Source organism: Lotus japonicus, chromosome 3 (assembly GCF_012489685.1).
Source record: "Lotus japonicus ecotype B-129 chromosome 3, LjGifu_v1.2".
NCBI lineage: Eukaryota > Viridiplantae > Streptophyta > Magnoliopsida > Fabales > Fabaceae > Lotus > Lotus japonicus.
This window is the reverse complement of record NC_080043.1, coordinates 56,265,962-56,410,140: the sequence shown is the minus strand read 5'-3', so window position 1 is coordinate 56,410,140 and position 144,179 is coordinate 56,265,962. Positions and strand designations below refer to the sequence as shown.

The window sequence follows — 144,179 nt, the reverse complement described above, 5'->3', positions numbered from 1 at the left end:
ACCTGTGCAAAGAAAGTGGAAGAACTGAATGTGTGCTGCGAAGCAAGAGTTGATTTTGATAATCTTGCTCAACATGGGTTTGATATCAGGAACCAAGTCGAGTTGCAAGGATGGTCTGGGTACTTCAACAGGCTCGTTGGTCCAATCTATCACAAATTGGTTGTCGAGTTCTGGAAAAATGCAGTGTGCAATGACTACTACGTCGTCTCCCATGTACTGGGCAAGAAAATTGTGATCTCTGAAGAATCTATTGCAAAGCTGCTGGGTATGAAGTTCCAGGAGGGAAAAAGGATCAAGAATGTTGAAGCAAATGTTGCTGGAATGAGGACCGTTGTCAACAAGGCGCTCTATGATAACTGGTCTTACGAGAAAACCAAGTACAACTTTAAGGACTTGAAGTCTGAGATGAAGATTTGGCAAAAGATCTTCATGCACTGCATTCACCCTAGAACTGGAGGAACTGATTACCTGAATGCAACTCAGAAGGTAATCATGTACTACATTTCAATTGGTGAGCTTATATGTCTGCCATTCCTACTTTTCAATTATCTGAAGGAGTGTGTGGAAAAATCAAGGACCACAACTGGTTCTGAGAACAAGAGATTCATCTCCTACATTCCGTATGGTAGGCTACTGTCAGACATCTTCGTCCAAAACAAGCTTGTTAAGACTCTATCCGATCTTGAACTTCACGAAGATCTGGCCACGATAGTTGGTGATACCCTCAATGGCACAAAGTTGAAGAAAATGCAGATCATTGAGAAGATCAAAGTAGCTCCCAAAGAAGACACTTCTGATGAAGTTCGTCGGAGGAATTACCCCATTGATGACTTTCCCATTTGGTCCAAGAAGGACAATCCAGCATGCATTCTGGAATATGTAAGGATGCTCAGAAGACAAGGAGATCCTATCACCCTTACAGAATTTGTTAACACTCTTCCTGAAAGTCCTCCTAATCTGGCTACCAGGAAATCCAGGAGAGCAACAAGAAGCAAGCCCTCAGATCCTAAGGGCAAAGGGATTCTGATAGAGGAACCTGCAAAGAAGAAGGCTGCTTCCAAGACTGTGATCATCAGGGAACCATCTTCTGAAAGGTCTCTGAAGAGAACCTCAACTCAACAACAAAAAATGTCTGATTCTGAAAGCTCAGAAGACACATGGGAAGATTCCTTAAGTGAGGAGACTGAAGATGAAGACAGGCCTCTGGCTAAGAGACGCAAAATCATTCTTGAGGAAGAGGAAGATGAGCAGGATGACCATGAGATCATCCAGAATGTAATTCAGGGTATAAGAGACTCCTCAGAGGCTGAAGAATCCACAGATTCTGATGAGGTACACTTGGTAAGAAGAAGAAAGCTGCCTCTGAAAGGTCCCCTTCAGCAGAAAGAGACAGTTGCAGAACAAGCATCTGAACCAACTTCAGAAGTGCAGAGAGAAAGAAGATCTAAACGCACTTCTAATCCAGCAAGGGCTGCTAGTCTCACCAGAACCTCACCCATCAGAAGCCCCAGTAAGGTAATTACTGAAAGCATTAATTCTGATTCTGCTTTAGTAGTTATACCTGAACAACCCCTGCCTATATCTACTTCCATGCCTACCTTAACCCAAACAGCACCCACTCAACCTGAAACACAACCTCAAACACAAGCTGCACCTCAAGCTCCTACTTCATCCATCCAAACAGCTACCACAGCCATCCCTTCCACTCCAATTTATACTTCAACCACATCCGTTTCAACTGAACCAATACCTCCCTTCAATTCCTTCATTCAAGGCATTATTCAAAGTGAGGCAACTCTAAAAACTTTAGTTCAGCATTTCTCTCCCAAGCCTGCATCCACTCCACACACCTTTCTCATAACCCAGACTGGTGAGATCCCTGCTGAGAAAGAAAAGGAAGATGATGATGTCCAGATCCTTGAGCCGCCCTTTAATGTGAAGCCCCTTCAACAAATTGCTTCCAATTTTGAAGATCGGATTCCAGATGCTGCTGATTCCTCTTATGTATCCTTGTCCAATTATTCAGCAGTCAACTCACAGGATCTGAGCTTCACTTCACCTGAGAAGACTGTCAATTCAAGGCCAGATACTATCTCTGAAGCTGAGCACATGGCTGAATCAGATCACTCAGGTTTCGAGAAGGACCATGCGATTGATTTCTCTCCTTCAGAGAACATGGATGAATCAAATGCTTCAAGCTCCAATGCTGCCAGAACTCCTCAGCCTGTTCTGACCCTGGCCACCTCTTTCCTTCCTCAGAATCTCCCTCAACTCATTCAGGAGTTTTCTGAAGAGGCCACCAGAAGGCTGAACTGGCTTTATCAGGTAACTGATAATCAGTTTGATGCTTCTCTTGTTGATAGTCTATGGTCTGCATTTGAGAAATGGTCAGAAGGCAAAAGTCATGAACTTCAGAAGCAACTTAGCAGGGAGAAAAGACTAAGAGTTCATGATGCATTCGAAAGAGCCTATGAGCAGAGGCAGAGAGTGCTACACAAGGTTTGTGAACCTTTGAGAAGAGCAATGGCTGAAAGACCATGTGTTGTCTCCGACTGTACCTCAGAAGATGCTGTGATGCTCTCAGCAGAGGAAGAAGAAGAAAGCACCGATGGTATAGTCATTCTGGAAGATGCAGATGCTGATGAAGTTCAGCAGCAAGGGCCAATTCAAGTTGACATTGCAATGTCATCAGAGGCTGAAGATGCTCCTCATGTTCAGGCTCCAGAAGTTCCTACATCTGATCCAGCTCCAGAAGTTGAAGTTCTTGCTGCCCGAATTGACAGAATTCAGAATGATCAGCAGAGATTATTTCAGATGGTTGAGGCACAAGGACGTATTCAGAATGAGCAAAGCAAGCAAATTCAAGAGTCCTCAGGCAAAATGGAAGCGATCATGAAGTACCTAATGGACAACCTTCCCTCCTCTTCCAAGCCATGAATCCCCCACATCTATCATGCATGCATTTATTCATTATGACTGAATTTATTTCATGTTGACTGTGTTAATTTTTCATTCTCTGATTCAATGCACCGTCCATTTAGTAACTCACATGCCTTTATGATTTGATAAGTTTTATGCATGTTTTTCTGTTACTTTTTCTCCTTATAATCTCAGCAATCCTTCTTCTCCCTCACAACGCAATTCACCTTCCCTTCATTCTGTTCCATTCTCCTTGTTCAAGAATGACTTCTGTCGACTTAATTTCTGAACTCAAGACTTTGGTATTTGACCAAGTCTTTCCATGGAGTGTTAATCTCTCTTCCTCTCAGATCTCTCAAGCTCTTGAGAAGATTGAGCATCTTCTGACCTGTTGGCTCACTTCTCATCAGACTCACTGTCTTCAGAACCTTCAAGATGTTCTGAATGATCTCCTCCGTCTGACCAATCGCCAGGAGGACATCATGAAGCGGATCCAGAGGCTGTCCAGGAGAATGTTGCCTTCAAGGAGGATTTGGCTACTCAGTTAGCCTCAATTGATAAGGACATTCGTCCTCTCCACCTTCAACTTCTCTCTATGAAGAATTCTCGAGCTTTCCTGTTTGTCTAGGCTTAGTCTTCTTCTTTCCTCTCGATCCTTTGTACTTCTTCTCCATTCAATAATAATAACCTATCTTATTTGCATCACTTCTCTGTTATTGTTATTGTTGATTGTGTTTTTCACTCTTTTTGATTATGACAAAAAGGGGGAGTACGTAAATTGGTTTTTGATAAATTTTTATATTACATAAAACCAGTAGAGGAGAACAAGTATCAATACTTATAGCACATAGATATTGTCAAGCGTCTCAGATAAGGAATACATTTTGAACTAATCTTGCTTCTAACGCTTTATTCCAATTATATCTGAACAAGACTCTATGTCATTATGTGAGATACGCTAAGTTCTGAAACCATCACTTCTGATGAGTATACATCTCTTCAAGCGTAAATTCTGATCACATAACCAGACTCCGAATCTAGATTCTTCACAAATTCATCAAGTCATAGATTCAGGGGGAGTCAGGGGGAGACCCTTGCTCAGAATCAGTTTTTAACCCAGATTCAGAAAGAGCATTGCAAACCGTTACACAAGGATAAGTTTAATCTCTGATCCATTCTCTCTTGTGTATTCAGTTTATTGTGTAAAAATTGTTCAACAAAATACTTGTTTTGTCATCATCAAAAAGGGGGAGATTGTAAGATCAAGGTTTGATCAGTGGTTGCATCTCTATATTTTGATGATTACAATTAAGGTCTGTGATGATGAACAATTGTGGTACCATAACGTTTGTCTTTTTAAGTTGTGACAAACAGGTTCTGAATCTGACCCAAGCCTATTCGTTCAGAAGAAGAAGAACCAAGGGTTACTAAAAAGAGAGCTCTTTATCCTACCATGTTCGTTCTGAACAGTGGCAAAAGCTTCAGAAGCTCTGAAGATGGAAGCTCTCAAGAAGATCTGAAGAACTCAAGTCAGAAGTTCTGAAGACCAGATGTTCCAGTGGAACGGTCCAGATGCAGAAGACTCAAGTTCTGAAGACTTACAAGAAGTTGGTTCTGAAGACCCAAGCTATTCTAGCTCTGACGATCAGAAGTTCTGAGGAACTTGTTCAGAAGCAGAAGTTGCACGGTCAGAGGAATCCAAGCTTCAATCTGACGATGATCAGAAGCTTCATCAACGTTCATCTGAAGCTTCTTCATCTCAAGTCAACTGGTGAAAGGACAGGTCGCTATCACAGTACAACGTCGTACAAGTCTCAGTCTGTCCGCCACCTACCTTGTACAGTGTAAGGCCCAAGTTTTAACGCTTTGGATAAGTGAATAAAATAAAAGAGTTATTTGACTAAGATAAATTTGGGAAGGAAAGAGGTTCAGGAAAAGTCCAAGAATGTATCGAAAAAAACCGAAAGAGTTATAGCACGACTAACATACGCTTAATCCTAGGTCGAAGGTATTAGTGAATAGCTAATTTACGCTTTAGGACACGATGGAAACTAATTCCAAAAATCCTCAGAGAAATGTTAGAACTTCTCTTTCCCGTCCTTAAACAACCATTTCAATGCGAAATCCTGGAAAGTACGAACGTCAAATTCCAATTCTCGGAAGTTTGCCGAAACGGAATCCCTGATAGTTCGAAAAACCTAAGATCGACAGACGATGAAAACTTTTTTTATCCGGAAACTCAAATGAAGATTCCACCCGCGTTCTCCTACTTCTCTCATCATTCCTAATCTTTCTTCAGAAGGAAGTTTTCTCGTCCGACGATCACTGCAAAAAGTAGTTTTTCGGGATAAACCGACTTACACCGACTTATGCCGATTTTGGATCTTTTGGTTTAATTCCAAGAATTCTATTTTGAGTTCTGGAATTCTGTCGCCAGAACCTATCTTAGAATGCGCAGAGGAACGCGCAGGAAAAATCGGAATCGCAAAAAAATCATTTTTCCGTTTTTTCCAAAACCTATAAATAGTTGAAAAATTAGATTTTTTTTCACAAAACCCATTTTCCCCACCCCTCCAAGCCGCGAGTTTCTAGAGAGAGAGAGAGATCCGGATCTTCGTCGTTTCTTGCCCGTTTGCTTCACCGTTCGTCACTAATCGAAGACCTCGAGGTAGGTAATCTATACTCTCCTTCGAATCGTCGTTTCTGTCCATTTCTCCTGCGACTTTCTGAGTTCAAAATTTTGAGGTTTTTGAAAAACTGTTCAAATCAGCTGATTTCAGCGTCTAAACTTCTTCCCTGCATGCTCCTGAGCGTGTTCTGCGGATTAGATTTTGTCAAATGTCGACGAAATGCCGCCGGGATCAATTTCTACCCTAAATACCCATTTTTCGGCAAAGTCGCAACCTTTACGCTCTAATCTATCGACTTGGCTTAGTGCTAGTAGGATTTGTCGTCATAAACGTCGTTGTGGACGTCCCCATCCAATTTGTTTTTCAAAAATCCAATTTTGAAATTCTGAGCTAAAAATAATGACCAAACTGCCCCTATATCAGTTTTCGATCCGAAAATTTTTCCGAGCTTAGAACCGTCTTAGTTACGGCTTATGTTAACCTAGGAACCAAGTTTGATCGAAGAAAAATCGACCCTCCCAATTAAGGAAAGTGGCCGAGAGCTATACCAAGGGGGGAGGAAATCCGACTTTTTCGAAAACTTGTCTTAACGCGTTAGATTGTCGTACCACGGAGTTGTAGTGTTCCGTGTGACCCTAGGACTTATTGTTTGCTGAGTTTCTGACTCATTGTGATTGATTTCTGTGAAATTGCTTTAAGGTTCGTTTGAGGAATTCGGAGGACTTGAGGAGGAAGATTGTGAAGGAAAGACCAAGGAGCGAGCTGGAAAACCAACAGGTGAGGGCTACTCTCTGAATTACTAGATAATGCTTTAGGGGTCGATGAAATTCGACTTGATTTATGTGTTATGCACTTAATTGCTAAATGTCTGAATTGTTCTCTGAGGCTTCGGCCGACCTTGTTGAGTAATTGATGCCATGATATTGTGTGCTAAATGATTCACATGCTATGTGCTACATGGTTAACTTAGGATGTGTTGGAATATGCTGTTTATGCTTTTGACTGAGCTGTTTTATTTATGCTATTCCACTTGTACCTGAGATTCTGAGGAGTGAGGATTACGGGCAAGTCATGCCGAATTTTTATGAGATTTTGAGAGAGTTTGAAAGGACGAACGAAGTTCGGACCTTGTTATATTTTAATGGATCGAGACCTTCTCAGAAATTAATTGGGATTATGGGATCCCTGAAACTCATAGGAAGTATCATAAGACTAAACGAAATCTATTTTCTCAAAGAAAATTCATAAGACATTAATCAATCTCTAAACCCCTTGAACAAATGATAACAACATTTAGATAAGAGCTTAGAGCCTGAATATTAGTCTTGAAGATATGAGAAGTGTCGTCGAGTCCAAGTCTTGAGGAAACTTACAAGTTTCCGAGTATGCTTATACTCTTTCGCTCGATGAGCAGTTTAATGTTTGGCTATCTAAAGTTTAGCCGGAGACTATAAGTTTCCAAGTACTTCGGTACCTTTTCGCTCGATGAGCAGTTTATTGATTGGCTATCTAAAGTTTAGCCGGGAACCATGAGTTCCAAAGTACATTCTTCTTCTTTTTGATTAATTCATTTTGTCGCAGAATCGACATTTGCCTTAGGGTAGGCTTTTTAGAGACAATAAGTTAGCTAGAACACGTGACGACGTGTCGAGTGAGGTCGGAGACGTTGTTTGGCTAATCACTTGCATTCATGCACTCATTTTGAGGTTAATACACGGCGGATTACCGGACCTCGGTGGATTCCAAAATGGTCATAAGACCCGGATTTCCATATTTAGGACACTACGGTGGTCCTCAGTAGCAGACGGAATGGCAGACCTACGGGTTCACTGCTGATCTGACTACTTTTGTGTGGTGTAAGAGGCGCCCGAGCGGAATGGTCCCACTTTGGCCGGTGTTAGGGCTGACTCGATGGTGTCCATCCTTCTTCCGGAATGCATTTTGTTACCCAGCATTGCATTTCATGCAACATACATGCTGACTTAGTTGCTGAGTGTGATTGGTACCTGTTTATCCTACTTGAGGCATGCTAATTGTTATTATGATCTTTATATTCATTGTGATATATGCAACCCTAGGATGTTATCCCTAAACGTATAAGCCTGAGAGGCTAAATAATTATTACCCTATATATCTGGTTTTATTATTTATATAATTCTTTGGAGTTGACCCTCGCGTCTTCTGTGTGTGTTTGGGCGGACTACGCCTTTGTCAGATGTCCATGGCGGACCGGTTCACGATGGTTCACCCTTTAGGGGAAACTAGGTTGAAGAAGCTTGATCAGGAGGACTACGGTTCAGGGGTGGTCGACCCCGCTGGCCACCGAGCGACTTACTCGAGATGGGATTAGTGTAGGAGTAGTGTCGATGCTCTGACCGTCATGCTTCAGTTTTGGGGACAGGGTAGTTTCCTACCGGTAGCTTTTTGTGTGGTTTCCTATGGAGATCACAGAAAGCTGGTTGGATTTAGGGGGTCTTTTCTTAGGCCGCTGGGCCAACTTGTTCTCAGATTTTGAGGTTTAGTGTTGCGGACACAGTATTTTTACCTTGGTTTGTACTTTTGCCTACGGGCGTTACTCTCTTTTACTTTCCGTCACTGGAGGTTTACTCGTGACGTGGTTTACAACTTACAGTGGGGGCTGTAATCATATTGTATATTAGTTCTGTTATCCTCGTTTTAGAGTTTCATCTCTTTCTGTCTTTACTTGCATCATCAAAAAAAAATAATTCACGTTTTTCCGCTTAAGTTATTTCTTTGGTTACTAAAGTGACGCCACCGAAATCGGGGTGTTACAATTGTGGTATCAGAGCTTGTCGAGTCTTTCGGGAGTCTTTGGGGAATAGGTCTTCTGTGCTAGGTTGTGTGACTCTGCAAAGAGTAAAAATTGATTGTCTGCCAAGCGATTTCTCGCTTAGAATTGATTGAAGTTATTGCTTGATCATATTGTATAGTATGTTAGATGCTATCCGATGATGAGTACTAACTGTTTGTTTGACTAAGCATAGGATGGTAAGCCCTGACAGGATGGCAAAGGCAATAGCTACCATGATTGAGGCAATGATGAATCAGGCTGCTGAGGACGCTTACAGACGCGCTGAGGAGGCTGCACGTGAACGACCTCAACCGCTAATCGAGGCGTCCAAGTACCAGCATAGTGGATTGGATCGAGCTGGAGCTGGAGGACCAGTGAGGTCAGATCCACAGGAGTACCGGCAGTGGAAGCCATACCAGCATCCCGAGGGAAGAGACCCTACCCAAGGATCACGCAAGTTAACGACCGCAACTAATTTCCAGGAGGCTGTGACATGCTACCGCTGTGGGAGACTTGGACACTACGCCTTTCAGTGCTCAGTGACTGGACCACAATGCTTCAAGTGCAAACAACGTGGACATTTGGCCGTGAACTGTAGGACGTTCCAAGCGGGACCGTCTGACAACAAGATGAAGGGTAAACTTCCTGCCATATCTAAAGGGGCGAGGAAGCAAGTAACGTGTTACAGGTGCAAGAAGGTGGGGCACTACTCTAACAAGTGTCCAGACGGGGGACCTCTATGTTTCAATTGCAACCGTCTGGGGCATCAAGCCAAGGATTGCAATGTAACCAGGGTTGAGCCATCTGTGCCTACGGTAAGAGGAAGACATCCTGCTGCACGGGGAGGAGTCTATATCTCGTGCGGCGAGGGAGCTGGTCGACTAGTCAGAGGAGAGCGCACGAACGATGGTAACCTTCTAACTATTCCTTCTCATTCTAGGATAACATGCTTTATTACTCTCGTAGAACGTGCAACACACCTAACTTGCCTTTACTGTCAAGCTTTGACTTTATAGTTATTACGCCTAATAATACTTTATTTGACCGTTGCTCGTGTTTAAACTATAGAAGTTACACGAGGTTTAGAATAACACGTTAAGCCTAGAAAGTAGTCTTGCACCGATGCGTTTAACAAGAAGCTAGAAGCTGAAGGATGAATCTCAGAGAGATTCCGTATGGATAGTATATGTATGGTGTCGAGAGTGTGTAGTTCCGTAGCGGCATCATTGAGGATTTAATATCAAGATCTCTGTGATTACTGGATGTTAGGAACTCATCGACTGTTCCAGTGGGTTTTTCTAAATCTTCACCTTCGATGTATTAGGCCTGATCAACTTAATATTGAGGGGGTGATATTCGGAATCAGAACTGGCAATGGACTTTGATAGATGGATTGGTAAGATTAATTTGATTGGATCGAGGATTAGTTGAGTTGGGAAGTAAAGTTCTTGTTAAGTAGTTGATCTCCTTTGGGGAGGAGTTATAGTTTAAGAAATGGATATTCATTTAAGAAGTATTGAAGAATTAAAGGACATTTGAGGTCCAAACGTGGTGAAAGTTTAGGTTTTAAGTCTATGAATTCTTGTCTTAAGTGCGTAGGACTCAAGGTTTGTTGGGTTTTGATCGAGAGACTAAGTATCGGATTGATGGGAGGACGATCTAGTTACGGAAATAAAGAGTTAGTATTAAGATAAATATTTGAGGTTGTTATAGGTGGACAAATTTCTTAGAGTCTAAGAGTGAATGGAACTTTGTTATTGATTCCGATATTGCATGCTGGGGTTAGCAAGTGAATTTCACTAAGTTAAGTGAGGATTTAAGGGTTAAGATTGACCTTGAGAGGTGAAAATCATGTTCGAATCAGAGATTTGGTGGTGTTGGCATTAATGATTGTAGTTAAACCTCCGAATGTTGAGGGATCGGATGATAAAATGACTAGTTAAGTTTCCTGAGGTACAGCTATGGTTTGATCTTCTAGGGAATAAGTTCGGATTTGGGGGAAGTGTTAAGGATTTTAGGTAATTGTAAAGTGGGTTGTGAATAAGTGAAGGTTGGTTTTATGGTTCAAGTAAGGGAAGTCTCGAAAAAGGGGAGATGACAATAATGGATTGTAAGATATTAAGATGGTGATTAGCTTATAAGTCGCTGATGAATGGATGTTAAAAGGGATTGGGTCTAGCGATGCACAAGGTATTAAGACTCACGTCGAGTTTTACTTGAGTGATGACTAAGTAGAAGATTGATCTCATGGTGCGAATGAGGATAGTTACGAAGTTGGAATCGACGTTAATGGACTAGTAGATTCCAAGGGAATAGTTCGTCTATGAGTTATAGAGCGATCGAGTTAAGTTTTGAATCATGAGTGGAGATCACGAGGACAGGTTGAACATTCACTCTGGAATGCCAGAGGTGTACTGATTTTAAGCAGAATTTTTGGACGAACAAAAGTAAAGGATCAAGTGGTTAAGGTTGTGCAATTGCACGTAGCGTCAACCAATGTTATTTCCAACATAGAACCGACACGAGTGGTCGAGCAGGACGACATAGAGCTTAAAGTACTTGTTTGACCAGAAGGAGTTGAACATGAGACAACGACGCTGGATGGAATTTCTCAAGGATTACGATTTTACCTTACAATACCATCCTGGAAAGGCTAATGCCGTTACTGATGCATTGAGCAGGAAGATGCATATCTCATCAATGATGGTTAAGGAGCTGCAACTGCTGGAACAATTTTGAGATTTGAGCTTAGATGTGAGAGCATCTGAGGGAGAACTGAAGTTTGGGACGATCAAGATCACCAATGGATTGAAGGAAGAAATCCGAGACCAACAGTTACAAGATGAATTTTTACTCGGAAAATAAGAATTTAGTAATTCAGGGTAAGGACCCGGAATTCAAGGTAGGGAGTGACAATATCCTGCGATGCAAGGATAGAGTGTGCGTACCTAACAACCCTGACTTAAGGAGGTTGATTATGGACGAAGGTCACAAAAGCAAGTTGAGCATTCACCCTGGAAGGAAAAAGATGTATCAGGACTTGAAGGTGAATTTTTGGTGGCCAGGGATGAAGAGACAAGTGGCAGGATATGTAGCTGCATGTTTAATCTGTCAGAAGGCGAAGGTGGAACATCAGAAATCTTCGGGTATGCTACAAAGTTTGGATGTACCTCAATGGAAATGGGATAGCATATCGATGGATTTTGTCGTGGCATTGCCAAGGACTCAAAAAGGATATGATTCGATTTGGGTAATCGTGGATCGACTGACTAAGTCGGCTCATTTCATACCTGTGAGGACCACGTACAACGTGGAGAAGCTATCAGAGATATATATAGCTGAGATTGTGCGACTTCATGGAGTGCCAACAAGTATCGTTTCCGATAGAGACCCGAAGTTTACTTCACATTTGTGTGGAGCTCTTCATGAGGCTTTGGGAACGAGGCTGAGATTAAGTTCTGCTTATCATCCACAGACTGATGGGCAAACTGAGAGAACTATCCAATCATTGGAGGATTTTCTACGAGCTTGCGTGTTAGACAACAAGGGCAGTTGGGATACCCTATTGCCACTGATTGAATTCACATATAACAACAGTTTTCATACGACCATAGGTATGGCACCGTATGAGGCATTGTATGGCCGCAAGTGTAGAACACCTTTATGTTGGTATCAAGATGGAGAGAATTTGTTAGTAGGACCGGAACTTCTGCAACAGACAACTGAGAAGATTAAACAGATCAGAGAGAAGATGAAGGCTTCTCAGAGTAGACAGAAGAGCTATGCAGATCAAAGGCGCAGAACCCTGGAATTCGAAGAAGGAGATCATGTGTTTCTGCGAGTTACCCAGACTACAGGAGTTGGTCGAGCAATCAAGTCAAGAAAGCTGACGCCAAAGTTCATTGGACCTTATCAGATTACTCGTCGTGTAGGACCGGTAGTTTATCAGATCGCACTACCGCCTTTTCTATCAAACATTCACGATGTATTCCATGTGTCACAACTGCGGAAGTATATTTCTGATCCGACGCACGTCATCGAGCTGGATGACATTGAGTTGAAGGATAACTTGTCTTTCGAGACACCGCCAATCAGCATTGGTGACACAAGGGTAAAGCAGTTGAGGGGTAAAGGGATCGAGTTAGTGAAGGTTATTTGGAACAAGGACACCGGCGATGCAACGTGGGAGCTGAAGGAAAAGATCAAGGAACAGTATCCAGAACTTTTTACTGACCCTTAAGTTTCGAGGTCGAAACTTTCTTTTTGGAGGGTAGTAATGTAAGGCCCAAGTTTTAACGCTTTGGATAAGTGAATAAAATAAAAGAGTTATTTGACTAAGATAAATTTGGGAAGGAAAGAGGTTCAGGAAAAGTCCAAGAATGTATCGAAAAAAACCGAAAGAGTTATAGCACGACTAACATACGCTTAATCCTAGGTCGAAGGTATTAGTGAATAGCTAATTTACGCTTTAGGACACGATGGAAACTAATTCCAAAAATCCTCAGAGAAATGTTAGAACTTCTCTTTCCCGTCCTTAAACAACCATTTCAATGCGAAATCCTGGAAAGTACGAACGTCAAATTCCAATTCTCGGAAGTTTGCCGAAACGGAATCCCTGATAGTTCGAAAAACCTAAGATCGACAGACGATGAAAACTTTTTTTATCCGGAAACTCAAATGAAGATTCCACCCGCGTTCTCCTACTTCTCTCATCATTCCTAATCTTTCTTCAGAAGGAAGTTTTCTCGTCCGACGATCACTGCAAAAAGTAGTTTTTCGGGATAAACCGACTTACACCGACTTATGCCGATTTTGGATCTTTTGGTTTAATTCCAAGAATTCTATTTTGAGTTCTGGAATTCTGTCGCCAGAACCTATCTTAGAATGCGCAGAGGAACGCGCAGGAAAAATCGGAATCGCAAAAAAATCATTTTTCCGTTTTTTCCAAAACCTATAAATAGTTGAAAAATTAGATTTTTTTTCACAAAACCCATTTTCCCCACCCCTCCAAGCCGCGAGTTTCTAGAGAGAGAGAGAGATCCGGATCTTCGTCGTTTCTTGCCCGTTTGCTTCACCGTTCGTCACTAATCGAAGACCTCGAGGTAGGTAATCTATACTCTCCTTCGAATCGTCGTTTCTGTCCATTTCTCCTGCGACTTTCTGAGTTCAAAATTTTGAGGTTTTTGAAAAACTGTTCAAATCAGCTGATTTCAGCGTCTAAACTTCTTCCCTGCATGCTCCTGAGCGTGTTCTGCGGATTAGATTTTGTCAAATGTCGACGAAATGCCGCCGGGATCAATTTCTACCCTAAATACCCATTTTTCGGCAAAGTCGCAACCTTTACGCTCTAATCTATCGACTTGGCTTAGTGCTAGTAGGATTTGTCGTCATAAACGTCGTTGTGGACGTCCCCATCCAATTTGTTTTTCAAAAATCCAATTTTGAAATTCTGAGCTAAAAATAATGACCAAACTGCCCCTATATCAGTTTTCGATCCGAAAATTTTTCCGAGCTTAGAACCGTCTTAGTTACGGCTTATGTTAACCTAGGAACCAAGTTTGATCGAAGAAAAATCGACCCTCCCAATTAAGGAAAGTGGCCGAGAGCTATACCAAGGGGGGAGGAAATCCGACTTTTTCGAAAACTTGTCTTAACGCGTTAGATTGTCGTACCACGGAGTTGTAGTGTTCCGTGTGACCCTAGGACTTATTGTTTGCTGAGTTTCTGACTCATTGTGATTGATTTCTGTGAAATTGCTTTAAGGTTCGTTTGAGGAATTCGGAGGACTTGAGGAGGAAGATTGTGAAGGAAAGACCAAGGAGCGAGCTGGAAAACCAACAGGTGAGGGCTACTCTCTGAATTACTAGATAATGCTTTAGGGGTCGATGAAATTCGACTTGATTTATGTGTTATGCACTTAATTGCTAAATGTCTGAATTGTTCTCTGAGGCTTCGGCCGACCTTGTTGAGTAATTGATGCCATGATATTGTGTGCTAAATGATTCACATGCTATGTGCTACATGGTTAACTTAGGATGTGTTGGAATATGCTGTTTATGCTTTTGACTGAGCTGTTTTATTTATGCTATTCCACTTGTACCTGAGATTCTGAGGAGTGAGGATTACGGGCAAGTCATGCCGAATTTTTATGAGATTTTGAGAGAGTTTGAAAGGACGAACGAAGTTCGGACCTTGTTATATTTTAATGGATCGAGACCTTCTCAGAAATTAATTGGGATTATGGGATCCCTGAAACTCATAGGAAGTATCATAAGACTAAACGAAATCTATTTTCTCAAAGAAAATTCATAAGACATTAATCAATCTCTAAACCCCTTGAACAAATGATAACAACATTTAGATAAGAGCTTAGAGCCTGAATATTAGTCTTGAAGATATGAGAAGTGTCGTCGAGTCCAAGTCTTGAGGAAACTTACAAGTTTCCGAGTATGCTTATACTCTTTCGCTCGATGAGCAGTTTAATGTTTGGCTATCTAAAGTTTAGCCGGAGACTATAAGTTTCCAAGTACTTCGGTACCTTTTCGCTCGATGAGCAGTTTATTGATTGGCTATCTAAAGTTTAGCCGGGAACCATGAGTTCCAAAGTACATTCTTCTTCTTTTTGATTAATTCATTTTGTCGCAGAATCGACATTTGCCTTAGGGTAGGCTTTTTAGAGACAATAAGTTAGCTAGAACACGTGACGACGTGTCGAGTGAGGTCGGAGACGTTGTTTGGCTAATCACTTGCATTCATGCACTCATTTTGAGGTTAATACACGGCGGATTACCGGACCTCGGTGGATTCCAAAATGGTCATAAGACCCGGATTTCCATATTTAGGACACTACGGTGGTCCTCAGTAGCAGACGGAATGGCAGACCTACGGGTTCACTGCTGATCTGACTACTTTTGTGTGGTGTAAGAGGCGCCCGAGCGGAATGGTCCCACTTTGGCCGGTGTTAGGGCTGACTCGATGGTGTCCATCCTTCTTCCGGAATGCATTTTGTTACCCAGCATTGCATTTCATGCAACATACATGCTGACTTAGTTGCTGAGTGTGATTGGTACCTGTTTATCCTACTTGAGGCATGCTAATTGTTATTATGATCTTTATATTCATTGTGATATATGCAACCCTAGGATGTTATCCCTAAACGTATAAGCCTGAGAGGCTAAATAATTATTACCCTATATATCTGGTTTTATTATTTATATAATTCTTTGGAGTTGACCCTCGCGTCTTCTGTGTGTGTTTGGGCGGACTACGCCTTTGTCAGATGTCCATGGCGGACCGGTTCACGATGGTTCACCCTTTAGGGGAAACTAGGTTGAAGAAGCTTGATCAGGAGGACTACGGTTCAGGGGTGGTCGACCCCGCTGGCCACCGAGCGACTTACTCGAGATGGGATTAGTGTAGGAGTAGTGTCGATGCTCTGACCGTCATGCTTCAGTTTTGGGGACAGGGTAGTTTCCTACCGGTAGCTTTTTGTGTGGTTTCCTATGGAGATCACAGAAAGCTGGTTGGATTTAGGGGGTCTTTTCTTAGGCCGCTGGGCCAACTTGTTCTCAGATTTTGAGGTTTAGTGTTGCGGACACAGTATTTTTACCTTGGTTTGTACTTTTGCCTACGGGCGTTACTCTCTTTTACTTTCCGTCACTGGAGGTTTACTCGTGACGTGGTTTACAACTTACAGTGGGGGCTGTAATCATATTGTATATTAGTTCTGTTATCCTCGTTTTAGAGTTTCATCTCTTTCTGTCTTTACTTGCATCATCAAAAAAAAATAATTCACGTTTTTCCGCTTAAGTTATTTCTTTGGTTACTAAAGTGACGCCACCGAAATCGGGGTGTTACATACAGCCTAGCAGTCTGATATTACAGAATTGCCACTCCAACGGATAAAACCCTAGCAACGGCTACATCACAAGTCTTGGAGTATATAAAGGCTGAAGAAAGAAGAAAGAGACTAAGAAACTTTGCTGAAAATATTCAACACAAACGAACCATTATCTTAGCATTATTTCTTCACCGTTCTTAAACTTCTGAGTTTACTATTCGCTTGTTAGAAGCACTCTTTGTAAACCCGAAACCTTTTACATCATATTGTAAAGTTCATCAAGAGACCAAGGTTGGTCGGATCTTGAGAGGACTGAATCAAGGCTGATTCAGTATTTAGCTAGTCTTAAGAGGATCGGTTGATCAGCTTCTTAAGAGGATACTAGTGAGAAAATCAGTGTACTGTTAGTCACTTAGCAGGTTGCAAAGTGCAGTTGTAACACTCATTGATTTTAGTGGATTGTCTTCATCAGAAGAAGGAAGAAATCACCTTCACAGGTGGACTGGATTAGCTTGAGCTTTTATCTCAAGTGAACCAGGATAAAATACTTGTGTGCTTTACTTCCTATCATTCAGCACTTAGTTTTTATCTTTGAGTCTTGAAAAAGGCCAAAAGGTTACCCGAGATACAAAAACTCTATTCAAACCCCCCTTTCTAGTGTTTTTCGCACCTTCAATGAGATGACCTGGCAGAGGTCTCGGGATCGATCCCTAGAAGATGTAATTTATCTTTCTGATGTGCCAAAATTATATGTTTTCCCATATAATAAGTAGTTCTGATCTACTATTTTTTTTTGTTACAATAAGGAAAAGAAAGAAAGCAAACTAAACAACTACATCCTGACAAAGCAGAGGAACTACCGTAGAAGGGCGAAGTTTCCAATCCCAACCTTCACTAACATCGAGCTTTGCCAATGCATCAGCGGTCAAATTTCGCTCCCGGGGAACGTGGAGAACAGACACATTCCAGTTCCTGGCTGACACGTCTCGAGACTATGCTAATAATTCTGAACATCTCTGCTGCTCGTGAGAACCTCCTGCACCTCAAGACCATCTACATAGCAAACCACATGGCAATAACCAAGTTCCCAAATATGCGTAAGGCCCATGTGAGCCGTTGTAAGCTCCGCCTTGAATGCATCTTCAGCGCCCAACGCCGTCGCAAAACCAGAAATCCAACATCCATTGTTGTCCCGAATAACTCCTCCACTCATTCTATCCAGCCCTTGTTTCCAGCTCTCATCGGTGTGAAGCGTCACCTGATCAACTCCATGAAAAGCCACGGGTGCATTCTAAATCGTGCTTATCCCCCAAAATTGGAACTCCATCACATCTAGGTGAATCCAACGCAAAACAAAGCTATTTCTCCATTTCTAGAGATTCCACACAATTGCACAGAACAGGGCACTATGATGGACCTGTAGATGAGCGTTTTAAGTTCAAACGCATCATAACGTTTTAAAAATCTTATTTTGATCATAACAATTTTTATAGAAGTATTTCCATTGAAAACTAAACTTTTATAACACTTGAAGATTGAAGACCAAGAGAATTAATTCTGAAAGACAAGAAGTCAAGCATTCATTCCAATCTTCTTCAAAGCATTCAAAGCTCAAGCAGAAAATTTCTAAGTGTCAAACCTAAGCCTTCATTTCTGCAAGTGAAAGAGAGAACCTCGTACCTTAAAAGAGTCAAATCTCTTTATTCCTTTCTCTCTTAGATTCAGAACTCTTAAGTGAACCAAAGTCAAATCTGAACCCAAACACTTAGAGTTCCAGTGCTATAAATTCTCTACATTTACTCTTGAACGAAGAGAAACCCTGTAGAGTGATTTAATCTTGTTAAGATTGTGGGAGAAGTCCTGAACAATCCTTGTAGGAGGAGTCCTGTAGAATACTTGGAGAAGTCCTTGAGAATACTTGTATTGGAGAAGTCCTTGATACTTGCTTGTAACACCCCGATTTCGGTGGCGTCACTTTAGTCACCAAAAGTAAACTTAATGCGGAAAAACGTGAAATATTTTTTTTTTCGATAATAACTAAGACAAGACTGAATTAAATAAAACCCAAAAGCGAAAAGCAATAGAACTAATATACAATATATAAACAGCCCCCGCTGTAAGTAACAACCTCGTCACGAGTAACCTCCAGTGACGGAAAGAAAAGTGCAACGCCCGTAGGCAATATATACAAACCAAATGAAAAGGGTGAAGTGCCCGCAACACCATCCCTCAAAACTGAGAATCAGCTGACCCAATGGCCTGAAAATAAGACCTCCTAAGTCCAACCAACTCTCTGTGATTCCCGTAAGGAAACCACACAAAAAGCTATAGGCGGATCTACCCTGTCCCCTAAGTAACAAATGAAGCAAGACTGTCAGAGCTAAAACTCTACTCCTACACTAATCCTAACTCGAGGAGCTCATACCAACACTCAAAACTATGTGCTAGCATGATCGTCGTCTGAATCAGAATCCAGAACGACCAAGTCTACCAGCCCTATCCGTCCTCCCCTCGCAACCGCAGTGCGCTCCGATGCTGGACTCACGGGCTTAGGGCCCGAACCCTGATCATCAATGATCGCAACAGAGGGTGACCTAGACCCTGCCGAAGGCACTCCCACTGGAATCTCCTCTGAGGGATCCTCCTCCTCTGAAGATGACGGTGGCGGCGGTGCTCCTCCGAATCCTGGTCCGCAGTGAACGCCCGGTGGCAAGTTGAAGCTGATAGAGCATCGCCTCAACACTCCTGACCTCAAGAGTCCTCCACTGTCCACGTGGTCCTCCATGATGCGCCCCGAATACGTCGCTCGGTGGCTCGCGGGGTCAACCACCCACGACTCGGGGTCGTCCTGATCTATCATCTCGTACCTAATCCCCCCCGAAGGGTGGACCATGGTGAACCAGTCCGCAATATTCATCTGACAAAAGGCGTTGTCCGCCAAAGCACACACAGAAGACGCGAGGGTCAACTCTAAAGAACTATGTAGATAATAAACCCAATAGGTACAAATAATAGATAACCACTTAGGCTTATAGCTAAAGATGTCATTCCTAGGGTTGCATGTTCCACAATAACATAAACACAATAATAGCAGATAGCATGTTCCAAATAGGTTTAACAATTACCAATCACACTAAACAACTAAATTAGTATGCATGTTGCATGATATGTATGCAGGTTAACCCAGTCAACCACATGCATTCCGGAAAGGGATGGACATCAAACGGATCAGCCCTAACACCAGCCACGGTGGAGCCATTTCGGCCCGCGTGCCTCTTACTCCAACAGGGGTAGTCAGATCAGCAGTAAACCCGTAGGTCTGCCATTTCGGTCTGCTACAAGAGACGTCTACAAACGCTCTTTCACGGCATTCCGGGTCTTATGACCATTTTGGAAACCGACGAGGTCCAGAGTACGTCCTGTGTTAATACCTCATTAATGTTGCATGTATGCAAAATGATTAGTCAAACAACGTCTCCGTCCTCACTCGACACGTCGCCACGTGTTCTAGGGAAGTTAAAGTCTCTAAAAGCTTACCCTAAGGTAAAGTCGATTCTGCGACCAAAAGACACACTTCATAACGACACATAGCTGCTCCAACAGCACCACAACAAACGCTGCTCCAACAGCACAATAACAAACGCTGCTCCAACAGCACAACAATAAACGCTGCTCCAACAGTACAACAACAAACGCTGCTCCAACAGCACAACAACAAACTCAACACTTGGATCCGACGACACTCCTCGTTTTTCCAAAACTATGATTTGACTTCCAATGCCTTCCTTCGAGGTTGTTATCATTACTTAAAGATTTTGAGGTTATTTAAGGTCTTATGAATTTTCTTTATAAAATAGATTCCATTTTGTCTTATCGCAAGTCTTATACATTTTCAGGATCTCCCAATCCCAAGTCGCTTCTAGAGGATGTCTCGATCCACTAAACAAAATTAAGGCCCGAACCTCGTTCGTCCTATCAAACTTTCTCAAAACTCTCAAAATAAAATCGGCATGACCTGCCCGCTATTCTCACCATTCAGAATCTCAGATTCCAGTACAGAGCATATTTAAATCATCACAATCAACAACATGTCATATATCAATAAATCGCATCATAAACACTTAGCACTTAGCATATAAAGCATGCACCACACATCCTAGATTACCCACATAGCACATAGCATGTAAGACAATCTCAAAAACATTCAGTAGATGAATCATCTACATTGTCAGCCGAAGCCTCAGAAAACATTTTCCAATCACACACAATTCCAGTGCATAAACAGTAAACAATGTCGAAACATCGACCCTAAGCATTAACTAGAGATTCAGTGAGAAGCCCTCACCTGAAACTTCTCCAGAATGATCAACTAGTGCTTCCTCGCTCTCAAAGTGTTGGTCCTCGGGGAAATCCTCAAAAGCACCTTTACAATAAAATCACAGAATACTATCAGAATCTATCGGAAACTAAGCTATCGATACTTACTAAGGTTACTCGAAGTAATCTATACCCTAAGGTACGATAAACTAGCGCGAAAGACAAGTTTTCGGAAAAGGAAATTTTCCTCCTCCCCCCTAATAGGGCTCGGCCACTTTGTGCAATTATGGGGCTCGATTTTTCTTCGATCAAACTTGGTTCCTATGCTTTCATAAGCCGTAACTAAGGGTATTCTGAACTCGGAAAAATTATCGGATCAAAAACTGTCGCAGGGGTATTTTGGTCATGATTTTTAACAGGATTTTTCAAAACTGAAATCCCAAAAATAAAATTTTGCAGGGACGTCACCAACGACGTTTATGACAACTAATCCTACTAGCACTAAGCTAAGGCGATAGTTTTCAGCCTAAAGGTTGAAGCTTTACACCAAAAACTCCAAAAATGGGTATTTTAGGCTCAAATTGATTCCGGCGGAATTCCGGCGACATAACGGAAAATCTAACCCGGCAGAAGTGATCTTGGGCGCATAAGGAAGAGGTTTAGAATCAGAAATGAAAGATTCAGGATAGTTTTGCAAAAACCCATAAACTATCCGCTCAGAAAACTCTACAGAAAAGCTGTGGAAAAAGCGATCAGAGGTAAGGATTAGCGACTATACCTCGAAGCCTTGAAGTAGCAACTGATTGATCGACGATCAAGCAAACGATGAAGAAAAACTCTTCTTCCTTCTTCCTTGTTCTTGGCCGCGGTTTTGGGAGAGAAAATGGAGGAGAATTTGTGTTTTCTTCCTTTCTTTGCTATATATAAAGGTTGGAAATTCGCGGGAAAATGAAAGTTTCGCGAATCTGATTTTTCCGACTTCATTCTCCATGAATTAATAGATATGTTTTGGCAAAAGAGTTCCAAAACTATAAAGAGGTCTCCTTGTATTTTTGGCAACTAAAGCATAGTCGGTATAAAACTATTTTACCCGATAAGTTGCTTTTTGCATCGAATGTCGGAATGGAAAACTTCCTTCGGAAGAAAGATTGAAATCATCAAGAGAAATGGGTGTACGCGTGTGGAATATTCATTTGAAGCTCTGAATAGAAAAGGTCTTCATTGTCGAGAAATTCTAGGGTTTTGCAATACGAGGGATTCGGTTTCGGCAAACTTCCGATGATTGGAATCGGACGTTCGTAGATCCTAGAGTTTCGCCTCGAAACGATTGTGATATATGGAAAAAGAGAAGTTCTAACATTTCTCTGAAGATTTTTGGAATTAACTGCCATCGTGCCTAAAAGTGAAAATTAGCTATATACTAGGGTTTCTGACCTAGGTTTAAGCGTAAAACGTTCGTGCTATAACTTTTATCGATCATAATGCAATCCTTGAACTTTTCCTGAACTTTCTCCTTCATAAATATATTTCATTTAATAAACTTTCGTTCAGGTTTCCCTTCACATTACATCAACCCTAATCGTGAATAAGAAGTTTATTCACTTAGCATAAACTTAAAAACTCGGGCCTTACATTGCTAGTGAAAATCTTGGTGGTGGCCAAGTACTGGACGTAGCCCAATCGTCTAGGGTGAACCAGTATAAATCTCTGTGTGTTGATCGTCTGCCTTACTTGCTTATATTTCCGCTGCACAAAATGGTTTACGAAAAGTCATACTAAAGTTTTCTTAAGAACTAATATTCTTTTCACAAACCTAAGTTTCAAAAAGCAATTTTCAAGTACACAATTCAAACCCCCCCCCCCCTTTCTTGTGTTATTTATTTACATCTCAGAGCGAAGAGACATAACTGAAATGATTTTGTTGACGACACGCTTGCATTAGATCTCAAAAATATGCTCCAATTCCATACTTGTCCAAGACAACAGCGGGGGACATGTTATGCATCCTCTGTTGGCCCTCCGCATTTGATGCAGGCCTCCGAGTTCGCGAGGTGGCTGCAATGCCTCTTGTTGTTCGTAGGAAGAGCATCTCTTCTCGCAAGCTAGAGAAAGAAGCAGACTTTTTCTGGTGCATTAGCCCTCCATACTAGCTTCCCAAACCGGGAGTCATGGCAACCATTATGATTCAACAAACTGTACGCCGACGTTGTGGTATAACACCCATCACTAGCCCATTCCAAAGATTTTTATATTCCCCAGTTTGTAATGTAGGAACCGGGACACTCAAAATTTTCTCTTTGACCTCTTGTGGGAGCTGTGTATACAGACCTTCAAAGTTCCAATTACTTTGCCTCTAAACATCTGCCACCATCAACGTAGTATCCGTTATATGCACGAACGGAACCCGACAAGCCAGTGGACATGTACCCAACCAGTTTGTATACCACAAAGATGATGTGCTCCATCCCTTAATTCCGTACCTAACCCATGAGCGACAACATCTCGATATCCCTCACCATACATACGATTCTCTTAATCTCCTTTGTATCGTTAATATCGATCTAGATCGGAGATATTTCTGAGTCAGAACTTGAACCCACAATTTATCCTTATCATTCATCATGTTGTGAACTAATTTCCTCAACAACGCTTCATTATTTCTTCTTGCACTCCTAATTCCTAGCCCCCCTTTAGCTTTTGCTTGAATCAAATCCTTCCAAGCAACAAGGTTCCAACTTCGAGCATTGTCCCCTTTCCCCCATACACAACTACGAAACCATTTTGTCCACATTCTGACACACAGAGTCGGGCATCCAAAGCGATTGCATAGCATGCACCGACAAAGAGGTGAGAACCGATTTTTCCAAGCACAACCACCATGCCCTATTAAGAAGGTTATTTTTCCAAGATGCAAGTCTTGTGTTCACCTTGTCAATAAGAGGAGCAAAATGTTCTTTTGTGACATTACCCTTTAACAGTGGAAGACCAAGGTACTTTCCAAGATTGCTAGCTCTTGAAATACTAGCAATAGTAGATAGCTCTCATTGGTTCCGCTGATCCACGACCTTAGAGGAGAACATCCTTGACTTGTCAAGATTTACATTCATCCTTAATGCTTCACAAAACTGCTCCAGAGGATTGGCAAAACAACAATACATCATCCGCAAAGAATAAATTTGATATACCAACCCCATCTTTCGTAACACGAATTGGATTCCAAGCACCACTGTCGACCAATTTCTGGATATGAATAGCTAACATCTCCATAGAAAGCAAAATAGATATGGTGATAGTGAACCTCCTTTGCGAAGCCCTGTTTGAGGTGTGAAGGGAACCATTATATAGTACCGAAATTCTAGAACACCACACTCCCCACTTAATGAGATCTACAATCTTCAGGGAAGACCCAAAATTATAGATCGTGACACGGAGAATGTAACACCCCGATTTCGGTGGCGTCACTTTAGTGACCAAAAATCAAATAAAGCGGAAAAGCAGGTATATTTTTTTTTTGTTTTGTTTAAATAAAAAGACTTGTCGAATTAAAGACTCAACCCAATCGCGATTAACAGCGACTAACATACAATATAAGTACAGCCCTCGCTGCAACTAAAAACATCGTCACGAGTGTCCTCAAGTGACGGAAAGTAACTGAAAGTGGTGCCCGCATGCTAATAAGTGCGACCCATAGTCAGAGTCATAACCTTTATAAATACAGTCCTCCAGGAAAGTAAGTCAGCCTAGAACGGCCTCCAAAAGACCTCCTATGTCCGACAAACTATCTGTGATCCTCATGGAAGAGAACCACACAAAAAGCTAATAGTCGGGGACCTACCCTGCCCCAAAATGAGAAATGACAATCAGAGTTGTGACAATGGCACCCGATATACTACACCCCTAACATCGACCCTCATCCGATCCTGCATGAAGTCCGGGTCCACGTCGAAGGCTCGGTAGTAGTCATTTCGCTCCGGGTCCTCCCCGAACGACGAACCATCACGAATCAGCTGTTGAACCTCTGGCAGCAGGCCGACCGCCCAAAGACAAACATAAACACAAAGCCACAACGCGAGGGTCAACTCACAGAATATAATAGATAATACAAGCAACATGTGAAGAATAAAGGGGTATATATATATATGTTGTATATATACATATAAGTTCTGCATTGCCTACCCTAAGGTATATACATGGCATGTTATCGAATCTCTAGTAACAACACAATACTCAATATCTCAACAATTCAACAAATAACATAACAATGTTCACCAATATCAAATCATCAAAATCTCAACATATGAAGTTAGGTGATAAGGTTAGTCAAACAATGTATCGTCCTCCCAACGCACAAGTGTCTAACTAAACAAATGTTCCATGTCGTTTGCCCTAGGGTATACGACGATGAAATCTCACGCTTCCATGAAGTCTCACGCTTCCATGGAGTCTTACGCTTTCACGAAGTCTCACGCTTCAGTGAAATCTCACACATTCAAGAAGTCTCACGCTTCAGTGAAGTTTCACGCATTCACGAAGTCTCACGCTTCAGTGAAGTTTCGCGCCTTCATGAAGTCTCCCGCTTCAATGAAGTTTCACACCTTCACGAAATCTCACGCTTCAGTGAAGTTTCACGCCTCCGCAAAGTCTCCCGCTTCAGCGATGGTTCCCATCTCCACGAGGCCTCCCGCCTCAGTGAAGTTTCTGCTTTCACGAAGTCTCACGCTTTAGTGAATTTGCACACTTTCACGAAGTCTCACGCTTCAGTGAAGTTCCATGCTTTCACGAAGTCTCACGCCTCAGTGAAGCTTCCCGACTCATCCTTTGGATGGCTAAATAAACTGCTCAAAGAGCGAAGGAGTACCAATGTACTTGGAAACTTATAGTTCCCCGGCTTATCCTCTAGATAGCCAAACCACAAACTGCTCATCGAGCGAAGAGTACCAACATACTCAGAAACTCATTAGTTTCCCCAAAACTGGGATTCGGCGAAACGTCTCATTTTCCAAAACTAACATCCAAGCTCTAAGCTTTCATCTGACATTGTTATCATTATTTAAAGGGTTCAGAGGTTGTTTAGTGTATTATGAATTTTCCTTGTAAAATTGTTTCCATTTAGGTTGATCTCTAATCTTATAAGTTTAAAAGATCTCATCATCCCAAGTAATTCCCAGAGATGGTCTCGATCCATTAAAACAATAACAAGGCCCGAACCTCTGTTCGTCCCGTCAAACTTTCCCAAAATCTCATAATAAATTTGGCATAACTGCCCGTTATCCTCACTCTGACGTACAACAGATATATGTGTAATTGCATAATCAAATTAGCACAATCCGAAAGTCATGGCACATATATCAACACATCCTAGATTAACCATTTAGCACATAGCATGTGAATCAATATCAACACATCTCAGATTAACCATTTAGCACATAGCATGTGAATCAATAGCAAAACAAATCCAGCGATAAATATTCAACATTGTCAGCCGAAGCCTCAGAAAACGTTTCCCAGTCAATCACAATCAGGTGCATAAACAATAAATCAAGTCGAATTCATCGACGCCTAAAACATTAGCTAGCAAGGTAAGTTGCCCTCACCTCTAGTTCCTCCAGAATCACGGTGTAAGTCACGCTCACAAGCTTGCTCAGTCAAGCCCAAGGTTTTCACAAACGAACCTTAGAGCAAACAAAGCAAAAAAATCAATCAAAATATGTCGGTACAATCGAAACAATACTAACTAACGTTAGACAAAGCTCAAGAAGCTTCAGAGTACAACATCTAGGCACGAATGGAAGGGCTTTCCCCGAATGGATGAGTTTTGACTCGATTCAAGTTTTGTACAAAAATACTTTATTCGCTAAAACGTGCATAACTCGAGCTACAGAACTCGGAATGACACGAAACCAAAACCAAAATTTCGACAACGGAGAGAGCTACGCTATAACTCAGGTCATACAGACCCAAAAATTATTTTTGGACACGGTACCATAGCAAATAAGTTTCGGCCACTATCAAAATAGGGTTTCCCGAAGTTTTTCTTCGATCTAATTTAATTCCTAGGTATTCTTAGGCGATATCTAGGCTAGGGAAACTCTCAGAAAATTTATCGGGTTGAAAACTAACACGGGTATTTTGGTCAGTGTTTTTAGCCCGAAAACTCAAAGTCGGAATTTTGAAAAATAAATTTGATGAGCGTGTCCCTAACGACGTTTATGACAACTAATCCTACTGGCACTAAGCTCATTCGAGTGTTTTTAATCCAAAGAACGAAGCTTTGGTCAGAAAATGGGTATTTTCACAGAATTGAAGCTCCGCGACGATTCGGCGAGATTCAGCAGAAAACAACCGGATATTCATGCTCTTGGGCATGTAGGCAATAAGTTTAGACACTGAAATCAAGTTATTTGGACAGTTTTACAAAAAGCTCAAAACTTTGAGAACAGAAAGACATAGAGAAAAGCGACATAATTGACGATCAGAAGTAAGGAATAGATCCTATACCTCGAGGTCTACGCGTAGCAACGAACAGTGCAACGATCAGGCAAGAATCGGCGAAAATCACTTCCCCCCTTTCTCCTCTCAAGCTCGCGGCCTCTTGGTGATGGTGGTGATGAATTTTTTTTTTTTTTCATTTCTCACCTATTTATAGGTGAGGGAAAATGCGGAAAAATCAAAATTTTGCGATTCTGATTTTTCCTGCGCGTTCCTCTGTTAATTCTTAGATAGATTCTGGTGACAGAATTCCAGAAGTCGAAACAGGTTTCTTGGAATTAAAGCAAACGATCCAAAGTCGGTGTGAATCGATTTAACCCGAAAAACTACTTTTTGCAGTTGATGTCGGATGAGAAAACTTTCTTCTGAAGAAAGATTAGAAACATCGAAAGAAATGGGTGGAATCATTAGACCTACGTGGCACAAAGTGATTGGATGTTAGAGCAAAAAAAATAGTTTGCATTGGCAGTGCATATCCCTTAAACTCTCGAAAGGTTATAATCCTAGTATATAATTTATTGTTTCAAATTTATTTCTAAATTATGGTTAAATATTGACATTTAAATAATTTTAAAATTTAAAAAATTTCTTTTCTAAGATCCAAGGTTACGACATATGAGATGCGGTGTGGTTCTTCTCGATGTTGTTAGGCTTTGGAATTATGGAATTTCGAGCAGTCATGGCCATGGAAGTGCTTTTCTGGCTGAGCTTCTTTATGTGGATTTGGGGCTTATATATGCTTGGGACCATGTATATCGGGTGATTGAATGCAATTTAGACTGTGATGGTATGGTTTAGGTCTTGCAAAACTAGAATGAGGTGCACTCCTATTGGGTTAGAGACACGATTTTGAGAGTTTGGGTTATGTTGGGATTGCACGGTGGTTATCAAACAGATACCTAGAGACAGGAATAGAACTATAGATTAGCTTCTCGTGAGAGCTCTCCTCGACGAGTTTGGAGGATACCCTTTTCCAAGATTATTGCCTTATTATGTCTGGATGTTGTAGTATAACCTTCTCTTTCTGTTTCTATTTCCTCTGTAACAAAAATAAAATTTACTTTTCTATTTTGGAAACTGATATATTTATAATTATTATTTAGAGGAAGGTCGGAAGGATGTTTCGGTTCGGGTTCGTAAGGTTCACTTCTTTGGAAGTGGCTACCTAAGCGATCAACTTTCTTAATGGGTGCTTCTTGGGTGAGACTTTTCTAATGGTTGCGTTAGCCAAATTCCCATGTTATGGGTCTGATTTGCAGCAAAATCAGGCTCATGGAGGGTTTGATGGTGAGGGGGGCAGTGAAGTGGAGGAGGGGCGGCAGGTGGTGGAGTATTCAGAGGATGAAGATGCTATGGTTCGTGGCTTGGAAAGGGTTTACTTGACTATCTCTGGGCTTGGGCTTCCTCCCTCAGTGCTTTTCCCTAAGATTTCTGGGCAAAACCCCTGTTTGTCGACCCTTCAGCCCATTGTCCCTTTGGGGGCATCTCAAGGTTGTGGGGTTTTGGAGGGTGATGAGGATTCTATTCAGGTCTCCCTACCACGTGAGGTTGTGAAACTGCCCAGGGCGAGAGGTAGGCCTAAGAAGATTGGAGCTACGGGAAGCAAGAGGAAGAGAAAATATGTGACTTATCCTGTTCTGATGACATCGACTGACGGCGAAGCGACGACAACAGGGAAAGAACTGATGGTGCTACCAAATGAGCTCTCACATCCTTACAACATCAAGACCCGGGCGAGGAGCGCTGGTCTGATGGGGAAACGACTTGGTATGGTGTATGACTGTTTAGACGACTTTGCCCTCTGCCAGATTGCTGATCAGATCTCGGCTAGACGGTACTCTTAACTTTAGTAGAGGGTGGCTCTGATTTTTGCAGCGTTTTGGGTTTCTTGTGTGGTTTTTGGCGGGCTGTGAGGTGTTCTATGGGCTTTTTGCAGGCTTTGTTGGGCTCTGGTGTTCTCTCTTGTTTTTCTGTATATGGTCTTGTATAGGTTTAGTGAGATGTTTGTTTAGGTTTCTTTGGGGACGTTGGACGTGTTTTGGTTTCGTTATTTTGGGGCTTCTTTCAGTAGTTTGGACTTTTTGCTCCCTTTGAGGAGAGTGTAGATCATGTATATTTCCTCTTTTTTATATCAATATAGATTTTGCTTTCGAAAAAAAAACTAATTAATTTTGTCAATAATAAATTAATATTTTTAAAAATTAATATTTTTTAAATAAAATTAATATGAGGGTCAAGAGAATGTAACATATATGTTAACTGAGTTCCATACCTAATATACATGTTAAGTTGTTATGTAAAAAATTTAAATAATAGTGTATTTTATTTTGTAAAAACCACTTTCTTAATTTGTGATTAATAATTAACATTTAAATTTTAATATTTAATATCTTTTTAACATTAAAAATTGAGATGATTTACAATTAATCTATCTATCTATCTATCTATCTATCTATAAAGGAGAAGTTTTGGCAGCTTTCAGGGTAGAATTGTAATTTAATAATTTAATGGACATGAGTAAAATTTTTTATATGGACAAATATGTAAATTTGGAATGAATTGGATAGGAATCAATTTTAGTCGTTGATTGGTTTTAATCTTCACCGTTTATTCATTTCCACGGAATCCTAAACGATTCTGATTCTCGCTTGACGTTTTTTCACACCCTTTATCACACTCGCTCTCAGTTTTTCACTCGCTCGATTGTGTTACCTTGAGATTTCCATTCTCGCTCTGAAATTGTCTTCTCTCCTCGAGATGTGGCTGCTGCGATTACTACTCTGATGGCATCCTCCCCTGGCTTGCTATTCACAATCCATGCCATGTTTGTCGCCACACATTTCCCTCTGAAGCAAACACCACCACCGTGGCTGCCGCTGATTGAACTGGAACACCTTCTCTTGCACCCTTTGTTTCATCTAATTCGTTCGTTGTTCTGACTCCAATATTTGCCTTATTTGCTCTGTTAACAGGTTTTTTGTTGTTGCATTCTAATGGAATTGAAACTCTCATTCTTCCAATCCATTCAAAAGTCACCCCATTCCTGACATTTGACGATGTCCTTTTGTCACGCCTTCAACTGCAAAGGTAAAAAAGATTGAACTTTATCTTTCGTTCTCCGTTTTCAAGTCTCTATTATCATTTGATGAAGGTTTCAATTGCAGGTATCTTCTTCAGGTTGCCAAGTTCTTCAGGATCGTTCAATTTCAGTAAGATTTTCCAATTCATTTTATTATGCTGTTTTTGTGCTACTTCATTTTTCTTGAAATTCTTGATATACCCAAATATTCTTTTCACCTCCTCTGTAACATGTTTCATATATTATACCTCCTCCCCATTCTTCAAATGATTGTGAACGATCATGATGGAATTCATGATTTTAGAGTATCTGTCTATGCTTTGGAAATGATTGAATGATGAAGTCATTCCAGAAAAAGTCAAGGTAAATTATAAATGATGATATTCCTATGATGTTATATACATATGTTTCGCATTGCTTCTCTGAATTATTATGATCTCTATAATTTTTCAACTTAATATTTTTACTTAGGTGGTTTCTAAGGTTCATTCCATTGTAACCTTTGAGTTGTATTATAGGAATTGCATTCTAGGCAGGTAGCTATTTTTATTCATATAATATGTTTACTAGCGAGGGCTGGTGAACAACAAAGAAAGGAAAACCATAGATCTAATTGGAATTGGATGTTAATTTTAACTTTAGCCTCATCTGATTTTGTTATTTCTATGACATTTTTAACTCTTTAGGTATGTTGAAACTTGAAAGCAATCCATTGTATGCTGAATCCAGTTTGTAATTGCTTAAGTTTTGGCAACTCCAGGTATATTAATCAATGAGGGATTGCTTTACCGAGATTGCTTTTTCATATCGAAAATATAATTTCATCACTACTTCTCAGGTTCGTTTTCTTCCTATTCAGTTCGCCAACATGATTTCACTCCCACTGCTTATTCATTTTACTTTTCAAGTTACATTCTTCAGAATCCTCCTCAACCACTTCAGTATTAACACTTTTCTTTTCTCCTCTTTTGTCATGTTCTGTTGGTTCCTTACATCCTTATATCCGTCCACAACCATTTATTCTTCATTTTTCTTAATTAAAGGTTTTATCTTTGTTGCCATCCTCTCTTACTTCATGTTCTGTTTGGTTCATGATGGCAGGGTTTGATTTGGTTTTCATGTGTTTAATTACTGTAGGTTATTATTTTGTTATACACCATTTCACACCAAATTGATAGAATATAGTCTCCTTATCTTCATCTTTCTCAGTTTCTCTACTTAAATCCTTATAACTTCCCTACTGTTAGTAGTTGTAATAATTTTATGTTTCTTCCATGACAGTCATCAATTTTTTATACCTTTTCTTAAACTATGATACTTAGGGAAATTGTTTCTACTTTTATATACTAAGTCCATTCCCTCCATATTCCTAGAGGGCATTCTTCAAGTAAAGGATCCATAATGTTCTACAGAATTTATAAGATGCTTTGTACCAAAGTCATGATCAAATTAAAAGAATATTTAGAAAGCCACAATTATGTTTAGAAGCTTGAGGATGTATTTTGTCCTCCTGTTTTTTGGGAGTTGGATATGGTTGACAGATTTTGATCTCACTTTGATGGTATTGGATGTTAGTGTCATTGGTCTTTCACATGTCTTATTCACTTCCACGTTGTTATTTACTAAATCCTGTTAAAGTTAACTTCTTTGTGCCTATTTTGGCATAGTTCCAGATTTTTGAATGTAGGATATTTCATACTTTGAATATTTTTTTATTATTATAGAATTTATAGAATAGAAATTCTACAAAATTGTATGTTTAAACATTTAAGATTAAAATGAATATAATTAACTAGAAAAATTAGCAGTTTTAGAATTCAATCCTTTATTATGGAATTTAAATACACTTTAATGGGTAGTTATTATAAATTGATATCAGTTACTAAATCTAAAAACACATGATTGCCATGGAATTTGAATAAAACATGCAAATGGTTAATAAAGGCACATATTTTATCAAATTGAATTGTTTTGAATATGTACAGACCAGTTTTAGAATTACAAATACTTATATAGTTATGTTTTTTTTATAGGCAAATTTATATAGTTATATGTTACAATGCGATAGCCTCAAATTTCACTCTGAAAGTTTCTAAGTATTAGTGTGATCTAAATAATTATTTTAGACCTCTATTCACACCTTCTTTCATTGGCAGATCTATGGGAAAGATAAAGATGTGCAAGTAGTGGTGGTTATATGGTCTTCAAAGAAGCGCATCATGTTATGGCTTTTAATGTGAGACTTTTCAAACACTGAAATAATGGATTTCACTACCCATTTTAGAACCTATGGTTACTCTTTTATGATGCCTTTCATTATCCATGTATGAACCTCCATAGAAAGCTTATAAACCCTCTTTATGGTGTTACGATGAGGACAACATCTTATCTTAATCTTAATATATACAAAAGAAGTTGTTTTGGCCGCTTTAAGGGTAATTTTGTAATTCAATAAACCATTATACATGAATCAATTTTTTTCAATGAGCAAATCAGTAAATCTCAATATACTTTAGTCGGTGATCAAATCTTAACCGTCCTTACCTTTCAATCTTAGTGGTGTGTTTCTTTTGTCTTTCCTTTCGGTTTGTTGTAACCCTCACACTTCCTAAGTTCATATTCCCCTTCCATCTTCCAAAACGCTTCATCTTTATTGTCTCTCCACCAGCCACACTCTCTTTCTTCCCTTAACCATCAATAACTTCTCGCTCTTCTCTTCCTCTTTTCACAAACCAGAATAATACTACTGGAAGACTCAAAGAGTTGTCATTTTCCTGATTTCTGTTTTTTTGTTGGACTCATGTGTTCCTTTACATTCCAGGTTTGTGTTTGTAATGGGTCTCAATTTCAAGGAGGAGGAGCTTAAGCAATCGTTTTTGCAATTTGGAACTGACTCTGTTCCAGAAGACCTCAGGTGATGCACAACTAATATATTTTCTTAATATCTTATACAATAGTGAAGTACAATCAGATAGAACAAAAAGGGAGTGAATACTTGCAAGTTAAAATATTTCCTCTTGGATTTACTTATCCTAAAAAGGTGGTTTGGTAGTTTTCTTAAGATGACGTTTCAGTCCTTTTATAATAAAGGTGCTCCAAATATCTTAAAAAGGCGATTTGTGTTGTTAACTTTTAAGGTACTGTCTTTAAACACTTTTAGAATGAAAAACCTTTTTGCTGTCAGAGTGAATATGAACCCCCAGGGTCACAAATTTTTATTCTACTTTAAAAGAGTGATTCACTCCTCCACCCTAAGGTGTACTCTGCTAGCTACTTATCATTCCCACAATTTCATCTTAATTTATGTCAAAATATGTACATGCTTGGATTTGAGTTACCCCCTGCTGGATCTTTTTCTTAACAGACTATATAGGTGAATCTTTAACATTGAGAGGAACGCCCTATTGAGAACCTTGAAGCGAAACACATGTGGAAAATCAGGGAGCCATGGTGCTTATTCATGTAGCATAAAGAGGATATCTATTAGGTAATTTAGGTGGCCTCGACACATATATCAATCTTATTTGAAATTTTATGGAAAGTGTCATCGCCACAGTTAACGGGCAAAGTTAGCCTCTTATCAAAACTTCAGTTTACGCTGCTTTGGCTTTTCAAATGTCTTATTTTTTAAGTGACTCTTAAAATCCGTCTTTTGTTTTTTTAGGTTCTCCTCTATAATAATGTTGCAGCTTATGAATTTTACAGACAATATCATTTTCAATTACAGTGGACGTTAGGGACATAGATGAGCATGGTAATAATTCACAGGATGCTTGGGGGGATGTTGATCCAGACGAACTTTCATATGAGGAGCTACTAGCATTGTGGGAAGTGGTAGGAATTGAAAGCAGAGGACTTCCAACTAATACTATTACATATTTGCCTTCAGTCAACTACAAGACCGGGAATGATCAACACGGAAGCAATGATTCATGTATTATTTTCCGGTTGGGCGGAGGATGGTGAGTCCTTGAAAGTTCTTTCCTGCAAACTTCTATACTATCTGAGTGCTTTAACAATTGGTTGAAAATAAACAAGGTTTTCCCTGTTTGCAGTATTGAGGTATCTGCTTCTGGGAGCAACTTATAGGAGAAATCCATAGTTCTTCGCTTAGCTTTTACCCTTTACTTTAGTAAGAAATGCTCTGCTGAAGGATAGTCATTATGTACGTTTCACTGTATCAAAGCTTCTACATTTTTATAATGTAACTTTAACTTTTGGATTTAGCTCTCTAGATTGTGTTTTTTTAATTTTTTTAATGGAATGGCTGGCATTATAGTGGCAAATTTTTAACGACTATTGTGTGGCTGTTCTACTTTCATTTGGTTTCCAAAGAATTTGGTCCCTAAGTACTACTTCGTTTTTGTATAAGGATCCATGCTTTTCTTAATGGGGAAAAAAAGAGATAAAGTTAAAAGGGAAAAGCTGCAGAGGTTTAGGAAGAGGTATGAGAATTAAAAGACCTAGGGGCGCAAGTTTGTATTACAAATCTGTTGTAGCTTACCTTATCACAGGTAGAAAAGACATTCTGCCATGAGAGGAAAAGTTAGAGGGAATTAAAGACAAAACAATCATGTAGACCAGTAAACTAGGCCGGTAGGACCATAAAACACCTACAAGATTAACCGCCTATTTAATAATAACATTCTTAATTACTAGGGTACCTCGAAATTCATATGTTGATATACACCCGATTTCATTATATAACAAAATAAATCTTAAGCCACCTCCTCTTTTTGCAATTGTTTACCTCTGCCAAAAACCCCAAAACAATGTCATTCTCATATAATTTGAGTAAAGTTTGCAAATGAATAATAAAGGGACATAAGTTACAAAAAAAAAAAAAAGCGGTTCTACAAAATGTGAATCCTTCAAGATCCAATTTATGATTAATAATCATAATAATTTCTACATAATAATTATAATTATTAAGATCATATTTAAAATTCAAAAAAAAAAATATCATAATTAAATATGAATATATAACATCTAGACATTTATTTTATTTTATTTTTATTGTATTGGTAAGGATATAATAAATGAAATATAAAAAAATTGATAAAATTTTGAATGATAACAATCAACATTTTTTCGTTCAAAAAAAAAATGAACATTTTTTTTTGAAGCGAATATGTGGAACTTGAGTAAAAAGATTTTAAATGATTAATTTGAAAGATTAAATTGTTATATAAACGATTAAATTAAATAATCAACATTTTTTGGTTACAATATAATACAACATTTAGACAAACAAACAAAAAATATATAATTGTTAGCTTCCAAAATACAAAATCACATTCATAAAAAAAAACTCTTAAATTTATGTTTTCTTATGTTCAAAGTAAACTCATTCACTAATTCATAATTGTTTTAAAAAACGTAACAAAAATGAATGTCCCCGTGCATCGCACGGGTAAAAAGACTAGTTTTATAATATAAAAGGTTACAAACAACTAAATAACCCGAGGTTTGATTGGATGAATTTCCTTTCCGTTTCCAATATTTTGTAACACTAGATGCTTATCCGAATTCTAGTTAATGAATTTCGAAACATTCTTGTTAAAAAAACAACTAAATAATATTATCATCAATATATAGGTCAATAAAATTAAGTTGAAAACTTACTATATTTGTTTTTCCAAATGTAACCAAAAAAGCTAACTATATTTCTTCTATAAAATATTATATATACTTAGCGCTATTTGATTGTTTTTTAAATAATTCCATAATTTATTATTAAAAATTAACTTTTCCTAAATTTAAAATTATATTTTACTTTTATATATGAGAATTTATATATTTTACAAATCGGAATATAACTATTTATAAACAACTAATTAATATTTTCATCAATATAAAGGCAAAGAAACTTTTTACATATTTAATACTTCACTTTTAAATATGAAAAATTTATATATTTTATAATTAATACTTAACATAATTAATAATACAAAATGATATTCATAAATAATTAACACTTTCATGAATTTAAAGGTAAAGAAATTTTTATTTATATATTAAGTAACTATAATACTTATATATATATTGGAAAAGTTAAAATATTACTTGGTTTTATTTTAGTTTTTGAATTAATTTCTAAACTATGATTCATAATTAAATTTTAAATAAATTTGATATTTAATAATATAATTCTCTATTATTGAGATATTTTGTATTTACTATTTAATATAATTAATAATATGAAAATTAAATAATAATAAATTAAAAATTTGCACTCGTGAAATTGAGATATTGTACAGTCCTCGTCAAAAAAAGAGATATTGTACCGTCAATAGTTAGTATATTTTAAAATGTATGAATAACTACTTACTTTAATACTTAAAATATTAAATATATATATATATATATATATATGTATGTGTGTGTGATTAAAATAAAATGTTAATTAATTTTATTTTATTATTTTTATATTCCCTTTTCAATTGTGGAGATTCGTATATTTGGCAAGGGATTGTTCGCGCCAAGAATGCACTCAAAGGTGGGTTTCAACCGCTCCTAGGTGATGGACACTCATCCTTTTGGTATGACGATTGGCTCAGATCAGGAAGTTGTGTCTCTGAGTTCCCTATGTTCATATCTCATACACTCCGCTCACGGTTGCTGATTTATGGATCCGTGGAGCTTGGAATTTTCATCAGTTGTATACTTACCTCCTAGCCAACATTATAACCGAAATCTGTTCTATTTCTGGTCCTTTAAGCCTTGAGGACAGCGACACCATTCAGCGAGTTCTTGTGAATAATGGAAGGTTTTCTACCCAAACGGCTTACACATCTCTCGCTGGGGAAGGAGCAGCTCAGACCCATCCCTGGTGGAGCCACGTTTGGCAGGCCAAGCTGCCTGAACGCATCAGGTTCTTTCTGTGGCATATTGCGCGCGAGGATCTGTCGGCAAATGCGAAACTAAGATAGAATCACCTTGCAGCGTCTGCAGCTTGCCCGCGGTGTGATGCCGATGTTGAGGATACTGACCACCTTTTCAGATATTGTGCGAAATCACAAGAGCTTTGGAAACTCTTTCGAAACTGTCTTCCGCCGCTCAACACCCACGAGCCGTTCTGTAAGATCAAGTTTTGATCTAGTAGTACAACTCTATGTTTTGATGATTACAAGTTAACCTTTTGATATGAACAATTGTGGTACTCTAACGTGTTTTTCTGAGTGTGCTGTCTACAGGCTCTGACCTCAATTCCATATCACACAAATCAGAAGCACTGTGCATATAGAGTGACCCAAGCAACGCTTTCGCATTCACCATGTTCAGTATGAACAGTGGAAAAGCTTCAGAAGTTCAGAAGTTATACAAACTCTGATGTGGACTCAGTCACTAGAAGTTCTGAAGATCCAGAAGTCGGATAACCAAGAAACACTGAAGGTTCAGATGTTCTGATGGTGTAGAAGACTCTGAAGATCCAGAAGCTGTATAGTGGAAACTCTGATGTCCAGAAGCAAGATACTCTGAAGACCATGTACTTCCCTCTGAGTTCAGAATCAGAAGATACAATGGTCAGAGGATCTGGGCTTTCCCTCTGACTCTGATCAACCGGCTTCACAAGTTCCAACATGAAGCTTTCTCCTGATCAGAAGTCTCCTAGGTTTAAAGGTCAAGTCGCTATCCAAGTACAAAAGCAACTGTACCTTCCTGACGACCTACCTAACAGTCTCAGACACAGCAGAAGCTGGATTTTCCAGAACTGCCCTCCAACGGTAGCATTTCCCATGCAACGTTCAACCCTAATCCTTGGAGTATAAAAAGAGGCTGAAGACTGAAAGAAGCGGCTAGAAGAATTCACATACGCGCAAGACAAATTCAAATTCTTCTAAGCTTTCTTTCATCTGAAATTCATTGTGTTTACTATTAGCTTTTTAGAAGCAAATCTCTTGTAAACAATTCTTTGTTAAACAGTTTGTTTAGTTCCTTTAGGAGATCAAGGTTGATCGGATCCTAGAGAAGACTAAGAGAGTGAATCTTAGTGTGAGCTAAGTCAGTGTAATTGTTAGTCACTTGTAGGTTTCAAGTGCAGTTGTAACTCTTACCTGATTAGTGGATTGCCTTCATTCTAAGAAGGAAGAAATCACCTTAACGGGTGGACTGGATTAGCTTGAGTGATTTATCAAGTGAACCAGGATAAAATCCTTGTGTGCTTTTCTATCTCTTATCTTTAGCACTTAAGCTCTCGAAAGATTTGTCAAAATCTTTAAGGTGGAAGTTTTATCTTGAAAACGTTATTCAAACCCCCCCCCCCCTTTCTACCGTTTTTCATACCTTCATGTTCCAGTTATGGCTCCGCAACCTTCTTGCAGGCAGTGACTCTGTGTTAGCTATAGCAGTACTCTGGTGGGATTGGAGATGGAGAAACAACCGTGTTTTCGGGGAAACTCCTTGGCATATCTCTTACGTCTCGCGGTAGGTCATGGGAGATGTTGAAAGCTGGAAGCGCTGGCCTAATTTTAAATGTTCCACGCCCCTCTTCGCAAGATGCACCGTCGTCGCAGGGCATGTCTCGCATCATCGTTGATGGAAGCTAGAACCCAGCGTCCCGACGACTGGGCTGCAGTGCGTATGTACTCAATGCAACTGACAGGTGGTTAATGGGCACTTCAGAGAGCCACAAGAATGGGACGTCGTTCATCACTGACCTGCTAGCGGTGGAGCTTGGCCTTCATACCAGTTGGGACCTTGGGCTACGACAGGTTATCTGCTGCAGGGATTGCGCTTTGGTTAGGGAGGTTTTGCAGAATGATGTCAATGTTGGACATTACTAGGCTCCCGATGTAATTCACCATATCCAAAGCATGCTCCGTCGGGATTGGCGAGTGATTATCCATCTAATCCCTCGTGAGAACAACTCTGCTGCTGATTCACTCGCTCGGCTCCGCCCGGGAAGCCGCTCCTAGTCGCTACTGGCGGCAACCTCCTGCTGGTGTTAATTCCTTGCTGGTGCAAGATGCTTTACTGTAACTTGTCTTTTTATTTCCTCATGTAACCAAAAAAATATTCCATTTTCAATTAAAATTTAAATGATTTAAATATTTAATATTCTACTTTATATAGGCTAAATTGAGATATATTATAATTAGTAGTTAATAAAATTAGGTTTATTTGCACTTTTGGTCCCCAAATTTTAACTTTGTGCAAACTACCCCACGTGTATCTCTGTCAACAGTTTTAGTCCCCCAGCACATTTCCGTTCAAAACTTAACGTTTTTGTCTGAGTTGACATTTTTTTAATGTTGTGGAACCTAAATAGGAGAAATGAATTCAGATGTGGCTATTTGCAAATTTCCACATATACAATTAAAATAAAAAATTTATTTAATTAAAAGATAGACATTAAAAAAACTCTTAAATCCTTAAGTAACTAAATTAATCTATTTTTTATATTAATAAGCAAAATCCCTTTCTTTTCAAAAATAAAAAAGCAAAATCAATTCATGTAACAGGGAAGAAGAGTTGGAAAAGTGGACACGATGTGGCAAACCCTACGCCCTCGAGTCTTCGACGCCGAGCCACGCACCGCCGCCGTTGTAAGACCCGTGAAAGTTTAAGAGAAATAAACTCGGTCAATTTCTCGGTTTAGTGCTTTAATGCTCGGTTAATGTGATCTTTATGGGTGTGACCTTGTATGATGAATTTTATCTAATGAAAGTAATATTTTTATTATTAATATCAAAGTTATTTCCCAAGTGTCAAACCGATGCGTTTTCGCCTAGAGCACCTTTTTGTCATCGAATTATTATTCGATTAATATTGTTGTTGGTATGGATGCATCATTTGAGGGGGTGTTCTGCTACTGAGGGGGAGCTTTGGTTCTCTTGTTTGCCCTCTCTGACTCTCAAGTTGTTTGAGACAAAATTTGACAAAGGGGGAGATTGTTGTTACTTTGTTGTCTTGCATTTTGTCAAAAACAACTGGTTGTCGAAGCAGATGCCATGGCATCTGACTTTGTGAAGCTAGGACATCAGTCCTCTGCTGGGAACGTTATTGTGGGCCCTTGAAGATCTTATGAAGATATGTTTTTATAAGTTACTTGAGCTTCAAGTAGCTGTACCAGAAGGGTTTTAATTGTGGGTTGTTATTTGTTGAAACAATCTTTGATAAAAGATTTGTTTCTATCTTTACTTGGAAAAAACGCAACAAAATCTTTGGAGATTCAGTTTTGATTTAATGGTTGTTGTAATCTGTTACTTCAGTCCATGCTAACCCTAGTATCTATGTTGCCGCTGTTGAAGGATACAAAAGGATGAAAACCTAAAACAAGAAGTACACTGGGTAGAAATACACTGGGTAGATTAGGAAGTGAACTATGAACTGTGGTGTCCATGAGTGTATATAATTCCTGAATCTTGAGATAGTGGATTTCCTTTCTTTGGGTGCAAACCCTCCAGATGTAGGTGAAGTTTTTCACTGAACGGGGTTAAGAATTCTTGTGTCTTGTTTACTTGTGTTTTAAAGTTATTGCTATTGTTGTTAGTCGATTGTCGAACCTGTTGTTTCAGCATTGCGTATGACATTTGTTCTAAGGGAACTTGAAATTCAATTGGTATCAGAGCAGACACCCTGTTCTGGTTGGGTGAGCTCCAGGGAATTTAATTCAGTTCTCATGGATAACAAGGAGGGAGGATCAGTCAACATGCCACCCATTATGGATGGTACTAACGATGACTACTGGGAGGTTCGCATGACAGCCTTTCTCAAGTCAATTAACAATAAGACTTGGAAAGTTATTGTCAAGCGTTGGAAGCACCCCACCAAGGCACAAGCTGAAGGTAGTTCAACCATTGCTGCTGAGAAACCTGAGGAAGAATGGACAAAGGAAGAAGATGAAGCTACTCTTGGGAATTCTAAAGCTCTAAATGCAATTTTTAATGGTGTTGACAAGAATATGTTCAGGCTCATTAACACTTGCACTGTGGCCAAGGATGCTTAGGAGATACTGAAGACAGCACATGAAGGAACTACTAGAGTGAGAATGTCAAGACTTCAGATGCTTACTACTCAGTTTGAAAACCTAATGATGACTGAAGAAGAAACTATCTCTGAATTTCACATGTGTGTCCGTGATTTGTCCAATGCTTCATTTGCTCTGGGAGAACCTATGTCAGATGATAAGCTTGTGAGGAAAATTTTGAGGTCCTTGCCCAAACAATTTGCTATGAAAGTCACTGCAATTGAGGAGGCTCAAGACATTGAGAGCATGAAGGTTGATGAGCTCATTGGATCTCTGCAGACTTTTGAGTTGAAAGTTGGTGACAATCCTGAAAAGAAAAACAAGTGTATTGTTTTTGTGTCAAACACAGATGAGGGTGATGATGAAGACTGTGAAGGTGAAAATCTTTCTGAGGCATTGACCATGCTTGCTAGAAAATTTAATAGAGCTCTGAGGAAGATTGACAGAAGAACCAGGTCTAATGTCTAGGACATGAAGTTCGACAAACCCAAGTTTATTAATTCTCAGAGAAAGAACAAAGAAGAAGATAAATCTAGTCAGAATAAAGGTGTGCAGTGTCATGAATGTGAAGGTTGTGGACACATTAGGTCAGAATGTGCTACCTATCTGAAAAAGCAGAAGAAAGGTATGGTGGCAACTTGGTCAGATGAAGACACTGAAGATGAGGAGGAGATCTCTGTCAACAAGGTTAATGCCTTATCTGGAACTGTTTATGATTCAGAAACGAGTGATGAGGATATCTTAGATGAAGAATTGGATTGTAAACTTGTGAAAGAACAAGAAAGTAAGATAGAACAACTCTCCTCTCAGAATGAAAGGTTGAAAGAGCTCAACACTAAGTTAAAAGAAGATTGTGATAAGTGGCAATCAAAGCTTGAAGATGTTGACACTGTGAAAAAGGAAAAATTGATGTTGGTCAATGCAGAACTTCAAGAGGAAGTGGCAACTCTAAAAAGTAAGCTTTAAGCTACTCATAAATCACTTCATATGTTGAATAGTGGATCTGACATGCTAGATGAAATTCTGAAAGAAACAAGTAAGCAAGGAAGGAGCTGGAAGGGGATTGGTTTTAACTATAGAGCTGCAAACAAGGAAGATCAGAAGGGCTCAAAGGACTTTGTTGCTGCAAAAAAACAATCTGAATTCAAGAATCCTGTTAACTATCAGTTGTCTAGCCAGCTGCCTCAACATGTTCCTCGACATGTGACTTCTCAAGTCAGGAGTATCAAAACAGCACCTTGGAGATGTCATTATTGTGGAAGGAATGGACATATAAAACCCTACTGTTTCAAGTTGTATGGCTATCCTTAGACATATAATATGCCGAACAACACAAAGGTCACACATATGAAGAAGTAATGGAAGCCCAAGGGGGAAGTTACTTGTCTTGTTGCCTACACATCTTTCAGAGCCTCTACAAGGGAAGACTGATATTTTGATAGTGGTTACTCAAAGCACGTGACAGGAAACAAGGGAAATTTGAAAGATGTCAGAAGTCATTCTAGCAAATATGTCACATTTGGGGATTGAGCAAAAGGAAAAATCAAGGGAGTAGGAAAACTCGTAAGTGCAGGATCTCCAGATTTGAATAATGTGCTTCTGGTTAATAGACTAACTGCTAATCTAATTAGCATAAGCCAACTTTGTGACCTAGGGCTTGAAGTGAAGTTCAGCAAAACAGGATGTGTTGTAACTACAGAAGATGACAAATTTTTTATGAGAGGAGTCAGATCAAAAGATAACTGCTATATGTGGACACCTCAGAAGAAAGCTCAAGTCTCTAGATGTTTGCTGACTAAGGAAGATGAGTTAAATGTATGGCACCAAAAGTTAGGACATCTCAATCTGAAGAGTATGCAAAAGAAAGTTGCTGAAGAAGCCATAAGAGATCTGCCTAGCCTAAGGATAGGAGAAGGAAAGCTATGTGGAGAATGCAAGATTGGAAAGCAAACCAAGATGTCCCACAAGACGCTCCAGCATCAGACCACAACAAAGGTACTGGAACTGTTACACATGGATCTCATGGGTCCAATGCAGGTTGAAAGCTTAGGAGGTAAAAGGTATGTGTTTGCCTGTGTTGATGATTTTTCCAGGTACACATGGAGAGTTCATCAGAGAAAAATCAGACACCTTTCAAATCTTCATGAATCTTTGTCTGAGGCTTCAAAATGAGAAGAGTTGTGTGATTGTAAGGATCAGAAGTGACCATGGATGGGAGTTTGAGAATTCAAAATTCTTTGAGTTTTGTGAATCAGAAGGAATCAATCATGAATTTTCAGCCCCCATCACACCACAACAGAATGGAGTTGTTGAAAGAAAGAATAGAACTCTTCAAGAGTCAGCTAGGGTCATGTTGCATGCCAAGAAGATTCAACTCAAGTTCTGGGCTGAGGCTATGAATACTGCTTGTTACATTCATATTAGAGTCACCATTAGAGCTGGAACTTCCTCTACTCAGTATGAATTATGGAAAGGAAGGAAGCCCACAGCAAAGCATTTTCACATATTTGGAAGCAAATGTTATATTCTTGCTGATCGTGAACCAAGAAGGAAGCTGGATCCAAAGAGTGATGAAGGAATATTCATGGGACACTCAACGAATAACAAAGCTTATAGGGTATTTAACTCTCGCACAAAAACCATGATGGAATCAGTAAATGTAACTGTAGATGATGAGCCTAGTGCCAGAAAGGAGTCCAATCTAAGTGAAGATGATGATGGTGCAGATGTTCCACCAACTGTCCTCGACAATGATTCTGAGACAAGTGCAGATGAACAAGAAGACAAGATGTCCACTCCAAATAAAGCCCCATCCATCAGGATTCAAAAGATTCATCCTCAAGAAAACATCATTGGTGAGCTTCAGGAAGGAGTAGCAACCAGATCCAGAAGTCTTATTTCTCATGGATGCTACATCTCAAAGATAGAACCCAGTAATGTGAAGGAAGCTCTTACTGATGAGTACTTGATAAATGCAATGCAAGAAGAGCTTGATCAGTTCACAAGAAATGAAGTTTGGGATTTGGTACAAAGACCTGAAGGAGTAAATATCATTGGCACCAAATGGATCTTCAAAAACAAGTCTGATGAAAATGGGATTGTCACCAGAAACAAAGCAAGACTAGTTGCTCAAGAGTATACACAGAAAGAGGGAATTGACTTTGATAAGACTTTCGCACCAGTAGCTAGACCGGAATCTATAAGATTGTTGTTTGGAGTTGCATCTCTATTGAGGTTCAAACTCTACCAGATGGATGTTAAGAGTGCTTTTTTGAATGGATACTTGAGTGAAGAAGTTTATGTTGAGCAACCTAAAGGGTTCATAGATCCTCAACATACATATCATGTGTACAAACTAAGGAAAGCATTGTATGGCTAAGCAAGCACCTAGTGTAAGGCCCTGAACTCATTTTGTATTATTCAAGTGAAAAATTGAATAAAAAGGGAAGTTTTGACAAAGTTTGAGTTTTGACAGATTTTAGCTGTCACCTTGTGTGACTTTTTAGAGGGACTTAACGACCTCATTTGGGAAAATGTCCTTCATGAGACTTGTAACCCTTAAGTTAAGAAAATTATCGAAGTAGAATCAGGTCATTCCGACCTCTGTACCTCAAGATATTTGCGTTTTAGTGACCGTGGTTCTGACTTTACAATGCCAGCGAATTAATTGAATTGTTTTTCTTTTAATTCCGAGTTTCCTTGTAAATTTACCAAAAAAGGTTTAGGTTTTAAGTAGGTTCAGACCTGATTAAGGGTGTGATTAGTGGGCCAAGGTAGATATGGGTTTGGGCTTAAGTGAAAAGAAAGAAAACAACCCTAACCCATGGGTTGTGGTCCGCGGGTTGCATGGGGATTAAGGGGGAAAACCCTTATTTTTCCTTCACACTCAGAAACAGAACTGCACCTACACCATATTCACATAAATCACAGAGGGAAAAAGAGAGAAAAGCCGAGTGAGAGAAGGAGGAGCCGCCGCCCCTAGCCCCATCACCGCCGTCGAGTGCCACGCGAAGGAGGGAGAGTTCGCGAGAGAGTGTGAGACCGCGAGGGAGGAAGAAGAAAGAAAGGGACTCGGACAGAAAGGGACTGAGTTCTGAACCTGCATTCTTTCCTCTTTTCGGAACAAGGATTCAAGGTAAGGGCTGGTCTAGGAAACGGGTAGTTGCTTAGGGTTATTCTTTACCATGAAATCCATGAGAAAGTTGTGATATTGCATGTTTGTGTGTGAGATATGTGAAAGTGTATGTTGCTGCACCTTTGTGCTTGAAAACCATGTTTATTGAGGATGCTTGGCTTAGAGTTTTACCAGGTTGAATCAAAATAGGAACCCTAGACTTGATCATTCGTAAAGAAATATGAGGCCGAAGGGACGCTGTCAGATTTCTGTGCTGGACAGCGAACTTCGAGGTCCAATATCACCCAGTTGTAGCGTTCAAATGAAAATTCAGTGAAATAAGAAATTGTAGGATTTTTAATCAGCTTTCCAGACGTATAAAGAACATAATTTTTGGTTTAGTAATGAGTTCTGGAGAACGTTTTTAGTAACTAATGTACATGCTGTTTTTCCTGTACTGGACAGAAACTTTCGTGGTCCAATATCACCTAGTTCTGATTTTCAAACGAAAACGTGGTGAACTAGAAAGTTGTAGAATTTTAAATACTCTTTCCAGATATGTGTAAAACGTAAAATTTGGTTGTGAAATGAGTTCTGTGGAACATTTTTAGTGATTGTGGGTTCTGCTATTTTTTTTTAGAAAACGACCGTGACCTTTAAATTCAGAAAAACTTATATCCATCTGCTATTTAGTTGGTTGTCCTTTTGAATTCTGAACATCTTGCTCAATGGTACTATTTGATGTTTTGCTTGATTAATTTGACATGGTTTATGTGTGAAAGGCATGTGAATATGATTATGAATATCTATGATATACGAATATTGCCTGACTGAGGAACCATGGATCGTTCAACTAGCCGTAATTCCCATTGGTGTTGTGAATATCTATTGTCGTTATGTTTATTATTTGTCGTTAAAGTTGATAAGACTCTAGGACTGACTTTAGAGCCTTAAATACAAAGAGAATGAGATTATAACTCGCTTGCAAGTAAATGTGATTAATCGGTCATAGGTCTAGTGAAGACTATGGGCCATGAGAACGATGGTGCCGTTAGAGACAAACGGTAGCTTGCACGCGAGGGAGATTTTGTGGATCAGTGGATCCTCGTGATTTGGTTGACTGCGGTCACCGTGAGAATTGTGATTTGTGGATCATTGCGTATCCATGTGATTGTACATCTTCGGATGTATGTGATTGACCAAGGTGTTTTGGTGGGTTGTGTGATGTGAGGATGCGCTAGTCTAACTAACTAACTGTCATAAAACTTAAATTTCATAAGCGACCATGACATACAAATAAGGCTAAAAGACCATGACATCACCATCCAACTCCATTAGTACACTCTTGAAACTTGGTATCACATGTGTATACTTTAATACCCAAAAATACTCATCCAAGCCTTCTCCAAAATCTGATTACACTGACAACTCTCTTACTTCACCATAAACTTCAGCCAAGCATTTATTCCCCACCATCATTACCTTCACAAACCAACAAAAGACAATCATTTCCACAAAGTTCAATGCATTATGATGCATAGCACATGTACATGCCATTACATCATGAAAACCATTGCATTATTCCTTCTGAAACTTGATTCCACGCATGGAATCCCTTCACCATATGAATTCATCATTCCAAACATTTAATTCTAACACTATTTACTCCATAAAACAACAAAATAGTCATCATGACAAATAGGAATGAATAGTAAACTATTCACTATCATCATTGTGCCAAGCAAAACTGAAACATTTTCTGAAATATACCCTGCACATTTCCAGCCCATAAATGAGCTTCAGACCTGCTCAAAGATTAGGGATTAATCACCTTGCATGAAACTCCATTGGTGAGACAACATGCTTAAAGAGATAACCATGATTCTTAGCTTAATCACTCCTAGGTCTATAAATTCGTGAGTTCTGAAGCTTCAGGGGTCCTAGGACACTAATATTAAACTCAGAAACGTGAGGGACAGAGTGAGAAGCCCTCAGTTCTCTCAAATTCGAGAATTGAAGCTTCAAAGCTTCTCCTCTTCGAATCTTCATTTTCTCTCATCAATTCCACTCCAAATCTGTCCGATTCTGTTTCTGTAAGATCATAGAGTAATTATGGGCAAAATTTGAGAAGATTTGGTCAAGAAATCGCGAGGGAGAAGGAGCAGAAAACTCTCCGGCGAACCTGCCCAGAAACCGGCGAGTTCATGGGACCTGCAATTGGCTTTTTCTCCTCCGTCCGATCGACCCACTACACGAAACCACTGCCATTCTCTTGCTGGAAACGATACGCACCTGAACCTGGTCCCTTATTCCTCAAAAGCTGAGAAAAACGCAGCTCCGGTCATCTTCTCCGGCGAGCCTTCTCGCCGGAAAAATCGTGAAACTTGATTCTGGTTCGTTCTAGCCTTTCCAAACGTATTCTTAATCTCTTTTTCAGTATTTAGGACATGAAAGACATAGTTTTAGGCTCTGGAAGTATCATTTTCGAATTGAACAAAAAAATGAACATACAAGCCAAGTTTATTGAGTTCTGTAGCTTCCTGAACAGCTAGGATTAACTTGAAACGTTTTTCTGATAATTGGAAATGATATTAGGAAGTTTTCAGGGTCTGAAAGTATAAGAAAGAGCATAGAAATGAAAGTCTTGATTTTTCCCTTCCTGGCTTCCATGGCAACGACTATGGAGGTGGTAAAACAACACATTACAGACCTGTAACTTCTGCATTAGGATGCATGATAGTTTGGAAAAGTAGAATCAGACCTGAAAGTAAGAAGGAATAAGCTAAGTCTAGACTTTGTGATAGAAGTTTTCATTTTATGCCATAAAGAACACTAATCATGGAAGATTAATTGAGAAAATGGTTAGTTAATAGATTATAATAGTTTTTAATGTTGCTAAGGCCATAATCAGATTTATAATGAAAAAGAAAAGTGTTAATTGTTGCTGATCATAACTTGTTAGGTTTAATATGGCTAATTAGTGACTAATTAGACTTAAATAAGGTAATGGTAGTAATTAGTGATAGAACATGATTAAGTGAGGCTAAACTAGATTAATGTGAGGTAATTAGATGATGATAGCATTTGGTAGAAAATAATTAAGTGGAGATTAGTAATATGCTTAATTAGGATCATTAGAGGATTAATTAAGGAAAATGACTAATGTTAAGTGTAGCTAATCTTGATTAATTAGGACTAATATAGCTAATTAGTGGTTGATTAGACTTAATTAAGTTAATGATGATAATTAGTGGATGATCAAAATCAAGTAAGGTTAAATCAGATTAGTATGAAATAATTAGATGATAGTAGAAAAAGAATTAAGTAAAGAATTAGATAAGGTGATTAAATAAGGTGAATGACTAATGTTAGTGTGAGATTAATTGATTAAGCTAAGTGTTAATGAAGTTAGATAATGATGTAAGTAAGAAAGTAATTAGGGAAATTGTAACTTAAGTAGACCATAATCAGTAATGGAAATAAAATAGTTTAGTACAAGACAAAAGAACTAGGATATAATAACTAGTTTAATGATAATCTAACCTAAATGTAGCTAACTATGCTAATTAGAAGTTTACTAAAGTCTTTAAGAGCATAATCTAACCTAGATGACTAAGAATGATAAGAGAACTTAGTAAGGTGTCTATATGAAGTAGTTAAAGGAACCTTAGAATAATCAACTAAAGTAGATGATTAATGAGAAGTCACTTAATAAGTGCGTATGCATGTAGAAAAAGTAAGAGCAAGACATAACTCAAGTAACATATATTACACTCTAGGAGTAGCGCTATAACATCATAAATCGTTGCAGAATGAATGGTTGTACGAGAACTTAATCAAAGAGATCGTCGCCAGGCATCATGAAGGAAATGGCGCTAAAACGAGGAGTCTCCGAACTTATATTCAATTGCATTGGATATCCAGGTCAGCGGAGGACTGAGTTTACCTTCATTATAAGGGCTTGAGTTTAGTACTTACTTTGGACATGTGTTTGGTTGGATTATATGCTGATTGAATTGATTGTCTGATATATGCGTGACTTGAATGAATGATTGCTATGATTCTTTGAATCCCTCGCGTGCAAGCTACCGTTTGTCTCTAACGGCACCATCGTTCTCATGGTACATAGTCTCACCTAGACCTATGTTCCATTAATTCTCATTTCACTTGCAAGCGATTAATCACATTCTCTTTGTTACCGGCTCTAAAGTCATCCTAGAGTCTTAACAGTTCAACGTCGGATAAAACATAAACAACAAGAAATATAATCAACAGCAGAAGGGATTACAGCTGGATGAGCGACCTTCTTAAATAAATCTCAGTCAGGCAATTACGTTAAATAGTACCATTGAGCAAAATGTTCATAATTTCAAATGACAACTAACTAAATAGCAGATGGATACAAGTTTTTCTGAAATTAAATATCACGGTCGTTTTCTAAAAAATACAGCAAAAACCATAGTCACTAAAAATGTTCTACAGAACTCATTTCGCAACCAATAGTTACGTTCTACACATATCTGGGAAGTGAATTTAAAATACTACAACTTTCTAGTTGACCACTTTTTCGTTTGAAAATCGGAACTAGGTCATATTGAACCACGAAGTTTGATGTCTAGCGCAGGAAAAACAGAAGGTACATCAGTTACTAAAAACGTTCTCCAGGACTCATTACTAAACCAAAAATTACGTTCTTTATACGCCTGGAAAGCGGATTAAACATCCTACAACTTCTTAGTTCACTGAATTTTCATTTGAATGCCAGAACTGAGTGATATTGGACCTCGAAGTTCGCTGTCCAGCACAGGAAACTGGCAGCGTCCCTTCGGCCTCAAAATTTCTTTACGTATGTTCAAGTCTAGGGTTCCTACTTGATTCAACCTGATTCAAACTCTAAGCCAAGAATCCCTAACAAACATGGTTTTCAAGCATAAAGGTCCAGCAACATTTATGATCATAGAACTCATGCAAGACAATCAATAACACATCTATTCTCATAAAAATTCTCATAGCAAAAACCTAATCATTCTACCCAACCTAAGACCAGCCCTTACCTTGCTAGTTGGGTGATGAAAAACAGAAGTTTTTTAGATGAAAAGATGATCAAGAGCTGCTGTCCACGCCCCTTCTTCCTCTCCCACTCGATCTCTCCCTCTCACTCGCTTTCTCTCTTCCACTCTCTCGATCTCTCTCGCGTTTTCTCTCCCTTTCTCTCGGTTTCTTCTCCTCTTCTTTCTCTCTTCTTTTATTCTGAGTTTCACGTAGGCTACTGAGTGTGTGAGCCTTCTGAATCAGGTATAGGGTTTTGGAGAAAGAAAAACAAGGAAATCCCCCCCTTTCCCCTTTAGTGGCCGGCGACTCTCACACAACTAGGCCTAGGGTTTTTTTTTTCTTTCAAGCCCGATCCAAGTCAACTCTCTTGGCCCACTAAGTTCCAAGTAATCAGACCGGAAACTCAATTAAAACCCTCACTCTTTCTCTAAAAATCAAAGGTAAATTCGAAATTAAAAAGTTATGATATCAACAAAAAAATCGCTGGCACAGCCAGACCTTCGCTCACTAAAATTCAATTATCTTGAGCTACAGATATCAGATTGACACGAAATCAATTGGAGAATTTAGCTAACTCAGAGAGCTACAACTCTCATGAAGGAAGATTCTCTAGAAAAGGTCGTTAAGACCTCTCACAAATTCATACAAGGTCACAGATAGACAAACAATTAAATCAAACTTCACTAGAAACTTCATTTTTATTGAATAAATCACTTAAGCATTACATAGTAAAGGTTAGGGTCTTACACCTGAGATCAATACCTCTGCACTTCAGACTCTGTATATTGGTTCTCCTCAGGCTGTCTCTGAAGCTACTAATAGCAATCATCCTTCCTCACCCGAGACCAATCTCTCAATCGTTCCCTATACCTGTCTTGGACCAAACACCCTCCTTGATTGCATCAACTTATTTAATCATGAAGAATCTTTAAGGGATCGCAATGTGCATGGTCGCACTGACCTCAGTGAGAAACCAGACATGGTTGCTGAAGACTGGGATCGTCTATGTTCTTGGATACTTGACCAAGTTACAGTGATGATGGGTTTCCTTACTGCTGAAAGGGATCAAAGAGTCGAAGCTGCCAGCCAACGCTTCAGAAGAAGAGAAGCACTGAATGAACAGATGTTAAGAGACCAGCTCCATGCTGCTATTGAAGAAGCAAGGAAGAAGAAAGAGCAAGAAGAAGCGGCAGCACGGTTTGAAGCTGAACAACGCGAAGCTGCAAGGTTGGAAGCTCTGGAACAGGCTGCTAGACTACAAGCTGAAGTTGATGTCTCAGGAATCAAGCACTTGTGATCACTCCGTTTACTGATATAGCCTCCACCTCTGCTCAAGTTCCTCACTCTGATCAAGCTCCTCCGTCTGCTCAAGTTCAGTCAGACTCAAGACTTGATCTCATTGAAAGACGACTTGATTCTCAAGAGGCTCTTCTCCAGAGTCTTCAAGAGATGTGCACAGAACTTCTGAAGAGAACACCCAAGCCTTAGTTTTAAGAACTCTCTTTTTTCTTCTGTTTTCTTTCTACTATGTTACTATGTTTTCGTTTTTAACTCTGTTTCTTTTATCAGATTATAGTTTTATTTTCTATGTGCTTGCATAATTACTTGTTCATTATCACGTAGTTTTTACTCATACACATTAATCAACAAACAAGCTTCTTTTATTAGTAACATTTTTCATACACATGCATCCATACATTTAAAAAGGAGGATTTTTCCTCAATGATCTACACTGCCTACGCATCGCTGCTTTCTCAAGCTCCAGACGATGCTGCCTACACTCTAGTTAGACCAAGCTCTGCCGCACTTCCTGCCTCTCAGAACCCTCTGCCATTGTCTCCAATGCAGTCTCCGTCGCTTGTCTTTTGGCAGAGTTATCTAGCTCCCGCTGGAAGAGATCTTGAAGCTCCTCTACAAACGCAAGGAAGCCTCTGAGGATGTTGTCCATTTCTGGACTTAAGCCCATGCCTAGTAGTTGGTTTGTCAGACTATAGACACATGGCTCTTGTGGATGGCGCACGTTGATGAAGAGATCTTCATCAAAGGCCCTCTTCCTTAGTTCCTCGATGCAAGCTATGAAGGATGCCATTGCAATGTTGATTTCCAGTGCAAATGAGATGTGAAGACTGTTATGCTTTAACTGCTATTTATAAGCTCCGTTCAGTCTCAAGAAGTTAATGCTGAAGCAGTTTCTCGAGGATTACTTATTGGTAACAGATGCTTACCTTTAACTCCTTGGCCGGTGGTAAACGCTCTGCATATGCATTAATTCATTAATTAAATACATTTTTCTTTAATCTTTTTATTTATTTACTCCATCTTTTTAAACTTAGACCTTCTCTAAGGGGGAGTACCTTGTACTTCAAACTAAGTTTTTCACACCCCATGCTTTTTGCTTATGACAAAAAGGGGGAGTACAACCCAGTTTTTGATGTGTAAGCTGTGTTAGTGTGATTTCTTTTTCTTTTGAAGAATTCAAGAGTTCCACCTTTATGACCATAGATCTGTCACTGGGCAAATACAAGGAATACATTTTCACTTCTTCTGAAGTGATATTGGTTGACTCTATTACCTTTACCCTGCTCATGACTCTGAATACTTATGCGCTCTGATATTCTCATTCTATCTATGTCATAAATTCTCACTCTGAACTCTTTTATTATTTAGCTCAGAATCTAGATATTACTAATGTTTTCATTAAGTCTTAGATTCAGGGGGGCTAAGCTCAAAATCAAGCTATGACTTGGATTCAAAATGAGCAACATAAACCATTCACCTCAGGATAAGTTTATCTCTATTCTCTAAAATCTGAGTGAATTCAGTTTATTGTTTAAGAATTGTTCATCAAAATACTTGGTTTTGTCATCATCAAAAAGGGGGAGATTGTAAGATCAAGTTTTGATCATGTAGTACAACTCTATGTTTTGATGATTACACGTTAACTATTATGTATGAACAATTATGGTACTCTAACGTTGTTTTCTGAGTGTTTAAATGACAGGCTCTGACTCTAGTCTAATTACACATAAATCAGAAGCACTATGCTCAAAGAGTAACCTACGCAACGCTTTCGCACTCTCTATGTTCAATCTGAACAGTAAAAAAAGCTTCAGAAGATCTGAAGATAGTTAAGCTCTGATATGGATTCAGATCACTTGAAGTTTTGAAGGTCCAGACGCTCTGAAGATCCAGACGCTCTAAAGGTTCAGAAGCTCTGAAGGTCCAGAAGCTCTGAAGGTCCAGAAGTTCTGAAGGTTCAGAAGCTGAGAAGTGAAGACTCTGAAGTCCAAGAGTAAGCTGGCTCTGAAGACCAAGTACTTCTCTTCTGAGTCCAGAAGCAGAAGTTACGATGGGTCGGGTAGATCCAATGAATCCGTCCAACCCAATCCGATCCAATAGAAAAAATGCGGGTTGGATCGGGTAATCGGGTTAATCGGATGGATTTTACTACAACCCAACCAAGTTCGGATCGGATTTCGGATTCAGTTCAAATCCATCCAATCCAACCCATAATCCATACATATAATAATAATTTTTTTTATAATTTTACTCATACTTGGAGTGCTAGTGTTAGAGTGATGACTTTTTGAAACTTTGAGACTTAAGTATTTGTAGTTATTTGTCATATTTGAACTTAGAGTATTTATTCGTAGTTATTTGTTACATGTCTATATATATTATTTGGCATGGTGGAGACATCTAAGTTCTAGGTGTCATGGCATGACATTTAGTGTTGCTTTTCACTTTTTAGGTACTATTTATGTTAGATTGTTTCATGTCATTTGGTAATGAAGTTTTATGTTTTCATGATATTTGGTTATATGTCATTTATGTGGTATTATTTCATGCTATTTGACATAACTTTTTGTGTCATTTTCATGCTATTTAGTATTATAACATATTTAGTATTTTTTATAATTTTTTCTGAATTTATAATAATATTTGCAAGATTTTTTAATATTTCAGATATATTATTATTTTAATATAGTGACCCAATCAATCCATCCAACTCAATCCTAACTTCGTCGGGTTGGTTCGGATCGGGTCCGAAGAAGAAATTCGTGAAATCCAACCCAACCCAACCCAGAAAATTTTGATCGGTTCGGATTTTATTTTGACCAAAATCCATCCAACCCAACCCATGTGCACCCCTAGTTACAAAGGTCAGAGGATCCAAGCTTCCCTCTGACTCTGATCAACAAGCTTCACAAGTTCCAACATGAAGCGTCACTCTGATCAGAAGTCAACTAGGATAAAGGTCATGTCACTATCCAAAGTACAAAAGCAATTGTACTATCCTGACGACCTTACCTAATGTGTTCAGCCATAGCAGAACCTGGAAATCCCAGATCTGCCCTCCAACGGTAGCATTCCATGCAACGTCCAAACCCTAATCCTTGGAGTATATAAAGAGGCTGAAGATTGAAAGATGCCACCAAGAAACTTTGTTAAAGCTCAAGAAATATTCAAATATTCTCTTAGCAATCTTTCTTCAAACTGATTTTATTGTGTTTACTTTAGCTTTCTGAGAAGCAATTCTTTGTAAACCCAAACTCTTAAACAGTTGTTTGTTTTTCCTTAAGGAGACCAAGGTTGGTTAGATCCTTGAGAAGACTAAAAGAGTGAATCTTAGTGATAGCTAAGTCATTGTATTGTTAGTCACTTTGCAGGTTGCAAGTGCAGTTGTAACAAACTCTGATTAGTGGACTGTCTTCATTCTAAGAAGGAAGAAATCACCTTAACGGGTGGACTGGATTAGCTTGAGAGATTTATCAAGTGAACCAGGATAAAATCATTGTGTGCTTTCCTCATCTCTTATGAGAAGAACCTTCAAATCCAAACTTTCTAACCAACTCCTCGACATATTTTCTCTGTGCATTGGACATAGAATCTTCTATCTGCGTCACATGTAGCCCCAAAATGTAGTTCAGTTCACCAACCAAGCTCATTTCAAACTCTGACTTCATTTGTTGGACAAAATGATCTACCATCTAGTCTGACATCCCGCCAAACACAATGTCATCTACATATATTTGAACTATCATATGATTTCAAATGTCATTCTTCACAAATAAGGTCTTGTCTATCCCTCCTTTGTTAAACCCTTTATTTTTCAGAAATTCAGTCAATCTTTCATACCAAGCCCTAGGAGCTTGCTTAAGTCCATATAGAGCCTTTCTCAATTTGTACACATGTTCTGGAAACGTTGGATCTATGAAGCCTTTTGGTTGTTCCACATATACCTCCTCATTCAATTAGCCTTTTAAAAATGCATTTTTCACATCCATCTGATACAGTCTGAACTTCAGCAGACATGCTACTCCCAATAATAATCTGATTGATTCCAAACGAGCAACATGAGAAAGAGTCTCATCAAAGTCAATTCCTTCAATCTGAGTGTAACCTTGAGCAACTAATCTGGCCTTATTCCTAGTTACAATACCATTCTCATAATTAATACTTCACTTTTACATATGAGAATTTTCTATATCTTAAAATTAATACTTCACATAATTATTAATATGAAAGATATTCATAAATTTTAACTAACTAACTATATATATATATATATGTACTAAAGGTTCCTTGATCCCTCTTTATTTTAGAGGTGGGTGCGCTACTTTTACTCTTCCTTGAGGAGATTGTTACCTTGGTCCCCCTTTATTATCATTATAACTTTTTTCTTTCTTAAAGAAATATTGATATATATATATATATATATATATATATTATAAAGAAGAGTTTTAAAATGTTATTTGGTTTTATTTTATTGTTTTGAATTAATTTCTTAAAAAATTATTAATAATAAAATATTAAATGATTTTCATATTTAATAATATAATTTTCAATTGTTAAGATATTATTTAGTTACTATTTAATATAATTAATAATATGAAAAAATTAAATAACTAATTAATATTTTGGCTAGTGAAATTGAGATATTGTACAATTAATAGTTGGTATAATTTAAAATTTATTAATAATGAAATTTATTGTCATTAATATGAAGGTCAAGAGAGCTTGACTTTTATATTAATATGAAGGTCAAGAGAGCTTGACTTTTATATTAACTAAATTTAATACTTAAAATATTACATATATATATTTATATATATTAAAATAAAAATAATAATTACTTTCCTTTCTCAATTAAAATTTAAATGATTTAAATATTTAATATTCTAATTTGTATATGCTAAATTGAGATATATTATAGTTAGTAGTTAATATAATTAATTATGTAAAATTTATTTAATAATTAATTAATATTTTCATTAATTTAAAAGTCTAAAGGATTTTATGTATTTTATATTTGACTTCAATATATGAGGAATTGAGATAGTCTAGAATTATATAGGTGGCGTCTGATTGGTTTAACTGAAAACACACGGATCACTGTTTTAAATCATCTATAATCGTGATAAGATCAAATCCAACGATCACCATTTGCTTAATGCCACATCCAAACAACACTCATCCTCTATAAAACCACGCTTAATACTTCTCCAATTACATCGTCGTCTTCCCTTCCCCATCGACATACTAGAAACACTTCATCCCGCACAAGTCACGGTAAGAATCTAGTGTCACCATGGACACCACTAGGAAGGTGAAGAAAGGTGTTGGAGGGAGAAAGAAAGGAGGCCTAAAGAAAAAGCCGGTTTCAAGGTCAATGAAGGCTGGTCTCCAATTCCCCGTCGGGAGGATTGGACGTTACCTTAAGAAAGGAAGGTACGCTAAGCGTGTTGGTACTAGTGCTTCTGTTTACATGGCTGCTACTCTCGAATATCTGACTGCTGAGGTAACTTTTCATTTCTCTTTCAATTATGTTTTAATTTTTTTTATTTTTCAATTGATTTCCAACCCTATTGTTTTCATGTGTATGTGGTTGCTCAGGTTCTTGAGTTGTCTGGAAATGCTGCTCTTGACAATATGAAGAAACAGATTAGTCCGAGGCACATTATGCTGGCAGTTAGGAACGATGAAGAGCTGGGGAAATTGTTGGATGGGGTCACCATTGCTTATGGTGGTGTTGTCCCTAAAATCAACCCAGCGCTGCTGTTTGAGAAGAAAGCTGGTAAGGCTCCCAAAACATCCAAGTCTCCGAAGGAGTCAAATGCCCCCAAGGAGGCCAATTCTACCTCTAAGGATGTTGAGCCCTAAAATAATTGTTTTTTGAAATCTTTGGTCAATCTTAAGTTTTTGTTCTTAAATTGTATTCAGATCAAAGATCTTATTTTGGGGGTTTAATTCTTCTTGTTTAATAAAGTTGATTTGATCTTCTTCATGATTGATTTTAATTTGTATTCAAATTAATATCGCTTATATTGAGTTTGAATTTGTGTTCAGTGTTTAATCATAATCTAAGAGGTTTAATAATGGAGAGGATTCTCAAATTACTTGAGGATTTCGTGACCCAGACTATTTGAGTTTTCAAGTTTACGCGCGTTTTCTTACTCATGAACCAATTATATTTTGGATTCTTGTTCTAGTAGTGAATCAAGAATCGTAATTCAAGCTTTTGATTATGATTTTACGAAGGAAATGAAAATGTTGAGTCAAATATATTTTGTGGTCTAAGATGATATATAAAATTTTAATGATGGCTTCCGAGAATTTAGTTATCGCTTATTGATCTTACTCACTTTACTTCTAGTTTTACAATTACAAAATCGACCAACTAAACCCCTCAATATACTCTACTTTAAAGGAGGTGGCACTTGGTACTAGAGATTTCCAAAGTACAAGAAACATGAATCTCCACCTCTGCATTGTATAACCCCCCCCCCCACACACACACACACATGGCGCCCTCTTTTTCACACATCAGCATTGGCGAAGAATTCAGGTCTGAAGAACACCACCGAAGAGGAAATCCGTGAAGTTTCTTCTTAAAAAAAGCGGGTGAGGAGCATGATCAAACTAATATCACTATTTTCGATGTCGAGGAACTTGTTTCACTTTCCATTCCCATGATATTGAGGAGGGATCGTGATTCACCAAACCCCTCTCCCCACAAAAGAGCACAAGCAACTTAAGTTTAGAGTTCTCAACTAGTTGAAAGTTGATGGGAGGTTGCTTTGACTCAGGGAGTTGCTTACTTGGGTGTCTTGGATAAACTCTTTTCTATCATTTAGGATTTTAACCTCTACAGAGATGTTCATCTAGTGGTCACTTTGGACCTAATGGCATCTGATACAATAAAAGTGAAATGTTAGCACTCGTAGGACAGATGTTCTACACGATGTCTAAGACATCTTGTACAACAAGTTGAAAATAACAATGTTTAGATATGCAAGTTAAAGTGTAGTATGGAAAAATAAACACATGAGATTGGTAACCCAGTTCGGTACAATATCACCTACGTCCTGAGGATTTTCACCCGAGAAAGATAATCCACTATTATAGAGAATCAAGTACACAAAAGGTCTTAACTGAACAGCCCTTGTTCACTGCCTTTTCTACCTATCTCTACGCGTGGTTATTACTTAGTCTTCTCCCTAAGTATGACAGCCCCTCTCACTTTCTCACACAATCACTGCCACAGTGATTGACCTCTTACAACTAAGAGTAAAGACAGATCTCAAGATCAAACGACTAAACAAATGCTCTCTCAGCTAAAAAAAGAACCTAAAGCTGCTGAGACAGTTACAAAAACAAGTGCGAACTCAAAATAACAAAGCCCTAATCACACAACACGAAGCACACCAAGCAATTAGGTTTTGGTCTTCTTAAGTAATAGTTCTTCAGGCCTTGTCCTCGATGGGTTTGAACGAACAAAGAGTCCACAGAAAACAGGAAGTGTATCTTTTAAATATGCAACAAATCTTATCTCACAAGATTTAAACAAAAGATAAAAACTTCCACAATTAATCTTTAAATCTAATCTTCTGAAGCCAACTTGATCACACTTGATATATTCCTTGAGCGGCGCACAGAAGCTTCTTGAATAATACTAACTTGATGATCGAAAAATCACTCCAAAGCTTCTAGATTAAAACCTCATCATCAGATTCTTCATTTTCAGAAACAACATTCTTCTTCTCCTTACCCTTCTTCGAAGAGGGTTCAGGAGTCACCTGTGCAGAGACCTCCACAGAAGTTGTCTTTTCACTGGTAGAATCATCTTTGTCTTCATGATCTCCATTTCCTGGAGGTGTGATTACAGAAGTAGAGACAGATTGGGTTCCACACCCTGAGTTTCCACATTTGGTGCGACATTTGGCCCGGTTGCACAATCAGCAAGAACTTCAAGAGATTGATCAATGTCTTGATCAATTCCAACATCAGGAACTCTGTCAGCATTATCATGTTTTTTTGAAGCAGAGTCCTCAGAGTCTACTTGAACAGGATCAGGCTTCTTGTTCTTGGTTACAACAACTTTGGTTCGCGCTCTTCTAGTCCTTGATGTTGGTCCAGATGATTCTGGAGAAGCAATTGCAGCAGTGGAACGAGTAACCCTAGAGGGTGTGGATGATGATGGATTCAACTCAAGAAACTTGACACCATGAACATTGGTGATAGGTTTGCGATCAGAGACACTCTTCTTTCTTGATTCATGTGACATGATGATGGAGAATTGGAGAGAAGTTGAGAAATAACCGTTGGAGGTTAGACAATTGATAGAGAGAGAACAATCAGAAATTTCGAGATCAAGAAAATATGAAATGATGACTTCCAAAAAGTGTGCAAGGGCGGTTAAATAGAAGAAAATATAGTTGTTGCCCTTAACATGTGTCAATAACAGCTATAAGTTAGTTATTACACAAATCCCTAATTTCCCTCTTCACTTCTCAAATTGAGTCGTATCTAATGCCTTTGTAAAAATATTTGCTAACTGCAATTCAGTATCCACATGCTCTAATGAAAAAAATTTCTCCTCAACAAGATCCCTAATAAAGTGATGACGAATTTCAATGTGCTTGGTTCTGCTATGTTGAATTGGATTCTGAGAAATATTGATAGCACTCAAGTTGTCAAAGTACAATTTCATAACATCTTGTCGGACATTGTATTCCTTCAACATTTGCTTCATCCACAGCAGTTGAGTAAACCCAGTTATAGCAGCAATATATTCAGCCTCTGTTGTTGATAAAGAGACACAGTTTTATTTCATGCTGGACCAAGAGATTAGATTTTTCCATAAAAAAGAAGCATCCTCCAGAAGTACTTTTTCTATCATCTGCATTGCCAGCCCAATCTGCATCACAGTATCCTACCAACTCTGGATTGGTGTTATGAGCATAAAAGATTTCGTAGTCAATAGTCCCACTGATATACTTGATGATTATCTTTATTTTTAGTAGATGACTAGTCTTGGTTGCTGCTTGACCTAGCACAAACTCCTACAGCAAAAGCAATATCTGGTCTACTAGTTGTTATTAAGAGACTCCCTATCATAATCCTATACATACTTTGATCAATATCTTCTCCTCTGTCATCTTCTTTCAGTTTGATGTGAGTGGCAGCTGGAGTTCTCTTATGAGAAGAACCTTCAAATCAAAACTTTCTAACCAACTCCTCGGCATATTTTCTCTGTGCATTGGACATAGAATCTTCTATCTGCGTCACCTGTAGCCCCAAAACTTAGTTCAGTTCACCAACCAAGCTCATTTCAAACTCTGACTTCATTTGTTGGACAAAATGATCTACCATCTAGTCTGACATCCCGCCAAACACAATGTCATCTACATATATTTGAGCTATCATGTGATTTCAAATGTCATTCTTCACAAATAAGGTCTTGTCTATCCCTCCTTTGTTAAACCCTTTATTTTTCAGAAATTCAGTCAATCTTTCATACCAAGCCCTAGGAGCTTGCTTCAGTCCATATAGAGCCTTTCTCAATTTGTACACATGTTCTGGAAACGTTGGATATATTAAGCCTTTTGGTTGTTTCACATATACCTCCTCATTCAATTAGCCTTTTAAAAATGCATTTTTCACTTCCATCTGATACAGTCTGAACTTCAGCAGACATGCTACTCCCAACAATAATCTGATTGATTCCAAACGAGCAACATGAGAAAGAGTCTCATCAAAGTCAATTCCTTCAATCTGAGTGTAACCTTGAGCAACTAATCTGACCTTGTTCCTAGTTACAATACCATTCTCATAATTAATACTTCACTTTTACATATGAGAATTTTCTATATCTTAAAAATTAATACTTCACATAATTATTAATATGAAATGATATTCATAAATTTTAACTAACTAACTAAATATATATATATATATATATATATATATATATATATATACTAAAGGTTCCTTGATCCCTCTTTATTTTAGAGGTGGGTGCGCTACTTTTACTCTTCCTTGAGGAGATTGTTACCTTGGTCCCCCTTTATTATCATTATAACTTTTTTCTTTCTTAAAGAAATCTCTTTATTTTAGAGGTGGGTGCGCTACTTTTACTCTTCCTTGAGGAGATTGTTACCTTGGTCCCCCTTTATTATCATTATAACTTTTTTCTTTCTTAAAGAAATATTGATATATATATATATATATATTATAAAGAAGAGTTTTAAAATGTTATTTGGTTTTATTTTATTGTTTTGAATTAATTTCTTAAAAAATGATTAATAATAAAATATTAAATGATTTTCATATTTAATAATATAATTTTCTATTGTTAAGATATTATTTAGTTACTATTTAATATAATTAATAATATGAAAAAATTAAATAACTAATTAATATTTTGACTAGTGAAATTGAGATATTGTACAATTAATAGTTGGTATAATTTAAAATTTATTAATAATGAAATTTATTGTCATTAATATGAAGGTCAAGAGAGCTTGACTTTTATATTAACTAAATTTAATACTTAAAATATTACATATATATATTTATATATATGAAAATAAAAATATTAATTACTTTCCTTTCTCAATTAAAATTTAAATGATTTAAAAATTTAATATTCTAATTTGTATATGCTAAATTGAGATATATTATAGTTAGTAGTTAATATAATTAATTATGTAAAATTTAATTAATAATTAATTAATATTTTCATTAATTTAAAAGTCTAAAGGATTTTATGTATTTTATATTTGACTTTAATATATGAGGAATTGAGATAGTCTAGAATTATATAGGTGGAGTCAGATTGGTTTAACGGATAACACACGGATCACTGTTTTAAATCATCTATAATCGTGATAAGATCAAATCCAACGATCACCATTTTCTCAATGCCACTTCCAAACAACACTCATCCTCTATAAAACCACGCTTAATACTTCTCCAATTACATCGTCGCCTTCCCTTCCCCATCGGCATACTAGAAACAATTCATCCCGCACAAGTCACGGTAAGAATCTATTGTCACCATGGACACCACTAGGAAGGTGAAGAAAGATGTTGGAGGGAGAAAGAAAGGAGGCCTAAAGAAAAAACCGGTTTCAAGGTCAATGAAGGCTGGTCTCCAATTCCCCGTCGGGAGGATTGGACGTTACCTTAAGAAAGGAAGGTACGCTAAGCGTGTTGGTACTAGTGCTTCTGTTTACATGGCCGCTACTCTCGAATATCTGACTGTTGAGGTAACTTTTCATTTCTCTTTCAATTATGTTTTAATTTTTTTTATTTTTCAATTGATTTCCAACCCTATTATTTTCATGTGTATGTGGTTGCTCAAGTTCTTGAGTTGTCTGGGAATGCTGCTCTTGACAATATGAAGAAACGGATTAGTCCGAGGCACATTATGCTGGCAGTTAGGAACGATGAAGAGCTGGGGAAATTGTTGGATGGGGTCACCATTGCTTATGGTGGTGTTGTCCATAAAATCAACCCAACGCTGCTGTTTGAGTAGAAAGCTGATAAGGCTCCCAAAACATCCAAGTCTCCGAAGGAGTCAAATGCCCCCAAGGAGGCCAATTCTACCTCTAAGGATGTTAAGCCCTAAAATAATTGTTTTTTGAAATCTTTGGTCAATCTTAAGTTTTTGTTCTTAAATTGTATTCAGATCAAAGATCTTATTTTGTGGGTTTAATGCTTCTTGTTTAATAAAGTTGATTTGATCTTCTTCATGATAGATTTTAATTTGTATTCAAATTAATATCGCTTATATTGAGTTTGAATTTGTGTTCAGTGTTTAATCATAATCTAAGAGTTTTAATAATGGAGAGGATTCTCAAATTACTTGAGGATTTCGTGACCCAGACTATTTGAGTTTTCAAGTTTGCGCGCGTTTTCTTACTCATGAACCAATTATATTTTGGATTCTTGTTCTAGTAGTGAATCAAGAATTGTAATTCAAGCTTTTGATTATGATTTTGCAAAGGAAATGAAAATTTTGAGTCAAATATATTTTGTGGTCTAAGATGATATATAATATTTTAATGATGGCTTCCGAGAATTTAGTTATCGCTTATTGATCTTACTCACTTTACTTATAGTTTTACAATTATAAAATCGACCAACTAAACCCCTCAATATACTCTACTTTAAAGGAGGTGGCACTTGGTACTAGAGATTTCCAAAGTACAAGAAACATGAATCTCCACCTCTGCATTGTATAACCCCCCCCCCCCCCCCCACACACACACACACACATGGCGCCCTCTTTTTCACACATCAGCATTGGCGAAGAATTCAGGTCTGAAGAACACCACCGAAGAGGAAATCCGTGAAGTTTCTTCTTAAAAAAAGCGGGTGAGGAGCATGATCAAACTAATATCACTATTTTCGATGTCGAGGAACTTGTTTCACTTTCCATTCCCATGATATTGAGGAGGGATCGTGATTCACCAAACCCCTCTCCTCATAAAAGAGCACAAGCAACTTAAGTTTAGAGTTCTCAACTAGTTGAAAGTTGATGGGAGGTTGCTTTGACTCAGGGAGTTGCTTACTTGGGTGTCTTGGATAAACTCTTTTCTATCATTTAGGATTTTAACCTCTACAGAGATGTTCATCTAGTGGCCGCTTTGGCCCTAATGGCATCAGATACATTAAAAGTGAAATGTTAGCACTCGTAGGACAGATGTACTACACGATGTCTAAGACATCTTGTACAACAAGTTGAAAATAACAATGTTTAGATATGCAAGTTAAAGTGCAGTAAGGAAAAATAAACACATGAGATTGGTAACCCAATTCGGTACAATATCACCTACGTCCAGAGGATTTTCACCCGAGAAAGATAATCCACTATTATAGAGAATCAAGTACACAAAAGGTCTTAACTGAACAGCCCTTGTTCACTGCCTTTTCTACCTATCTCTACGCGTGGTTATTACTTAGTCCTCTCCCTAAGTATGACAGCCCCTCTCACTTTCTCACACAATCACTGCCACAGTGATTGACCTCTTACAACTAAGAGTAAAGACAGATCTCAAGATCAAACAACTAAACAAATGCTCTCTCAGCTAAAATAAGAACATAAAGCTGCTGAGAGAGTTACAAAAACAAGTGCGAACTCATAATAACAAAACCCTAATCACACAACACGAAGCACACCAAGCAATTAGGTTTTGGTCTTCTTAAGTAATAGTTCTTCAGGCCTTGTCCTCGATGGGTTTGAACGAACAAAGAGTCCACAGAAAACAAGAAGTGTATCTTTTAAATATGCAACAAATCTTATCTCATAAGATTTAAACAAAAGATAAAAACTTCCACAATTAATCTTTAAATCAAATCTTCTGAAGCCAACTTGATCACACTTGATATATTCCTTGAGCGGCGCACAGAAGCTTCTTGAATAATACTAACTTGATTATCAAGAAATCACTCCAAAGCTTCTAGATTAAAACCTCATCATCAGATTCTTCATCTTCAGAAACAACAATCTTCTTCTCCTTACCCTTCTTGGAAGAGGGTTCAGGAGTCACCTATGCAGAGACCTCCACAGAGGTTGTCTTTTCACTGGTAGAATCATCTTTGTCTTCATGATCTCCATTTCCTGGAGATGTGATTACAGAAGCAGAGACGTATTGGGTTCCACACCCTGAGTTTCCACATTCGGTGCGACATTTGGCCCGGTTGCAGCATCAGCAAGAACTTCAAGAGATTGATCAATTTCTTGATCAATTCAAACATCAGGAACTCTGTCAGCATTATCATGTTTTTCTGAAGCAGAGCCCTCAGAGTCTACTTGAATAGGATCAGGCTTCTTGTTCTTGGTTACCACAACTTTGGTTCGTGCTCTCCTAGTCCTTGATATTGGTTCAAATGATTCTGGAGAAGCAATTGCAGCAGTGGAACGAGTAACCCTAGAGGGTGTGGATGATGATGGATTCAACCCAAGAAACTTGACACCATGAACATTGATGATAGGTTTGCGATCAGAGACACTCTTCTTTCATGATTCATGTGACGTGATGATGGAGAATTGGAGAGAAGTTGAGAAATAACCGTTGGAGGTTAGACAATTGATAGAGAGAGAACAATCAGAAATTTCGAGATCAAGAAAGTATGAAATGATGACTTCCAAAAAGTCGTTGCCCTTAACATGTGTCAATAACAGCTATAAGTTAGTTATTACACAAATCCATAATTTCCCTCTTCACTTCTCAAATTGAGTCGTATCCAATGCCTTTGTAAAAATATTTGCTAACTGCAATTAGTATCCACATGCTCTAATGAAATAATTTTCTCCTCAACAAGATCCCTAATAAAGTGATGACGAATGTCAATGTGCTTGGTTCTGCTATGTTGAATTAGATTCTGAGAAATATTGATAGCACTCCAGTTGTCACAGTACAATTTCATAACATCTTGTCGGACATTGTATTCCTTCAACATTTGCTTCATCCACAGCAGTTGAGTACACCCAGTTATAGCAGCATTATTTTCAGCCTCTGCTGTTGATAAAGAGACACAGTTTTATTTCTTGCTGGACCAAGAGATTAGATTTTTCCATAAAAAAGAAGCATCCTCCAGAAGTACTTTTTCTATCATCTGCATTGCCAGCCCAATCTGCATCACAGTATCCTACCAACTCTGGATTGGTGTTATGAGCATAAAAGATTCCGTAGTCAATAGTCCCACTGATATACTTGATGATTATCTTTACCTTTAGTAGATGACTAGTCTTGGGTGCTGCTTGACCTGGCACAAACTCCTACAGCAAAAGCAATATCTGGTCTACTAGCTGTGAGATTAAGAGACTCCTGTAAGATCAAGTTTTGATAATGTAGTACAACTCTATGTTTTGATGATTACACGTTAACTATTATGTATGAACAATTATGGTACTCTAACGTTGTTTTCTGAGTGTTTAGATGACAGGCTCTGACTCTGGTCTAATTACACATAAATTAGAAGCACTATGCTCAAAGAGTAACCTACGCAACGCTTTCGCACTCTCTATGTTCAATCTGAACAGTAGAAAAAGCTTCAGAAGATTTGAAGATAGTTAAGCTCTGATATGGATTCAGATCACTTGAAGTTTTGAAGACCAGAAGTTCTGAAGGTCCAGACGCTCTGAAGATCTAGACGCTCTGAAGGTTCTGAAGCTCTGAAGGTCCAGATGCTCTGAAGGTCCAGAAGTTCTGAAGGTCCAGAAGCTGAGAAGTGAAGACTCTGAAGTCCAAGAGTAAGCTGGCTCTAAAGACCAAGTACTTCTCCTCTGAATCCAGAAGCAGAAGTTACAAAGGTCAGAGGATCCAAGCTTCCCTCTGACTCTGATCAACAAGCTTCACAAGTTCCAACATGAAGCGTCACTCTGATCAGAAGTCAACTAGGATAAAGGTCATGTCACTATCCAAATTACAAAAGCAATTGTACTATCCTGATGACCTTACCTAACGTGTTCAGCCACAGCAGAACCTGGAAATCCCAGATCTGCCCTCCAACGGTAGCATTCCATGCAACATCCAAACCCTAATCCTTGGAGTATATAAAGAGACTGAAGATTGAAAGATGCCTCTGCTGTTGATAAAGAGACACAGTTTTATTTCTTGTTGGACCAAGAGATTAGATTTTTCCATAAAAAAGAAGCATCTTCCATAAGTACTTTTTCTATCATATGCATTGCCAGCCCAATATGCATCACAGTATCCTACCAACTCTGGATTGGTGTTATGAGCATAAAAGATTTCGTAGTCAATAGTCCCACTGATATACTTGATGATTATCTTTATTTTTAGTAGATGACTAGTCTTGGTTGCTGCTTGACCTAGCACAAACTCCTACAGCAAAAGCAATATCTGGTCTACTAGTTGTTATTAAGAGACTCCCTATCATAATCCTATACAGACTTTGATCAATATCTTCTCCTCTGTCATCTTCTTTCAGTTTGATGTGAGTGGCAGCTGGAGTTCTCTTATGAGAAGAACCTTCAAATCCAAACTTTCTAACCAACTCCTCGGCATATTTTCTCTGTGCATTGGACATAGAATCTTCAATCTGCGTCACCTGTAGCCCCAAAACGTAGTTCAGTTCACCAACCAATCTCATTTCAAACTCTGACTTCATTTGTTGGACAAAATGATCTACCATCTAGTCTGACATCCCGCCAAACACAATGTCATCTACATATATTTGAGCTATCATGTGATTTCAAATGTCATTCTTCACAAATAAGGTCTTGTCTATCCCTCCTTTGTTATACCCTTTATTTTTCAGAAATTCAGTCAATCTTTCATACCAAGCCCTAGGAGCTTGCTTCAGTCCATATAGAGCCTTTCTCAATTTATACACATGTTCTGGAAACGTTGGATCTATGAAGCCTTTTGGTTGTTCCACATATACCTCCTCATTCCCATGATATTGAGGAGGGATCGTGATTCACCAAACCACTCTCCTCACAAAAGAGGACAAGCAGCTTAGGTTTAGAGTTCTCAACTAGTTGAAAGTTAATGGGAGGTTGCTTTGCTCAGGGAGTTGCTTACTTGGGTGTCTTGGATAAACTCTTTTCTATCATTTAGGATTTTAACCTCTACAGAGATGTGCATCTAGTGGTCGCTTTGGACCTAATGGCATCTGATACATTAAAAGTGAAATGTTGGCACTCGTAGGACAGATGTTCTACCCGATGTCTAAGACATCTTGTACAACAAGTTTCAAATAACAATGTTTAGATATGCAAGTTAAAGTTCACAAAGGAAAAGTAAACCCAAGAGATTGGTAACCCAGTTCGGTGCAATATCACCTACGTCCGGAGGATTTTCACCCGAGAAAGATAATTGACTATTGTAGAGAATCAAGTACACAAAAGGTATTAACTGAACAGCCCTGTTCATTTCCTTTTCTACCTATTTCTGCGTGTGGTTATTACATAGTCCTCTCCCTAAGTATGAGAGCCCCTCTCACTTTCTCACACAATCATTGCCATAGTGATTGACCTCTTACAACTAAGAGTAAAGACAGATCTCAAGATCAAACAACTAAACAAACGCTCTCAGGCCTTGTCTTCGATGGGTTTGAACGAACAAAGAGTCCACACAAAACAGGATGTGTATCTTTTAAATATGCAACAAATCTTATTTCATAAGATTTGATTAAAAGATAAAAACTTCCACAATTAATCTTCAAATCAAATCTTCTGAAGCCAATTTGATCACACTTGATATATTCCTTGAGCGGCGCACAGAAGCTTCTTGAATAATACTAACTTGATTATCAAGAAACCAATCCTAAGCTTCTAGATTAAAACCTCGTCATCAGATACTTCATCTTCAGAAACAACAATCTTCTTCTCCTTACCCTTCTTGGAAGAGGGTTCAGGAGTCAGCTGTGCAGAGACCTCCACAGAGGGTGTCTTTTCACTGGTAGAATCATCTTTGTCTTCATGATCTCCATTTCCTGGAGGTGTGATTACAGAAGCAGAGACAGATTGGGTTCCACACCCTGAGTTTCCACATTTGGTGCGACATTTGGCCCGGTTGCAGCATCAGCAAGAACTCCAAGAGATTGATCAATGTCTTGATCAATTCCAACATCAGGAACTCTGTCAGCATTATCATGTTTTTCTGAAGCAGAGTCCTCAGAGTCTACTTGAACAGGATCAGGCTTCTTGTTCTTGATTACAACAACTTTGGTTCGCGCTCTCCTAGTCCTTGATGTTGGTCCAGGTGATTCTAGAGAAGCAATTGCAGCAGTGGAACGAGTAACCCTAGAGGGTGTGGTTGATAATGGATTAAACCCAAGAAACTTGACACCATGAGCATAGGTAACAGGTTTACGATCAGAGGCACTGTTCTTTCATAATTCATGTGACATGGTGATGGAGAATTGGAGAGAAGTTGAGAAATAACCGTTGGAGGTTAGACAATTGATAGAGAGAGAAAATCATAAATTTCGAGATCAAGGAAGTATGAAATGATGACTTCCAAAATGTGTGCAAGGGCGGTTAAATAGAAGAAAATATAGAGACTCCCTATCATAATCCTATATAGACTTTGATCAACATCTTCTCCTCTGTCATCTTTTGTCGGTTTAATGTGAGTGGCAGCTGGAGTTCTCTTATGAGAAGCACCTTCAAGTCCAAACTTTCTAACCAACTCCTCGGCATATTTTCTCTGTGCATTGGACATAGAATCTTCAATCTGCGTCACCTGTAGCCCCAAAACGTAGTTCAGTTCACCAACCAATCTCATTTCAAACTCTGACTTCATTTGTTGGACAAAATGATCTACCATCTAGTCTGACATCCCGCCAAACACAATGTCATCTACATATATTTGAGCTATCATGTGATTTCAAATGTCATTCTTCACAAATAAGGTCTTGTCTATCCCTCCTTTGTTATACCCTTTATTTTTCAGAAATTCAGTCAATCTTTCATACCAAGCCCTAGGAGCTTGCTTCAGTCCATATAGAGCCTTTCTCAATTTATACACATGTTCTGGAAACGTTGGATCTATGAAGCCTTTTGGTTGTTCCACATATACCTCCTCATTCCCATGATATTGAGGAGGGATCGTGATTCACCAAACCACTCTCCTCACAAAAGAGGACAAGCAGCTTAGGTTTAGAGTTCTCAACTAGTTGAAAGTTAATGGGAGGTTGCTTTGCTCAGGGAGTTGCTTACTTGGGTGTCTTGGATAAACTCTTTTCTATCATTTAGGATTTTAACCTCTACAGAGATGTGCATCTAGTGGTCGCTTTGGACCTAATGGCATCTGATACATTAAAAGTGAAATGTTGGCACTCGTAGGACAGATGTTCTACCCGATGTCTAAGACATCTTGTACAACAAGTTTCAAATAACAATGTTTAGATATGCAAGTTAAAGTTCACAAAGGAAAAGTAAACCCAAGAGATTGGTAACCCAGTTCGGTGCAATATCACCTACGTCCGGAGGATTTTCACCCGAGAAAGATAATTGACTATTGTAGAGAATCAAGTACACAAAAGGTATTAACTGAACAGCCCTGTTCATTTCCTTTTCTACCTATTTCTGCGTGTGGTTATTACATAGTCCTCTCCCTAAGTATGAGAGCCCCTCTCACTTTCTCACACAATCATTGCCATAGTGATTGACCTCTTACAACTAAGAGTAAAGACAGATCTCAAGATCAAACAACTAAACAAACGCTCTCAGGCCTTGTCTTCGATGGGTTTGAACGAACAAAGAGTCCACACAAAACAGGATGTGTATCTTTTAAATATGCAACAAATCTTATTTCATAAGATTTGATTAAAAGATAAAAACTTCCACAATTAATCTTCAAATCAAATCTTCTGAAGCCAATTTGATCACACTTGATATATTCCTTGAGCGGCGCACAGAAGCTTCTTGAATAATACTAACTTGATTATCAAGAAACCAATCCTAAGCTTCTAGATTAAAACCTCGTCATCAGATACTTCATCTTCAGAAACAACAATCTTCTTCTCCTTACCCTTCTTGGAAGAGGGTTCAGGAGTCAGCTGTGCAGAGACCTCCACAGAGGGTGTCTTTTCACTGGTAGAATCATCTTTGTCTTCATGATCTCCATTTCCTGGAGGTGTGATTACAGAAGCAGAGACAGATTGGGTTCCACACCCTGAGTTTCCACATTTGGTGCGACATTTGGCCCGGTTGCAGCATCAGCAAGAACTCCAAGAGATTGATCAATGTCTTGATCAATTCCAACATCAGGAACTCTGTCAGCATTATCATGTTTTTCTGAAGCAGAGTCCTCAGAGTCTACTTGAACAGGATCAGGCTTCTTGTTCTTGATTACAACAACTTTGGTTCGCGCTCTCCTAGTCCTTGATGTTGGTCCAGGTGATTCTAGAGAAGCAATTGCAGCAGTGGAACGAGTAACCCTAGAGGGTGTGGTTGATAATGGATTAAACCCAAGAAACTTGACACCATGAGCATAGGTAACAGGTTTGCGATCAGAGGCACTGTTCTTTCATAATTCATGTGACATGGTGATGGAGAATTGGAGAGAAGTTGAGAAATAACCGTTGGAGGTTAGACAATTGATAGAGAGAGAAAATCATAAATTTCGAGATCAAGGAAGTATGAAATGATGACTTCCAAAATGTGTGCAAGGGCGGTTAAATAGAAGAAAATATAGAGACTCCCTATCATAATCCTATATAGACTTTGATCAACATCTTCTCCTCTGTCATCTTTTGTCGGTTTAATGTGAGTGGCAGCTGGAGTTCTCTTATGAGAAGCACCTTCAAGTCCAAACTTTCTAACCAACTCCTCGGCATATTTTCTCTGTGCATTGGACATAGAATCTTCAATCTGCGTCACCTGTAGCCCCAAAACGTAGTTCAGTTCACCAACCAATCTCATTTCAAACTCTGACTTCATTTGTTGGACAAAATGATCTACCATCTAGTCTGACATCCCGCCAAACACAATGTCATCTACATATATTTGAGCTATCATGTGATTTCAAATGTCATTCTTCACAAATAAGGTCTTGTCTATCCCTCCTTTGTTATACCCTTTATTTTTCAGAAATTCAGTCAATCTTTCATACCAAGCCCTAGGAGCTTGCTTCAGTCCATATAGAGCCTTTCTCAATTTATACACATGTTCTGGAAACGTTGGATCTATGAAGCCTTTTGGTTGTTCCACATATACCTCCTCATTCCCATGATATTGAGGAGGGATCGTGATTCACCAAACCACTCTCCTCACAAAAGAGGACAAGCAGCTTAGGTTTAGAGTTCTCAACTAGTTGAAAGTTAATGGGAGGTTGCTTTGCTCAGGGAGTTGCTTACTTGGGTGTCTTGGATAAACTCTTTTCTATCATTTAGGATTTTAACCTCTACAGAGATGTGCATCTAGTGGTCGCTTTGGACCTAATGGCATCTGATACATTAAAAGTGAAATGTTGGCACTCGTAGGACAGATGTTCTACCCGATGTCTAAGACATCTTGTACAACAAGTTTCAAATAACAATGTTTAGATATGCAAGTTAAAGTTCACAAAGGAAAAGTAAACCCAAGAGATTGGTAACCCAGTTCGGTGCAATATCACCTACGTCCGGAGGATTTTCACCCGAGAAAGATAATTGACTATTGTAGAGAATCAAGTACACAAAAGGTATTAACTGAACAGCCCTGTTCATTTCCTTTTCTACCTATTTCTGCGTGTGGTTATTACATAGTCCTCTCCCTAAGTATGAGAGCCCCTCTCACTTTCTCACACAATCATTGCCATAGTGATTGACCTCTTACAACTAAGAGTAAAGACAGATCTCAAGATCAAACAACTAAACAAACGCTCTCAGGCCTTGTCTTCGATGGGTTTGAACGAACAAAGAGTCCACACAAAACAGGATGTGTATCTTTTAAATATGCAACAAATCTTATTTCATAAGATTTGATTAAAAGATAAAAACTTCCACAATTAATCTTCAAATCAAATCTTCTGAAGCCAATTTGATCACACTTGATATATTCCTTGAGCGGCGCACAGAAGCTTCTTGAATAATACTAACTTGATTATCAAGAAACCAATCCTAAGCTTCTAGATTAAAACCTCGTCATCAGATACTTCATCTTCAGAAACAACAATCTTCTTCTCCTTACCCTTCTTGGAAGAGGGTTCAGGAGTCAGCTGTGCAGAGACCTCCACAGAGGGTGTCTTTTCACTGGTAGAATCATCTTTGTCTTCATGATCTCCATTTCCTGGAGGTGTGATTACAGAAGCAGAGACAGATTGGGTTCCACACCCTGAGTTTCCACATTTGGTGCGACATTTGGCCCGGTTGCAGCATCAGCAAGAACTCCAAGAGATTGATCAATGTCTTGATCAATTCCAACATCAGGAACTCTGTCAGCATTATCATGTTTTTCTGAAGCAGAGTCCTCAGAGTCTACTTGAACAGGATCAGGCTTCTTGTTCTTGATTACAACAACTTTGGTTCGCGCTCTCCTAGTCCTTGATGTTGGTCCAGGTGATTCTAGAGAAGCAATTGCAGCAGTGGAACGAGTAACCCTAGAGGGTGTGGTTGATAATGGATTAAACCCAAGAAACTTGACACCATGAGCATAGGTAACAGGTTTGCGATCAGAGGCACTGTTCTTTCATAATTCATGTGACATGGTGATGGAGAATTGGAGAGAAGTTGAGAAATAACCGTTGGAGGTTAGACAATTGATAGAGAGAGAAAATCATAAATTTCGAGATCAAGGAAGTATGAAATGATGACTTCCAAAATGTGTGCAAGGGCGGTTAAATAGAAGAAAATATAGAGACTCCCTATCATAATCCTATATAGACTTTGATCAACATCTTCTCCTCTGTCATCTTTTGTCGGTTTAATGTGAGTGGCAGCTGGAGTTCTCTTATGAGAAGCACCTTCAAGTCCAAACTTTCTAACCAACTCCTCGGCATATTTTCTCTGTGCATTGGACATAGAATCTTCAATCTGCGTCACCTGTAGCCCCAAAACGTAGTTCAGTTCACCAACCAATCTCATTTCAAACTCTGACTTCATTTGTTGGACAAAATGATCTACCATCTAGTCTGACATCCCGCCAAACACAATGTCATCTACATATATTTGAGCTATCATGTGATTTCAAATGTCATTCTTCACAAATAAGGTCTTGTCTATCCCTCCTTTGTTATACCCTTTATTTTTCAGAAATTCAGTCAATCTTTCATACCAAGCCCTAGGAGCTTGCTTCAGTCCATATAGAGCCTTTCTCAATTTATACACATGTTCTGGAAACGTTGGATCTATGAAGCCTTTTGGTTGTTCCACATATACCTCCTCATTCCCATGATATTGAGGAGGGATCGTGATTCACCAAACCACTCTCCTCACAAAAGAGGACAAGCAGCTTAGGTTTAGAGTTCTCAACTAGTTGAAAGTTAATGGGAGGTTGCTTTGCTCAGGGAGTTGCTTACTTGGGTGTCTTGGATAAACTCTTTTCTATCATTTAGGATTTTAACCTCTACAGAGATGTGCATCTAGTGGTCGCTTTGGACCTAATGGCATCTGATACATTAAAAGTGAAATGTTGGCACTCGTAGGACAGATGTTCTACCCGATGTCTAAGACATCTTGTACAACAAGTTTCAAATAACAATGTTTAGATATGCAAGTTAAAGTTCACAAAGGAAAAGTAAACCCAAGAGATTGGTAACCCAGTTCGGTGCAATATCACCTACGTCCGGAGGATTTTCACCCGAGAAAGATAATTGACTATTGTAGAGAATCAAGTACACAAAAGGTATTAACTGAACAGCCCTGTTCATTTCCTTTTCTACCTATTTCTGCGTGTGGTTATTACATAGTCCTCTCCCTAAGTATGAGAGCCCCTCTCACTTTCTCACACAATCATTGCCATAGTGATTGACCTCTTACAACTAAGAGTAAAGACAGATCTCAAGATCAAACAACTAAACAAACGCTCTCAGGCCTTGTCTTCGATGGGTTTGAACGAACAAAGAGTCCACACAAAACAGGATGTGTATCTTTTAAATATGCAACAAATCTTATTTCATAAGATTTGATTAAAAGATAAAAACTTCCACAATTAATCTTCAAATCAAATCTTCTGAAGCCAATTTGATCACACTTGATATATTCCTTGAGCGGCGCACAGAAGCTTCTTGAATAATACTAACTTGATTATCAAGAAACCAATCCTAAGCTTCTAGATTAAAACCTCGTCATCAGGTACTTCATCTTCAGAAACAACAATCTTCTTCTCCTTACCCTTCTTGGAAGAGGGTTCAGGAGTCAGCTGTGCAGAGACCTCCACAGAGGGTGTCTTTTCACTGGTAGAATCATCTTTGTCTTCATGATCTCCATTTCCTGGAGGTGTGATTACAGAAGCAGAGACAGATTGGGTTCCACACCCTGAGTTTCCACATTTGGTGCGACATTTGGCCCGGTTGCAGCATCAGCAAGAACTCCAAGAGATTGATCAATGTCTTGATCAATTCCAACATCAGGAACTCTGTCAGCATTATCATGTTTTTCTGAAGCAGAGTCCTCAGAGTCTACTTGAACAGGATCAGGCTTCTTGTTCTTGATTACAACAACTTTGGTTCGCGCTCTCCTAGTCCTTGATGTTGGTCCAGGTGATTCTAGAGAAGCAATTGCAGCAGTGGAACGAGTAACCCTAGAGGGTGTGGTTGATAATGGATTAAACCCAAGAAACTTGACACCATGAGCATAGGTAACAGGTTTGCGATCAGAGGCACTGTTCTTTCATAATTCATGTGACATGGTGATGGAGAATTGGAGAGAAGTTGAGAAATAACCGTTGGAGGTTAGACAATTGATAGAGAGAGAAAATCATAAATTTCGAGATCAAGGAAGTATGAAATGATGACTTCCAAAATGTGTGCAAGGGCGGTTAAATAGAAGAAAATATAGAGACTCCCTATCATAATCCTATATAGACTTTGATCAACATCTTCTCCTCTGTCATCTTTTGTCGGTTTAATGTGAGTGGCAGCTGGAGTTCTCTTATGAGAAGCACCTTCAAGTCCAAACTTTCTAACCAACTCCTTCGCATATTTTCTCTACGAGTTGGACATAGAACCTTCTATATGCGTCACCTGTAGCCCCAAAAAGTAGTTCAGTTCACCAACCAAGCTCATTTCAATCTCTGACTTCTTTTGTTGGACAAAATGATCTACCATCTAGTCTAACATCCGGCCAAACACAATGTCATCTACATATATTTGAGCTATCATGTGATTTCAAATGTCATTCTTCACAAATAAGGTCTTGTTTATCCCTCCTTTGTTATACCCTTTATTTTTCAGAAATTCAGTCAATCTTTCATACCAAGCCCTAGGAGCTTGCTTCTGTCCATATAGAGCCTTTCTTAATTTGTACACATGTTCTAGAAACGTTGGATCTATGAAGCCTTTTGGTTGTTCCCCATATACCTCCCCATTCAATTAACCTTTGAAAAATGCACTTTTCACATCCATCTGATACAATCTGAACTTCAGCAGACATGCTACTCCCAACAATAATCTGATTGATTCCAAACGAGCAACAAGAGAAAAAGTCTCATCAAAGTCAATTCCTTCAATCTGAGTGTACCCTTGAGCAACTAATTTGACCTTGTTCCTGGTTACAGTACCATTCTCATAATTAATACTTCACTTTTACATATGAGAATTTTCTATATCTTAAAATTAATACCGCACATAATTATTAACATGAAATGATATTCATAAATTTTAACTAGCTAACTTCACATCAGCTCTTTGTTGTGTCAGTTGGCTTGGTTGCACCGTCTTTGGTACCTTTTGTTTCTCTTGACATCCAAAAAAGGTCAAGAGAGGTCGCAAACCCCGCCAGGAGCCTCCGGAGGGTTGTGTGAATTTGGTTGTGGTTGATGGTGGAGGTCCTTCCTCGAGTGCGATCATGCCCTCGGTTTGTCCTACTCCGGTGGTTTCAGGGAGCACTTCTCGTGGTTGTTATTGGACGCGGGCCACGAAGGCGTGGATGCTTGGTAAACTTGTGGGTTGTGCGTTTGACGGTGGGGACGAGGCGGGTATTCGTGGTCAGGCTGGAGAAATGGAGGAGTGGTTGCCGCCTTGAGCGATGATATGCTCTTGTTGTTAGCTTTTGGATCTGGTTTAGGTCTTCGCTTTTGCGTCTGTTGGTTTTTTTACTTTTTGTTCAGAGAGATTCTTGTTGTTTATATCTTTCAGAGATGGTTAAGTGATCGTGTATTCTTGTGGATGATTGAGGACTTTTGTTTTTGTAATCCCCTTTGTCATATTCTCGAGCTTAGTCGCTCTCTTTTCTATTATTATTAATATATTACTCCCTCCGTTTTTTATCTTTTGATGTTTTAGCCTTTGGCTCTTAGATTAAGGAGAAGTAATTGTACACAAAGATTTTTCTCTTTTGGACAAGAATGACCCTAAATAAAAAGTCATACTAATTTAATGGTCTGACATTGATAGTTGTACATGAGAGCATAGGTAATGGTATATTGATTTAATTCAGTTTTGAAAAATAAAAAGACACAAATTTTGGTGTGGTTTTCAATAAGGGTATATGTGGGAAGAAAATATTAATTGAACTTTGAATTTCTTAAACTTCTAAAGATAAAAAACGGAGGGAGTAGTATATTTGAATTTCCAAAATATATATATATATATATATATATATATATATATATATTAAAGGCTCCTTGATCCCTCTCTATTTTAGAGGTTGGTGCGCTACTTTTACTCTCTTGAGGAGATTGTTACCTTGGTCCCCCTTTATTATCAATATAATTTTTTTCTTTCTTAAAAAAATATTGATATATATATATTATAAAGAAGAGTTTTAAAATGTTATTTGGTTTTATATTATTTTTTTGAATTAATTTATTAAAAAATGATTAATAATGAAATTTTAAATGATTTTCATATTTAATAATATAATTTTTTATTGTTAAGATATTATCTAGTTACTATTTAATATAATTAATAATATGAAAAAATTAAATAACTAATTAATATTTTGGCTAGTGAAATTGAGATATTGTACAATTAATAGTTCGTATAATTTAAAATTTATTAATAATGAAATTTAATGTCATTAATATGAAGATCAAGAGAGCTTTATTATATATTAACTAAATTTAATACTTAAAATATTACATATATATTTATATATATTAAAATAAAAATATTATTTACTTTCCTTTCTCTATTAAAATTTAAATTATTTAAATATTTAATATTCTAATTTGTATAAGCTAAATTGAGATATATTATAATTAGTAGTTAATATAATTAATAATGTAAAATCTAATTAATAAATATTTTTATTAATTTAAAACTCTAAGGGATTTTATGTATTTGATATTTGACTTTAATATATGAGGAATTGAGATAGTTTAGAATTATATAGGTGGCGTCTAATTGGTTCAATTGAAAACACACGGATCACTATTTTAAATCATCTATAATCGTGATTAGATCAAATTCAACGATCACCATTTGCTCAATGCCACATCCAACCAACACTCATCCTCTATAAAATCACGCTTAATCCTTCTTCAATTACATCGTCACCTTCCCTTCCCCATCGGCATACTAGAAACACTTCAGCCCGTACAAGTCACGGTAAGAATCTAGTGTCACCATGGACACCACTAGAAAGGTGAAGAGAGGTGTTGGAGGGACAAAGAAAGGAGGCCTAAAGAAAAGGCCGGTTTCAAGGTCAATGAAGGCTGGTCTCCAATTCCCCGCCGGGAGGATTGGACGTTACCTCAAGAAAGGAAGGTACGCTAAGCGTGTTGGTACTAGTGCTTCTGTTTACATGGCTGCTACTCTCGAATATCTGACTGCCGAGGTAACTTTTCATTTCTCTTTCAATTATGTTTTAAATTTTTTTTATTTTTCAATTGATTCCCAACCCTATTGTTTTCATGTGTATGTGGTTGCTCAGGTGCTTGAGTTGTCTGGGAATGCTGCTCTTGACAATATGAAGAAACATATTAGTCCGAGGCACATTATGCTGGCAGTTAGGAACGATGAAGAGCTAAGGAAATTGTTGGATGGGGTCACCATTTCTTATGGTGGTGTTGTCCCTAAAATCAACCCAGCGCTGCTGTTTGAGAAGAAAGCTGATAAGGCTCCCAAAACACCCAAGTCTCCGAAGGAGTCAAATGCCCCCAAGGAGGCCAATTCTGAAGGTATGAAAAGCGATAGAAAGGGGGGTTTGAATAGCATTTTAAAACTAAAAACTCGACCCACTTGAGATTTAAATAAATCTCTTCAATCACCAAAGATAAAAGTGCTGAGATAAGAGATAAGGAAAGCACGCAAATGATTTTATCCTGGTTCACTTGATAAATCCCTCAAGCTAATCCAGTCTTCAGATTAAGTGTTGGACCGGATGTCTGATACATTTGGTCTTGCATCAACTGGCTGAGGTATACTATCATCTTCATGTACAATATCTTCTTTTAGATCTCTCAAATTATTATCAACAACAACATTTATCGACTCCATCAAGGTTTTGGTGCGAGAATTGAACACTTTGTATGCTTTGCTATTGATTGAATATCCCAAAAATATTCCATCATCACTCTTGGGATCCATCTTCTTTCTCTGTTCATGTTCTATCAAAATGTAACACTTGCTTCGAAAGACATGGAAGTATTTGACAGTTGGCTTCTTCCCTTTCCACAACTCATATTGTGTAGAATCAGTACCTGAACAAATAGTCACACGATTGTGTATGTAGCAAGCAGTGTTTATAGCTTCAGCCCAGAAGTGATATGGAAGCTTCTTTGTAAGTAGCATAACTCTAGTAGATTCTTGCAAGGTTCTGTTTTTTCTCTCAACCACACCATTATGTTAAGGAGTGATTGGTGCTGAAAACTCATGTTTAATACCTTCATTAATGCAGTATTCAGAAAATTTGATGTTCTCAAATTCCTTCCCATGATCACTTCGAATCTTCACTATCCCATAACTTTTCTCTCTTTGAAGTTGTTGACTGAGTTCTCTGAAGACTTCAAAGGTATCTGATTTTTCTGCAATGAAACTCACCCAAGTGAACCTTGAAAAATTATTAACACCAACAAATACATACATTTTTCCTCCAATGCTTTCTTTTTGCATTGGTCCCATTAGATCCATGTGTAACAATTCCAGTGTTCTGGTTGTGGCAACATGTTGCAACTTCTTGTGAGATGTCTAGGTTTGTTTTCCAATCTAGCATTCTCCACACATTTTTCCTCCTTCAATCTTCATTTTAGGGAGACCTCTGATAGCTTTCTTAAAGATGATTTTCTGCATGCTTGTAGGATTAAGATGCCCTAGTTTTTTATGCCACAGCTTTACCTCATATTCCTTAGATACAAGACACATTGAGAACATGACCTTTTTTATGTGGAGTCCACATGTAGCAATTGTCTTTTGATCTCACTCCAGTCATGATCACTTCATCATTTTCATCAGTCACTTTACATCCAGATTTATTGAACGAGACATTGAGGTCCAAGTAACACAATTGACTTATACTGATCAGATTAGCAGTTAGGCCTTTCACCAGTAACACATTACTCAGATTAGGTGGTCCATCACTAATAATCTTTCCATATCCTTTGATTTTTCCTTTTGCATCATCACCAAAAGTGACATAGCTAGTGGAGTGTGGCTTGACATTGTCAAGATACATCTTCACCCTTGTCATGTGTCTGGAACATCCACTGTCAAAATACCAATCCTCTTTAGAGAAAACTCTCAGAGAGGTGTAAGCAACAAGTGTTGTTACATTGTTCTTGGGTTTCCACTCCTTCCTTTTTGGACCAGCATGATTGTTCCTTTGAGTTTGCTTCAAGGATTTAGGAACACCATATAGTTTGTAGCAATATGGTCTTATACCTACCACAATGATGACATTTCCAGCTTGAGTTCTTCACCTTCTGGACTTGTGAATATGAGTATGGTATCTGTTGATACACATGTTGGACACCATGTTGCAACATTTTGTTTGACATCTTGAACTCAGTTTTTCTTTCTGCATGAATGAACTTTGGAATGACCTTTATGCTTTCTTCTGGTGTAGATTCATCAGCATATCCCAAACCTTTCATATCCTTAGCCATCTTTCCTATCTCGAATATCAAATCAAAAACATCAGTTCCATTGTTCAACATACGGACAGATTTTATCATACCTTCTATTTTTTATTTCAGCACAGTGACTTTCTCTTGAAGGTTGCCATTGATGACAACCAGGTTCTGTTTTTCAGTCTCAAGATCTTTGACAGTCCTTTCCACTTCTTGCCATTTTCACAAGCATCTTGCCAATTCTTGAATAACAGCTTGTATGTTTCAACAAGTTCTTCTTCTGATATTTCACCATCACTGGACTCATTTTTCAGAACCACACTTCACTGTAAGACCCATGACTTGAGGTTCTTCTTCTTCTTCTGAATCATCATCTGACCAGGTTGCCACCATTCCTTTCCCTTGTTTCTTTAGATATGTTGGACATTCAGCCTTAATGTGACCATACCCCTCACATTCATGACATTGAACCTCATTGCTTTTGTTAGGTTTATCCTCTTCCTTATTTCTATGAACATATCCAGAGTTCTTGACAATGTCAGACCGTTTGTCTGGAACATTTGGTCTAGGTCTTCTATCAAATCTTCTCATGACTTTGTTGAACTTTCTTCCAAGTAATGTTATTGCCTCAGATAGATTTTCATCAGAATCCGTCTCACTTTGATCATCATCTTCTGTATTGGACATAAAAGTTATGCTCTTGCTCTTCTTGTCAGGTCTCTCATTGAAAATCATTTCAAATGTTTGTAGAGAGCCAATGAGTTCATCCACTTTGATACTACCAATATCCTGAGCCTCCTCAATAGTTGTAACCTTCATATCAAACCTTTTAGGCAGTGACCTGAGAATCTTCCTGACAAGCTTTTCTTCAGACATCTTCTCTCTCAAGGCAAAAGATGCATTTTCCATATCACGCACTTGAAGGTATGAAAAACGATAGAAAGGGGGGGTTTGAATAGCGTTTTTTAACTAAAAACTTAACCCACTTGAGATTTAAATAAATCTCTTCAATCACCAATGATAAAAGTGCAGAGATAAGAGATAAGGAAAGCACACAGATGATTTTATCATGGTTCACTTGATAAATCCCTCAAGCTAATCCAGTCCACCCTTTAAGGTGATTTCTTCCTTCTTAGAATAAAGGCAATCCACTAATCAGAGTTTTGTTACAACTGCACTTGCTACCTGCAAAGTGACTAACAATACGCTGACTTAGCTAACACTAAGATTCACTCTCTTAGTCTTCTCTAGGATCCGATCAACCTTGATCTCCTAAAGGTAAATCAAACAATTGTTTGAAGGTTTTGGGTTTACAAATAAGTGCTTCTTCAAAAGCTAATAGTAAACACACTTAGTTCTATTTGAAGAAAGATTGCTAAGAAGATTTGAAATATTTCTTGCGCGTGAACAAGTTTCTTAGGCGGCATCTTTCAATCTTTAGCCTCTTTATATACTCCAAGGATTAGGGTTTGAACGTTGCATAGAGATGCTACCGTTGGAGGGTAGATCTGGAATTTCCAGGTTCTGCTGTGGTTGAATCAGTTAGGTAAGGTCGTCAGGAATGGTACAATTGATTTTGTACTTTGGATAGCGACATGACCTTCAACCTTGTTGACTTCTGATCAGAGTGATGCTTCATCTTGGAACTTGTGAAGCTTGATGATCAGAGTCAGAGGGAAGCTTGGATCCTCTGACCTTTGTACCTTCTGCTTCTGGACTCAGAGGAGAAGTACTTGGTCTTCAGAGCCAGCTTACTCTTGGACTTCAGAGTCTTCACTACTCAGCTTCTGATGCTTTAGAGCTTCTGATCCTTCAGAGCGTCTGATCCTTCAGAGCTTCTGATCCTTCAGAGCGTCTGATCCTTCAGAGCTTCTAGTGAGCTGAATCCATATCAGAGCTTTATAATCTTCAGATCTTCTGAAGCTTGATCTACTGTTCAGTTTGAACATAGTACGTGCGAAAGCGTTGTAGAGGTTACTCTTTGAGCATTTTGTACTTCTGAATCATGTGAGATAGGACCAGAGTCTTGGCCTGTCATTTGAACACTCAGAAAACAACGTTAGAGTACCATAATTGTTCATACTTAATAGTTAACTTGTAATCATCAAAACATAGAGTTGTACTACTAGATCAAAACTTGATCTTACAGCACTCTCATGTGAAAATCAGATATTGTTTCATCCTCCTTCATCTTCAGGTTCTCAAATTGTGTAGTAAGGAGTTGGAGCCTTGACAATCGTACTTTGGTGGTTCCTTCATGAGCAACCCTGAGAATTTCTCATGCATCTTTAGCAACCGTGCATGTATTGATCAGCCTGAACATGTTTTTGTCAACTCCATTAAAAATTGCATTCAGCTCTTTTGAGCTACCTAGTGCTTCCTCATCCTCTTCTTTGGTCCAGTCTTCCTGAAGCTTTAGGTCAGTAGTTGAGGTGCCTTCTTTGTCACTTTTCACAGGGTTCTTCCAGCCTTTGACAATTGATTTCCAGGTCTTGCTATCAATTGATCTTAGAAACGCAATCATGTGTGCCTTCCGTAATCATAGTTGGTGTCATCCAAGATTGGTGGCCTATGAACATATCCTCCCTCCTTGTCGTTGTCCATAAAACTATAACAGTAATTCCCTAGATCTCAGCCAAGTAGAACAGGGTGTCTGCTCTGATGCCAATTGAAATTTTGGCACTCGTAGGACAAATGTTCTACACGATGTCTAAGACATCTTATACAACAAGTTGCAAATAACAGTGTTTAGATATGCAAGTTAAAGTGCAGTAAGGAAAAATAAACACAAGAGATTGGTAACCCAGTTCGGTGCAATATCACCTACGTCTGAAGGGTTTTCACCTGAGAAAGATAATCCACTATTATAGAGAATCAAGTATACAAAAGGTCTTAACTGAACAGCCTCTGTTCCCTGCCTTTTCTACCTATCTCTACCTGTGGTTATTACTTAGTCCTCTCCCTAAGTATGAGAGCTTGTCTCACTTTCTCACACAATCACTGCCACAGTGACTGGCCTCTTACAACTAAGAGTAAAGACATATCTCAAAATCAAACAACTAAACAAACATTCTCATCTAAAACAAGAACATAAAGCTGCTGAGAGAGGTGGGCCAAGTTAAGATCGACTTGGGCTTGCGTGATGAGAGGATCGCTGAGCTTGAGGCGACGGTAGAGGAGCAGAAGCAGAAGATGTAGCAGGAGCTAGCCGCCAAGGATGAAACTCTTGCTGCTAAGGACAAAGCCCTCAATTCCCTACAGTCAGACATTGATGCGAAGGACAAGACTATCGCCGATTTGAAGGTGCAGGCTAAAGCTGATGCGACGACCTTGAAGAGTGAGCTGACCGCCGCCACTGCTGAGCAACGTGAGGAGGGCTTTTACCTCGTCAAAGACCAAGTCCACCACCTGTTTCCCAACCTTGACTTGAGCCCGCTGGGAATATTCAAGGAGATCACAGAGATTGGTTTGGTCGGCCCGGAGGACCTGCCAAGGATCCTTGTGGAATTTGAAGATGCTGAGAACGAAGAAGAAGAAATGCTCGCCCTTATTTCGGGGAGACTTTGTTGGGGCCAAGATGCTCGGGTCCCAATGGCCATTTAGGGTTGCTCAAGGCTTATGCCTAGTTAGAAATGCTCGCCCTTATTCCAGGGAGACTTTGTTGGATAAGAAGCATATCCAACACATCGCCAACAGATCCGGCGATTGTGTCAGACTTTCCGCGATGATTCTCGAATGTCAAGGGTCGTTATGGAATCGCCACATTCTGGGAACTTGTCCCACTTAGCAATCGTCGTTATTCAGCTTTTCGATTGGTAAACTCAATCGTAGGAATATTTCTGTGAATACCTTGTCATATACGTTTATCAAATACAATTGATGTAATTTCTACATTTCCTCGACGCCTCGTCAAAAAACTTCAAAGCGGAGAAAAAAAGTGCGCCTTTATTCCTTTTAAGTCTGCTCTCCTTTGAAGCCGCCATCCCTTGTCGTCAACTATAGTAGTAGTGCAAGTTTTCCGCGTTCCATGCTCGAGGTCCTCGCCTTCCGTCTAACTCTTCCAAATGATAAGCCCCATTGCCTAAGACCTTCAGGATCCGGTAGGGACCTTCCCAATTTGGGCTCAACTTGTTCCCGGAAGTTCATGTTCGCCTCTTGAGAACCAAATCCCCTTCCTGCATTGCTCTCGGGCAAACCTTCAAATCATACTTGCTCGTCGCGCGCTGCTTCATTACCGCCTCCCGCACGCACGCCTATTCCTGATTTCTAACAACAAGTCCAACTCCATCGCATGTCAGCCCCATTCCTAGCTGATGTTTCTGTATAATTCCACATATATCCAGAGTACCAAGTGCCTCGAAGAAATTCCAAAAGATCAGAGAATTGGTTTTGCCTGCTGTTTTGTACTGCCATGCTCAATTTGCTTAAGCTGTGTTTCTTAGGCTTCAAGGTATTAGTTTTTGTGGCCCCCTTGTTGTCCCTTTCTTTTGGTTTCTTTTTTTCTATTTAGATAGGTAGTCTATTTGGTTTGTTTTATCATTCTGTTGCTTTGTGCTTTTTCTTGTAAGTTTGGTATTTCTACCTGGACTTTCAAGCTCACTTGGGAGAGCTTGTTCCCAAAGCTATTTTTTATCAATTTGATTCTCCTTTCTAGAAAAAAATCTCATCCAATTTCCTTTTCCTTCTCTTTCCCCTTCTTTTTCTTTCTTTCTTATGTTTTCTTTCCTCCCCATTAGAAAATGCCCCGGTTGATAAATTTTAAAATGATCGTTGAACATTGAAATAGTAAAGCTCACTATGCACTCACTTTATTAACCGTTTTAAGGTGTCACAAGTGTACTCAAAGTTAAAAAAAAAAAAAAAAAAAAAAAAACAACCACCACAAAAATAAGTGTGTGAAGAGTGATTTACACTATTATGATGTTTGTGAATCACATTACTGAAATAAAATACAGCAGGCTTACCCTCAACAATGATATATATTATATACACCTCAGTTTTCAAACACTTAATTTCCACATATTTTTGTTTTTATCTCTCTCATCTTATCATCTATCATATCTCATACTTTCTCTCTCTTATTTTTACTTTTCTTTCTAATCACCTCAAAAAGAGGCGTGTAAGCAGTGTTGTGAAACTCGGCTCAGACCAACCGGTCGAACCGGTTCGACCGTGACTCGGGCATGTGGTCGGTTCGAGCCACTCATCGGATCGGACATGCATTCGAACCGTTGAAAATCGTTCGACCCGGCCGGTTTAATGTAAAAACCGGCGACTCGGTCACTATGGTTAAACCGGGTTGTCGTTGGAGCGGGACAAGATCTTAGATTTGTGAAGCAGGGCTCCATCATAGACTACATAAGAATCGAAGAAGCTTAGGAGATAAAACTCTAAGAAAAGATTCCAGATGATAATCTCATATGCTATTGAAAGCTGCAGTGGTCAAACACAGAAAAATAAACTCTGAATCGAAGGGGGTTGCGGCGCATCAGTAAGAAATAAGAAAAGGAGGATGATGGCAAGGTATTAGATAGGGTTTGTGCGAGTTCGGCCATAGTTCATATAGATAAGATTTAATAAATATATTAATAATGTATTTCTATAATTGGACAATGGGCCCGTGTATGTTATTTTGTTACTGTGAACGTTTTAAGTGTTTTGTGCCATTTTCATGGTGCAATACATGTTGGGTCTTGCACCGGTGCCACACTTCTTTTAACCGATAGATCACACCATGTCGGTGGGATTGGAAATAGGAAACCCACACAACCAGTTTAATATCATTTTAAATTTATTTGTATTTTATTTATGTTATGACACTAGAGCCCTTGTTCTCCCTCTACCAATCTGTAACTTCTTCAACGGTAAAGGACACCACCATGACGAACTCCAGCCAACCACCACGGCGGCCGCCGTAGGATTCCGGTGCGGTGGCCATATCATGCCCCTTACTCCTTCCCTCCTCTGTTCAGTTCTTAACTTCCTCTTCTGTTCACTCTCAAAATCCAGATTCATTACCAACTTTACTAGTCCAATTTTGCGATTCAGCCACACCCAGATCTGGTCAATGATGACGGAACTCTTATGGTGACCAAGGTCATCAACGCTCGAGGATGGCACACCGTCAACGATGACGAGGACAAGATTGTGGATTTGAAGCGCGGAGATGGATCTGGGATTCGACTTGTGTTGTGCAGGATGCTTACCTTGTGCTTATTTTATCTAATTTTTTTAGTAGTATATGCCTCATTTAGTTGCAGCAATAACTAACAGGAGTTGATTACCAAGGGAGGTTCTTTATTTTGGCCTCTTTATGTTGATTTGGGGGAAGGAGATCTGGTTTGGAGAAGAGGATGTTTATGTTACTTGAATGTTCTTTTTCCGAGATACCAAAAATATTTCTTAAATGTTCATGTTATCTGTTGACTGTTGGGATTTGGGAACAATTTCACGCGAAGGAGAAGGGAACAAATTTGTAAAAATATCTCTTCAACTTCATAGTGCTATGGATAATGTCTTCATACTGATTTTTTCCTTCTGTTAATTGTGGGAACAAGAAGGTCAAATCTGGGTTGGGAACAATTATGGCAAAATATTACTTGTATGTCACAAATCTGAAAGATTACAAGTTTAGTAGGGAAGGAGATCTGGATTTAGAGGAGGGTATTTTTGTAATCAATGTTATTTTTTTTATTTTTCTCAGCAGGTAACATTACTTGCTACAACAGGTAAAATTTGCTCTTGCATGGTGCAAGACTTAAAGTGCACTTACACCCTAACAGCCACCTTCATCTATTAATTATGTGTTTTTGGGCCACAACTTGTTTTTTTGCAACTGGACCTGCTCATGGAGCAAACCGAAAGAGTTAATTTTTCAAAAAATTGATTCACATCTCAGTGTTGGTTTTAGAAAACTATAAAATAAGTTAAAGTTTATAGGATTATATATATTAGATATTATATACAATTAATTTTTCTAATAGATTAAATAATGTTTCGTTATATTATGAATTTATAATTTTTTTTTCAAACGGTTCAACCAATGACTCAGTGTACGACCAATGACTCATTGACTCAATGCCCTGATTGAGTCGATCACCGGATCGAGTTTAATAACGCTGGTGTAAGTAACATTATTGGGGTTACCCTACCGGGATTTCTCTAGGTGTTTCAGTGAGTGATAGACATCGTCGGAACATGAAAAGCAAGTTTGGCAATGCCACCAAACGTGGAATAAACCACCCATTTCCAGCCACGTCTCACGGCTGTAGCTTCGCGATTCCTCACTTGTTGCAACTATATAAACTGTGTCCATCTTCGTTGAAACATTTCATCTGTTCTCATATACATTTCACTTTCACATGCTCTCTCTCTCTAACTCTGATCTCAAACCTTCAAGCAATCGTCGTTCTACGTTTAACCGCTCTATGATGGGAGTGCCCGGCGGTGACGACGACGTCGTTCAGATTCAGCATGGAAGCAAGCCCGGCGAGCCTTCCATCATCACCGTCAATTGCCCCGACAAGACCGGCCTTGGTTGCGATATCTGCAGAATCATTCTTGACTTTGGTCTCTGCATTGTCAAAGGAGGTATATAAGTTGTTCTTTTTTTTTTTATTCTGTCGGATTCTTTGTTACTGATCCTCCTCTACACTTGTATTCAATTCATATTTTCCCATTATTTGCTGAATTATTTGCTTTCTAAACTTTTAGAAAGAGCTTTAAGCTATAAACAGTTAAATTATGCTAAGTTAATTTGAGGGATTTATTGAAATAAGGTATAAGTAAGCGTAAGCTCTTATTCATTAGCTAAGGTGAACAATTTATGAAAATAAGCTCTGTCAAACACTTGCATAGGTGCTTAAGATAAGCTCAAATAAATTTTTCCAAATAGGACTTGTATGATTGTTGAAACTTTAGGATCTAATATGAATACTCTAATTAATATTGTGTTTGGTTATGTGGTGGAGAGCCTTATAATCATCAAGTGTAGGTTTTGTGTTACCGCGCTTTGAATTGTATGCCGGCCATCAATCCAAACATATTATATTGTGCTCCATCTTTGTAAACTGATAGTATACTTTATAGTTTATACACCATAATTTATCATCAAATTTTAATAGTGTGATTTTCTAGGCTTTTGTTTTAATGGAGGTTGATCACTATATTCCTCTTCTGAATGATGAATATCTCCTCCAGACGTTTCAACTGATGGGGTATGGTGCTACATTGTATTGTGGGTCATTCCACACTCTGTACTGCTGAGTTTTTCTTACCTGAAAGACCGCCTTCAAGCAATTTGCCCACCGTGTATTGCCTCATTCTATCTTGTTCAGCAACCTACAAGATCTTCTCCTGTCTATCTACTCAAGTTCTGCAGCCTTGATCGAAAGGGATTGTTACACGGTAACAGAAAAAACACCTTCACTTGAAATGATCTTGCATATGGTATGTTTACATCGGGGCTTGTCTTGTTTATAATGTTGTTGATATTGTTCTAGATGTAACAAGAGTTCTCTGCGTGCTTGAGCTTACAATTCAGAAGGTGAAAGTGACCACAACCCCGGATGGCAGAGTCCTGGACCTCTTTTTCATAACTGATAACATGTAAGCATTGAATGTGAAATTTGTCTATGTGCCATGGTGAAATTGGATGATAGTGCTGGTGGAATATCCACCTCCTTTGTATATAAGTAGCAAGGTTGTGAGTTTCTTTTTTATCGAATGTGGAACATATATATTAGAAAATCAAGAAGCCATAGAGGCAATTACATCAGAGTCAGCATAAAACACAATCCGGCGGAACCTCCTCATTCCAAACACAGTTCGGGTACCTTGAGGAGTTCTTAGCTAAGTGATCAGCTACATAATTGCCAGACCAATGTACAAAAGACAAACGAAAACTATTAAAAGATAAAACCAAATCCTCACAATCCTTAACAATAGTAACTAAGTAAGACGCCCCTTGCATAGACTTGTGCCAAGCTTCATATAGTTGGAGACAATCCGTTTCCACTACAATATCAGGGAAGAACAAATCTACCGCAAGCGAAAGGCACCAACGGAAAGCTAGAACAAAACTATAATATGACGTAGGTTGTGAGTTGTTAGTTGCTTTATATGTTTTAAAATTTTGTTTTCTCTAGTTCCAAGTGACTTGCATGCAATTTAGTTTTAGTTTGCTACATAACTTTGTGTTGATTTCCCCAATGTCAACTCTATGCATTTACCTCTACGCCATTTAGCCGTTTTCCCTAACTTCCTGGCGATTCCTAATAGCCCTACATTGCTAATCATTTACTATAAAAAAGCAATCCCTTGGCTCTACACGTGTCACATTCCTAACACTCCCTCACAATGCTATCCTACGTGGCACGTTCTTATCACCCACCAAAAACACCCTCTTCAACCAATTCTTACGTGCCTAACAATCATTTACATTAAAAAAAAAAATATTAATCTAATCATACTAGATTATTTTCAAATACAAACTACTATGCCTAAAACTACTCCGCAAATAAGTCGAGACTCCTGTTACTTCAACATAGTAGTTCAAATTCAAACAATCATCACTGTGCCACGTGTCAAACACATGTTGCTTCAAAAAATTCTCTCACCAACCAATTCTTACGTGTCCGTACAACATCTATGCTAAAATTAAATCAAATTTATTCAATCATTTTCAATTTAACTAAAACACCAGTTATCAATTAGCAGACTCTCACACACATAAAAACTGCAAAATCAGTTATCAATTATTGAGAACAAATAAAAAATCTGACACCATCCCGCCTATCTTTCCTCAGCAGTTAAATTTTGAATTACAATCCCTATAAACATAACACCACCAACAATTTGTTCATAAATTCTCAAACAAAAATTTCTCTTCTCCCTCTGTATTTCCTTCTACACATGAATGCATACCCATTTTATCTGCTTCATGAATAAGAAATTAGCCATACATTCTGCCCTAGACATGGACAGAATATCTTCCATAAGTCCAGAAAAGGAAGAATGCAAATTTAATGCTAGAATCTTACGCTTATGGACACTCCCATCATACAACAATCCTGAAATCACTTCAACCATGGAATTGGTGTTAATGGATGCCGAAGTATGTAAATCTATCTACTCAATCTACTCATATGGTTTACAATACCAAATTCAATTTTTAACCAGTATCACTAATTGTCTTCTTCTATTTTCCAGACCAATAAGATCCATGCATCAATACCAAACAAACTGTTAGATGAATTCATTGGGAAATTGCGGGAAGGCCTGGTATACAGTTTCAGATTCTTTGATGTCGGAAACAACGTTGGAAAATACAGAACAACTCGCCATCAATATCGTCTAAATTTTCAGACTGAAACTGAGGTTGACCTTATACCAGACAAAGAAATACCCTTCTACGGTTTTTCATTCGTCAACTCAAACGAATTTACCAAGCCAAACTTTAACTACAACAATCTAATTGGTGACTATTCTTCACAACGTGCTATTGTTTTTAACCTTCTTAAATTTTTCATATTTAACTTTATTTGTCTTCTGCTAAATTTTTTCTAATTTAAATTTTCCATTTTTAACTATTATCTTACTAAACTCTGTAGATATCATTGGAATAATTGTTGGCTGTTATCCTGTTATTGAATTCGAAAAAAATGGAGACAAATGCAAAAGGATGGTAATTGATCTTCTTATTGACGGGTAAGTTCTATCTTAGTTTTCCGATTAGTGCTTTTATTATACAAAATGTTCAATATACAAATCATAACTCTGATTAACACATGGTACAGGAAAAAGTTTGATTTTACTCTATTTGGTCACTATGTCGATGAATTCAATTCATACTTTGATAATGATGCATCTAAAAACAATGTTCTGGTGGTACAATATGCAAGGGTTAAAACTTTTAGAGGTATTAAAAAATCTCATACTTAACATCTATTTACATCTACGCCTAAATTTTGTTTCATAATCATGTTTATTCAACATGTTTGCTTAGGAAAAACTCAATTGCAAAACTCCATGTACTCCACAAAACTGTTCTTCAATCCAGAAATTCCAGAAGTGAATGAGTTAAGAAATTGGTATGATACATAACTGTTAAATTAAGTTAGTACAAAAAATTGATTATAAAAGTAAATCTTAGTTTTCAAAATAATCTAATTAATTCTTTTTCTTTTATGCAAGCAAAAATGAAAATCAGGTCAAAACTCACAGCCTATCCCAGAAATCTAACTATGCACAGACATCTGCTGAGGAAGATTTTCTTCATAAAAACAAAAGAATGTTAATTGAGAAACTTCAGGATTGTGAACATGTATGTATCTATTTATAAAACATTAATATGATTTGATTTTCTTATCAATATTTTCAACAATCTGTTTTTTAACACATTAATTAAAATCTAATAATTGGAGTCAAATTATCAACAGGAAAAGTATGTAGTGATTAAGGCCACCATTAAACACATTGAAGACTCTGATGATTGGTGGTATCCTGCGTGCAAATGCAATCGGTCACTTATTCAACGGAGCAAGTTGTACTATTGTGAAAGTTGCAAACACCACCTTTTGACAGCAATCCCAAGGTATTTTTCATTAACTAAAATTTTTGTACACTGAATCTTGAAAAAATTCTAACCTTCAATACATGTTGTTACATTTGACATTACTGTTTAGTCACATCACATCTAACATATAAATTAATCTCAACCTAGATACCGAATAAAGATCCGGGCTACTGATGAAAGTGACTTTGTATCCTTGGTTATATTTGATGAAGAGGGATCTCTGATATTAAACAGAACATGTTCTGAGTTCATTGACATACTTGATAAGGTATAATTACAATACTAATGCAATTAAAAATCATATTATTCTTTAAATTAAATTCATTATAATATTAAAAATTACTAACAAATATGAAATTAATTTTTTTTTTCAGAACAATACCTTGCACATTCCTCCGGCACAACTGCTTGAATTGGTGGATAAGACATTCTTATTCAAGGTTGAGATAAAAAAAGAAAAAAACTCTAAGTATGAAGCATGCTATCGTGTTAACAGACTTACAGATGATGCTTCAATCATCAAAAAGTTCACTGAACTCTTGAGTCCAAAAAATTTGGTAATTTATCTATGTCTACATGTTATATACTAATTTATAATTTAATATCAAAACAAACATTAAACTTATTAGAATATTTCTCATTAGGAGGTTGACGAATCATTCCCATAAGTCATCAAAACAAATCCACAAAAAACTGAAATTGCAAAAATGAACTCAAAGGTATATAACATGACTTTGAAATTTATAACTTTGAATAATTCTTATTTAAGTAATATGATCTTTCAATATTTCAGGATTTGATGACTGATTTTACTGCTTCAATTGATGACGAGCTTAAGTCTGAAGAAGTTAAACAAAAGAGAAAATATCACAGCCCAAGTGTAACTAAGAAAGCTCCTTTCAAGAAGACTTATACCCGCAAAAAGGGTACTGCTGATGGAGAAGCATCTGATGTTCCTAACAACAAAATCATCCAGAAAATCAAAAAAGAGAAGATCTAATGTCATTTCTAAATATCTGGAACATGATAAAATAACCATTTATTTGTGCTTCTACGTTTATATTTTATTGCCAATTGTATGTTTTAAAAATACTTCAAACATACTTACTTAATGTGTTTATAATGTTTTAATTATATTTTGATTAAATATGTATTATTTTATTATTTGGAATCTTTATTGTTATATATCTGTTATGCCCCCCACCAATATATTGTTACGTGTCCCCTCCAATTTATTATCATGTTTATGTTTTCACTATATCTTATAAAAGTTATAACTTAAAAGTAAATGGTTATCCAAATATCTTTCAGTTAATCTATAGAAAATTCAAAAAAAAAATATTATACTTTTTTTATAAATAGATGAGGTAGACTTTTTATTGATACGAGTTTTCACCAATCTAAATTTCAAAATTTAAACTAAATAAACAGCAAAAAATGAATATTCAAAATTAAAATAAACAATGTAGATTTCCACATACGAGTAAAATTTCAAAAAAATTAACAACAAATAATGATACTTATTTTTAGCACACACAAAAATTAATATTTGCATACCCAACATTATTTTTTCAATATATTTTTTAAACATAAATTAACAATAAACTAATATTTAAAATTAAATTATATGTTAATTTAAAGGTCAACTTAGATTTCGGTCAAAAAAAAAAGGTTTGGGTTAGTTAGAAAATGGTCTTTACCATTAAAAATTAGGGTAAAGTCCGACTATTTCAAAAAAAAAAAAAATAAAGGGGAAAGTTTATAAAAAAGAAATGTTGCTTATAGTTGTTTAAAATTTTTTATCAATAAACTTTTTAAAATAGCTTATATGGAAAGTTTATGAATAACGCCTTAATTAAGTTGTTTACCTAAACAAGGCCTTAATCAATTCAACACATTTTCACTTCATCACATTCTTATCCCATTTCATCCCCCTCACTCACTCGGTTCCTAATCTTATTCTTCTCCTCTTTCATACCATCAAAGCAAAACCCAAAGATTCACCAATTTAATTAAAGAGTAAAGTACACTCACCCCCCTTAAGGTTTGTTAGAATTACACTCCACCCCATTCTTATCTAAAATCTACATCCCACCCCATTTTATATAGAGGCAAATTTAGTGACGAAAAATATTTTTCATTAATAATTAGTTATTATTTAAATTGTTAATCAATAATTTCAAAAAAAAATCAATATAATCCAATAAATTTAAAAATGAAAACATCACAATCCTCCTCATTCTCTCAATCGCGTTTTTCCTCCGTAAATTCATAATGCAAATTATGCAATAGCACACCTGCCCGATTTACAAACCATATCTCGAACATAGTGAAACATGCTTGTGTTTTCATATTTGGTAATAATTCAATTTTAATCAAAATAATCTCTTTATACCTCCAATTTTCAAAATTGGGTTGTAGGCCAAAAAAGCAACACAAATGGGTGAAGAAAATAGAGAAACAAAATTATGAAAATATGAAGTGGATCTGAGGTTATTAGAGCCCAACGAGGCGGTGGAGCATCGTTTTTAACAAAATCCAACAATATCTAAGACCAACAGAGCGTTCGCTCACAACTTCAAGGGGTGAAATTCACAAGAAGTAGTTGAACAAGTGGCTTTAGGGATGTGCGATTCACGTTCTGGGGTTCAGGTTGCAACAAAACTTTGAGGCATGGAGGTGCCATGGGGTTTCACATTGTGGGACAGTGGAGCCGTGTTAAAGGGAGTAAAGGCTTGGTGGTGGCCGTTTGTGGTGAGAAATATGATTTGGAGATAGATGGGACGTGGACTTAACAGACAGAGTGAATGGTTTTTTTAAATTTAATTCAGGAAAATTATTTTCATAAATTAATGTATGATAGTGTATATGCATTAAATTTATTTAAATTTTTACTAATTAGTAATTAGTTTTTAGTAGTGAGGAATTTGTTTTCGTCACTAAAATTTGTCTTTATAAAAAATGGGGTGGAGTGTAGATTTTTAAAAAGAATGGGGTGAAGTGTCATTCTTGCAAATCTTGAGGGGGTGAGTGTATTTTACTCTTAATTAAAAGTCAACCGTTGGAGTGATGATAGAGAAATATCTGATGTTTCAAAAAACAAACTCATTAAAAAGATAAAAAAGGATAAGATCTAATGATGTTTCCAAAGATATTGGGCCCGGAAGAAAATAACCAATTATTAGTACTTCTATGTTTATATTTCATTGTCAGTTATATATTTTACAAAAAAAAAAAAATTGTACCCATATATATTTTAATTACATATATTATGTTATGATTTCTCTTTATCATTATACATCTCAATGTCCCCACCAATATTTAATTCATATAATCTCTATATATGCTAAAATTATTTAAGAAACACTATCTTTTAACAGATTTCTTTGAACGAGCACTATCTTTTAAAAGTTTTTTTTTTTTTTGAAAAAACTATCTTTTAAAAGATACAAGTAACAATCATTTTCGGAGTTCTTAATAGAATAAGTAATTAGGGGAGCGTTTTGGGTGTATTTAGTTCAGTTTAAAACTTATTTAGTGTTAAGTTAGGTCAGAAACATATCTAAAAATAGGATATTGTGAGGGCAATATATACATAAATTCGTAAAAAATATTAACATTTATTATTGGAAGTTAAAGCATTTTTTAACCTAAGGAGACACAATTGATAAATTTTAATAAAAGGAGCCATAAAAAACCACATATTTTACACTCAAGTGAGAGCATTTAGTAATATGACAAACGAGCATTTAGTAATATGACAAACAAGAGGGTGCAAATTTTAACGAAAAATACCATTGAAAAATACATACATTTACTAATCAATTTTTTCACTAATGATTTTTTTTCAAAAATCAAATGAGGACACATGCCCTCGCACCCTTTAACCTGTGTTAGGTTAATTTAATTAAGTGTTATTGAAGTTAATTACGATGTGAAAATTGGAAAAAGAATTCAAAAAAAAATACTTTTAACCTAAATCCCTATCATTTCACTCTGGCAAATCCAAATGGATACCACCACCTACGACAAATCCTAAAATTAATGCATAATTATATCTTTACACCTAAAAGATAAGGTGTGGAAATGTGTAATAAGAGAGAGATATGAAGAAGACAAATATAAATAAAAAAAACATAGGTAATTTGATTGTTAGAAAAAAAGAGAAATAAGTAAAAATGAAGGTAGGAAATAAATGCAGATAAGTGTATACATCATAACTTTAAAAATTAATTAATTTACAAATACTATAGACTAAATCAAAAATTTACTCCAACTATGGACCGTTTTGAAACCTCACCTATTATACATTAACCAAAATAAAATATATCCCAAGAGTTAAAAAAAATAAAAAAAATTTAATATCTACTAATTCAAAACCACAACTTATCTATTATGATAATATTGAAAATTGAATAATACGATTGTTTGAATAACAACCATCTATTTTCAAAAAAAAAAAACAATCTTACCTTGAAAAAAAATCATAGTATTCAACTTTTTTTTGTTTGTTTACGGTCTTCCATCTTTCTTAAAAAAAAAACAAAAAAAAAATCTTATTTTAATATATCTTTAAATCTCATAATCCAATCAAACAAAATTCAACTCTCTCTGACAAACAAAGGATTTACCGATGAAATACCACATCCTCCACCACAACATCATCATCCCATCTGCCTATTTCATTGCTACTAATAAACTCTTCATCAATTTCTGAATAGAAAATCTGATATATCATTATGGGGTACTTCATCTATGTCATCACATGGTCTTAGATTTTAATCTAAGCAGCAACAAACTGGGCTTACTCAGCACCAATTGCAGATTCAATAGGTAAGAATAATCAAACAATCAAGAACATTGATAATAATCATTGATTTTATTTCACTCTATTTATGTTGACCGGTGGTCAATTTTGTTCTTTTTTGTACAGTTAAGATGTTAAGGCATCAACAGATGGAGAAGAAGCAAAATGGTTCGATGAGGGCTTGTGCTGATCTGCAAAGGCAGAGAGACCAGATAGAACAAAACAAAGGAAGAAACAACAACATCAGCAATCGGGTTGATGGTGGCATCATGGATTTGACTGCATCTTCATGGACTCCTCTACAAAACTCCAAGCACCATCAATTCGGATCTGGCATGAAAGCAAATTTTCTTGAGAATCCCTCTATCAAAAGGAAAGAACCATCATATACAATTTGATGTGCATCCACCTATTTTCATCATCACGCTGCCTGCTCTAGCACCATGTCACAGACTATCTCTCAGAAGGGTTGACTTCCTGCATCAAGGTCTGTTTTAGAACTTAGTATGAATAAAAAAAATTAACAACAATCATATTAATGAAAAATAAAATATACTAATTAAACAACAACACAACTAACTCGGTATTTTTTTTTTTAGAAATTATATTAACAATCTATTATATAAATTGAATTTTACATTACTCCATAAATTAAACAGTTATCACATTCCTTCCTTGTGATAACTAATTCATAACAAAACTGGTTTTCAACATTCAAATTTTAAAACACTTAAAGACACAAAAACAATGAACTATGTTCCCTCTTCCTAAACAATTAATCCATGCCTTTGTTCTATCATTCAATGAACTCCATTCTCTCAAAAATTTGTTTCCCTTATGTCTGAATCATCTAAATCAAATTACATATAACATACGAAGATCCCTCAAATGCAACTAAAATGATATGGAAACTGGTTGTTCTTCCACATCAAGTTCACACTTTAAAAGGAAAAAACCACATCACCCTTCTCATGACAAACTTGCACATTCATCTCCAGGTATGCCCAATTAAAGCCATTATTCTTTTCCAAACAACAATACATATTTGGTATAATTTATTTTGTTAAATTTTGTATTCTGAATATATGAAATGTCATACTCACGCAGATGAAAACAATGGTCCAAGAAGAATGTTCAAATACTCCAATAAAAGCAATAACACAAATTACCAGACTATTAACTCCCATTCAGGTATGTTTTTCACAGATTAAATTATATTCATTACACTTATTCATATTACAAACAGTTCCTACAAACCATTGTCATTAAATTCAATTTAGTAGGCTGGCTCGTGTTGGATAATCAGCATAAATCTATACCACCAAACCAAACTCCTATGCTTTCATCCACTCATATCAGTAACCCCACCAATTCAAATTCAAATGCACAAAATGCAAAACTTGAAGTCTATAGGGCTGCAAGAATGAGGAGGACAGCAAATTTAAAGTCCAAACGCACACCAAATACCACAGGTACTAATATCATTCTTTTCTAAAAAAAATCATAAGTAAAAAAGAGAATATTATCATTAAACATAAAATTTAATGCAAATTCTAATGACAACTAATTGTGTCATTGTTATGTCCACACATGTAACAGAATCATGTACTAAATTGTACTAATTTTTTTCCTGCTTAACCTTGACACAGGATCTCAAATTGATAAAACTAACACTGCCAGACCAAATGAATCTGAATCTGTAGTCAATCATTCAGGCAATCCAAACTATAATAAAAGAAAACGAGGTAAACAAGACTCTATAATTCAAGGCTTACACTGTAACATAGAGAGTGAAAAGAATGTGCAACCAATAAGAGGTTCGATTTTACTCATGTATTATTATCAACACTTACTACATCTCAAAATTTAACAAAAGACCGTTATGATATAACTAATTACTTAATGATAATTATACTAACCAACGTATTATTGATTTTTTTTAATTGTTCTTTCAGGTCATCTACAAGACAGCACACATACACAAACAAACATTGACTCAGAAACAATTATCATCACTAAGAAGAAACCAAAAAACAAAGGTAAATTAAAATGTAATATTTAAATAAACTTTACATGTAAATATGTTATTTGAAACTTTTCTTAAATTATAATTGATGTGGATTAAAAGATATCATATTTTTTTCTATGATGCTTTCATATTCATATATTTAATGCAATGATCAGTTGAAACCGATGACAATCCAAATGAAGGAACCTCACAACAGTCTGTTCTAAACTTAGCTAAACAAGCAAGATGTCGAAGGAAGACGACATTGAAAACAAGGAGAACTTCAAAGAAAGCAACAGTTTCAGGTTAGATCATACTTAACATCAAAAATTAAAGATCACCACTCATGATTACTATGCAGGTATATAAACACAAACTAACACAGTTTAAAAATCTAGACAAATCTAAGGAAAATGTATCAGATTCGTCGCACATAAGACCCCCTGCATTCTGTTTACAAGCATTAGAATTTGTGCCAAGTTCATCCAACACTACTTGTGATGGAATCCATTCATTCCATTTACAACCAATACAATTCACACAAAGTTCATCAAACACTATCTGTGATGGAATTCATTTTGAAAGAAACAAAGCTTCACATCAAAATATTCATAGCCCGAATGAATCATATTTACACAGTAAAGGTGAAAATGAAGGTACACTATTAATAGACCTATATTATTATTTAATTGAGTTAACATTATATTAATTAGCAAATATTAAATTTATATGTCCAAATTAACAAGATTATGTTTTTGCAATCCTAATATTGCCAGCAATCTTCTACCTTGGAAAACCATCATACAACTGCACCTACTGTTATGCATCTGTCTGGTATGAAGAGAGGTCTGACAAGTCCAAAAATAGTAGAAATCCTGATTTCTCTATATGTTGTATGAAAGGAAAGGTGCAGCTTCCATTACAAAAAAAACCTCCCAAGCTTCTATATGATTTAATTAATGACATTGACCCTAGAAGCAGGAATTTCAAGAAGAATATCAGAGCTTACAACAGCATGTTCTCATTTACTTCTATTGGTGGAAAGATTGATACATCTCTTAATAATGGAACTGCGCCTCCACAATTCATATTGGGTGGACAGAATTATCACCGTATAGGAAGTTTGGTACCATCCAATGGTGAAAGACCAAAATTTGCACAATTGTACATTTATGACACTGAAAATGAAATAGAAAATAGAATGTGTCATTTTCGGTTAGTTAAATCCATGCATATTTAATTATTTCAGTCAAATTTTCATCTTAAGCTTTATGGATATGTGTCATTCACTAATTTCACAACTACATCCAATTATATTGCAGGTCAGATAATGCAAATGACAAATTTGATGTCTCATTAATTCAAGATCTAAAGAACATGATTGACAACGACTATGAGCTTGCAAAAATATGGAGAAGAGTTAGAGACGTCTTCAATGATAACCAAACATCAGACTTCTGTCTTAGATTATATAGAGGTAGGTCAAAGGATCCAAGGACCTATAACCTACCTTCATGCAATGAAATTGCAGCTTTAATAGTTGGGGATATAGCTGAGGTTGATCCAGGACGAGATATAATTGTAAGAAAGATTTCAGGCCGCTTGACAAGGATCCCAGAAACACATATCTCCTTCATTCCACTACAATATCCATTATTATTCCCTTATGGCGAAGATGGATTCCAAGATAACATTCCAATCAGAAACACAAATGGAAACAGAAAAAGAGTAAAAGTTGCCCTTATAGAATTTATCTCTTTCAGAATTCAAGAAAGAAATGTTGAGTATGGGACTATTGTCAATGCTGGAAGACTATTTCAACAGTTTGTAGTAGATTGTTACACCATGATAGAATCTCAAAGACTCTCATTCTTGAGGTTTAATCAGAAACTGATAAGATCTGATGTTCTAAATGGTTTGAAAGAAGCAATTAACAGAGGCGATACAGATCCAGCATCTATAGGTCAGCGTATCATACTACCATCTTCTTTCACTGGAGGAGTCAGATATATGTTCAACAATTGTCAGGATGCTATGGCAATTTGTAAAAAAATGGGATTTCCTGATCTGTTTATCACAATTACCTGCAATTCAAATTGGAGTGAGATTAAAGAATTTGTACAATCCAGACAATTGAATTCAGAAGACCGACCAGATATAGTTTCTCGGGTCTTCAAGATGAAACTTGATAACCTCATGGTTGATTTCAGGAAGAATAAAATATTTGGACAAATTAATGCTGGTGAGTTTCATTATATATTTCATTTTCCTACCTAATAATATTTACTCATCTTTCTCTGAATATGTTTCAGCTTTATATATGATTATAAAGGTATAATACTTTATTTTTTAAAAAACAGGAATGTACACTATTGAGTTTCAAAAGAGAGGTCTTCCACATGCTCACATACTTCTTTGGTTACATGGTGAAAATAAGCTAATGACACCAAGTGACATTGATGGAATAATATCAACAGAGTTACCAGATCCTATGTTATATCCCAAATTGTATGAATTAGTTTCTACTTACATGATCCATGGTCCTTGTGGTGCATCCAATCCTCATTGTGCTTGCATGAAGGATCGCAAGTGTAGTAAGTACTTTCCAAAGAAATATGCAGCAAAAACTACAATTGATGAACACGGTTATCCAAACTATAGAAGACGGAAGACTGACATAACAGTTTCAAAGAATGGAATTGAACTTGATAATCGCAATGTTGTCCCTTATAACCCATAGTTATTGATGAAGTATCAGGCACACATAAATGTGGAATACTGCAACAAGTCAAACTCCATAAAATATCTGTTCAAATATGTAAACAAGGGACAAGACAGGGTCACTGCTGAAATTTCAAATTCTGCGAATGCCTCTGGTTCTCAACGTGTTGTGGATGAAATAAAGCAATACTATGACTGTAGATACCTTTCACCATGTGAAGCAATATGGCGAACTTTTACTTGGAAAATCCATAAAAGGTGGCCATCCGTTAAAAGATTGAAATTCCACCTTCAGAATGAACAAACCATTATATTTAGAGATGACCAGCCTATTGATGAAGTCTTTGAACTTAAAAAGGACGATAGAACTATGTTCATAGCATGGATGGATGCCAACAGAAGATATCAAGAAGCAAGAAGCTTGACTTATTCTGAATTTCCTAACAAGTTTGTTTATGATAAACAGAGCAGAACTTGGCACTTAAGGGAGCAAGGATATTCAATTGGAAGACTAACATATATTCCTCCTGGCACCGGTGAACTATATTATATGAGGATGTTACTCACTATTCAGAAAGGGTGCACTAGCTTTGAGAGTATAAGGACAGTGAATGGTTTACTCTTACAAACTTTTCAAGATGCATGTCAAGCACTAGGTTTACTAGCTGATGATAAAGAGTTCATTGCAGCAATCAATGAGACAAGTGAGTTAGGATCAGGTCACCAAATCCGTAAGTTATTTGTTTATCTTCTAATTACAAACACTATGAGCAGACCACTCCATGTTTGGTCTAGGACTTGGAAGCTGCTAGCTGATGGAATTGAATACAATCTGAGAAAGTTAAATCATAATTGTGGTAAGACTAACACATATTCTTTTACTATAACATGCTCTTCAATACATGCCATGAGTTACATGCACATCATTCCTCAAGTACACACATGTATATCATTCTATATATGAAATTGCATACCTCAATTTCATTATCCCCAAAAACGTTTTTCATTTGCATTCAAATTTGTAATATTTTAAAATTAATATGAACTCCATATATGGTTTTACTTGCAATTTTATAAATTCCTAATTTAAATATTGATTACCTTACAGCACTACATATTGGAGATGATAATCTACAGAAATTGTGCCTCAAAGAAATTGACAAACTTTTGCGGAGAAATGGTAGAAGGTTGGCAGATTGTTCAGGGTTCACTAATTATGAACCACCAGATGACGACATCTTTGAAAACCAGTTAATACTTGAAGAAATATCATACAACAAAGAAGAGATGCGTGTATTGCATGAACACTTGATTAATTCATTGACTTTGGAACAAAGGAATGTCTATGACGAAATAATTAAGACAGTATCCAGCTTTTGTGGCACATTTTTCTTTGTCTATGGCTACGGTGGGACAGGCAAAACACACATTTGGAAGACTTTATCTGCGAGACTTCGATCAAAAGAAAAAATTGTGCTGAATGTAGCCTCAAGTGGAATTGCATCATTACTTCTCCCTGGGGGTAGGACTGCACATTCAAGATTCTCACTTCCATTGAATCTTAACGAGAACTCAACATGTAATATTAAACAAGGAAGTTTGAAGGCAAACTTGCTACGCCAAAGTTCTTTGATAATTTGGGATGAAGCACCAATGATGAACAAATATTGCTTTGAAGCCCTTGACAGGACACTAAGAGATATAATGTCTTTGGAAAATAAAGACAATGCTAAAAGGCCATTTGGAGGTAAAACAGTTGTCTTGGGAGGAGACTTTCGCCAAATACTTCCTGTAATCCAAAAAGGTAGTAGGCAAGATATTGTTTCAGCAACCATAAACTCATCATATTTATGGAGACACTGCAAAGTACTTTCCTTGACTAAAAATATGAGATTACAAAGTGTAAATGAACATCAAGATCAGAATGAAATCAAGCATTTTTCTGACTGGATTATGAAGATAGGAAATGGTAATTCTGATATGAACGACGATGGAGAAATGGACATTGAAGTTCCTAAAGATCTTTTGATTAACAATTCAGGTGATCCTTTGGATCAACTAATTGATTTTGTATATCCTAATTTAGCTCTTAATATGTCAAATCATAATTTTTGGGAGCAAAGAGCTATTTTGGCACCTACATGTGAATCAGTTGAAAAAGTTAATCAATATATACTGTCCAAAGTTGAAGGAAACGAAAGGAAATATTTTAGTTGTGATACATCCTGCAAATCAGATGAAGATAAGAACTTTGAAGCAAAATGGATAACCACAGAATTCCTTAATGAAGTCAAATGTTCAGGACTTCCAAATCACAATTTAGTTCTAAAGGTTGGTGTCCCAATCATGCTTCTAAGAAACATTGACCAGTCCTCAGGTTTATGCAATGGAACCCGACTAATTGTCAAACATTTGAGTGATAATGTCATTGGTGCCATTGTTGTAACTGGCAGAAACAAAGGGGAAAAGGTTTTCATTTCAAGAATGGACTTAATTCCTCAAGATTCTGGACTTCCATTCAAATTCCAAAGAAGACAATTTCCCTTCACACTTTGTTTTGCAATGACAATCAACAAAAGTCAAGGACAATCTCTTAGTCATGTTGGTTTATACCTACCTAGACCAGTTTTCACTCATGGACAGTTCTATGTCGCCATTTCACGAGTCAAAAGTAGAAAAGGATTAAAAATCCTAATTTTAGACGATAAAGACAAAATAAACACATCAACAAAGAATGTTGTTTATAGAGAAGTCTTTCAGAATATATGAGGTAAGCTTAAACATCTCTTTTACTCCAAATATTGAAATCATTTATATTTGATTATTATTTTCTGCAAATTTAATTTTGATGTCAATTCAACTATATAGATACTTAAATCTGCATGATCCTGATTTTTTCCTGTATTAGTTTGATCCATATTTAGTTTTTGATGTCATTACTATCACCTAAAAAATTTACTTTTCCAAGAAAGTATTTGCAAGTTGTTACAAGTACCATTTACACATCAAATGCTGGACCTGGAATCACTCATTCTGTAACATATGCTACAAATGTGGAATATTTTATTAACTGAGAAATTTGTACATTTCAGTCTTACTTATGTGTGATGTTAAAATGCTTACTCCTGCTAACATTTTACCAAACTTCTTTAGAGTTTTAATTCATTGTCTTTTACCTTGGACTGAAATCCAATACAATTGGACAATACCAACTGGGTATGGGTATACATTATATAAGGGGATGTTTTTTTATTTATCTTTTTAACCTTATTATCTCTTACAATGTATATGCTGAAATATATTTTCTAAACAGTTCTATTTCATTTGTGCGCAGTAGACTTTTGTGAAATTGTCATATGTATTGGTGTACCTTTTCTTTAGTTGACTTGCTTTTACTTACATGAGGGTGTTGATCTCATGTTATGTATGATATCCAATAAATCTATTTTGCTATCAAATAAGTAAATAATCATATTTAACGTATAAGACAAAATGATATATATTTCTTCATTTACTGCACCATGAAGTCACTATTGTACTGTATTTGTATGTTGTGCATTCCTCAAATTTAGACAAATTCCGTTGTTTTTAATTATTATAAGAGTATACTATGTAAAGTAGTTAGTAAATATAGTTAGTAAATAGTTAGTTAAGTGCAGATAGCTTCTAGGAGAAGCTACTGTATCTGAACCTATATAAAGGTGTAATGTTCTCAGAGTTGGTTAGGTTGAAAATAACAATCTCATTGTTCAGTTACAATTTCTGTTATGATTCAGTTTGTTTGTTATGTTATTAGAGATCTCCTAACCAAAGTTGGAATAACTGAAGTTAAATCTATCTCTTCCCCCATGGCAGCATGTTATTTCCAATTCCAACAAAGAGGCAGAGTATCGCAGCATGGCATTAATTACTACTGAGCTTCTGTGGATACATTCTCTTTTCACTGAGTTGCATCTGCAGTTCAAGCCTCCCACTATATACTGTGACAATCAAAGTGCAGTGGCACATACTCATAATCCAGTATGACATGCTCGCACAAAGAATCTTGAATTGGATCTTTACTTTGTCAGAAAGAAAGTTCTCAGCAAAACAATTCAATTTCGTCATGTTATAGCTGACTATGAGTTTGCAGATATACTGACAAAGGCTTTGTCTCCTACTAAGTTTCTTTTTCTTAGATCCAACCTCCAAGTGTGTGAAGCCTCAGAACTTCACCCCACTTGAGCTTGCAGGGGAGTATAAAAGTATACTATGTAAAATAGTTAGTAAATAGTTAGTTAAGTGAAGATAGCTACTAGGAGAAGCTACTATATCTGAACCTATATAAAGGTGTAATGTTATCAGAGTTGATTAGGTTGAAAATAACAATCTCATTGTTCAGTTGCAATTTCAGTTATGATTCAGTTTGATTGTTAATTATAAATAATAATTCTTTGTTTCCAATTATAACACATAAATCAAGTTTTAGTAAGGATTGCACCGAACTATCTGGTTGCAGTGATTGTTATTTGGCCCCTAAACTGTGTGTTTCTGTCGATCCACTACTTACCTCTATTATCCAAGTACGATGACCCTGCTACTTTTATGTTGTTTCTGATCTTCTTTTATTATTGTTTGTAACGTTTCCTTTAGTATTTTTTTTTCTCTGTGCAACTGGGCACCTGGGTTATATCCCTTGTCCTTATGGTACTACTCTTCCTGGGGTGTTATCCAATCTTACTAATATATTACGATTTAATTTACAAAAAAAAAAAATACACTTTACCATTTCTCATTTTATTAGCAATATCTTATTTACTACTTACAGGTCAAAAATTATATAGCCCAATATGGTTAGTCAAATTATTACTCTAATAAATGTTTGACAATTTATTTTGAACACCATTCTTAAACTATGACTTTCTTTACTCATGATATCTCAAAATCTAAGGATTATTAACTAAATGTGCATTTGCTAGATGGTAAAATCGTAATTCACACTAGATACACAAATAAAATCCAAGCTTTACAATCAAAGTAATGTAACCCAATTATTCAATATTACGTACTAGCAAAATTTTAATTTTATTTTTACTTAGCACATTCATACACAATAACCAAATCATGCCTAAGGACCCGTGCATTATTGCACGGGTATAAGTACTAGTGGTATTAAAAACTTACCTTTTTGACCTAGCCAGTGGATTTATACAGCCTAAGATATGGGTGATTGAATCCTCAAACACCTTAGTATCTTATCCTCCTGTTTTCATCATTCTGGTTTCCCTTGATCTTTGTACCAATCAGGGGGGGAAGGATTGAAATTAGTAGGGAAAGAGCCAGACAGAGAAAGAAGAAAAGGACTGTATATATGATATTTCCTTTCTCTTAGTTGATGCTAGTGCTGCTGTTTCCACGACTGTTGTGGTATACTATCTTTACGACAAATCCTAAAACTCTTAATCAAGTGAGATGAGTTTCGGGGGACCCTAAAGAATTTTATTTGGCTGATCAAAATTATTTGCAATGTTTTGGTTATGTGTTGTCAAATATTAGTCAAATGTTAAAATTTTTTTTTTGACGGAATTCAAATGTTAATTTTGTTTCAAAGGAATATTGCTCCTTCTAAGTAATCAGCACCTACTTTCAATTTTCTTTTAGGGAACTTTTACACACAAGAAAGCGACAGGACGAGACATGTGAAAGATTACATGCTGTTATGCAAGACTCATGTATCAGCTGTGAACTTCGATTGGCAGGTCCAGAGTATGAATATAATCATGGTATCTCGTCTCTGTCGATCTCCTATGTTGGTGGAGGAGTTATTTCGATGTGAGTTGTCCGATAATGAAGTTCGTTCTCAAGCACTTAGCCCAGACATGACAAAGTTGAAGAAAACCAATGTCACGCTAGACAATTCCTTAAGCCCAGCTCATACACTAGTTCAAATCAGATGTGCTGATCACAAAGGTCTTCTTTATGACATTATGAGAACTTTGAAAGACATGAATATTAAGGTACAGTTTCTCTTTCTTTACTAAAATTATTTATGTTTCGTTAGCTTCTTGTTTTCCTCCAAGTTCAGTGCCCTTGAAAGAAAATAACATTGTCATTTGGTCAAGTTTTGATAGATTACTACTGTCAGCATGAGGTATTATGTGTCATTTCTGTTGGTATTGAAAAACCTCATGTTGCTCATTCAATTAGAAATCAATATGAAAGTATTTCAAAAAGAAACATCTTAATGATAGTTTTACTTTCTGGCAGAATAACTGAATGAAGCTGACAAATTTTATCACAATTGCTTGGTGTACAATGTTAATTTTGTGATTCAGTCAACTATGAATAAGAAATACCACAACCAACCAGCCATCTAGTTTTTTGGAAATCCATGGGCTTACCACTCATTTACCAGTTTTGTGCACATTACAGGGTCATTAGATTAGATACTGCAAACTTCCTGAAGTATCTTTCATATATTACCAACCATTCATGTTATGGTGTATGGAATTTACCTGTATGAAAATGGGAATATTTAAAATTTATACTTGCACTTGCAACTGAAGTACTGTAGCAGCTTCCTTACATTCAAATTTTTCTTCTCAGATTTCATATGGCCGATTTTCACCAAAGGACATGGGGTATCGCGATCTAGACATATTTATTCAACAGAAAGATGGGAAAAAGATTTTGGATCCTGAGAAGCAGGGTGCACTCTGCTCACGTTTGAAACTGGAAATGCTTCATCCATTGCGAGTCATCATTGCAAACCGAGGACCAGATACTGAACTATTAGTCGCTAATCCAGTTGAGCTATCTGGAAAGGGAAGACCTCGAGTTTTTTATGATGCTACATTTGCTCTCAAAGCACTTGGAATCTGTGTTTTCTCGGTAAGAAAATGGACATATGTGATAGCAAATCCATAATGTCTTCATTGTGGTGATTTTTTGTGGTTAAGAGGATCGTCATTAATCATATTTGTTGTCTGTTAGATAATAAAATCTATTAGTTTCATAGAGAGAGAAAATATAATAATTCAATTCCCTTTTTGTGATAGGCTGAAGTAGGAAGACATTCAGCATCAGAGCGCGAATGGGAGGTCTACAGGTTCCTTTTGGATGAGAATTGTGAATTTCAACTAACAGGTGTTGTTGCTAGATATCAAATTGCAGATAGAGTTAGAAGAACCTTAATGGGTTGGTAAGAACTATGAAGTCTTTTTTTAACGCAATATGTAGCATCTGGTGTTGTAATGGGCTTCATGTATCTTTCAGTTTCTTCTAATAATTATTTCTATTTTTCACAGTAAGGATCAAGCCTGATATCTTCAAGGATCAAACTCATGTTTTACTCTAATAATGTGTTTATACATATATGATATGTTACGATAAAAAAATATTATCAAAAAAACAATATTTTCAAATTAAAATAAAATAATTAAATACCATCTTCAAATACGACTAATCAAAATAAGGATCTAGAAACCTTAAATCAAATCAGTAATACTTTTAAGCCTGTAACCATCAAAATGCGAGCACGTGTGTGTGTTTGGTATATTTTATCTTATAAGCATTTTGGTCTATTTATAGATAGACTTATCCCCCTACTATACAATGCAGGAGCCCTTCAAAAGAACCCATTGCATACGTGTCTGCACCGCGCCCCTTCTCAAGTCCCTTTGTCCACGTGTCAGTGCTACGGAGATTCACTATTTTTGGTCCTTTATATTGGTCCTTTATATACCATTCCCACTTGCTTTGATTTACAAGTATCCCGCTCAAATTGAAATTGGAATTTCAACTCAATCATCAATATTATGTCTGACTCACTGAGATACATGAGGCATGGTACAGGTGCTAAGTTTGTCCCCTAATAACTCACCTTTAATTATTCTGCTTAAAAATTTCCTTATTCCCATCATCCATGTTCCACATACCTCTCTATAAATACACTTGCTTCCACATATCAGTTCTCCACCAACCATCTGTTTTCCAATTAACAACTTAGTTGCTATCATGGCTTCTCAATTCGATGATGTGATTAATCTTCGACCTGGGAAGGAGACATGGAGGATGCTGGTCAAGATCATACGCATCTGGTATAGCCAGGGCTATACTAATTCCAAATTACCATTATCTCTGGAAATGGTTGTAATGGATGCCAAGGTAATTTAGCTTTGACATATTTTTTTTGGCTTTGACATTTTTTTTTGAAAGAAAAGTAATTCGTTTCATTTCTATGTAAAGAAGATACCCTCCACACATGTGTCCAAGTCCATCTGTAATGTTTGGCAGTACAGAGATTATTGCACCTTTACTTGACACAAGGCAAAAAAGAATTTGCAACTATATATTGGTTGCCCATATACAAAATTGAAAAAAGCAACATGAACTGAAGCACCATAATAATATCTTTTGTGTTTAACCATAATTACTGAATCTATTTGGCAGGGGGATAAAATACATGTCATCATTAGGAAGACAATCATGTATAAATTTGAGACGACTCTTATTGACGGAAACGTCTATAGCATGTCCTATTTTGAGGTTGCTGACAATACTGGGTTGTTCAAACCAACTAAACACCCCTACAAAGTTAATTTCCAGTTTAACACTGAAGTCCGCCCAATGAACCAAAATCCCATTTCTGTTGATCCTTATTCGTTCGTCCCTCTTGCTGACGTGATGTCTACCGCTTATGATACAAATTTTTTAATTGGTAAGAGTAATACAATTAATTTCCCAAAAATTTTAGGACATATCGGGTTAAATAATTTATATTAATAAGTGCTTTGTTTCATTATCTTAGACGTCATTGGAATCCTCACTGTTGTTGGAACTGAGAGGGTGATTGAAAGTCATGGAAAGAAAACAAAGATGAATGTCATTGAAATTGACTCTTATGGGTATTTTTGGCTTAATCACACATACTTTAAATATCTATTTAACACACTAATTATAATTTAAAAAGTAAAACCACTTACCATATATGTAGGGTCAAGATGGAGTGTGCCTTATTTGGACCCTATGTCGAAGATCTCAATCTGTTCCTTAATGGTGGTGAAATGGTGAACGTAGTTATTCTTCTCCAATTTGTCAAAGTCAAGACATGGCAAGGGAATTTGTCTTTGCAAAATGTGCATGGGGCTACAAAAATGTTGTTTAACCCCGCAGTCGACATAGCTGTGGCTGTCATGGAAAGGTATACTCATTAAATCCGGATTTTTTTACTATGGGTAACAATATTGTGACATAATTTTTTTTCATTGTGTTATTAGGTTTTCAGCAAGTAATGATACAGGATCGCAATCTCTAAGTCAGCTTCAAGATTCAAGCAAGGTTGTAGATGAAGAGGACTTCTTAATCTTAACCCCTCGAAAGACCATTGCGCAAGTCCATGACATGAAGGAGGTATCATTCTTTAATTTGTGAGGGATTATTGTTCGAAAATCATATCGTTGAATCTTTACATTTACCCTGCAGAATTCGGTGTGCATTGTATATGCCACTATCAGCTATGTAGAAGAGGGTATGGACTGGTGGTACACTGCATGTAAATGCAATAAAAAAGTTTATCCAGATGAAAAGATGTATTTCTGTGAGGTCTGCAACCGCCACGTTGTCCACGTTATCCCAATGTGATAGATTGTAATATCGTCCATTCCTTTGATATGGATTATTTCCATTAAGGTTAGACCAAACGACTTCCAACTTCACTAAGAATGTTGTGTACACTGAGGTTTTTGATAATATATGAGCAGGATAGTATTGTAGTCCATTGGACGTATCTTTCAATTATTTAATTTGAAATCTCCCACATGGTTGACTTTGTTTTGAACTAATATCCTACAAAAGTAGTTATGATTTTATTCATACCATTAATTCTTCACTGCATGCATGAATCACGCATGCTGCATCTGACACTCTTGCTCCCTTTTTTCTTTTTCTAGCAAAATAATTGTACATGTCTTTTGAGCAAAAGTTCTCCTTTTTGTCTATATGGTGTTGTTTAAGTTTTAAGTCAATATAAACACTAATTTTATTTTCGTATCCCATTAGTCTAATTTTTTTTTTGGACGGATCTAATGTAACACGTAAATCCAAGTAGCTATTTTTTTTTTAATTTAATTGTGGTTTGAACGGCTAAATAGGGAAATAGTGGAATTTGGTTAATTGATATATTTTTATGCCCATCTAATGGATACAGTATTGTGTAATGGGAATCATAAGAATGATAGAATGGAGAATGAGAAAATAAAGCTAAAAGAGGACAGTTTAGACATGTAATATGAATTAGTTTAGAAAAGGTCTTTAAATGCAACCTACTGGTTAGACATTCATTACTTACATTCTTACTAAATATCAACTCAATAATAGGACTATGCTGTAAAAGTCCACAGTTGTGAGTCTATATATACCCTCCATACCCCCTACATCCCACACTTTGGCTGGATTGCCCTCCCATTTCCTAAACAATGGACCACATTCTGTCGGCGAATTTTGAAGCGTATGAGTCTGCATTTGCTGTTGTCAGTCGTCCTTACGAGGTTTGTTTGATCATCTAATGTTCATATCCATATCATATATATCACCAACTTATTAAATATTCAAAAATATTTTAAGTTGCAGATGACTGCTTCTGTGGCAGAATTTTTCGCAACAAGGTTTGATGTTGAACTTAGTAACAGGTGGTTGTTATTTGACCCTGTTGGTAATAGGCATTCTGTCCAATTTATTAAGTGTCCTGTTAAGCCACAAATTTCAACTGGGTGGTTTGAAATCCGTCATTTTTATGGATTGGAGGGGGTGAGATGGTGTATTTTGAGATATAAAGGAGGGTCTATGTTCGATCTATTTGTTTACGGTAGAAATTCACAAGAGATAGACTACCACAGAGGGCCTCGATCCAAACACTTAGAGTATCCCCCTATGTTAGAGCCCATTGTAACAAATGTGCCAGAATGGAGATTTTATCCATGTTATTTCACAGTGCAACTTACGGAAAGCCAGTCAAAAGGAAGCCAGTTGGTAATGTTTTAAATTGTAGGTTCCATTCTTAAAGTCATATAATTATTTTGAATATCTAATATCTATCCTTGGTTTCATATGCAGAATATTCCTAAGCACATTGCTTACTACCTTCGTAACTCTGATGTTTTCCACTGGATTCTAAGAGGGCCATCTGGCATTCAAGTGTTATGTAGCATACTTGCACCAGAACGATTCAACTACGCTAAGATCGGTAGAGGTTGGAAACTCTTCTGTGAACTGCATTCTATACATACTGGACAAGTGGTATCTCTTCTTTTTTCAACCGAAGATATCAAACTGGTGGATGTTATTATCCACCCATATCAAGTGTAACAGCATTTGCCTTTATTTCGTTGCCACTTATGTATGATGTATCCATATATATGTATGGTAACAAGCTTCCATCTGATGTATAATCCATTAGGATTATTTTTTTTTATTGCAAACTTCCTGGTAACCAACGTATGCCTGCATATAATTGACTTATGCCTACATATAATTGACTTAGGCATGTGCATTTGTTAACATGATGTTATCAAAGATTTAATTCAGGAGACAAAAAACAAAATAAAAATTACCAGATATGAAACACCGTGCATAGCACGGGCCTATATACTAGTTTTTGTACAAGCATGTTGGGTTTTTTGGCTACACTAAAATGGGGCTCATAAAGGGTTGAGAATTTGATATATTTATTCATGTATAATAAATTATATTGTTCTTTAAATTTAAGTGACTTATTTTACCTTCTAAATCCTAGTCTATAGGGTAGCCTACATGTCTTATTACAAAATATGACTTTAAAGAGATTATCAATAAAGTCAGGCTTTCGAATAGATCAAGCTTAAAATGTCAAACTTAAACCTTAAACTTTATTAGTATATCGGGCCCATTTGTGCGAATCTTATGTGATTTGGCTTGTTTGCGCCCATGCTAATTGCCCATTTTCAAAACAGCAGCCAAATTCGCATGAAAAAAAAATTATATTAAATTGTATTGTCGTATAACCAACAACAATATTTTCCAAGGTTAACATAAGAAACTATGTTTAGTCCAGAATGAATTTAAAGCAGGCTCAATCTAACATAGGTCATTAAAAAATGGCCTTAATGTGAGAAGTACATTTTATCTATTATATCAAATAAATATGTTTCTAATTCACTTTAATTGCCAACCATTCGAGCAATGTAGTGACAACATTGAACAATGACAAATTCTCTCCTAGTATGTTGACTATCACCTACACATTCGTCGTCAGCAAAAGGATTAACTAGAGATGTCATTGGGCTCCGACCCCCAAAGCCTGAAGGAGATGACTTCAAAGGAGTGAGCAAGGGTGCAACTGCAAATCTAAAACTTGTTGAGGAGAAGCTCGCCATCATCTGACTTGAAGGAGCCACCACTGATGCTAGGTTGTTATGAGATTTGGATCCTCTCATGTTACATGACAATGTCAAGTGGAACATTGTGTCTTTTCTCTCTCTTCATATATATTTAAATGATAATGTGAGAAGTCAATTTTATCAACTATTTAAGTAAATATGTTTCTCACCCAGTTCAATAGCCAACCATTCAGCAAAAGGACTAGCTAGAGATTTCATCAGACTCGACCCCTAAGGAGATGACTACAAAGGAGTAAGCAAGGGTGTAGGATAAGAGATCCTAGCATAGTTCTATTATTGTCATTAGATCACAAATCATATCTTCCAACATTGACAAAACAGCCCCTATCATCTTCGTTTGTGTCGAACACACCACTCATTTCTATCTAATTGTATCTTAAATAGTCATTGATTGCAATCCAAAACAATGTTGCCAGTTTGTGACCAAAACTCTGCTTGATAAAACCCATTGAGTTCCGCATCAAAACCCAATGAGTTCCGCTCATTCGAAACCCAGCCAACACTCAACCATCATCTCAAGTGGTCATCAATCCCGCCCACAAACACTTAAACTCTACCCATTGAGCTCCACCCATCTAACCCACCCAACGCTCAACCGTCATTTCAGGTGGTCATCAAGCCAGCCACAAACACTTAACATCCGCCATTAAGTGATCCCTTACACCAAGCTTGACATGAAGCTCAACTGCCCCTAGCTAGCTTGGATACATTATAGCCAACCAACTCAATAAGTTGCCTATGCAAGATCTTCACAGTTGATCAAACTTTTAATGCGTTGTTTTTAAGTGTCTCTATCAAATCCCTTTTATTTCTTACCGAGGGAATTGCAAATGCTGAAGGAACCATCGGAACTTTGAGACTATTGAAGATGGTTAGGCCAATCATTTAATAAACTTGTTTTACTGAGGATATAATAAAATTGAATCACATTGATTACTTAGATATAACTACTTCGTTAAATAAATCAAGTCATACATAATACACCTACCATTAATAAAATTATATCTTGCTAAACAATATCTTTTAGGAACTAATAAAAGAATAAACTGCACCATGGACGAGGAAAATGTTCCCATCTTCGCACCTTTACCCTCAAAGCTAATTTGACATCAAGGATAATGTCTCTTCGTAAGGAAATAATATGGCTTGGCTTTACATACCCCAATTCATGAGGGGATCCAAATCCCACCCCGAAGAAAGATATGGTAGTAGAGAAAGTGATAAATACAGATGATGATACGGTATAAAAATGAGTAAAAGAGAAAGTAGATGTGAATATATCAAATGATCACTTGACTTTTAGACACCAAGGAATAGCTAATAATTCCATTTTACAAAACGGACAACTAAAACTAGACCAGAATTTCAAAATCTTATGTACATTTTTCTGGTAAAATAAATACTTCTGAAGCAACCAAACCCGGAATATTACAACAAATTATAATAGAAAGCTTCACATCCAAATAACACATAAAAGCCACAAGAACATCCACCGACATGAAGCTTAGTAAAAAAAAAACAATCTACAGGCTGATAGCAGCAATTATCACCAGAGTAGGAGCTTCATAATGCAAAGGAAATCCATCACTTCCCGATTTGAAAAATCAAATTAGCAATCCAATCAGCTCAAAAAGCAGACAGTTATATTATGTAGTCAATTATTAGCTTTTGGCTTGTCCAGAGAACTCTCTTCCAGAGGAGAAATATTCCCCAGAGGTAAAGTGGCTGGCAAGCCAACAAGAAAATATCCCGAAAGTAACTTTACCACTCCCATGAGTTCATGTTTGACTGTAGCATTAAAAACTACTCGAACTTGCAAATAATAAAGAACTTCCACTCGGCTTCCCATCATATGCACATCTCAGTTCCTATCAGTGAAATGTAGGTCTATAAGAAAGACCAGCACTTCAAACCGATGACAATTGTGAGAATTTCAGATCAAAGGTCGGGTAAAAAATGGACAGTACTCGGGACACGACAAATTAGCCAGAATGCAACAGAGCGAACATAACAGAAATACCCTGCAGCATCCCTATCCCAGAAGGTTCATCACCTCTTGACATGTTCTTAGCTTGACCAGTGCCCAACAGCAGAACAGATGACAGAATCCATCTCACTATAACTAATATGCAAAAATTACCAAAACAGACGAGAAAAATCACTTCCCCTAGAGCATAAGAAAACCTCACTAATATATTAGATTATACCAACCAAGACAATATTTATAGCACAGGACAAATGATACTACCAAAGAAAATCACATAATTACTTTTCTTCTGGGGAAGGGGGAAGAGGTAACAAGGGCAGGGAATCTACCTTGTCTGAAGACTCCACTGTCACAATCTACCCAAAGCACAAAGCAACTGTGGGTGAATTCTGCAGCCTCCCACATTTTGCAGCAATAGCTTTCTTTGTGCATGGATAGACAATATCATGATTCCCACTTCCATGCCCATTTGTTGAATAAAGTAACGATTAAAGAGAATGAAAGGAAGCACGAGCGCATAATACATGCTGACCTCTGTCTCTTCACCCATGTTTCATAGTCATATCATACCCAATGAAAATAAATATTTGCTAACAATCCCAAACTACATGTATCATTGGTAAAAGTTTTCACTCCAAGAGCTTTCCCCTTTCTGTAAAAGTGTCTGTGATAAAAATACATAACTAGGCAGTGTCCATCACCATGCCCTTAAAGACCGGAAAGGTAATAGCAAGAAAACAGAACATGGGTGATTCTTCAGTTTAATTGCATTGACTCAGCATGATACTTCTCCAAATCAGCATCAAGATCTTCTGCAGATACCTTTTCACCACGACCCCTTCCATGCCCTCGTCCTCGTCCTCTTCCTCTGCGATTGCCACGCCCTCGTCCTCCATCACCACCACCACGCAGCCTTCCAAATGCCCCACCTCTACCTTGTCCACTGTTCAAAAGCCAAATCAGTAAAACAGGTGCAGCGTTAATACTAGAAGGAATTACTTTCTGATTTGTACTAAAACACATGGCATGATGCATCTCAAAAGAATTCAAGTTATAAGGCCAAGTCCAGGACATGGAAATTTAAATAAGAAAGGACTAAAACAGATTCTGAGGGAAATTAAACACCACATAAATTATCAACCTAAGATCTCCTTGCACCCAATCATCTTCTATGGTACAACACAAATTCCAATTGACTAATCCTCTGTCCAATCAAAACTCAAACATACACAGAGACAACAGAATGACGCTCTAAGGTATCTGTTGATTTCCAAATTTTAGATATCAATATTCGAAGTCAAATTAGTAAACTTCACATAATTCTTTAAAGGCTAAAAAGCATTTTTGGCCCCTGATGTTTTAAGTTTGTGCAAATTCTGCCCCTATCTATTTTTGTCGATGTTTCTACCCCTCATGTTTTCAAACAGTGCACCGTCTACCCCTCCGTCATGGGTAGACAATGCACTGTTTGAAAACATGAGGGGTAGACGATGCACTGTTTGAAAACATGAGGGGTAGAAACATCGACAAAAATAGAGTAGGGGCAGAATTTGCACAAACTTGAAACATCAGGGGCCAAAAGTGCTTTTTAGCCTTCTTTAAAACAACCCTAAATATGGAGATTGAGAATTTTTTGCAATAAGGAAATAATATAATCATCATAAAACAGGATTCAAGGAAGGAAAAACTACAGGAAAGCTTCACACTTCAAATAAGATCAAGGACGAACATGTTAACTGACGAGCACAAACCAATTAATGCATACCTTCTAGGAACACCATTTGAATTTCCAAAAGCTCCATTTGCAGCAGGTGCAACAGCAGGTGTAGTAATGTTTGTGCCCACAATCTCTATCTTCATCGGCTTCCCATCTAGTTGAACATTGTTGTATCTCTTCACAGCAGCTTCAGCATCACCTCGTCGTGAGAAGACTACTTCTGCAGTACCCTATGAAAAAGAGTTTTTCTAAACTACAGCAGGACACACAAAGAATTGATCAGAGGGACCATATTATGCCAACTGGACAAGATACCTTCGATCTCCCGCTCCTGTCGTAATGAACAGTATGCCGTTTCAGGTCACCAACTTCAGAAAACAATTCCTGCAAGTGAAAAAGACAGTCTTAACGATCCCGCACACCAAACTGCTACAAAACAACTCATTTTATAAGAAACAAACCAATTATTATAATACAGCAATAACTAACTTGTGCACACACGAAGGCACAAATGCAGATAAACACTTCATAATTTCGCAGTTAGCGAAATGATTCAAACAGGATGGGAATGAAGTCACTAACTAGAGCATACGCACTATAGAAGCACGAGCACGCATCTAGCAGATAGCATCATTCAATTCAAAACAAAAAGCAAATGAAGTTACTAACAGCTATTAATTGATTTGAATTTATTTCATACTCATACGGACCCTAAACCTATATAGATGCGTTCATTGTTGACAAATACGCATACATGTTCCAGATCTTTTATACTTGTAAACAAAAAGGAAAATTACAGAAGGAAATAAACTAATAAAGACAAATTGAAATCAAAGTTTCACAAATACAAACTAAGATATAGCTAGATACCTACTTAAGAATACATACATCATGATTAATAGGTGAATCTACGCGAACATACATCACAATTAATTTGGCCAATCTCTGCGAGTAAACCGTGATTAAATATTCTAGATGTAACAAAACAGGAGCAAATCAAGGGAATTTCGAGATTCAATTATTCACGTATCTAGCTAGAAAACCTAAAATTCGAATCTAAAAGCCCTAGGTTATGCGAAATAACAAATAGACAGACACAGGTTCCACCAAAACAACCGAGATCTGGTACCTTGATATCATCACTGGAAACACCGTAATCCAAGTTGGAAATGTAGAGCTTGGTCCCCGTTTCGATGGAAGAGGCTCGACCACCACCATGCCCTGGAAACGCTGCCACCTGCACGGGTTCATCTGCGTACATGTCGTGCCCCCACGCCGTCTCCGGTGCCTAAACAAAAAAAAAACGATGAGATTTAAATTGCTGTGACGGCGGCACCGTCTGAAACGGAAAAAATCGAACCGGGGGATACCTTAGGGGCGGCGTACGGCGCGGCGCGATTGGAGGCGCGGTTGGGAATGCGGCGAGCGGGGCCGGGTCCGGATCCGGGAGCTCGGTTGCGGCCTCTAGGGTTGGAGGGTGCGGACTTCTTGTTCTTCTTGATGATGTCGTCGAGGGTCATGTCGAGAGCTGCAGACATGGTTGATTGGGATTTGGAAGGTGATGGAAAATTGGGGGAGATTAGGGTTTTCTGCGAGAAGGGGATTTGCGAGGGGAAGAGAGAGAGAGGGGTGATCAACGAAACAGGTGGGACTACGCGAAAAGAGGAAGCAGTTTGGGAAGGAACAAAATATCTAAGATGACCTTGCTTAAGTACTTATAATAATGTTTTTTTGAGCCGCCTAGTCAAATTTTGTCCCCGTTCGAACCCGTACGGTTTTTTCTTAAGCCAAGGATGCTCACCCTTTTTTTTTCAAAGGAAAGGATGATTGAATTAAGGGTCCCTTTAATTAACACTTAAATGGTCGTCTAATGGTACTTACACGTGAGAGTATGATCCCAAAGAGTAATATCTCGCAATGCAACAAGGTAAGTCAATTAAGTAAAAAGCGTGCACACTCTAACTGATACATCAAGCTAAAAACATGAGGTAAAAAACCACACAAAGCCATTAAAATCTTCAAACTCCTAGTTCAAAAAGCAGCCCAACCAGCTTCTGAGCAAAAGGCAAATTTTTGCAGTATTAATCAGTGCTCCAAACTTATGCAACCCATCCGGCTCTACCAAGGATACATGTTGTGCATCTTCTAGGGAGGTCGTCGTGGCTCTAGCGGCAACAATGAAGTCTTGGTCGGCGTCACATTGAACAAGGATATGAGGAGAGGTTCTTCTACATGCTATACAAAACTAACAGAGAAAAAAACAAATAAACAAGGGGATAGATGGTGCTTGCGGCGGCGGCTGATACAGCGAGGTGCAAGCAACTGGTGTTGGCGGAGAAACAGCGGACCTGATGGCAGAAACGATGACAATGGACGGTGATAAAGGAGGTGAGGCAGAGAACTTCAGATCTGAGGTAGGAAGCGGTGGTACCAACAACAAATGTGGTGAAAACGGTTGAAGCCAAGGCTGGTGTGACAGAGGTTGTTGAAGGAGCGTGGTCGCGAACGAAGGGGATGCAAGGGTCGTCACAGTTAGTGGTCGAAGGTGGTGGTAGAAGGGAAATGGACATGGGAGGGGAAGCAAAGAACATATAAAAAAACAAAATCCTACCTTGAGGATAGAAAACTCTCACACAGGAGAGAGGAAAGCTCTCACCATGGAGAGAAGAAAGCTCACAAAAGGAGAAGAAAAGGCCTTGAAACCCCCCATCTCACCCCCTTAAGGGAGGGAGGGAGGGAAGAGAACGATGTACCAATTCTGAAACCCTAGCAAAGGAAATTAGGCCCGACAGATTATTTCTAAGATGGTTGAGTGATGTACAACCATCTAAAGAAGTGATTAGTTTCTTAAAAAATGATTGGTAGACATAGCTACTGACCACTTTGGATTAAAATATTTGAAATATATATTATCAATTGAGGAAAATATCCAAAAAAATTACTAAATAAAATTATCAAATCATAAAATCAATTAGAATGTATATTACCATTATTGACCACTTCTTCTTTTTTTTAACAATTGACCACTACTTTTAACAAAGATCTTTCATTAAGATGAAATGGGCTAGGCCCATTACTGACCACTTTTCAATGATTGTTGAAATCTCTTTTTTTGAAATTATGATTACTGAAATCTTAATGGGTTAGGAAAAAAAAGAGTCCATCTAAGAATATGGATTGGACTCTCAAAGTTTAAACTTGATCTGAACTTAACTCACTCAATCCGACCCGAAAATTGCCCAACTTGTTGGTGGCTAGCTCATGGTGGGGTTGGGTGGGCCATCTGCTCGCCCAATTTTTAACTTTATTCTTTTTAATTATTTTATTTATAAACATGTTAAATAAATAAATAAATAAGAAAGAGTGTTCACAAAACAATTACTAATTTCTATTTTCTGAGTTTAATTTTTTCATGTATTAGAAAATTGAGTTTTTACCTGAAATTATTTTTCAGGTGATTTTTTTTTAAAGTGTTGCCCATTAACCAATCTATTTAGCTTAGGTGGAGGGTTTGGCGGTAAACTAGTAACCTGCATTTTAGTCCAACCTTACCTCAAAATATGTTCGTATATTGCGAACCGGCTCGAATGGACACCCCTACTATTAGTATTGAATCAATTTCTAGCATTTACATGTTCATTTTATCAAGTTTTCCCATCATATAGTGACATGTGTCTGATTTTTTAAAACTTACAATTAAGTCTTAACAAATATCATTTATATTTAGAAGTAAAGTTCATTTATCATTGTTTCAATGGAGATAAAGAATGAAATGATTTAAGTTTTTCCTTTTTTTTTTACACCAGAAAGATAAATTATGCCCGTCACGATTCAACCCCTAGACCTCATATGTCCCCCGCTCCTACCACTTGAGCTATCTATCTAAGTTTTTCCTACAAACAAACATGGGATTTTATTTGAGTGTGAAAATATAATGGGAAATCATGAATTTGGCAATATAAAATTTTGATCAATGCACGGAAATATAAATTTGATTAATATGAGGTGTTGGGAAATTTAAGAGCATATATAAGTACCCAGAAGCCAGAACCCAACTTCATGACAAGAAGATGTTCAAAAAGAAGAAAAAAACTTCATGACAAGATCGATCATATATAGATTTCATGATTTTTGCACACAAGTGAATGAATTTAACAGCAAGCATTTACACTTTACATTATTTCATGGTAAAGCAAGAACCAAAAAGAATTAAACTACCAATTCATGTACAGGCCACTGAACGAAGAAGGCAAGTTGAAGCACCAACAACCAAAGCAGCAAACAACGTTGGCAAGAAGAAATCCAAGTGTGACGTGCTCATAACCGCTCGCTCCGGCAAGCACACCACCTCTCTAGGAAAATCCAAAGGAATCCTATAAAATTCAACATGACCATGATGCTGACAAGGCTTTGAAAACGCCGAAGATGGAGACACCGCTGCCATGAAGGCCACAGCAGGTGCCAACGACGCCAGCACCACAGTAAAAATCAAGAGAAAGGTCCATGTGGTGGCGTAGAGTAGCGGCGAGCGCAATGTTGTCGCCGCTCGCCGGAAAATTGAATGGAAGCAAACAAGGGACATGATCAATATTGACAATTGATGAAAACGTATGAATAGCAGAATAGGCCTTCGCAGGAACAGAGTTGTGCGAAGTTAAGGAAGGGGATTCTGTTAGTTGGTTAAGGAGCACTAACAACGTTGGACTTGGACAATTAGAAGGTGGTGTGGATGCACGTTTACATAACTTTGTTGTGATATGACGAAATTGCCTTTGTTATGTTTAGCCTTGTTTGTAGTTCTGTTTCAAGAAACCTTACAATATGGCACATAATTGTTAGTTTAATCGCATTTGGGCATTTTATGGGTATATAATGATTTGAAACGTGCAGAGCCGGCCCGAAGAATATATAAGGTGCCGAATTTGTTGGGCATTGACTGGTTACTTGTGTTGCAATGATCAGATCACCTCTCTCAAGCTCTCCATGGCATCCAAATACATATTATAAAGATTCAATTTTAGGTTTCAACAATTAATGGATAAACATATTTTATTGGAATAATGAGAAGTTTAAAACAGTTGTCAACAGAAAATAGAATGTTTTTGACTTTAATTTGTGTGGGGAAAATGTCTCATGGATGGATGGATTTGCAAAATTTTAGTAGCATTATGTTGTTTTTTCTATGAAGTATTAAAAGTTGGGTTGGTTATTTCAAATTGTTTGGCCCAGAGTAAGTGCGTGCAAGACTTGAGAGTGTGTACATTGGTATTTTGGAAGGATGTTTTTACTCAATTTCTTAAGAAAAACACCATCTTGAGAATGAGGTTTACCCATACCGCTCTAATCTTTGCGACCGTGAAGTTCCCTTTCCACAATTTTATCATAGAAAAAATTGATTTAGTTTAATTTGGATTTGAGCTAAAGTTAAATTTTACCTTAATAAATCTAATGAAGTTGGTTTGTTTTTATTTTTTAAATTCTCCATTTAACTTGAAACAAACTAACTTGATTAACTGGTATCAACTGAGCCAATCGGTGTATCAGTGATTAACCATGTTTTATTTTGTTCATAAGTAGAGATTTCTTGATACATGGCATTTCTTCAAATCTGTGATAAGAGAGAGGATAGGAAGGACTTGGAGTTGGAGTTGTTATATTTGAGAGATTCCTTCCTCTTTCATAAGGTCCCGAGATTTGACAATTATCTTCTCCTCTTTTGGGTTATAGTGGCAACATCTGCAGCAAAGTGGCTATATTGGAACAATAATCCCATAATTAAACTTTTATCCAACAGTAGCACTAGATCTGCAACAAAGTAGCCATATTGGAACAATAATCCCATAATTAGGTGGGGGTCTGATCATGTAAGATGCCCATGGGGATGGAGATATCACCGATGGTAAGTGGAATTTGGCCATTTGGCGTAAAATTTAAGGATGAGTGGAAATTGAGGCGATTTTGGGTTCAAGAGCTTGTTTGCAAGTTGGAGGAGAGGAAAGGGAAATGGTATTCTTATGCGGTAAAGATAATTGTCACGAAGGTTTGAATCTCAACTAACAGATCATATCCTTTGAATGCATATTTTTAGTCAGATCATTAACCAAAAAAAAAAGGTCATGTTTAATCCTCAATTGGTTCTTGCATTTCGCTTTCGAGCTATTTGGCAGCTTTCATTCTTATGAGAAGATCTCATATCATTTGAGAGTTTTTTAAGAAGAGAGGAATGATTTGGGGAATTTTTCAAAATCTCTCTAAAATGAGTGATTATTGTATTGTTTTCCAAAGAATTGTCTAAATAACTCGTTTGAGTTAAATAACTCATCATCCAATTACATTAAAGATAAGTTGTTAGAATTTTATATTTTATTTATTAATTTATTTATAAATAATTTTATTGGTCCATTAAGTTGTGGGTTTGTACAGTGACGGATCCAGTATTTTGTTGTTGTGGGGGATTAAATACTTATAACTTTTTCATCTTAAAAATATATGATATTATTATAAGAGTTAACATATACATTCATAAATTTTCATATTTCAAAAGAACGTTCTTTATAAGCTTTCATATCTTAAAAGCACCGAACATTGTCTTAATTCTCAAAACTATTACAAAAATTATCTCTAGAGAACATGAGTATCTTCCAAGGAAACAAATTTAGTACCATGGTAATCAAAACCGGACCGGACCGGTCGGTTCGACCGGTAGAACCGGGAACCGGTTCCCAAGCCGGTCCAAAACACCCACAAAACCGTCTGGGGAAAGAACCGGAAGTGAACCAGGAGAACCGGCGTAAAACCGGCAGAACCGGTGAAAACCGGCCGGATGGCGGTTTCTGGCGGTTCAAGGTTTTTTTGTGTCATTTTCCATTTTTTTTGTAAAAATGGGTCAGCTCATGCCAAATGAGTGGTGGAGGAGAGGAGAAGGGTTGGTGTGTGGAGAGTGGGAGTGGTAAAACATGCCATCTGTAGCCTTTCTTTTGTTTATGTCTAGCAAGACTGGTTCTCTGGTTTCCTTAGGTGATGCGGCTGCTGCAGGAGTGCAGGGTATAACAAAGTGGGAATATGAAAGTTAAGCAAATTTTAGGGTTTAGGTATTTGTGGGCTGGGCCATATCACTCAATTATTTTTAAAAATTCAAGTACAATCCTTTGTGTAAGTATTTCAAAGGCCTTGCCCATGTAATTATTTTCATGTTACGGTTGGAATTTTTTTTTGAAAAACATGTTATGGTACGGTTTGGTTAATGGCTTGATGCCCCTGCAAGTTGTTTCTTACGTACACATATATATATATATTAAAAAAATGGGTGCAAATATATACTTAGAAAATTTGTTTACTAAGATTTAATTAGAAAATTTACGTCAAAGAAAATCTGTAAAATTTAGTAACACTAAAAAATCTATAAAAAAATATTATAGTGATAAAAAAGAGTAATTTATTTTAATATATTCATACAATATTAATTTAAATATTATTATTTAATTACTACAATACTAACTTATAAAATATAATGAACAATTTTATTAGAGTGATTTTGATGCATGAATTTAGGACAGGGGTGTTAAAATCAAATTCTCTTTGTCCATTTTAAAATAAAATTTTAAAATAATATTGTTTAATTTTTAGCGGTAAAATCGGTTGGACCACGGTTCAATTACGGTTAAACCTGTGAACCTTGAATCGGTGCCCTCACCGGTTTGATCACCGGTCCGGTTTTAATAACCTTGTTTAGTACTCTTGTATTAGAAATGGATCTTTTCAATTGTAAAAAAAATATCATGTTAAGTTTCATTATCTCCTCAATATTATATTAATAATCACCCATTATATTATCCATTATACTAGCCACCTTTATTTCACAATTGCTTATTTTCATTTTGATTTTCACACACCTGTGTGACATAGTCATATTCTAAATAAAAAATATAATTGATAGAAATGAGAGAAAATGAAAGATAATGGGGAGCATAAATGGGGGCATAATATTAGTCTCATTCTACATTGGGGGCATATATAATATCAATCTTATTTAGATCTCAATTATAATATCAATCTTATACTAGTCTTATACTACTTTAGTCATGTTTTAGAAAATTTAACTGGGGGCGTTTGACCTCATGGCTCTAGACGTGGGTACGTCTGTGGGTTTGTAAGTTGTAACCCACATTAATCATTTAGACAACCCGTTTTCCAAATTAGAAAAGTTTGTAGTGTTTTCCAAATTTTGAGTTTTCAAACAAGGAAAGTGTCCTTTCCCCTGTCTTCCCCTCCTCTTCTCTTCCTTTCAAAGTCTTCCTTTCCCTTCCTCAAAACTCTCAAACAAAACCTAATTAACCGATTGAGGGTGAGATCAAAAGATATGTGAGATAGTGAGAAAATGGGAAATGTGCAACAAGGTAAAGGATAGGTGGGATTAAGAAAAACAAAATGACTTCATAAAAGACATAAGAGGAATACTTCTCTAGTATTTAAAGGTCATATAAGAATAGACCTTTCACACCCTTTTTTCTATCACATGTATTCTCCATGAAAGATAACTATATTCGAACTAAGAATATTCACTTTATAGGGAAACTGGCAATTCTAGTGAGAAAATTTTCCATACATAAAATTATAACTTAAACAACTTATTTAAGAAGAATCAAATATACCACATGAATACCTTAATATACCAAATGAACCAAGTCTAACCACTCATTGATACCATCCAGACCCACTCTAGGCATTGTAAATGCGCTTTATGGCCCTAAAATCAAATACATAAAGGAGATAGCTATACAGTGGCCAATCATGGAAATACAAACAGGAATATAGGAATCGAAGAGAAATTAAGAAATATAATAGTTGAAGTAATAATTCAAAAAAAAATGGGTGAAAATGAGCGGAAAATTAATAGGTATTGAATAGCCAATCATTGACATACAACATACTACCTCAATTTAAAACCCAGATTGTAAATGAATGTAAAACTAGCAAACAACATCAGTTCGAAAACAAGCACTGTCAATGTCCACTATGAAAAACTGAATACTACCTACCATTGAGATATAGTATTGAAGCATTTCAAATTGGCTAAATTCATTTTGTGCAACGAAGAAGTGTATAACGCCTAAATCACAAAATAGAACTTGATCGAACAGGAATGGATAAAAACAAGATGTTTTCATTAATGGATAAACCTACCTACAGATGATACAATGAGAACCTTTAAAAAAAAAATAGATGATACAATGAGATCGGAATTTCACTGTCTCCAACACATTTCATCTTCCTATTACAGAAGAAAGACCTAAACAGCTGATCTACTACACCTTAAAAGAAAGACAAGAAATCACTATTCCTAAGAGAACTTCCAATCTGGGCTGTTTATTTGACTCTCTCTCCATTTTCACTCTTTAATCCTGGCCCTTCATCTGTGAGACTTTTTTCTCCTGTATTCTACACTCGCTCTTGTATTTCGCTGACGTCACATAACGCGTTGATGGAGTATGCGAAGAAGGAGAGGAGTGTGTTCATTTTGTGGGTAATCGTCATCCCTCAGGCCTTGTCTCTATAGCGTGAGCGACGTCCTCTGTTCCAGTGGTTAGGTTTAGGTTTGGTTGCAGAAGGGAGCAGCAGTACAAAATGTTAGGTTTTACTGTTGAGCACAATTTTGTGTCAAATTTCGTCACCATAACCCATGTTTCTTCAGATTTCAGATGAGATTTGAGAAGATAGGAGATTTGTAAGTTTGGAAGAAGGAGCAGGATTAAATTTTACGTTTGACAGTTTGTATTGACATGGGTTGTTCGAAAATTTCGTCATTGTGACATACATTTCTTGAGTTTTCTGCTGTTAGGTGGAGATCAGAGGGAGGATAATATATTTTTGGAGTAAATGTTTCATTTGTATACTACTTATCGTCAGTATAAGAGGTGTATCAGAAGCCATTGCTGCTGGATTATTGTCAGGTGATTGTTTTTATGTCAGTTAATTTCTAGAGGTTTGGTATGCACAGTAATCCAGCTAATTTGTTGTTCGCAAGCATGATTCTTTTTATTTCAATTTAGTTGTAATCCATTCTCATTTGTAGCTGTATATAAATACTTCTATTGTGTGGTGTTGTTGGTATTCTTAGTCTAACCTCTTTTCTTTCTGTGTTGTCTCTAACCTCTTTTATTTCTCTGTTGTCTTTATATCTCTACATTGTTGATGGCTTTTACTACTGGTCCATTCCATCCCCTTCGCATTTTAACAACTGGCAAGGATACATGGAAAGTTAAGGTTCGTGTTCTTCGTCAGTGGGAGATGTTTCCTGTTAGTGAGCCTTCCAAACCATATGTGTTGAATCTTATCTTGGTTGATTCAGAGGTTTGCTCTTTTATTTTGTACTTTTGTATATGATTTTTCTGATAATACATTATGTTTAGGTGTAGCAAGTTTTGAATTCATCCTTGGGCATTTTATTTTGGTTATAGGGTGTAAAAATTGAGGCTTACATTAAGAAGAACTATCTTATCAAGTTCAGGGGTGAATTTTCAGAGGTTAATGTGTACAAGATAACTTATTTTGGTGTTTCTGGAAACTCGGGATTTTCGTGCCACTGAACATGAGTTCAAGATATTCTTCAATCATAGAACAAGAGTAGTGCAAGAACATATAGGATTCATTTTCATTGTATCATTAAGTCGGTAACCAATATAGAGTTAGTTGGGTACAGTAATATAAGTAGGGGATAGTAGTGGTGATGGGTGTTATTTGGATTGTTAGATTAGGGAATTCTAAGGAGATAAGCTTAGTCTGTCTAAAGTCTCAATAGTTCTATCCATTTTCTTGAATAAGCCAAGTGTCATAATAATTATCTATATGTATGAAGAAGACAGTGATTAAACAGTTATTGTCAATGTATATGCACTCTTCATACAAGAAGACAAAGGTTTGGTGTGTGTATTTAAGACTCTTTGTGGTGCTTGATAAAGGGTATCTATTTATCAAATTGGAGTTGTAGGGTGCTCACCAGTTCTTAGTCGACTCAATCCTGTTTATTTTTTGTTTGCTCTGCATTGCCCTGTCTTTCTAAGTCAAGTATGCGTGAGAGGTACATTTATTTCACAGAAAAAACACAGTGTCAAGGTTGACTTCCCTGTCCAATTAATCATCCTCTAATTGAGATTGTGCTGTGTTTCCAAATTATGATTACCGTTATTTCTAACCAGTCTTTTTATTGTTTGCAGGGCCAGAAGATTGAGGCAAGTATTTGAAAAACAATGATCTGCAAATTCAGGGTGAGGTTGCTGAGGGTAAGGTGTATTAGTTTATATACTTCTGTCTTATCCTAAATACTGGTTCCTACCGTGCATCTTCCCATGAATTTAAGATTATTTTCAATGCGAGGCTCTAGTGATTCTCTTAAAAACTCAGTTGATATTGAATTGACAACAATGGGAAAATGTAACTTTCTGATCAGTGAGTTGTTGTAACTCTCGAATGGCTACATCATTGCAAGTGGTGGTGTACATGTCATGTGTTATTGATGTGGTTGTATTTCATTCATTATGTTCATACAATTTTTTTTTCCAGATATGATAGGTTTGGTAACTGTCGTCTCTATGGAGAAGCGACTTTCGAAAGGTTCTGAAGTGACAATGGTGATTATTTTGGAGCTCAATGGTAGTTTAAATACATCGTTAATGAAATGATGAATGATTCTTAATTATCTGTCCATGAAACGAGCAGCTTTTACTTAATTATTCATTTGGTAAATATAACAGTGCATAATCTCCAAACCTCTAATTGCAAGTTCCTATCTCCAACACATCACATTTTCTCTTCCACATTGGTTTTCGATTAAGAGTGACATGTTTATTTTGAAATTTATCTTAGTCAGATGGTGAAAGTTTCAGGAAAACATGAATTATTCTAACTAAGGTTGATTTCTTTTGTTGATTATTATAACTAATTGTCGTTAATCTGTTGATTATTATTTCTTTCTTTGTTTCTATGTTGTTTGTTGTAATCTTGGTGTGTTGTTAATATGATCTATCGACATTTTTGTCTGTTTTGAGGTTGAAATTTTATCCCTCAAGCTCGGTCACCAACTCTCTTCCACTTGGTAGTTAGTTTTTTCCCCTTCCTTCCTTTCTCCTAATTTACTGCTTTGCTTTCTGATTCTCCTTCCTTTCTTCTCCAGGTACCCCATTAAGTCGCTCTACTCATAGAAAGCAGTCATGCTGAATGGAGAAGCTTCCATTTGGTACCTTCTGAGTCATCTTCATTTTCTTATTTATATGAGGAGCAAACAGAGATGGCATAAGCACAATAGAGAATAGGTCCTGCATCCTAACATGTTAGGTTGTTAGTCTCATAATGTTATAGTAGTAAGCAAAATGAAGTTTTTCTATTGGTATATACTAACAATGGGTGAAAATTGATCAGTCAGAGCTGAGAAATCTCAGTTCCTTTCTCATTTTCTTATATTCCTTATTTTGCTTTCATCTTATGTAAGTAATTTTAATAACGAACACGTACTAAGGACTCAATGGTTATTGATTTATGTTTTTTTATTAATGGTACAAACTCTGCCAATTGTTTATCATAAAAGATGGCCCTTAGTGTTGGTTGCTGTGGAACACTGTCAAGTCTTTTCATGATCTTAAAAGAGCTTCAAATATTCATGGATGTTAATTAGTTACTTATTTACTTGGTTTGTTTAATGTGCATACCATTATGTGTTAATCATGTATTCTTTATGAGCTTCTTTTAAGATAACTTCTGATGTTAAATGTCCCAATTTGATGTCACTGCTTTAAGTAGGTGGAGTTATATTAGGTGCGGATTACAAGCTGTGTGGACACCGTCACACCAGCACAATTCCGGAATGATTTTTCTTCAAGTGGTCTAAAATATTATAGATTTAGCAAGACAAAAAAGAATACCAAATCTCTATATCCTTAAGTGGTACTTTCATTGGAAGCTAACTTTTGGCTCTAGATGGTGCTTATTGGGATTATGGTCATGTTGGGTAAATGATCATGGCATCACCACATATACCATGCGCTTCATGATTTTCTTAAGTTTTTTTTTACACCTACTTGCTTAATCATTATGAAGGTTTTTTCCCTTTTTTTTTGTCTTTTACCTTTACTCTTTTTGGCTTTGATATGTATGGTTGTGCTTGATCATGTGCTAACTTTGAAATATTTTCTGTTGATAAAGGTTTCACACTTTCACTTCTTCTATGTCCTTTTTGATATTTTAACTAGAGCCAGAACCGCATCCTTTTCTTTCCCAAAGGATTTTATTATTGTTGGCATTGCTAGAAATAGAACTTTTCCCAAAGATTTTCCTCTGGATATTGAATTTGACAACTGTCTTGTACTCCAACTTTGAGTGGTCAAGTTTGAATTTGGGCACACCTGCTTCAAGCATTCAGCCAATTAAATAGAAGCTTTCTCTACCATTAAGGAAAGAGTCATATTTGTTTCTTATTGTTTACTACTATTTTCCCCTAATGAGCTAGCTACATGTCACTGCTTTTATTGAGGTTTCCATGACCCTGCTTCTTCTGTCATGTGTATTTTTTTGTTATTAAGCTCCTGTGCCTATGTTCGTTGCTTCTCATATTATTTCTAAATTTGGTTTTTGTTTAGTTTGTGAATTGGTATGTGTTGGCTCACTGCATCTCCTTTTGCTCTCCTTTCTATTTTGGTTTCATTACAGATTATTGTGGAGTTAATTTTTTTTATATGACCAATTTTGGTGCTTAAATTTGTAGGATATTTCTTGCTGCTTCACGTATAAGATATTGGCATTTGCTCATGTAATTTTATCTTATATATTATCTCATCATGTTTCCACTACTATAAACCTTTTGAATTTGTTTTGTTTTCCTCCATAGTAATTTATGCCTATATCTTGTGTGTAGAATGAATAAGTGAATATATGGAGATCGAAAGACAAGCACGGTAATGAATTCATAGGTGGTTTGGCTAAGGTCTCGATGCTTCCATGGAGACCTCCAATGCTGGAAGAGCACTTACACATGATCTTCAAGGGAACTATACTGTCGTCTTCACATCTTTTTTTTTAAATTATTTCCTTAATTTTTTTTAAAGGAAAAAAACTTGAGTAAATAATTTACAAAAAAGATAGATTGTTAAATTGAATCTTTGTGCATCACAATGAACCAATAAAATTATTTATAAATAAATAAAATATAAAAATTATATTCCACTTATCTTAAATGTGATTGGTCCACCTAGGATCGATATGGATTATTTAATCCAAACTTTGTCAATGGTCATTTAGACAATCATCGTCTATAATGGAAAAGATTACAAATTATTGATATGTAAATTAATTTGTTCATCTTAATAAATTAAAGAATTAATTATGTTAAATCGTAAAATCGCTTGTCCGTGCATTGCACGGAAACAGGCAACTATCCTAGTGTACACACAAAACAAAGATTAATTAACTAAGGGTTAAAAACTATAACCGTTCCTGAACTTTGAGCGAGTTTTGAAAACCGTCTCTCGCCGGAAAATTATCTGAAAACCATCCTCAGACTTTGATAAACAAATTTGACCCGTCCCCCCGACAACCTCAGGTCCGGCAATCGCTGACTTGCCCGTCCACGTGGATTTTTTTTAAATAATTAATATTTCCTAATTTTTTCCTAATTAACCCTAAATCCCCAAATTAACCCTAAATCCCCAAATTGATAGAAGGGTTAAAATCTTAAACCGTATTTCATCCTTTTCACTGCTTCATCTTCTCCTCATTTTCTTCTTCTTCTCCCATTACCCATCATCAGGAGATTCACCACCACCATCGTTTTCCTTCATCTTCTTCTCCTCTTCTTGCTCACTGCTTCGTCTTCTTCTCCTCTTCTTTCATATTACCCACGCTTTTCTTTCAAGACCCACACGAGGCACTCTAGACTAGATCTGGGTTGGGGTTTTCTGATTTTTTGGGGTTTGTTTGTGGTTGGAGGTAGTGGCTCGGCGCTGTGATACTCTAGACTAGATCTTCTTATTCTTATTCTTCTCATATTACCCAGGTTTTGCTGGAAGGAGGAGGAGGTTAGGGTTTACTGGAAAAGAGAACTTAACCAGCAATTTTGATTCTCACTTACTGCTACTTGCCTTCTCTGTTCAGGTTTGATTTTTGGTTTGCCATTTCTTCTACCCTTATGTGCAGATCTGATTTTTGGTTTTCCGATTCTTCTTCCCCTTCTTCTGGAATTTGGGATTTTTGGATTTATGTGAATTTTTTTGGTTAGGGATTGGGGTTGCTATCAGGGTGAAGATGCGATTATGGTTGGGATATGGAGAATGAGGGGCGGGGGTTGCGGTGCAGGTTGGGGTTCGGTGTTGATTTTTGGGTTGTTCCACTGCAGAGAAGATAGTGGTTTCTGGGTTGAGATATGGAAAGTGTAGCATGTTTTCAGGTTTTGGGGTGTTCTGGGTTAAGGTTGTTTCTAGGTCTTGTGATTTTGGGTTGATGGTTTTTAATTTCTGGAACAGAGAAGGGACTGGGCTGGGGTTACGTTGGAGTGAGGGAGATGGGGATGGTGGGAAGAAGAAGAAGAAGAAGAAGAAGAAGAAGAAGAAGAAGAGAAAGAAGATGATGATGATGATGAAGACGTTAATGAAGAAGAAGAGATGCAAATGTTGTTTTTGTTTCTGGAAAATGTCGTTGAACAATATGAAGTTTTTTTTTCTTAATTTGTATATATTTTTTAATTATTAATTTTAATTATCTGATTTGGAATTAAAAAAAGTCATATGTATTCATTAATCCACGTAAGCTTCCATCTTGGACCTCATTAAATGGCGTGGAAGTATCCCAGCCCACACGTAAGCATGGTGGCCGGACCTAAGGCGGCCGGAGGGACGAGTTCAAATTATTTTTAATAGTCTGAGGACGGTTTTCAGATAATTTTCCGGTGAGAGACGATTTTCAAAACTCGCTCAAAGTTCAGGGAATGTTATAGTTTTTAACCCATTAACTAAAATCAGAACCCAATCTAAGCTTTCTTTGGCGATTTGGCAGCCTTCTTAGACAGAGACTTGGGTTCCTGAGCAGCTTTCTCAGCGGTCTTCTTAGGCAAAAGCACAGGGTTGATGTTAGGAAGAACACCACCATGAGCAATGGTGACACCAGCTAGCAACTTCCCCAGCTCCTCATCGTTCCTCACAGCAAGAAGAACATGCCTCGGGATAATCCTGTTCTTCTTGCTGTCACGAGCTGCATTTCCAACCAGCTCAAGCACCTAATCATATCAACAAAGTTAGGGTTCCATTTTCAAATCACATAGAATTGAAATTGACAATTACCTCAACAGGGAGATACTCCAAAACGGTAGCAAGGTACACCGGAGCACCAGTTCTGACACGCTAAGCATACCTTCCTTTCTTCAAGTACTGCCCGATTCTTCCGACAGGGAATTGAAGACCGACCTCCACTGATTTTGAAACTGGCTTCTTCTTTGGGCCTCCACCCTTTCTTCCTCCAGCACCTTTCTTCACCTTTCCCGTGGTGTCCATTTCCATAACCCTAGATTCTAGCTTCGAAGTGCGATGCGAAAAAGTGGAGTATGGTGATGATGGTGAGTTGAGGTGGATGATGCGTTGGCGCGGTTTTATATGGCACTTAAATTCGTTGCGGATCATTGTAAGGATCTTGTACTAACAAAGAGAAACAATACTTAGGAACATAGCAATAATAGCAACAGAGAAAAACATAAATAACATAAGACAAGGCTGCAACAACGCAAGGGATCAGCAAGCTCGCCAAGCCTGAGGACGACGCATTAGCACGCATAACTCTAGACCCACAGAAAATCCTAAACAACACAACCCCAAGAGTGGAAGGAAGATGCTCCAGAAACAGAAGGAAGCAGCAGCAAGCGCGCCATGAGCCATAAGAAATTAAGAAGAACTATCAAGACACACCCAAAGATCATGCTCCATATTGCAACCATCTTTTACTAGTTTATCTGCATTCTCATTTGCTTCCCTGAAGATGTGATGAACCCCCACACAATTCACTTGAGTTTCTAGAAAATCTATATGATTGAGATCATTGAGGAACACATGAGGCCGCCTAGCTTTGGAGAGAACCAGCCCACAACCATCGTAGAATCACTTTCAATGAGGACATTATTGAGTAAGAAATGTTGACAAAATAACAATGCGTGAAGGATAGCATTTACTTCCGCTGCATAAACCCACCCGTGACCCACGCTCAGGGCCGTGGGGGCCTTTAGGTGAAAAAGGCGGCTGCCTAAGGCCCCCAAAAATAAAAGGCCTAATTTTTTTTTAGTTATAAATGACCAAACAGTGAGCATAAGCATTGGATTGGAAAAAACTCAAATAATTAGTAAACGAACGTTGTCAAGTTGGAAATTGCAAACAGAATTGAATAACTCATTGATAATACAATATATAAGAGTCATTGGAAATCCTACCAGAAATAAAGACACATAGTGGATCAAAACAAAATAAATAAAAATCATTTCTCTTCCCTAAAAATTAGTCGGTTAAAAAGGGAAGTTACATAATATTCTTTTTGAAAATAAGTTGCATCAATATCATCTCTTTTAAAACTATTCAATATCATCACTAATATAATTTAAAATATTTATTTATCCTAAAATATAAATTCCTTTTACACTCCTGCTCCTCCTGGTTTAAAAAAAAAATCCTCATCTCCTTCCCTTCATCTCTATTCTCTTGAAGGTTTAGGCTTGAAACCAATTGATCTTCTAAATTCTAAAAGCTTATAAACCGCACACGCCTTTCATCTCTATCTCGTGGTGGTGGATTGGTGGAACGATTTATTTCACTATCTCTGTGACTCTGTAGTCTGCACGTTTCCAAATTCTATCATTTTGTAGTTCTGTTCATCAATAATCATTTTCTAAAATATATTTTAGACTTTAGGAATTAGTTTATTTATATTTCTTTAGTATTTTATTTAAGCCCCTTTAAAAAATTCTTGTTAAAAAAATGGCCCCTTTAACATTTTCGCCTTAAGCCCCAAAATGTCTGTACACGGCCCTGCCCACGCTTTTTGAAAAGTATCCCCGGACGATGTTGTTGTGATTGCGAACGACTCCTCCGATTCCGCTAGGCCTCAGATTGCCTTGCGACACGCCGTCTACATTGAATTTCAGCGTGCCAAAGGAAGGTGGATGCCAAACATCCACCCTTAGTGGTGGTATTGACTTGCACACAGAAATATTGCAGAAATAGGATAGATAGAAGGAAGAATCGTAGGGACATTCCTTCCAACAACTCTTAGTCCACCAAGAAACCTTCAAGAGGTGCAAGTCCCAAACTTCATGGGCATTAAAGGTTCTATTGTTGAATAAAAGATCATTCCTCCTCAACCACAACGTCCACACCAGAGCATTGGGAGAAAGATTCCACAAAAACCCATCAGAGACATCAACTATATATATATATATATATATATATATATATATATATATATATATATATATTATAATATATGGGGAATGCTAACTTACTCCACTTGTTTTTTAGAAGGAGTAAGTCAACAACCAACACATTTTATTTTGGAAAAAAAAAACCAATTATTTTATTTCCAAACTAACACAAATGTTTGGGTATTAAAGTAATTTGCATTTTAATTTTTTTAAATATTAAAAAAACACAATCTATCTCCTCCTAATCCCTAACCCTTCTACTTCTCTCTATTCAACAGAGTGAAACGATTTTACTCTTCCTCCGTTATCACTCCTCCTTTTCATTCTCGACCCACCACTATCATTTTTTCTTCTTCTTTCAATTTTCTTTCTCGCACTACGTCTCCTTTTCCTTCAAGTAAATTTTGTTTTCAAGTTATGGAAATGAAAAGGAAAAGGAGAAATGGGTTTGTTTCCTTTGAAGGTAGGAGAGGCAAGGCGACACATGCTTGAAGAAAGAGAAGAAAGAAAAAAAATGTGAGTGATGAATTGATGGAGTTTTCGGAAGTTTATGGAGGATGAAGAAGTTGGGGGAAGAATAGAGAAAAAAGGGACGCCGTCTTCGATGGGTCACTTTAAAACTGACTCACCGTGTGTCACTTGAAGTTTTAGACTGTGATGACATTTATACCCTTGATTTATATATTGTTTAGACAATAATATCTTTATCTTCTCTTTCTTTTACATACATCTCCGACCACCACATCTCCTTTCCTCTGATTCCAGTACCACCACTACTTGATTCTTTCTTGAGAATCGCCGGCGCCGCCACCTCTCGTTCCCCTTCTTCTGGAGTTCCTGAATCCCTTCTATTTTCTTCCATATGTGTTCACTGTTTCGGTACAGACGATGACCACTACAACTTCAAATATTGAACCTTTTTCCAAACCTTCCACCAAAATTGAACAAGATTCAAGCTTTCTTTTGTTGCAGCAAAGAGAGGGGGAGAAGGAATAGTGTGAGGCACACAATAGAGAAGAGAGAAATGAACCAGCAAGGAGAAGATGAGAGAGGGAGAGAGAGAAGGATGCTGAAGACGATGACTTCGAAGACTCATCCATAGATCCCACTTCTCTCCGACCACCGCCATCTCAGCCCCACACCACCAATCCCAACACCCAGCCCCCACCTTCCGATCTTCCCAACTCCCCTCCTCCCACCACAACCACCACCTTCAATTTCTGGGACGACGATGAATTCGAAGGCGTACCTGTTGATCACGCCACCTCCTACTTCGACCCCAGCAGCCTACCCTCCGATCCCCAAATCCCTCGATAACACCACCTCCGCTCACAATGACGCCGCCGCCCAAAACACCAAGGCCTCGCGGTCCTTCACTATCGAGATCATTTGTAGGAGTTTTCTCGTCATGTATGTCATCAAGGACGACACACCCTTATTGTTGAAAGAACAAGGTCAGAGTGACGATTTGATCTCCAAAGCTTTCAACTTTTCTCCATATTTGATCCAAGAACTATTAAACAGAGATGGGAGAATAATAGATATGGAACCCTAATTTCTCAATTTTATGATTTTTTGAAATTTCTCCTCCCTTATTCCAGAAACATGAGTTGTTGCACCTTAATTTCATGTTCTTGCAGAGTTAGTTCACTTGGAACTGAGCTTCTCGTTGTTGTTATTCATGCAGCCGGAATGGTGATGGGGAAATATAATTTTTTGTTGTTAAATCACAACCGTTGAATTTTAAAATAATATATCTATGGTTCCAATTACATTTTCAGTAAATGTAACACCGTGGTTCAGTTTTTCACTGACCCACGGAAGCCAACACCGAAAAAAGGGGGAGAGAGAGAGAGAGTTGAACGGAAATTAAAGTTGGAAATGTAATGATGAGAGAGAAATTCAGTTTTTAACTTTTTTAAATAAAAATTGAAATCGAATTTACATAAGCACCCTTCAATTTAAGTTGACTTTAATAAGAGAGTGTTGGTTTTTTTGTTCAAAGGAAAAGGTGTTAGTTGCTAACTTATTCCTTCTACAAAATAAGTGGGAGTAAGTTAGCATTCTCCTATATATATCTATACTATCTATAAAGGAAGAGTTTTTGCTACCTTGAGGGTAACTTTGTCATTGAACAATTCATTGGACATAACTCTCAAATTAAGCATGGACATTTTTGTAAAAATACTACTTATTTTCGTTAGATTGGATCATGGCCGTTGATTGCATCTCCAATATTATTGGCTTTTGCCCTTCTTTCAAACGTTAATTTCTCTTCGTCTTCCACATTCAGCAGTTACAACTTCTCATCAACCTTTTGAACTTCAAAAATCTTCCACCTTCAAACAAATTTAATTCGCATAGTTTCTTATTCTTCCACCTTCTCAAGTTCCACCTTATCACCCACCTCTTCAGCTTCAACCATCTCCCTATAAAATCTCTTAAACAAGTTTTCCTCACATCAAAGCACACACACAATAAAGAAACATCATTGTACAAACCCTTTGCACCACATGCGCCGATTTTGACATCAAGGTATGACTCAGTCTCCTATGCTTTAGTCATTTGATTATTTTCAGTTTCATATCTCAATAATCTTTCTCACTTCAAAACCATCTTTGCCATCAATTGCATTATTTTGTTCTTGGCTTATGTATTTCCTTTTTTTAACTTCTTGCTTGATGAATTACTCTTTTTTCCCTTGGCATTTAATCATGCTTGCAAGTCCTACTCTCAACGAAGGAAGTTGTGGTTTACTTGATGATGTTCAACTTTAGGTATCACCTTAACGTTTGATAATTTTCTTTGTTCATTTCATATATTTAAGTACAAATGTCTTCAACCAATGTAAGTTTCTTGCTTTTTTATTTTGATTAATTTATTATCAACTTCGTTGATCAAATGGTAATTTTTTCTTCTAATCCGGTATAATGAAGTCTTTTTTCTCCTTTTACATTTCATTGATTTAGTTTCAATTTGTTTCTTCTTTCAGATTTTTTCATTGTTGTTTTCAATTCTTCCAATGTTACTTCTTGAAAACATGTAAGTTTCTTGCATTTTTCATAATTTTTATTGTTTCATTATGAACTTAGTCGACTAAATGAGAGTCACATTTATTTTATTTAACAACTAGGTGTGATGTTGTCATCTTCATCATCCACATTAAGTTTAATTGAATTTATGTCATTTAAATTATGAATGTGGTCACGAATTTTATATTATTTTTTCCGTTTTCGATTTAATTCTACCTTCTTATTCCTTTTATCTATCAACTCTATTTGTTGAGTTTTGTTGATTTTTTGTTTATTTAAATTTAAAAAAATGAAGGATGAATAACATTCAAGTTAAATTATTTCTATCTTACTTTTTTATTAAAAAACTCAATCACAAGATAAATAGATTAAATTTTATTTAAATACTTACTTTTAGTTTCAATTAAAATTCATTTCTCTACTGTTATAGTTTTAATAGTTTTAAAAATAAATTTTATTTTTTTTATGGTAATTATCGAAGTTTCATTTTATATTTAAATGTTTCTTCTACCGCTTTATTTTTAATAAATTAAAATAGGGGTTTTATTATTCTTTATTCTTTGCATGACTTTGTAGTTGTTATAAGTATTGATGACTTTTTTATAAGAGAAAGATAAATGTAAAGATATATTTCAGCACATTAATATTTGAACTATTTGTATGCAAGTTTCCATTTGATTTATTTATTTAAAATTATTGAAATAATTAAATTATAAATTCTTTTATTTAAAAAAAATTAAAGGATTAATGAAATTTAAGTGTAATTATTTTTAAATTAAATTTTTTATTTAATTTAATTCGTTAATCATTATATTATTATATCTATCTATCTATCTATCTATCTTCTATACTATATATAAAAGCAGAGTTTCTGCAGCCTTGAGGGCAAACTGGTCATTCAATAATCCATTGCACTACAACCCAATTTTCAGCATGGGTATTTTAGTAAAAATCCACATAATTTTTCAAAGATTCAATCCTGGCCGTTGATAACTTTGTGACAACTCTTCAGCTTCAGGAGAAAAGTCAGTTTTATAGTATTCTCATTGTCTTTTGGCATTCCAAAATGAATTCACTAAGCTCAATTTTTTAGAACCTTTGAAGAGACCTTCAATTTTCTTCAGTTTTTTAGACCTTCAATCTTCTTTAAGCCTTAAACTACGAGTATAAATACCCCTTTGCTCCATACTATTTTTTGTGGTTTTCTTACCTTTATTTTGCTTCTTATTTGGTTTAAACTAGATCAATCATTGACCCTTCAAGCTTGATCAAGCTTCCAAATGGTGAATGTTCTTCCATGTATTTTCTGCTTTTCCCATATATTTTGTCATTTTTTTATGTTTTCTCATTTTTTAAAAAAGTGTTTGGGTCTACAAAGGCTTGAGCTTCTAATTTCGAATATTATCGTTTGGTTTTTCTTAATTTCAGGTTCCAATTGTGCGAGTGGAGAAGAAGACAAATGAGTGTGTTATGAGGAAACAAGCAAAGCGAGACAATTGTGTAAAGAAATAACTAATATGTTCGTATTTTTTCCTTTAAAATGTAGTTTTCCTTAAACATTCATGCTTGAATTTACAAATTGCTATTTTGTTGGGAAAGGACTCAACTTACACCTTTTTTAGCATTTTGTTGGACGAGGACTCAACTTGCACCATTTTTTGCATGGGTTTGAAACACAAAAATAAGAATTTGTGTTTGCGATTTGGTTTAAATAACCAAGATGAAAGATTCTTGCTTCCATAGTTGAACAACTTGGAAGGCAAACTGTATTGACTAGGAAAATGCACCCTTGAAGGGTAGTTGTTGCAACAATAATGATACGTGCGATGAGGATTATCAAGCTTCCAAATCATGATTGTTATCTTTACCTTATGTTGTATCTATTCCGGCTTTACTCTTCTTATACTTTTTTTATCCTTAAAAATTAATATTATTTTGTCTCATCCATATATTCTTCTATACTTGACAAGAGTTTGAGTTAAAATATTTCAAATGATTTGTTCTATCGGTACCAGAAAAGAAGGAGGGATATCCAACTTTAATAGAGACACATACATCTTTAGAGGCGTGGGTTGAAGAAAAATGAAAGAGACAACGGTTAAAGAACCCAAACTTGCTCATCAAGGTTTTGTAAGTTCCTTGAAATCATTATGTTCTTGCATCGACTTAAATTACTCCAAACTAATGTTAAATCTAGAAAATTTACTTAAATTTGATAGAAGAATGTTCAAGTTCATTGGTACATTACTTATTTTTATTTATATTATTAGTAAATTATAATAGTAAAAGTTTGTGCATAAAAATATCTATTTATTAACATAATAAAAGTTTAAGACTAAAATTGATAGCATAATGAGTTGAAGAATATTTTAGAGATGTTGATGGAAACTTTTATATGTTAATAGTACAAAAAATAATAGCAGGCCAAGACATATAAATATAAATAATACTTTTCATATCTTATAACTAATAACTAATTGATAAATCTTAGTGTCATGTAATTTGAAACAATATCATTTATGGAATTGGGTGAAACTTACAATTGGATAGTAAAGAGGCATAAGTTATAAAGTTGAAGTTCATTGAATAAATTTTTAGCAGTTATAAAATGTGAATTCCTAAAGTTTCATTCTATATTAGCAATTATAATAACTAATGTCATGAATAAATATTATTTATGACACTCACACACTTTGTTTACTGTAGTATTAAGGTTGAATAAATGAGATATGCAAAAGAGTTGGAAAAATTAAAATTATAAGAGTAATATATAAAACTTGATTAAAAATAATTTAAATTAATAATTTTTAAAAAAATAATAGAATGAGTTACTATTTAAGGAAGAAATATCAGATATATAAATATGAATTAGACTTAGGTAAATGTTCAAATTGAAATAAATACAAATATTTGATTTTTTAATAAAAAAATCTTTGAATTTTAATTTTAATTATCCAATATTGAAATTTTAAACTAAAACCAATATAGAGTTAAATCTAAATTGAAAGAAAATTATTTAAACATCATTTACTCATAAAGCTAATGTTCATTAAAAACATTACGGTTAAAAAATTAATTAAATTGAAATTGAAAGAAATCATTTAAATACAATTTAATCTATTTTTATTTTGACTTAGTAATTGAATGAATAATTGAGGTTGTTATAATAATATTTGAGTGTTATTAATCATTTAATCTTCCACTAATGCCAAGTGATAAAATTTTCAAGCAATTTTTTATTATCTTTATAATAAACTTATACTAATTTGTTTTTCATTTTCTCTCTAGATTGAAATTATAATTTCTTCTGGGAGATGCGTAAAAAGGATAAATTTGCATGACCTTTTGCATGACTTCCTACACTCTATTATTTGGTGTATTATTGTTTTGTACTAAAACATTATGGATGGCTAGAAGTTTTATGTCGGTTTTGATTTTCACCCTCCTCAAAGGGGATCCAAAAAGCAAAACCAGCAAAAAAATATCCTCTAAGATTCTGCAGACCCAACCAAAACCCAACCAGACGGTCAAAAAAATCTAGCAAAACGGGATTTCCTAATGACTAATACTTGCTAGGTTACTTCTCATACAACAGCAGCATTGCATGCTCACATTGTAGTTTATTATTAATCTTTATCCTTTTTTTATTTTACATGTTATTGGGCATTTAGTTCAAAAAAGGTGGATTAATAGAAGGTGAAAAGGATGGGAAGACAAATATGCATATAGATGTTGCAATACACAATTTGACGTGAGTCTTTTTCATACATTGATTGAATATATTAAATTTTTTAGACTCTCCTATATCATTAGGTTTACTTTATTAAAATTAGAATGAAAATTGCGGAGGCAATCAACTGGTGTGTACACTTTGAGGCTTATACGGAGACCTGATGGTGGCGTACTTAAGCCAAGAAAATAACGAAGAAATTTTAGTTGTGATAGTTCATCTTTGTAAGATCAAAAACTTGGGATGCTGATGATAAAGTTCGAGATTGGGTACACAGTTGAAAGGAACCATGTTTGATGGAAGACTAGGAATTGAGCGTTAAGTAGCTTACGTGAAAGTTCTGAAGACCTTGCAACTGAGAGCAATTCAAGGTGCAATGATGAAAATACCAAGTGTACAAATTATTTTGGGATTTAGTCAGTCAAGGGCGTCAATTTGTTCTAGGTAATTAAGCTCTTCTTTTCTATGTGAGATTCATATACATACTCTATAGTAAAGTTATTTGGATATCCAAGTAAAAATCTTTTCTTGGCTTAAAAAAACGCAAAACAAATCCGCCAGAACTCCAAGATGTGTAAACTCCCAAGAACATCCACTAAACACATCGGCTTCA

At 36.8% G+C, this 144,179-nt stretch overlaps 6 protein-coding genes, 1 long non-coding RNA gene and 3 pseudogenes across 9 annotated transcripts; 8 read left to right on the top strand and 2 right to left on the bottom strand.

Moving 5' to 3' along the window:
• Window positions 1-56,602: 56,602 nt before the first annotated feature.
• LOC130749407 (histone H2A.1-like) lies at window positions 56,603-57,460 on the top strand. Its single transcript, XM_057602763.1, has 2 exons — window positions 56,603-57,026; window positions 57,122-57,460. The coding sequence occupies exons 1-2, from the start codon at window positions 56,817-56,819 to the stop codon at window positions 57,386-57,388; spliced, it is 477 nt and encodes a 158-aa protein (XP_057458746.1). The 5' UTR covers window positions 56,603-56,816; the 3' UTR covers window positions 57,389-57,460.
• A 5,108-nt stretch (window positions 57,461-62,568) lies between these two features.
• LOC130749406 (histone H2A.1-like) lies at window positions 62,569-63,047 on the top strand. Its single transcript, XM_057602762.1, has 2 exons — window positions 62,569-62,767; window positions 62,863-63,047. Exons 1-2 carry the CDS (start codon window positions 62,569-62,571, stop codon window positions 63,045-63,047), a joined length of 384 nt encoding a protein of 127 aa, XP_057458745.1.
• A 15,653-nt stretch (window positions 63,048-78,700) lies between these two features.
• Window positions 78,701-85,354, top strand: LOC130749405 (histone H2A.2-like). Its single transcript, XM_057602761.1, has 3 exons — window positions 78,701-78,910; window positions 79,007-79,170; window positions 85,227-85,354. The coding sequence occupies exons 1-3, from the start codon at window positions 78,701-78,703 to the stop codon at window positions 85,297-85,299; spliced, it is 447 nt and encodes a 148-aa protein (XP_057458744.1). The 3' UTR covers window positions 85,300-85,354.
• Window positions 85,355-88,259: 2,905 nt separating this feature from the next.
• On the top strand, window positions 88,260-109,641 carry LOC130743366 (ACT domain-containing protein ACR9-like; annotated as a pseudogene).
• On the top strand, window positions 90,849-92,093 carry LOC130743372 (uncharacterized). The gene is made up of 3 exons (XM_057595595.1): window positions 90,849-91,254; window positions 91,350-91,617; window positions 91,751-92,093. The coding sequence occupies exons 1-3, from the start codon at window positions 91,057-91,059 to the stop codon at window positions 91,849-91,851; spliced, it is 567 nt and encodes a 188-aa protein (XP_057451578.1). The 5' UTR covers window positions 90,849-91,056; the 3' UTR covers window positions 91,852-92,093.
• On the top strand, window positions 92,594-93,226 carry LOC130743376 (uncharacterized). Its single transcript, XR_009021451.1, has 3 exons — window positions 92,594-92,733; window positions 92,863-92,983; window positions 93,090-93,226. It is a non-coding gene; the product is annotated as an uncharacterized LOC130743376 (long non-coding RNA).
• On the top strand, window positions 100,908-105,020 carry LOC130743365 (uncharacterized; annotated as a pseudogene).
• Window positions 109,642-110,162: 521 nt separating the features above from the next.
• Window positions 110,163-113,326, top strand: LOC130743368 (uncharacterized). 3 transcript variants are annotated; one of them, XR_009021449.1, is made up of 7 exons: window positions 110,163-110,396; window positions 110,682-110,949; window positions 111,040-111,136; window positions 111,226-111,432; window positions 111,509-111,641; window positions 111,714-112,777; window positions 112,860-113,326. XR_009021449.1 is itself a non-coding variant. In XM_057595592.1 (7 exons), exons 1-6 carry the CDS (start codon window positions 110,247-110,249, stop codon window positions 111,870-111,872), a joined length of 1,014 nt encoding a protein of 337 aa, XP_057451575.1. In that variant the 5' UTR covers window positions 110,163-110,246; the 3' UTR covers window positions 111,873-111,920; window positions 112,608-113,326. The 3 variants fall into 3 exon arrangements, 2 of the variants coding, with proteins under 2 accessions (XP_057451575.1, XP_057451574.1); XM_057595592.1 differs by having other exon boundaries at window positions 111,714-111,920; window positions 112,608-113,326; XM_057595591.1 differs by having other exon boundaries at window positions 111,714-113,326.
• A 3,860-nt stretch (window positions 113,327-117,186) lies between these two features.
• LOC130743369 (THO complex subunit 4A-like) lies at window positions 117,187-120,062 on the bottom strand. The gene is made up of 5 exons (XM_057595593.1): window positions 119,739-120,062; window positions 119,498-119,656; window positions 118,684-118,752; window positions 118,417-118,598; window positions 117,187-117,594 (listed from the first exon to the last, which is right to left on the bottom strand). Exons 1-5 carry the CDS (start codon window positions 119,904-119,906, stop codon window positions 117,408-117,410), a joined length of 765 nt encoding a protein of 254 aa, XP_057451576.1. The 5' UTR covers window positions 119,907-120,062; the 3' UTR covers window positions 117,187-117,407.
• A 14,315-nt stretch (window positions 120,063-134,377) lies between these two features.
• LOC130743374 (histone H2A-like) lies at window positions 134,378-134,903 on the bottom strand (annotated as a pseudogene).
• Window positions 134,904-144,179: the final 9,276 nt, after the last annotated feature.

What these genes read in the sequence shown, in the direction of transcription:
- LOC130743369 (XM_057595593.1), bottom strand. Translation starts at nt 119,906, where the DNA reads ATGTCTGCAGCTCTCGACATGACCCTCGACGACATCATCAAGAAGAAC. An exon ending in ACAGGAGCGGGAGATCGAAG is followed by an intron (nt 118,599 to 118,683) that starts GTATCTTGTCCA and finishes TCTTTTTCATAG; the next exon opens with GGTACTGCAGAAGTAGTCTT. An exon ending in TCAAATGGTGTTCCTAGAAG is followed by an intron (nt 117,595 to 118,416) that starts GTATGCATTAAT and finishes GCTTTTGAACAG; the next exon opens with TGGACAAGGTAGAGGTGGGG.
- LOC130743368 (XM_057595592.1), top strand. Translation starts at nt 110,247, where the DNA reads ATGGCTTCTCAATTCGATGATGTGATTAATCTTCGACCTGGGAAGGAG. An exon ending in TGGTTGTAATGGATGCCAAG is followed by an intron (nt 110,397 to 110,681) that starts GTAATTTAGCTT and finishes TCTATTTGGCAG; the next exon opens with GGGGATAAAATACATGTCAT. An exon ending in GCTGTGGCTGTCATGGAAAG is followed by an intron (nt 111,433 to 111,508) that starts GTATACTCATTA and finishes TTGTGTTATTAG; the next exon opens with GTTTTCAGCAAGTAATGATA.
- LOC130749405 (XM_057602761.1), top strand. Translation starts at nt 78,701, where the DNA reads ATGGACACCACTAGAAAGGTGAAGAGAGGTGTTGGAGGGACAAAGAAA. An exon ending in TCGAATATCTGACTGCCGAG is followed by an intron (nt 78,911 to 79,006) that starts GTAACTTTTCAT and finishes GTGGTTGCTCAG; the next exon opens with GTGCTTGAGTTGTCTGGGAA. An exon ending in AAAATCAACCCAGCGCTGCT is followed by an intron (nt 79,171 to 85,226) that starts GTTTGAGAAGAA and finishes CCATTGCCTAAG; the next exon opens with ACCTTCAGGATCCGGTAGGG.
- LOC130749407 (XM_057602763.1), top strand. Translation starts at nt 56,817, where the DNA reads ATGGACACCACTAGGAAGGTGAAGAAAGGTGTTGGAGGGAGAAAGAAA. An exon ending in TCGAATATCTGACTGCTGAG is followed by an intron (nt 57,027 to 57,121) that starts GTAACTTTTCAT and finishes GTGGTTGCTCAG; the next exon opens with GTTCTTGAGTTGTCTGGAAA.
- LOC130743372 (XM_057595595.1), top strand. Translation starts at nt 91,057, where the DNA reads ATGCATACCCATTTTATCTGCTTCATGAATAAGAAATTAGCCATACAT. An exon ending in TGGTGTTAATGGATGCCGAA is followed by an intron (nt 91,255 to 91,349) that starts GTATGTAAATCT and finishes TCTATTTTCCAG; the next exon opens with ACCAATAAGATCCATGCATC. An exon ending in TAACTACAACAATCTAATTG is followed by an intron (nt 91,618 to 91,750) that starts GTGACTATTCTT and finishes TAAACTCTGTAG; the next exon opens with ATATCATTGGAATAATTGTT.
- LOC130749406 (XM_057602762.1), top strand. Translation starts at nt 62,569, where the DNA reads ATGGACACCACTAGGAAGGTGAAGAAAGATGTTGGAGGGAGAAAGAAA. An exon ending in GGCCGCTACTCTCGAATATC is followed by an intron (nt 62,768 to 62,862) that starts TGACTGTTGAGG and finishes TTCATGTGTATG; the next exon opens with TGGTTGCTCAAGTTCTTGAG.